This window comes from Episyrphus balteatus, chromosome 3, assembly GCF_945859705.1.
Source record: "Episyrphus balteatus chromosome 3, idEpiBalt1.1, whole genome shotgun sequence".
NCBI classification, from domain to species: Eukaryota; Metazoa; Arthropoda; class Insecta; order Diptera; family Syrphidae; genus Episyrphus; species Episyrphus balteatus.
In genome coordinates, this window is record NC_079136.1 from 87,774,495 (window position 1) to 87,911,448 (window position 136,954).

The following is a 136,954-nucleotide window of genomic DNA, read 5'->3' on the forward strand; positions in this document are numbered from 1 at the left end:
AATAAATTGACTTTATTGTACCCGGGTACTCGGGTATTATAGTACATAAAAATACCCGGTACCCGGCTACCCGAGTCGGGAGTATTACCCGAAAACTCGGGTTTTCGCATAATACTCTGTTTTCGAGTGAGGACGGGTACTACCCGGTCGAAATCAAGGGCTCTAATTTACATAGTCACTTGATAGAATTCCATGAAATTTGACGAATAACTATTTTTTGACAGAAAATAGTTACAAAATAGTTAAAAACGACTATTATATTAGTCACATGTCAAAACAAAATAGTTAAAAATAACTATTAAAATATGTACTTAAAATTGACTATGCCGTAGTAATTACGTAACTATTAAAATAGTCATTTTTAACTATTATGTTTATAGTTAGAAGTAACTATTATAATAGTCACATGCCAAAGCAAAATAGTCAAAAGTAACTATTTTGTATAGTTATAGAAAATCTTGTCGAAGCGTGCCAGTGCGAAGTACAAGTTTCAAGTCGTATGGGAACAAAAATGGAGACTTTTGTTTAAAAAGAAGTAAACCTCTTGTTCTTTTAATCCTTTTTAAACAAAAGTCTCTACACTGAGGGAAAAAAATAAATTGAAGCTGAAACGTCTTTGTTTCAAATATGAACTACTTTGATTTATGAGACTTTAAGATACGAAACCATCAAAAATTAAACTTTTTTCCACTTTGATTTTAAAATGTTCATCATCAACGCAAAATCATTCCGAATACTAGTTAAATCAATGTGGTTTTCATTGATTGTATGTTGTTTTATGGTGGCTTTTCCCTCAGTGTATTTTCGAGAAAAACCAGTGTCAAATCCTACAATATTTTTTTTTAGAGTGTTACTCCAAATAAAAGTAAGTTTATTATTATAACTATTTTATTAAGCCCTGATTTTTCAATCGTCAGTTAGACTATCAGAAGAATAAATTTCAATATAAAAAAAAACTTTTTTTCCTAGGAATAAGCTCTATCTGAGGTTTATCTGACTATTGAAAAATTGGCCCTAATTGTTCAAAATTATTAAATAATTTTTCAATGAAACAAAAATCATTTATGAACAGGGAGAGAAAGCTACAATATTCTGCGAGCCCTTATTTTTGCCATTCAGTATATTTCGTTTGAATCATTAATTTTGGAGCACTCTGTATAAAAAACGATTCTAAATAAAAAAAATTATTTAATATTTATTTTTTCATTTTTAGGTTAGGTTTTTTTTATATAATTTAACCTCCCGGATAAGCGGGAGAGAAAAAAATGCATAGTATATAGTCCCATAGCCCCTCCCCCCATCTGACTATTTAAATGGTCACAAATAACTATTTTAATTGTTAAAATTAAATTAGTTAATTTGGAAAATACTTCGATTGACTATTAAAATAGTCAAAAATAACTATTTTTAACTATTTAAAATAGCTATCCCGATTTTAAATATGAAAATAGTTAAAAAATAGTTAAAAATGAGTATTTTTTTTTCTCTGTGTGTTGTTGCGAGATTTTGATCCGAAAATATCTGCTCCCGAATGTAGAAAAAAAATGCTTTTTCAATTGCAAATAATTCACCAACCAGAACTGCTTAAAGAATACCTTTCTTTTGATGTATCACTCGACGGATTTGGAGGATTTTTTTTTAAATGCCTTTTTTTTAGGCAAGGGGTAAGTTAACCTTGATTTTTTTTTCCAAAATCCGAAAAAAAAAATTTTTAATTTTTTTTACATAAATAGATAGGTTCATTGCGAACTGATATCTGCCAAAACTTATTTCGAGACTTTAATCCAAAAACATCTGCTTCTGAATGTAAGAAAAAAGGAATTAAATACTTGTAAAAAATTCTACAACCAGAAATCCAATAGTCTTTTGGTTTTTTTTTATGAAAAGATATTAAAGATACCTTTGATGGATTTGAAGGCATTTTTTAGTGCCCGTTTTTCCCTTCGATTTTAGTTCGAAAAGCAAAATAATTATGTAGGTACGTAAGTGAAACGCCACTTTCAGTACAAACTGACCTAAACCAAAACTTGTCTCCAGACTTAGATCCGGAGATATCTGCTTCTGAATAAATAATAAATCTGCAACCAGACCTTAAAGTAATTTTTGGTTTTCATTCATTTTTTCCTTTCTGACTTTTTCGAAATTCCAAAAAAATTTAAAGTTTTGTTGGTTGATCCAAACGCCATCTGAAGTCCATTGTAAGAATATAATTTATTTTAATAACACGTATTAGAATTTTAACTTACAACAGCAAATACTTGCGACCTAGTTAGCTTCCAAATTTCTTAAAAAGTTGTAAGTGGCGTGGTTTTTGCAAAAATTAAAAAAAAAAAACACTTGTTTATGTTTTACAAATATTTATTGCTTTCACTATTTTTTTTTTTTTTTTTGAATAGACACCACCTGACACCGGTGTTAGATAACATCCTGAACTGGTGATATTCAATATTTGAATAAAATTATCTATATTTTCAATACAACTTTCTTTTTCGAAAATTATCCGATATCCATGTCTAGGGAATTTGTTAATAAATCATTACATTTTGTAAACTTAGGAATTGCAATGACCTTAAATTTGAAAGTGATTTATTCGATTTTTAAATGCAATGTAATGCATTCAGGAAATTAAGTTACAAATATCCATTTCGAATAAATTTTATTGAAATTTGCAATACAATAAATTTTCTGCACAAATCCAAAAACAAAAAAAAAACGTCAAAAATTAAATTTTATACAATTTAGAGTATATTTGTACCTACCTACTTATACACCTTCAAATTCAAGCCCGAAGGTGTGACTAAGTTTTTCGAAATTAATTAAAAATTCAAGGAATGGAACATTTATACACCACAACAGAAGCAATCAGAAACAATAAAAGCTAGTGAAGGCTTTGAAAATTTTTAATTGTTGTTAAGCGATCGAGTGCTATTAACAATTCTTCCAATATATTTTTTGAATAGGTTTTTACTTTTGTGTAGAGTTATTTCTAGTGCTAGAAAAATAATTTAACTAAAGGAATTTAAAATAATTTTGTTATAATTTGAGATATTTCTTAATTAACAAAAAATAAAAATGGTGTTGAGTTCTGAAAATGATATTCCGCGTCCGGACTTATCGAGACCGCAGTACTATCGTTCGCATCCCTCATCCAAAGGAGATGAAATTGTTATCAGTGGAATGTCGGGTCAATTTCCGAAATCTGATAATATCGGTGAATACAGACAAAATTTGTATGATAAAGTAAGTGTGATCGGTAATAATACTTTTTGTTAGATAAGTTAAACTAATAAGTCCTTCTTTTGAAAAAAAAAAATGAGATTTTATGCAACTTTTTTTGAAAAATGTTCCATACACGTTAATTCAATAACTTTCAAATGTAATCTAGTTTTTGCAGAATCTTAGTGAACAATTCTAATTTACATTGGCTAGCGTAAAACATTACTTCGATTGGATTTCCACTAAAAAAAATTAAAAAAGGATTAGGCATACCTACCTAATATATTTGTAAAGTCATACAATACCTACATTTATGCATGAGTAAAAGATTTGTATGCATTTAATACTCGCGGCTATAATTTTTACACGTTTTCGGGTGATATCAAGGTGAACTTGCACAATTGAATATTTATGAATTTTACAATCAACAATATTTTCGAGAGTGCAACGTTATGCTGATTTTGTACATTATAAGTCATGTGAATAGACTTTGAATAATTTAAATATTTGAAATGCAAAAATGAAATGAAACTGAAATTTTGAATTTCGCTTTTTGTTATTTAAAAGAAATGTAGGAAGGTATTGTTAATTATTGTGAAATTGAAAATGAAGCTTTGAGAAATAAAAGAATTAAATGCTATTTGTTTTGTTCTATTTTTTTTTTTTATCAAGGAAGGAAATAAAAATGTTAAAATTGTCAAGTAACAATTTTTTTTTTGTGTGTTATTATCCTGATGTTCAAACTTGAATGATTTCTATCTCCGTGACCATTTATGTTAAGAAAAATAAACTCCTATGTGAGCTTGAGGTCAATTTTGTTACTTGTCTTAAGTTTACCTCACTGTTTCGGATTTTTTTACACCCTTCTTCATTTGAAATTTTCTTTTCAATGCAGAAATTTTTTTATTTGCAATAAAACTATTTTATTTTTATTTTTTATTTTCAATGCAAATTTTTTTCATTTGCAATAAAATTTTTTGTTTAATGCAAAATATTTTTAGTTGCAATAAATGTTTTTTTTTTTTTTCAATGAAATTTTTTTCTATCTGTAGTAAATATTTTTTTAAAAATTTGTAATAGAAAGCAAATGCATTAAAAATAAAATTATTTTTTACAACCCTGGATATGGTTAACATTTTAGACAGATGGATGTGAAAACTTATTGCAATGATGTGTAGATATCGAAATCACCCTTTCGTTATCAAAATAAAACGACATTGCAATTGAAATCAATTTTCCATATAGTACATATTTACAAATTTATAAGAAATTAACAGACAAAAAAACACTCTGATCTCTTGAAATTTTGATTTTTACTATTTTAAAAATGAAATCCATTGATCAAATTTATTTAAAAAGCTATTGTGTTTTTATTTTTAATTAATTTATAATTAGCGGCGTTCCTTTGGAAATATTTATCTACTTTTTAGTACTTAAAACTACTTTGAACTACTTTTGCTATATTGAAAAAGTAGTTCAAAGCAGCTTCAAGTGGATTGGGGACAAGATCCCGAAAACCGAAATCACGAAAACCCAAAATCCCGAAAACCCCAAATCCCGAAAACCCAAAATCCCGAAAACATAAAATTACGAAAACCCAAAATCCCGAAAACCCAGAATCCCGAAAACCCAAAATCCCGAAAACCCAAAATCCCGAATGGGATCCCGAAATCCCGAAAAATTATATAAAATGAAAATTTGCACAAATTTTTCATTTTATATAATTTTTCGGGATTTCGGTTTCGAAAACAATCCTAAGTGTGAAATTAAGGTGTTTTACGTAAAAAACAATATAAGTTTATTCCGTTAATATCTCTTTTTTACATGATTTCAAGTTCTTATTGTGATTTCAGCAATGCTTTGTAATGATTGAGTTAAGTTGGAAAATCGTTGAACTAAAATCAAGAGAATTATTAGTTTTAATATTTAACTTATAATAATTGTATGTTTAAATTGTTTTTAATTGGTTTTAATTTTATGTTTCAGTTAAAATTTCAGTAAAACACAGTTTTGAAGAGTTTTTTATTTTTTCTGTTTTTTTCGGGATTTTATCCTTTCTGGATTTTGGGTTTTCGGGATTTTGGTTTTTCGGGATTCTGGGTTTTCGGGATTTTGGGTTTTCGGGATTTTGGTCTTCCTGGATTTTGGATTTCGGGATTCTGTCCGTCTCCTGCTTCAAGTACTGAAAAGTAGATAAATATTTCCAAAGGAACGCAGCTATTAATTCCTCCTTACGTGACCTTTTTCAGTAAAATAAATTTTACTCTTTTCGTGGGCTATAGGTCTTTCTTCAATATATTCTTATTCGTAGATACTAGTCGACGTTTCGGGTATGCTTAAACCCTTTTTCAGGACTCTATTAAAAATATCATGGATACTTTACTTTCAAATTCATTTCCTTTAAATATAATAAAAACATTATTGAACCAACATTTTAATCCGTTGGTTCAAACAAATTTAGTAACAAATGTTACACAGTTATCGTACAAAAGTGTTCTATACATTCCAAATCTTTCCAGTAGAATGTTAAATGCTCCTATAATGAATAAAGAAAACGTTCGCTTAGCATTTAAATCGGTAAATACTTTAAGAACTTCATTGTTCTCGAATTTGAAAGGTGAATTTTCCAAAAATGAAAAATCAAGCATTGTATATAAAATTAAATGCTTAGGTGATGGGACAAACAATTGCCCTTCAGTTTATGTAGGCACTTCTATGCAGAAACTTAAGAATCGAATAGCTGGTCATAGATCAGATATAAATAGTGGACAGTCGCAACAAAAAACAGCGTTAGCTTTACATTGTATAGATGAAGGACATAGACCAGATTTCAATAACGTAGACATTTTACAGACGGAAAAACACTATAGTAAGAGAATGTTGCTAGAACTGTTAACAGGAGATCAGATTGTGAGGGACTTAGTAATATTTATAGTCAGTTTGTCCAAAGAAGTATGTTAGATTAAATTTTATCTTTTTTGACCAGAAATTTAGGTAAGATTTGTTTTTTGTTTTGATAAAAAATTTGAATTTCTTATCAAATAGAAATTATTAAACTTTATTATTTTGAAATTTTAATAAAAACGAAAGTCTTTTTCAAGACTTCAATTATTGAAATTTTAAAATATTAAAAACAAAGGAGAGCAAATTTCAAAGCAGTTTAAAACCTTAGTGGTTAACAAAGATTTAATATATTTAACACGAATATTGTAAGTATAGATTATTTATTGCTTTTCCAATATTTTTAAGACATTTTTTAATAGAGTCCTGAAAAGGGTATAAGCATACCCGAAACGTCAACTGGTATCTACGAATTAGAATATATTGAAGAAGGACTAATAGCCCACGAAAAGAGTAAAATTTATTGTGTTTTTTGTTCAAATTTTTTTTTTCAAAAATTTCAACTTTTTGCATTTATTTTTTTTTTTCAATTTTGATTAATATAGTTTTTTTTTATTTATTCTCATACATATGTATCTCGTTAACGGATCACTCACTCATAAAAAAGATATTTCGCATTATCTGGGAGTATATTGCAAATTTAATCACAAAACTTAACAAAACATTTTTTTTTTTTTATTTACTTTTGTTTAATTTTTGAACTTTTTTAACAACAAAACCATAGATTCTAAACCAGGATTGTAAAAATATCAATTTAAAAAAATGTATTTGAAATTCAAGAAAAAAAATGTTTTTAAAATAAAAAATTTGCATTAAAAAAAATATTTAGGTATTGCAACTGAGAAATATTTGCATTAAAATAACTTTTATTACAACTGAAAAAAATATTTGCATTCAAAAAAATATTTATTTTTGCATTTTGCATTTAAAAAAATTATTGTAAATAAAAAAAAAATTGCATTAATATAAAATTTTTATTGCAAATTAAAATATTTTGCATTAAAAACAATAAAAAATATTGCAAACAAAAAATATTCTCCATTGAACAAAAAAAAAAAAAAAAACAAAATTCAATGAAAAATGTGTGAATTAAATATTTTCTTTTAATACTTACAATTTTGACTTTTTGATCTTATATTTATCTTTAATGTTATAGTTGAAAAAGTTTTTTTTTTTGGTCAAATAGCCAAAAATTGTAAGAAATTCGATGAGTATTAAAAAAAAATATTTAATGCACTAATTTTTTTTTCAACTCAGAAATTTTTTTATTTACAATAAAATATTTTTAATAACTGTTATAATAAATTTAAAAAAAACACACATTTTTTGATTTTGTAAAAAATATTTTTTTTTTGTTTTAATCAATTTCTTGAAAATGGGTCAATGATTTTTTACGATATTTCGTCGTTGTCAACAGTTCTTTGAAAATATAAGAAAATTTTTTATTTTTTCTTTAAAAATTTCATTTCATACATACTTACAAGAAATCAAATAGTATAATTAATTTGGTGGTCTAAATCTTTTATAAAGCCATTATAAATTATATATTTTTTTACATAAAATGAAATTTCTTAAAAAAAAAAACAAAATATATATTTTTTTTTTCATAAAAAGTCCACACATTAGAGCTACTGTGCGCGACTCAGTCATACATTTTCTTTTCTTTTGAAGAGCGAATTGAATGTTAAAAAAAATTCTATTTTTCTCCAAACAACTTGTCCGATTTTATCAAATCAAAAACAGAACTTTCAAAAATTAAATTTTTGGCTTGGAAAATTGAAATTTCTTTTAGAAAACTGTTGTAGGTACGTAATTTTGAATTGGACAAGACGCGTAAATTCATATAAAAATGCATACTAACATTTTGGTTGTACCTCCATTCCCAAAACTGGGAGTAGGTAGGTAGGTAGAGATGGCGGTCAAGGCAAACCATGTTTGATTGACCCAAATAGCGCCGGATGCGCCGTTTTGATACCAAAACTTATGAAACCTGTGAGTGATAATTGGATTTATTTGAAATACATTTTTAATTGGTTTTAAAAAAGGGAAAAAAAAAAAAACTGGGAGTAACCTTTTAGATTTTATTAAACTAGTTTTGGTACTCATTTTTTCTCGGGAAAGTTTAGACAGTTTTTGTAAAATTGTTAACGAATATGATTTTGTTTTTTTTTTGGATCAAATAAAAAAAAATCTTTTATATTCATATTTGTAGGTTGATATGCTTGAAGAGGCCGAAAAACGTTGGAAACATATTGATCCGGAAATTCCAAAAAGATGTGGTCGAATTAATCGTATAGATAAATTCGATGCAACATTTTTTGGTGTTCATCATATGCAGGCTAATACTATGGACCCGCAGTGCCGTTTGATACTTGAAGAAGCTTACATGGCTGTCATGGACGCTGGAATCAACCCAAATTCAATTCGAGGCACACGAACCGGTGTCTACATTGCTTCTTGTTTCTCAGAATCTGAGAAAAATGTAATGAATGATCCTGCATCACAGGGTGCCTTTGCTATGACCGGGTAGGTTCTTTATTTTTCTAATTTAGGTTTCAAAAACGACAATTCATTTTTTTATTTGTTTGTTAAAAATAGTTGCAGCCGAGCAATGTACGCAAATAGGATCTCCTACAGTTTAGGTTTGCATGGGCCATCTTTATACTTAGACACAGCATGTTCGAGTTCGATGTATGGTCTTGATGTTGCATATGCTGCACTCAGAAGTGGAGAAATTGATGCAGCTATAGTTGGTGGCACCAACTTAATTCTGCATCCTAATGCAACAATACATTTTGCTCGTCTAGGAGTACTCTCCCACGGTGGTAATTGTTCGCCATTCGATCAGAAAGCTAATGGATATGTTCGCTCTGAAGGTGTTGCTGCAATTTTCTTGCAAAGACGTCGAGATGCTTGTCGAATTTATGGAACCCTGGTTCATAGTAAGACAAATTGTGATGGTTACAAGGCCGAAGGCATAACATATCCTTCGGGCAAAATCCAGGAAAAACTTTTGCGAGAATTTTACAATGACATTAGAATACCAGCTGATGAAATTGGCTACATGGAGGCACATAGTACGGGAACCGTTGTTGGAGATCCAGAAGAGTGTCTTGCAATTGACAATGCCATCTGCAAACAACGTACAGAACCTTTGCTAATTGGTTCCGTCAAATCGAACATTGGTCATACGGAACCAACTTCTGGTATTTGTTCAATTGTAAAAGTTATGTTTGCTTTTCAATCTGGAATGATTCCACCAAACATACATTTTGATGAACCTAGAAAAGAGATTGAAGCACTTCAAGAGGGTCGCATGATTGTCGTTAATGAGGCTATGGAATTGAAGAAGCCGTATGTGGGTGTGAATTCATTTGGTTTTGGTGGGGCAAATGCTCATATTTTATTAAAACAACATGAAAAGAAGAAAATACAAGGAGGAATTCCAGAGAAAAGTCTTCCAACATTATTCTTATGGTCAGGACGGACCAAAGAGGCGGTGGATAAAGTATTTAATAAGTTAGAAAGTAAACCACTTGATGCTGAATACATTGCATTATTGCACAATGTTCAGAATGGTGGAATTCCTGGAATGGTTTTCAGGGGATTTAACTTAATGCAAGGTAATGGTATGAAGTTGCCATTCTCTTATGCAAAGGAAATTGAGCATTTTACTGGAGTTAAAAGGCCCATCGTTTGGGTATTCAGCGGAATGGGTTCGCAATGGTCTGGAATGGGTGCAGCTTTGATGGCAATTCCCCAGTTCCAGCAGTCAATTCAGCGCTGCTATAATGCTCTCAAACCAGCCGGTGTGGATCTAATCAAGATTCTAACAGCAGATGATCCCAATATGTTTGATAACATTTTACACTCGTTCGTTGGTATAGCAGCAACTCAAATTGCTTTGGTGGATATTCTTAAATCATTTGGCATGGAGCCAGATTATATAATTGGTCATTCTGTGGGTGAATTGGGTTGTGCTTATGCTGATGGTTGCTTTACAGCTGAACAGATGATTTTGGCTGCATATTATAGAGGCAAAGTGAGTGTTGAGAAAAAAATGATAAAAGGTTCAATGGCAGCAATTGGTCTATCATATAGCGAAATTCGAGGAATGCTTCCCGAATCAATTGAAGTTGCTTGCCACAACAGTGCTCAATCTTGTACAATTTCCGGTCCATGTGATGATGTTAAAGCATTTGTGGAACAGCTTAAAGCTCAGAATATTTTTGCTAGGGAAGTTGCATGCTCAAATATTGCTTACCATTCACGACACATTGCTCATTTGGCTGCTGATCTTACTAAATATTTGAAGCATATTGTTCCTAATCCTAAAAAACGCTCTCATAAATGGCTAAGTACAAGTGTTCCACAAAAACATTGGTCACGTCCCGAATCCCAGATGTCTTCTGCTGAATACCATACAAACAATGTTTTGGGTTATGTGCTGTTCGAAGAAACATCAGCACTACTTCCCCAAAATGCACTTACAATTGAGATTGCCCCACATGGGTTGTTGCAGTCAATTTTAAAGGGTGCCCTTCCGAATGGAGTTCATGTGAGTTTGACTCAGAGAAACAACAAGGACAATCATTTGTACTTTTTAACTGCCTTGGGAAAGTAAGTTACTATTTTGTCTTTACGATTCTTAAATAAGATATAAATGTTTTGTTCGTATTTATTTTACAGATTGCATACCCAAGGATTGAATGTACCTGTACAAAGTTTGTACCCGAAGTTAGAATGGCCAGTGTCATGTGGAACCGATACAATAAGTGATATTATTGAATGGGATCATCGTGATGACTGGGAGGTATACAGTTACAATAAAATGATTTCGAAAAAAAGTGGCGAAAAGATTTTCATTATAACAATGAAATCAGAGGAATTTAAATACTTGGAAGGGCATAATATCGATGGAAAGATATTAGTTCCAGCTACATATTATTTGGAGTGTGTGTGGAAGACATTCGCATTGATGAATCATGAATCATTATCGCCTTTTGAGAGGGCAGTTGAATTTGAGAATGTTAGATTTGTTAGAGCTACAACTTTAACTGAAGACAGTAAGGTGGAGCTTACTGTAATGATACACTATGCAACCGGAGATTTCGAGGTAATTGTATTTAACTTTTTCTAAGACAATAAGAGTAGAAGATTCCGCCATAGGACGACCTACCCTCATCGTTATATACCAGTTGAGAGTTATATTTAAATTTAAAAATATTTTCTCGTGATCTAATACGTTTTGTAGGGCACATTGAAACTGCATATAATTTTTTTTTTTTTTTTCAAAATATGTACCTATCTCCAAAATCTGGATTAAGGGACAAAAAACGGTTTTTAGACCTTCAAGCATTGTAGCTTTGTCAATTTCCAACCGATTTTAATTTTTGAACCTGTTCTCAAAAGAAGATATTTCAACCTATTTATTTTTTTTTTGTTTAATAATAATAATTTGCATACATTTAGTTTGCAAAATAGAATTTAAGTATATATGGTTTTAATTTAAAATCGTTTTTTGTCCCTAAATCCATGGGTCGAATTACTGCATACGTTCGTTAACGTATTGTTGCTATGTGTCCCTTTCTTTTTCTACTGATTAAATAGAGACAGCAATAGTCAAAACGTTAACGTATGATCGTAATCGTGTGCCGTGATTCAACCCCTGATTTTGGAGGTATTTTGAACAACAAAGTTTGCAGTTTTAGAATATTCAATATATGGTCTACAAAACGTATTAGATCACGAGAAAAATATTTTTAAATTTCTCTGTTTAAAAAAAAAAATCTGTAATTTTTCAAAAAAAAAAAGAGCCAAAAAACTAAATTAAATAAAAAATTTAGCAGATACGTGTCCAGTTATTTTGTTTTTGCTCTCTAAATTTCATAAACATTATTTCAAATACTTTTCGTGCTGATTTTCTGTGAGTTATTTCTCAAACATCAAATTTCACAGTTTTGACTTTTAAACGTCCATATCTCGGGTTGAAGGTTTTTTACATTTTTTGTTTGTATGCTTTTATTTATAAATAATATCTATCGATTTCAGTATCAATTTTGTTTCTACAATTTTTTGTTAAGGAAACAGCTTTCTGACCTTTTTGTAAATTCATCTCAGTTTACTCTTCTAAAATTTAAAATTTCTAAAAATCCTGAATATTAAAATTTTTAAATTTAATTTTCTCTGACATAATATTTTTTGTTACAACTCTAAGGGCGAAATTCAGAGTCGTCACTCAAGTTAAATTTTTCCTCAAGCACAAGTCTGAGATGAGTTTTCTGAGTGTTTGCTCACTCATTTACTTCAAAATTTCTTCAGTTCGTATTCTTAAGCTAAAATCAAAGAAACCCTTAGGTTTCATAACGTAACGAGTAGCTAAAGTGGGCCAAACGCAAGAGCAAATGTTTACTTGAGTAAAATTTTTACTTGAGTGACGACTGTGAATTCCGCTCTAAGACTTATTATATAAGCAGGTTGGCGTTGTCAAAAAAACTCAAAAAATGAACTCTAAAGAGTGGCAACCCTATTGCTTGACAGAATGTCGCCAGGCAACCCATATGCAAACTGTTTTTTTAGACACTTCCTTAAAAAAAATATGTGTAAATCTCAACTGGTTAAACGATGAGGGTAGGTCGTCCTATAACGGTTCTTAAATTATGAATGCAAAGTTCCGTTTATTGCAAAAGTTTGTGCTGCGCTCCTGGTTTCTTGTCTAATTTGATTTTATCTACATATCTATCTATCTGAGACCTATATATTTTGTAAATGTTTGTTCTCACAGATCATTGAAGGTGAAAGCTTGGTTGCCTCCGGAACAGTTCGAGAAATCAAAGATGCTAAAACTCCCACCGAAATACCCTTTCAACCATTCGATACCACTTATGAAGAAGAATTCCACATGACCGCAAAAGATCTCTACAAAGAACTTAAACTTCGTGGCTACTATTATAATGGAGCTTTTAGGGCTATCGAAACCGTTCGTGGCGATGGGCATGTTGCTCGCCTCAAATGGACCGGAAATTGGGTAACATTCATGGATTGCTTGCTGCAAACACAGATTTTAAGAAAAGACTCTCGTGAGCTATGTGTTCCAGTTAAAATTCAAAAAATTAGAATTTTCGGACGTCATCATTTGAGTGTGATTGGTAATAAGAAATACATTGATGTTTATTCATCAAATATCGATCGACGAATTGTTGGCGGAGGTGTTGAAATTGTGGGCATGGAAGAAAGTAATGTGCAACGTAAGAAAACACCCGGTCTACCCGTTCTCGAAAGGTATACCTTTGTTCCACATTTTCCATCGCCTGTGTTGGGTCCCGAAGATATGGGTAGACTTTTTATACAGCTCGCATTGGAAAATGTTGCTTTGTCTAAATTGAAAATTGTTGAAGTTATCCCATTGGCAACACAGAATCCATTGATTGAACACTTTATGAATGCCGTTGAAGATCTACCATTGATTACTGGAGACTACATCGTTTTGAGTTCCAACAACTTTGAGAATCTACCATCAGATGTTGAAGTGGAAAGTGGTTCCATTTCGAATTATTTAGATTGCAATTTTATAATTGATCAAACTGGTGGTGATATTTTGAATCATTCAAAAAGTTTAACCGAGACCTCCTTTGTAGTTCTTGTGGTAAGTTCAAATAAAGCACCTAAAATACCTGATGAACTATCAACATTGGCAATAAGTCCATTGACAACAAGCGGTTTGAAATGTATGCTTTTGCGCAAAAAAGTAAAAGCTCGTGATGTTGAAACGAAATGTTTGAAAATTTCATCGGCTGACACCGAACACAAATGGGTTAAAACAGCTCAAGAGACACTTCAAACTAAAGATTTGATCTTGTATTCACAAAAAGATAAGCACAGTGGAGTTCTAGGTCTTGTGAATTGCTTGCGCAAGGAGTACTTAAATACTATTGCGCGTTGTGTTATAATTGACGATAAAACTGCACCCGATTTTGACCCACAAAATGAATTCTATTCAAGACAACTGTCACTGGGTTTGGCCATAAATATATTCCGAAACGTAAGTTTTTCGATGAGAATAATAATTAAAATTTTAGGTTTAACTCATATCTTTTTTATTAAAAGGGTCAATGGGGTTCATATCGTCATCTTCAGCTAGTTCCAAATATTCCCGTTAAACCACAATCGGGTCTTGTTTTTGCAAATATACTTCATCGTGGAGATTTGTCCTCACTTAAATGGCTTCAAGGCCAGGATGGTCCACAAAATCGCCGAATCAAAGTTGTATATTCAAGTTTGAACTTCAAGGATATCATGATTGCGACAGGCCGTATTTCAGTGGACATTTTTAGTAGTAACCGTTTGGGTCAGGATGCAATTCTGGGTTTTGAATATTCGGGTATTGATACAAAAACTGGCAAGAAAATAATGGGTATGTGTCCAAAAGCTGCAGTTGCTAATTATATACAATATAATTCGCCCTACACCATGGAAGTACCCGCACAATGGTCATTGCGTGATGCAGCTACTGTTCCAGCAACATACTTTACTGTTTACTATGCATTCTTCTTTCGAGCTGATATTCGAAAGGCAAAGAGTATTTTAATTCATGCTGGAACTGGAGGTGTTGGGCTATCAGCTATTCGGGTAGCACAAGCATATGGTTTGGAAGTTTTCACAACAGTCAGTACGGTGGAGAAAAAGAACTTTTTATTAAAAACTTTCCCAAAACTGAAAGGTATAAAATAATTTTTAAATATTTCTAACTCAACTTATTTAAAAAAAAACATTTTGAATTCAATTGCAGAAAGCAACATTGGTAATTCGAGAGATACATCATTTGAAACAATGATTCGAGATCAGACAAATGGCAATGGTGTTGATGTTGTTCTAAATTCATTGGCCGAGGAAAAATTAGTTGCATCATTAAGATGTTTGGGTCGTGGTGGTATATTTTTGGAAATTGGTAAATTTGATTTAGCAAATGATAGTCGTTTGGGATTGGCACCATTTTTGAAAGAACTAAGTTTCGTTTCGGTTCTTCTTGACTTGTTAATGAACCGCGATGATCCAGACTTGGAGAAGGTAAGTTTCAATGGTGGGAAATTTGTTGCTATCGAAATATTGGTATTTGATTTAAATCCTAAGTGAGAATGAAGTAGGATTTAAATTATTTAAATTATGTAAGTAAAAGTTCACGAAAAGAGAAATAATTTATTGGTTTTTGAGATTACTTTTAATTGCCGCAAAGCTTAAGTAATTGCTATTTTTCAAAACATCCATGAGTTGTTTAACCAATTCAGATGCCTTGAAATCTGAGAATTTCTTGACAAGGGAGTTTGAGAAATCAACCTGTTCAAGTTTCTTAGATTAGTGATTTAAAATATAAAACTGTTGTTTTTGCACTGTGGTCCGTTTGCCCAACGTTAGACCAGGATAGCCAAACTTTTTTTTTTCTTTATTCCTATATTTTTTCAAACGACTTTTTTTTTTTTGACAAAAGGAAATCTTCAAAAGACACCTGGCAGTATTCGACACCTAGTAGTGTGGGACTCTTAACCACTAAAACCACCTCTTAATCAGGACCAATCTTGAAAGATCGACATCAGATTTTTTTTTCTTAACTTTGTAAAATCACTTTGGGGGAAGTTTAAACTTTTAATACTTTCCCATGTTTTGTAGACCATAAGCTCATGAGGCTTAGTTCTTCTTAATCTTCCAACATGGTTTCTTATATTCAAGACGGACACAATTTCAGAATTAGTATGACTTTGCAGTCTCTGATTGTGCGATACAGCTCATTTTTCGGTCCAAGCTCTCACTGTGCCGATGGCATTTTGTAGTTTTACTGCTGCCTTAGAGACACATTTGTCGGGTACCAAAATTGCGGTATCAACTGCAAAAGTAGCATTAGTTTTTACTAACCAAAAAAAAAAAAATAGTACGCATACACCACAGTGACCTTCTTAATTCATCTTAAAAACCACAATATACAAATATTTTTTCAAGTGTAAAAATCATTGATTTTTTTGGTTTGCCATATAAGCACCTAGAAAAGCTACATGCTTAGTAAAACTTCTAAGACCTTTCTGAACTAACCTTGGTAATTCCAACAAATTATGTAGGTACATCAATTTTTTTCGTTAGCCCACACTTAGTTCAAAAATTATGACAAAAAAACTTTTTTTCAAATTACCAGCTTCTTTAAAAACAAATTTTGCTGGTTTTCTTGAGCTATCTTTTTTGTCTTTTTTTTAACCGTTACGTTGATAAAAGATAAAAATAAAAAACCATACCTAAACTCGGTTATTTGAATTTTTCACATACAATTGTCGAGACAAAAGTTGTAGATCTTTTTATTACCTACAACTTGCCATACAACTTTTTTCCATATGACTTGTAGTTTTGCCGGAAATCGAGATAGGTATACCATTTTTTACCATTAAAAACTCAACCCACCCACTTCCCGAACTCGGCTCGCCAGTAAATTTATTTTTCCTTTCATTCTTATCATATTCACCTCCTTTTGCAATGGGTTTAATGTTTTTGAAGGCTTCGGCACTGGTCTATTAAGCTTTACCACCGATTTCAAAATAAAAAGAAAAGAACTCACAAAAGAGCCCCACAGTTTTAATTCATAAGATCAATTTATTCTTTTTGGATTGATTTTCTTTTTCAAGCTTCACCTGCGGGGATAAATTTATTACTATATTACTTTCAGCTATTCAAAATCGAGTACGTTGCTGATGAAATGATATGAAAGCGAAATTTTATTTTATCATTAACTCTTTAACAAATATATTTTTTATTTCGTTTAAGGGTCTTGTTGATATTGTTGTAAAAGACATCGCTAAAGGTATTGTAGTTCCATTACCAACCACAGTCTTTCCAGCTGTAGAAATGGAACAAGCTTTCCGTTATCTTGCTAGTGCCAAACATATCGGAAAAGTTCTCGTTCAAGTTAATGAAACACCCGAATCTCCAACCACACTTCCGATGTCAGTACTACCTACTATATATTTCAAACCCGACCTTGTGTATGTCATACCTGGTGGATTGGGAGGTTTTGGTTTGGAACTTGTCGATTGGATGGTTCTAAGAGGTGCTCGTAAAATTGTTCTTAGTTCAAGTCGTGGCATTTCTAATGGTTATCAATCATACAGAGTACAGTAAGATATATACTTTATTTTAACTATAAGATTCTTATTTAATAATCCTTACTTTGAAGGACTTGGAAGAGCTACGGTTGTGAAGTTCGTATTAGCACAGCTAATATAGCTGTCCGAAATGGCTGTGAAGCACTCATTAAAGGAGCTATGACTCTTGGTCCTATTGGTGGTATATTTAATTTGGCAGTTGTCCTTAAAGATGCAATTTTTGAAAACCAAAGTGTCGAGCTGTTTAAAGAATCTTTTGGTCCAAAAGCTATGGCAACCAAATATCTTGATGAGCTATCACGCAAGATGTGTCCACAACTTGAACATTTTGTAGTTTTCTCCAGTGTTTCATGCGGTCGTGGAAATGTTGGTCAAACTAACTACGGAATGGCCAATTCAATTATGGAACGTATAATCGAAGACAGAATTAATGATGGTCTTCCAGGAAAAGCTATCCAATGGGGTGCTGTTGGTGAAGTTGGTTTAGTTGCTGCCATGGCTGAAGATAAAATTGATCTTGAAATCGGAGGAACCTTACAACAGAGAATATCTTCTTGCCTGACAGAGCTTGATAAATTACTTTCATGTCCAGATCCACTGGTCGCAAGTATGGTTGTGGCTGAAAAACGACAAGGTCAAGTTGGTGCTGAGACTCTTTTAGAAACTGTTATGAATATTATGAGCATTCGAGATCCGAAATCAGTTTCATATGGATCGACATTATCCGAATTGGGTATGGATTCTCTTATGGCCGTGGATATCAAACAAACTCTCGAAAGGAATTTCGATCTCTTCCTTTCGCCTCAGGACCTTAGAGCACTTACTTTCCAGAAATTAGAAGAGTATTCTGTTAGTCGCAAAACACATGGAGATGATGATAAAATTACACTTGACATTCAAGACTTTAGGCTACAGATCACTACAATGGTTCGCAACATGGGTGATGAGAAAAATTTCGATAAAACTGTTGTACCAATTAACCAGGCCAAAAAGGGTAAATATTCAGTATTTGTATTCTCTGGAATCGAATGCTCATCAGGGCCAGCGTGGATCAATTTGGGTAAACATATTAAAGTGCCAGCTTTTATTATTCAATTGCATAAAACTGCCAACATGACGTCATTTGATGAAATTGCTAAATTTGCATTAAATGTAAGTGGATTGCTAAATTGTATTCTAACTATTAATCATTATGAATTGATATTTTTATTTTAGGAAATAGTTGCAATAATGAAGCCAAATGAAAGCTACAGGTTGATTGGTTATTCATATGGATCGATTATAGTGTCTAAAGTTGCCAATCTTCTAGAAGAACTTGGTTATCAAGGAAAAATACTCTTGATTGATGGATCACCATCGGTTTTATCAGCACTATTTAAATCTTATAAGGAGGCCCTTGACACAAGTGACAATCTTGACTCGATGATACTTTCGAAAATTGTTAATCTTATTTTACCAGAAGAAAGTATAGAAAAGACCATAAAAATCTTTTCAAACATTCATGACTTTGAAGGACGAATGATAGCTTTCCAGCAATATGTAAGACGTCAGAAAGTTTTTAGCGAACGATACATAACATCGGTTACGAGTGCTGTGATTCAGCGTACTCGTTTCATTAGTGAAATTGATTTGGCAACATTTAAACGATTCAATGCACCAATTTGCTTGATAAAACCTTCTTGTCCACTCATGTCAAATGCATCAAAAGATTATGGATTAAAATTGTTAACAAATAATGAAGTTGCAATTCGGACAATCGAAGGTAATCATTATACGGTTTTAGAGAATCCAGAATTAACGCAGGCAATTGATGAGTTTATGTTTACGGATTAATTGTCTTATTTAGCTGAAGAAGATGATGAAGATTTTTGTGATTTATATTAAAAAAAATGTATAGAAAATATTGTTAAAGTTTTGAATTAAAAGGTTCAAAGGAGAAAATTAAAAATTTGTTGGTGTTTTTATTGTCTTTTACATTTTACGAAGCACTTAAATAGACAGAAAACAAATCGAATGTTCACTGTGGTGTATATACGTCTCCTTATTTGATGAATAGACTTGTTAATCAAAACATTTTAAATAACTAACTGGTAAGATATTAACAGAAAGTTTAGAATAAAGAGGATGACAGATCTAAAACGGAGCAAGACGTGATTAAAATTTGTTGATCTCAATGCCTTCCCGTAGTGGAGCAGTAATTTAAACAATCGAATTTTCTTGAAATGTATCCAATTGGTTCTAAAAATGTATTGTGATCGCTGAAAAACTATTTTACTTCATTGGCTTACATTTACCGACATGATTTCACACTGAACAAGCCTATCTTTTTAAGTTAAAAAAATTACAAATTATTTTTTTTCGGATTTTCGAAAAAAAAAAATCAAAATCAAAAAATGCTTCCAAAGTAATCGAGTGACATATCAAAAGAAAGGTCTCTTGAAGTTCTATTCATAGCTGAAAACGAAAATTTATTTGGAGGTCTAGTTGCTGAATTATTTGCAATCGAAATTTTTGTTTTGCATTTGGAAATAGATATTTTCGGATCAAAGCCTCGAAACAAGTTTTGGTTTACAGATAAGAATTTGCAATGAACAGGCCTATTTATTTATGTATTTAAATAAATTACAAATAATTTTTTTCGGATTTTCGAAAAAAATCATTTTTTGTGTACATTCGGAAGCAGATATTTTCGGATCAAAGTCTCGAAACAAGCTTTGGTTTACAGATACGAATTCGCAATGAACAGGCCTACTTATGTATGTCAAAAAATTAAAAATTAATTTTTTTCGGATTTTCGAAAAAAATCAAGGTTAACCCCTTGCCTAAAAAAAGGCATTTAAAAACAAATTCTTCCAAAGTAATCGAGTGACACATCAAAACAAAGGTCTCTTGAAGTTCTACTCATAGCTGAAAACCAAAAGTTTCTTGGAGGTCTGGTTGCTGAATTATTTGCAATCGAAATTTTTATTTTGCATTCGGAAGCAGATATTTTCGGATCAAAGTCTCGGAACAAGTTTTGGTTTACAGATACATACGAATTCGCAATGAACAGCCCTACCTATGTATGTCAAAAAATTAAAAATTATTTTTTTCGGATTTTCGAAAAAAAATCAAGGTTAACCCCTTGCCTAAAAAAAGGAATTTAAAAACAAATTCTTCGAAAGTAATCGAGTGACACATCAAAAGAAAGGTCTCTTGAAGTTCTATTCATAGCTGAAAACCAAAAGTTTCTTGGAGGTCTGGTTGCTGAATTATTTGCAATCGAAATTTTTGTTTTGCATTTGGAAATATATATTTTCGGATCAAAGCCTCGAAACAAGTTTTGGTTTACAGATAAGAATTTGCAATGAACAGGCCTATTTATTTATGTACATAAATGTAAACAAATTACAAATTATTTTTTTCGGATTTTCGAAAAAAATCATTTTTTGTGTACATTCGGAAGCAGATATTTTCGGATCAAAGTCTCGAAACAAGCTTTGGTTTACAGATACGAATTCGCAATGAACAGGCCTACTTATGTATGTCAAAAAATTAAAAATTAATTTTTTTCGGATTTTCGAAAAAAATCAAGGTTAACCCCTTGCCTAAAAAAAGGCATTTAAAAACAAATTCTTCCAAAGTAATCGAGTGACACATCAAAAGAAAGGTCTCTTGAAGTTCTATTCATAGCTGAAAACCAAAAGATTCTTGGAGGTCTGATTGCTGAATTATTTGCAATCGAAATTTTTATTTTGCATTCGGAAGCAGATATTTTCGGATCAAAGTCTCGGAACAAGTTTTGGTTTACAGATACGAATTCGCAATGAACAGCCCTACTTATGTATGTCAAAAAATTACAAATTATTTTTTTCGGATTTTCGAAAAAAAATCAAGGTTAACCCCTTGCCTAAAAAAAGGAATTTAAAAACAAATTCTTCTAAAGTAATCGAGTGACACATCAAAAGAAAGGTCTCTTGAAGTTCTATTCATAGCTGAAAACCAATAGTTTCTTGGAGGTCTGGTTGCTGAATTATTTGCAGTCGAATTATTTTATTTTCTTACATTTGGAAGCAGATATTTTCGCATAAAAATCTCGAAAAAAATGGCTTAAGAAAAAATTGCTCCAAAGCCATCTAGTGAGACATCAAAAGAAAGTTCTCTTTAAATTAATGACAGTAAAAAACACTTAAGTTATTTTACCAAATGGAAATACATGTAACTTTATGTATGGAAAACTCAAAAGCTGGGCTTTAAATAAACCATAAACTAAAAGTGCAAAATTTTAAAAGATTTAGTAAATTGCTAAAGCCATTTAGCTTTTTGGCTTAGTAGCTTAGCAAAATGGCTTTAGCAATTTACTTAATCGTTTATATTATTTTTCGCCAATGAAAATAAGAATTAAGGGTCAAAAGCTCATATTTCTGACCCATTTCATTGGCTCTTTAAATTAGAGAACGAATCTACGAACTAGGCGTTTATTTTATTTTGCTAGCTATTTACTGATAAAGTCATTTCTAAGAAATATGTTTTACGTATTTCCCATATGTATAATATATACATGATAAACAATAATAATAAAAAATAACACAGATACCTACATTTATTGATGATCATTTGTGAAATTAAAATTGATTATTAGTATGGATTTTCTAATCGTCTAGAGTTGTTTTAAAATAAATTCAATTTCTCATAACCGTATTTTGAAATAAATGTATTATTCAAGTTAGTTGTTTTGGTTTATAAATTGATATAAAAAATGATTTTACTAACATTTACTTTCGTGATACTTACATTATTTTGTGAAAAATCATTATCTATGTATCCAAATGTTCCATGTCCTAATATATTTCGATACGTGCGAGCTTATGATCTTGAAATGGGACTCATAACTCTTGAGAATGTGAATTATGGAGAAACTGTATTAGAAGTCGAACTTTCACAACCTGGAAGTTTATATCCGGTAAAAAAATATGAAGTTGAAAATTATAACTGAGTTATTAAAGTTTTATTGAAAACTAGTATAGTTAGTAGGAACCTTACAAATTAGGTGTTTGTGCAATAATTTTGAAGAAATTATTTTTTCACAATTTTTTGTCTTTAAATACGGAACTTAATATGACACACTTAAATGCTTTGATTTAAAATTTTGTATTCAAAAATTTGAATTGAAAATCATCTCCAAAATTACAAAAACTTTTCTTTTACTTTTTCAAGGGCATGGAAGGATATCTTAATTTAAACTTCGATGAGAATAAAATTTCAGATTATGTAAGATCAGGAACTCCATTTACCTACAAGGTAAATTTTCCTTTAAAAAATGTTGTTCCTCATGTCAGTGCCATAAGAATAAATGGTCACACTATTTGTTATGGTCGTACAGGTAAATTTCGTATTTAATGTCGTTTATTGTTCTTTACAAAAAATTTGTATTTTTTTTAAGTTCCTCCACCAAGTACAACAATAACGTTAAGAAATACTTTGACAGTACCAGAGCCGTTCAATTTTCATCAATTATATAACCAACGAGGACCGTCTTGGACAATTTCACCAACATTACAAAGTAAGTAGAGTTTATTTTTAAAGCTGTTTTTGGTCGACTTAATTGAAAGTTGAAGGTCTCATACTAAAAAGTCGTTTACCTCCCTTTCTTTTCAATTTTTTATATGTTCTGATTGATTCCTGTAGTTTACAATTTCTTTGTCAACACGAAAACATTCTACTAAACAAAATTTGTACGTTTTGAAAAAAAAAACAAAAAAAACAGTGTAGGTAAATATACTGGGTGTCCCAAAAGTAATGGATTAAACGAAATATGCTAATAAGGCCCTTGAGGCTCTCAGAATTTGGTAACTTGTTCATCCCAAATCCTTAGGGTTCTCGATTACCTAAATGCAGTATTTGTGAAATTTAAAAAAATCCCTACTTTGCACCAGTATTTTGCTTCCTCTGCCCCCAATTCTTTTTTAATTTGTATTATTCTTTCACTTAAACATTGTCAAATAATAAGAAACAATTAACTGACCAAAATGTTTTTTATTTCATACCCCATTTTGCTGCAAATAAATTAACAGTTCCATTTTTTTAATAATTTCTATCTTCGTGACCTTTTTCTTATAATATTGAATCCTAAGCGGGCTTTAGGCCTTTATTGAATCTAGATTATAGATTATTTATCGACGTTTCGAACGTTACTACGTTCTTCTTCTTGTGAAGGGCTTAGCAATATTTATAGTCAATTTGTTACAAGAAACATTTTGGGTTAAACATTTTTGATCACCTTTATTCTGTAGGCAAATTTGATAAGAAATTTTGAATTTCTTATCAAATAATAAAATAAAATTTCTTATGTTTTGAAATTTCGAAAGTTTAAAACGTCTTTTTCAAGACTTTGAATTTTTGAATTTTGAAATATTGAAAAATAAAAAAGCATCCAAAACCAACAAAATAAATTTTAAGAAACCTCTTAAAATTCAAACAGATTTTGTATATTGTAAGTATATTATATTTTTTCTATTTATTAGATTAAAAAAAAAAAAAAAAATGTATCCAACTATTATAGTCCTGAAGAAGAACGTAGACACGTTCGAAACGTCGATAAATAATCTATAATCTAGATTCAATAAAGACCTAAAGCCCGCTTAGGATTCAATATTGTTCCATTTTTTTTTTTAATTCAATTTCTTACTTCTATTTCTGAGCAACACGCCGAAGAAAATTTGTATGGTGTGACACTGGTTTGTTATGTTAAAAACTTGTCTCAATATTACGGTTTTCAAAGAGGTATAAAAGTTTCCAAAGTTGAAGTTAGATCGAAAAATATTGCAATTTGAATTCAACAAAACAGGGTTTTTCAGAGCAAAAATACAAACAAAAATATACACATTTTCTCGAACTGTTGCTTGTTTATTTCACTTTGAACAAAATCCTCTATTTTTCCTTTGGGACACCCTGTAAACACGCAATTGACTTGGTAGGTTTATTTCACTTAGTAGGTTCACACCATAACAAACAAAATTGTTTTACAAGTATGAAAAATAGATGGTGCTACGATCTCTAGTTTATCCCTTTGGCTTGACACTCTTGTCAAAAAGATGAAGCTGAAGATCGCTGCATCGGAGTTTAAAATTTTTTGTACGTCCCTTACTTTTGCTTACACTTTATATATCTCATTAATTGTATCTAAATTGTTGAGCAATTCAAAAATCATGGTTTTTGAGTTATTGAATTTTCCCCCAAAATAAGTCTCCGTTACTTCAAATTTCTGCAAACAAATGTTTAAATTTCGAATTTTGTTGGTGTTTGAAAGCTCGTTTTTGAGCTTACTTGCATATATTATCAAAACCTTGAATTTTTTAAAAATTGTTTGATCTACAAAATTTGGACAAATTTTGTTCTAAAAAGCTACAATTACTGGCAAAACAAATTAACAAACACAAACTTTTTAAAATTTTGTACATACGGCGAACCGGAAGTGCACTTCAAATTGAATTATAAAATGACTGAGGGGAGCTACAATATTAATTTTTGACGCAACAAATTTGGTTTTGCAAAGCTACAATTACGAGGAAAGAAAAGAAAGTTAAAAATGCAACTTTTTTGAAAATTTTGACCGTTTTACTCGTATGAGGTTTTGTGTTATTTAATCGGAATCTTGATTCTTGAATAACAAGAAAACTGATCGAAGTTTCATTTGAGTCTAAGTTACTTTAAATTTCTGCAAAAATTTCTGCAAGAATTTTTGAATTTCGCATTTTTTTCGTTTTTGAAAGCTTACTTTTGAGCTCTTTTCTATTAACAAAACCTTGAATAACCTAAAAAGTGTTTGAGCTACGAAATTGAGGTTGGCATCAAAAATTTTGTTTTGAAAAGCTACAATAATTGCTGTCAAAAGAAAAAATTTAAAAAAGTTTTTTTTTAAATGTATCCACTTCCGTGATCAAACCGGAAGTGCACTTCTGAAACTTTAAGTTAAAACTCAAATGACTGGGCGGAGCTACAAAATTATTTTTTTGAGCAAAAATTTACCATTTAATTAGCTACAATTTTGGACATACAAAAAAATAATAACTTTTCCATTTTCGTCTGCTAATTTCAGTCTTATTTTAGCGGAAAATTCAATAACGAAAAAACCATGGTTTTGTGAGCTACACATTTTTGGTTTGCGCCACAAATCAGTATTTAGTTAGCTTTAATTACTGAAATAAATTTGTTTCGATTCCGCCACAGTAACGAAATTTCTTTAGATTAGATCTCAATATTTTGATATGATAGTTTAAAATTGTAAAAGGTACTGGGATGGTAATGAATTTTTCTAGACGTGATGTATTTTTGATTTTATTTATTACGTTGTTAAATATTTTGTTTATTCAAAAAGCGCAATGTTAAAATTTTTGTTTTTGGGAGGAGGATACTAGCCACAAAAAATTTGTTTGAACATAACAAAGTATCTCACACGTAGACGGGATGTTTTACGCTGATCGAGCTAAAATTTAGCTCCCATAAAAATTATCGAAAAATTTTAGCCGAGCTCAAATGGGAGCTTGTATGGGAGCTTTAGCTCGGCTAAAATTTATCTCGATCTGCGTTCCAGGCTTTACCGTTAATGTGTTTTAGTGTGAAATGTGAGAAACTTTAAGAGAAACTTGAGAATTCAGACTCGACATACTTTGGGGCTGAGAGACGATAAACTATAAAGAAAAACTGTATTACGTATCAATGTAAGGCTTTAAGAACCCTCAACGTGATGGATTTTGTTTGCGATCTTTAAACAAGAAGTTACTCATAACTCACCACCACTATAAGTTTGCAAAAGAATTTTTTTCGTTGCTAGAAAATGTTACACATACACCACAGTGACCGTATTTTAGTTAAATCTGCTTTGACAATTTGTACAAAATCTATACTTTGGTGTAATGCATTTTTTTTAAAGCTCAATATCCAAGCGTCCCTTGTCCAAATGTATTTCGATATGTTCCTGTTAGTGATTTGGATATGGGATTAATAACTATTGACAGTTTGAACTATGGCGTGAATGTTTTGGAGCTGGAACTATCGCAGGCTGGATCAATATATCCGGTAAGTTAATTTTCTTAAATATGTTTATACTTTATTAACAAACATACAAAACATATTTTTTTTTTATTTTTAAGGGCATTGAAGGATATCTGAATTTAAACATTGATGAGCATGAAGTTTCTGAATACTTAAGATTAAGAAGACCAATTACCTATAAAGTTAATTTTCCGCTTAAAAATGTTATTCCTCAAGTCAGTGCTATAAGAATTAATGGTAACACAATATGCTTTGGTCCGAGAGGTTAGAAAAATATTTGAGTTCATCAAATTAAAAATTTTTCAAATAAAAAGTTTTTTGTTTTCTTAGTTGGTGCACCTAGTACAACAATGACGTTAACACATACACTTACAGTTCCATTTCCACATAATACAGATTCAGGAAGATATATATTAAGGCCACCAATGCGTTCACCTTGGGTTTCAGCGACAAATAATGATTCATGTAAGTGAGCCCTTAAATGTTTTTCCAGAAAATCGAAATTAATAATAACGAAAAACAATTAGTAGAGTAACTAAATCAAAAAAAAATGAAAATATTTAGGAACAGCTCCAATTTTGATGATTTTTTTTTTTAAACGTCGCGTCGGTAATTGAAAATACATATTTTAACCTCTATAGGTTAAAAATTGCAACTGTATTCTTTTTTAAATTTAATAGAAGATTTTTGTAAACAAATTTTTTTCGAAAATTTTGCTTCAATTTCATTAATTAAATGATGCCAAAAGATTGTCTAGTTAATTTAAGGAATACAATTAAATGTGAGTGAGGGACCATGATAAACAGAAAACAAGGTATGCTCGATGGTTTTTTGACAGTTCGCTATGACGTCATCGCCATCTTACTCAAAATAAGGATCTAACTACATTGGCTTGAAAAGTAAAAAGTGAACATTTTCAAACGTATGTACTTTTTTATAGTTTTTCCCAATGGAAAACTTAAAACATGATGCAGAAAAAAAAAATTTGTGTTCTAAAAAAACTATTTTTATACTCTTTATGAAAATAATTTTACTTTAGCAAAAAGTGGTGAATTTAGTTACGGCTTTGAATAGAAGAACAAAAAATCGGATGTCATACACATACTCGCAGATGGCGATTGCGTCATCAATTTGTTTTCTGTTGATCATGTGAGGGACAATCTTCCATCATTTTATATTATTTTTTAAATTTTAATTAGGAAAATTGATTGAAGAGTTTTTGTAAAACTGGTTCTCAAACTCAGAGTTTTGGAAATAAAAATGTATAAAAACAACTGTAACATGTCATTAAAAAAAATTCGTAATACAATATGGATTAATTTTTAAATTTTTTTCGGCCATATTTATAGTTAATTGAATTAAGAAAAATAAATGTCAATGTGTATTATAGTTTATAAAAAAATTTAAAAGTATTTAATTTTAATAGAAGTTTTTGAAAAAAAAATTAAGTTATTATTTTTCAAAGTTCAACACTTAAATATAAAATTATTTCTCCCTCATTCAACAACCTTTAATTTTGTTAAAAAAAAAGAAAGTTTGAAGGTTTTGATTGTCAAAGTTTTGGAGAAAATCAATTATTTCAGTTTTTATAAAAAAATAAATTGCACGACTGGGGTCGCACGTACTTGCTCTTATGCTTAAAGTAACTATAATGTTAAAGCTTTTTATTCAAGAAATTTAAAATTTGATAGAAATTTCATAAGTAGTATAAAAAAATTAAATCTGTTTTTATAATTAATTAAACTCCGTTTTAAATTATCTTAAAAAAAAAAACAAATATGCCATTTTATTTCTTGTACAAAAAAGTATTTTTAGAAAAAAATTTTCGAAAATTGTAGAAGCCGTTTTTTAAAAAAATAATTTTTTATATATAACAATTTTTTAACATTTTTCAAAAAAAAGTTGATATGCCATTTTGAAGAAATAATTAATTTACACATAAAAACTAAATTTCAAAATTTTTCATTGATTCGTTTTCAAAAAATTGTTTTTTCAAAAAAAAATTTTGAAATATTTTTTAAAAAACCAAAAATGCGTTTTTTGAAAATTTTCTAAAATTTTAATATTATCTTTACTTACACACTTTTGTATAAAAATTTTCATTTAAATCGGGTTAATTTTGTACGAGATATTCAGAAACGAAAAAAACCGTTCTATGACAGGTACCGTTAATAACGGTACAAAAAATATTTTTTTTATTTCAAAAGTTGGCTCTTATGTGTAGTACTACACACAGAAATTTTAATCAAAATCGTTAGAGCCGTTTTTGAAAAAAATTAACTTTTCTATTTCCGTTATATGGCAGGTACCGTTAGTTTTGGTCATAAAAAAAAAATTTCAATTTCCCCTCTAGGGAATCACAAAAAACTGCTAACTACCAAGTTTGAAGAAAATCACTTCACTCGTTTAGGCTGCAGCTCCAGATAGAGACAGACACACAGACAGACAGACAGAATTGCCGGACCCACTTTTTTGGCATTCTCCATCATCGTAATTTCATGTAAAATTGTTAGCTCGAGTTCGATTTTATTTTTTTTACGAATCCTAAACTTGCCCTATAGTACCTATATCGCAAGTAAAAAAATGCAATGAAATTGAATTAATTTTTTTCAAAACTAAAATATATATTAGGTACCTGTTCTTCTTCTGAATTGAACTAACAATATTTATGACCAAAAGATTTTTAAAAATTAATTTAGGTTAAGGATTAAAGTATGTATTTTTAATTACAGAGCTTTGAAAAAAAGATCATAAAAATCGGAACTGTTCGGCTGGGTTTCCCTAATAATTTCCTTTATTTAATCCACTCCATACAAAAATTAAATTCAGGGCCTCAATATGGAAATACTAACTTCAATAACTTTGACTTAATGCAACCTAAGGAAGAGTCTAGGAACCCCTTCTTGAGTACTAATAATGGCTTCAGATATAATGTTGCAACTCCAAAAACGGAAATATCCGAAGGACAATATTATGCTACAGAGAACCCACCAATTTATGCTCAAACAATAGCACCTACTTCAACTACTATATCTCCTACAACACCAACACCACAAACTACTACAACAACAACTATTAAACCTGAAAAGACAGTGTCCCTTGAGTATATAAACTCATTATGTGGTTTGGAAAACTCTGATTTTAGAGAAAAAACTTTAAACGGTGATACAATACACAAAGCAAGATTCCCATGGATTGTTGCACTTTTTAAAAAGAACTTAGGAACGCTCTCTTTTCAATGTGGCGGAAGTTTGATATCAACACGAACCGTTATCAGTGCTGCTCATTGCTTTTATTCCGAGTTCGATCAGATAAAGGATGAGAATATTTTGGTATCAATGGGTCGTCATAATCTAACGGATTGGTCAGATTCATACATCACTCATCGAGATGTGGAGAAAATAATTCGGCATCCAGATTATAGACCAGAATTGGTTGATATCGATGCAGATTTAGCAATTGTTCTGCTAAAAGAATTGGTTAAGTAAGGATGAGTTGCATTCCAAAAAGTCAATATCAATTAAAAACATTTTATTATTTCAGTTTCTCATATTCAATAAGGCCAGTATGTTTGTGGCAAGGACCCAGACAAGTTCGTGAAATTGTTGGTGTGTCAGGAGTTGTTGTCGGTTGGGGCCGCGATCAAAGTAACAGCCATGTCACAACTGCACCCAGATTAGTTAGTGTCTATATTGATTCGGAAATAACGTGTATCAGATCTAATCGACAAATGTTCTATTTAACTTCAAATCGAACTGTGTGTGCGGGTAATCGAAATGGAACGAGTCCATGTAATGGAGATTCCGGCAGTGGTTTAATAATGCACAATCGAAATAAATGGATGATTAGAGGGACAGTATCAGCTGCTCTAGGAAATGCTGTAAATCAATGTAATTCTGAAAATTATGTTGTGTATACGGATATAGCAATGTTCGTTGAATGGATAAAAGAAAATATGCTGTTGTAAACATTTAATATATTTTGTAGAAATTTAAGGTGTTTAAAAAATAAAAAAAAAAAATAATTAATTTATAGAAATAAACCTTACCTATAATTGAGTTTAGTGGTTTGTTTAAAAAAAAAGGTTTGGAATGGAAAAGAATATTTGAGACGGTCTTACAATTTTAATCATAAACTGATTTCTGTATCATGCGGCCAATATAGACTGTTCAATCTCATTTCAATAATATTCGTGTTTAGTACAGGTAAAATAGTACATAAAAGTTAAATAAAAAAAAATTGTTACAGTCATGAAACTTGGCAAAAAGCTTGCTTTTGGGATAACAACCAAGGGCAAAAAAAGTCTTTACAAAAAAGTTGGGTGGAAGGGTGTTTTTTCGCGGACAAGAGGGAGAAGGGGGTGAAGGTCAAAAATATACTGAAGAAAATTGTTAGTCGAATATCATCATATGACATATGTTTTCAATTTATTTTTTTATCCTGAATCTAATGACATAAAAATAAAGTCAGTACGATTGCTCTAAGAAAAGTTATTGTTGATTAAAAACAAGGGTACTTGTTTTTTTACTTCAACAGGTAAAATATAATCAAAACCCATGTGAAAAACATGCTAAACTGATGAAATTCGGAATGAAGGTTTAAGATAAAGCAGGGCAAATTATTCATAAAGTTCTTAAAATTATTTTTGGTGAAAGGGTGTTTTTTGATAGGTTAAGTTGTGTGTGAGAAAGGTATCATAACAGCTAACTTAAATTTTATTAATTTTTAAAACTTGGTGAAAAACTTTTGGTTGGTATAACAATTAAGAATCTATAAAAAGTACAATATTATCTTGAGTGAAAGGGTGTTTTTTTTTCAAGAAATGATGAAATTCGGAATTAGTACCACAAAAACTGGGAAAAAATTGTTAGACCAATAAAAATTGGAAATGTTTCATTTATAACAGAAGCCAAGAACCCAAAAAGTCTATACAAATATTTTAGGTTAAAGGGTGTTTTTTTTGGGAAAATAGGGATGATTGGTTTTGATGACAAATTAAACTATTATTATACTTAAATACCTTGAAAACATGTGTCATATGATGATATATTCGACTACCTACCAATTTTGTTCAGTATATTTTTCGACCTTCACCCCCTCCCTCTTGTCCGCGAACTTCCATCCTTGGTTCTTATTCCAAAAGCAAACTTTTTGCCAAGTTTCATGAGTGTAACAATTTTTTTTTTTGTTATTGCCTATTTTACCTGTACTAGTTTAATACTTTTTATTTTTAATAGATACAATGTAAATTTTACTTAAATTTGATATACTTGCCATTTTTAATAAAATTCAAGATAATTTATTGACCCTTTTTGAAGAAAATGGAATTGAAAAATATTCAATATTTTTGAAATTTTGAAAAAATAAAGTAATTTTGTATGAAAGAGTGTTTTTTTCGAAGAGACGGTAAATTATGTAATAATTCCCAAAAAAGCATCATTTAACTCATAAATTCATGTTTTTGGTTTTGATGATTAATTGAACATTTATATTGAAATTCTTAGGTATATTACAGGAATCATTGGCTTTTTGGGGCTTACTACAGAATTTACAGTCTCTTCGAAAAAAAAACACCGTTTCACCTAAAATTATTAGGTATTTTATTTTATTAGGCTCTTATGGTCTTTTTGTTTTTAGAATGCGAATAAATAAAAAAAACTTTATTCCATTCTTTTACCCAACGTTTCGTAAGAATTCCTTACTTCTTCAGGGGATTTTTGCTCTTTATTCAATCTGTTACAAATATATAAATACAAATAATACATTTTAAATTTAAAAATATTAAATACTAAAATTTTTTTAAATATTTTAAATACATAATTTTGTTACAAAAATAAATAATTTAACTTTCTTACACTTGTATTAAATCACATTATAATTGTTAAAAACTCCGTATTGCATCCTCCCGACAGCACTGACACAAATTTAAAATAAATAACAAATACAATATAAAATAAAACAAGCAAAAAAAATAAATTAAATGTTATTGTTGCCAACCCAAAAATCACATGTCATAGCTTAACATAACTTTAGAATTCGTAACTCTAGTTTTTCGTAACTTCGGCTTCGCGTAACTTTGACGCTCGTAACTCTGTCGCCCGTAACTCTGCTATTCGTAACTTCGTCGGTTTCCCGTTTTTTTTATAATGACATTTATTCTTCTGATAGTCTTACTGATGATTGAAAAATCAGCGCTTAAAGGAATAGTAATATTCTACTGACTTATAATTTTAGAAGATTCAAATAAAATCAATAACGGACAAAAAAGAGAAAATGTAATAAATCATTAGGTTCATTTATTAACATCCAATTCTCAACTTGAAATCAATCAAGCTTTTTTAAATGCACTTATAAATTATATCTATACTGTCAAAAGCTTAACTGTTTCGCTCATAAAGATCTGGAGCTTTTCACATGTCACGCATAGTCACACATGTGAATCTAGTAATGAACTTGTAACATGAACGTCACAAGTCTCACTTCACTGATTTGAATTTTCTTATAGCAAAAAAAAAAATAAACCCTTGAACTAACCAATGATTCAGAGAAAAATACTGCAAAAAATTATATTTACATGTATAAATTACTTTAAAACCAGTTCTGCGCGATTTTTCCGATTCTGGTTTCTGGATAAGTTTTATTTAAACTTTAAGAAGAAAAATAGTTGAGGTAGAATCACAAAAGCTAGTTAGTCTAAGCTTTTCACTACGAGAACTACATAAAACACTAAATCAAAAATGCAACAATAGACTTTTACTTTTTACGATAAAAAAAAATTAAAGTCAGCGAATGTGTTGTGTCAAATTTAATTAATTAAAACAAAGAACGATTTGGCTTAATTCTAAAAAAAACTACATTATACGAAATTTATTATGATACTACGAATTGAATTATTAGTTTTTGTGATAGTTGCATTGTTTTTTCGAAACTCATGTGCTCAGTATCCAAAAGAACCATGTCCTGATATATTTCAATATGAAAATTCGGATGGCCTTAATTTTGGAAAACTAGCTCTAGATTTGGGCTTTGGAGTAACGACGACGCTGGAACTTAAACTATCACAAACCACTCTCTCAAACCCGGTAAGTATTAAGTGTTACTACAAGTGTCGCAAAGATCTGCATAAAGGGATGGTAATGGTCCAAACGAAATACGCTTTAAGACTCAAAAGTTCTCAGAATTTGTTCATCCCAATTTGTTCATCCCAATTTGTTCATCCCAAATCTTTACGGTCTTCGTTTAAGTGTAATTCAGACACATTCGGAACACGTTCGGGACACATTCGGGACACGTTCGGGACACATTCGGGACACATTTTTTTAAAGTTTTAAGTTTACCATGTTATCCATGATTACATAAAATCTCTTATTTAAAAAAAAAAATAATGAAAACTCTTCTTTGTTTACGTTTTTTCTTCTTTATCTTTGATTTAATATGCATTTTATTTTTTGTTTAAGGCTGTCACCGAAAAAATCGATTTGGAAATTGACATAAATGATGTTCACAATTATATGGCGACAGAAAAGGCAGTTCCCTTAAAAGTTCATTTTCAATATCCAAATGTTTCTCCTTTAGTCACAGCCATTCGTGTTAATGGTGCTACACTATGTTCTGGTCCTAGAGGTAAGAAATAATATATAAGTTCGATGTATGAGGAGTTGTAATTATATTTGTTTCAGTTCCACCTGAAGCAGCTGGAAATCTAACTGTTAACGATTCAGAAAATTCACTATCTTCAAAAGGAGAAGATGGTCCAATGAAAATTTCTTCAGCGTCAACAATAGCATCAACAAAAATTACAGATGAAAAAACACATTTAATTACAACATCAACACCATCATCATCTCCACTTCCTCAATTTTTTAAACATTTACGCCGCCGTTCTAATACACCAACTACACCAACAACCAAAGATTCGGTCTATAATGACTCGAAAACTATACCGTCTTCCCTACTAAGTCCAACTTATTCAACAACAGGATCACAATCTACAACAACACTTCCTCCCTTTTTGAAATTATTACGGCCTCGACTTAACACGCGCGAAGCAACTACAACTAAAAGTAGGGTTAATAATTATTCAGAAGGTTCACCATTTTCTGATCAAGAAAGCATTTCAGTGTATGAAACAAACCCTAACTCAGAACAGTCAACAATAGCAACCGTACCAATAACAACAACAATTTCACCTCAACTTCCCAGTTTTTTCAACGTACTATGCCGCAGCTCTATTGAACCATCGTCTAAGGTAAGTTCTTCTAGTTCTACCAGTTCAACTATTCTACCTACTATGTCAAAAACAGTGACAACAGCAACAACACTTGGAACAGCTACTACAACAACATCATTTACAATAAACACACTTTTCAAAAATTTACGTCGCCGCTCTCATACACCGACTACACTAAACGCCATAGATTCGACTTATAATGATTCCGAAAATAAGGCATCACCTGAGATAAGTTCCACAATTTCAACAACAGCTGAAACTACAACATCCCTATTTACAACAAAACTTCCTCGATTTTTTAAAGTATTAAGATCCCAGCTCAATACGCCAGAAATAACTACAATTAAAAGTACGGTCTTGTACGATGCACAAAATTCAACATTTTCTGAACAAGAAAGTTCAACTACTTTATCTACTACAACAACAACTACAGTTGGCACAACGTTAAAAGCTACTGAAACATCATTAACAACAAATACACCACCAATAACAACAAAATCATCATCTCAACTTCTAAACTTTTTTAAAAAATTGCGTCGCAACTCTAATACACTAACTTCAACAACAGTCCGAATGACTGAAAAACTATTATCTTCTGAGCTTAGTTGTAGTACTTTATCTTGTACATCGCCTATAGTGGTATCACTAAGCCCAACAAACCCAACAATATCAACAACAACAAGAAGTCCATCCGAACTTCCACGCTATTTAGAAGTGTTATATTTTGGGCCAAATAGTATTCCAGCGGATTGCATTCGCTGAAATACAAATTCAACAACTTTTCCTACTTAAAAATCAGGGACAACCACAACCCAGTAACAAGAACAACAGCACCATAAAAATATACAAGCAAACATTTCAATGCCGGCCGATACCAGACTTTTTCAACAAGTTATTCTGCTGCTCTACAACACCGACTTCGGACACAGTCAGAAGTTTAGTCTGTTATGATTTAGAAGGTCCACCAAAGTTCAACTATTTTACCTGTTAATTTAACAATGTAATATACAGGGTGTCCCAAAAGTAATGGATCAAACGAAATATGCTGATAGGCCAACTTAAGGGCTCTCAGAATTTGGTAACTTGTTCATCCCAAATCTTTACGGTTTTCGATTTAATGCAGTTTTTGTGAAATTTCGATAAATCCCGACTTTGCAACAGTATTTTGCTTCCTCCGCTCATAATTGATTTTTGTTTTTTTACAATTTTTTCACTAAAACATTGCCTAATAATAAGAAATAATTAATTAATCAAAATATTTTTTATTTCATTCGCCATTTTGCTGCAAATGAATTAACAGTTCCATGTTTTATGAAAACTCAATTTCTCACTTTTATTTCAGAGCAACACCCTGAACAAATTTTTTATGGTGTGACCTTGGTTTATTATTTTGAAAACTTGCCGTGTTATTGCAGTTTTCAAAAATGTATAAAAATTTCCAAAGATGAAATTAGAAAGAAAGATATTACAATTTGAATGCAAAAAAACAGACGTTTTCAGAGCAAAATAACAAACAAAAATAGAGGCTTTTGTTCAAAGAGAAATAAACAAACAACAGTTCGAGAAAATGTGTTTATTTTTGTTTGTATTTTTGCTCTGAAAAACCCTGTTTTGTTGAATTAAAATTGTAATATTTTTCGATCTAACTACAACTTTGGAAACTTGAATACCTTTTTGAAAACTGCAATAACGGGATAAGTTTTTTAAGTAATAAACCAGTGTCACACCATACAAATTTTTTTCGGTGTGTTGCTTTGAAATAAATGTAAGAAATTAAATTTTGAGAAAACTTGGAACTGTTAATTAACTTGCAGCAAAATGGCGTATGAAATAAAAAATGTTTTGATTAATTAATTGTTTCTTATTATTGGACAATGTTTTAGTGAAAGAATAATAAAAAACAAAAATCAATTGGGGGCGGAGGAAGCAAAATACTGTTGCAAAGTAGGAATTTTTCGAAATTTCACAAAAAATGCAATAAATCGAAAACCGTAAGGATTTGGGATGAACAAGTTACCAAATTCTGAGAGCCCTTAAGTTGGTCTATCAGCATATTTCGTTTGATCCATTACTTTTGGGACACCCTGTATATTGATATGTAAATTTTTTTATATAGGTTGTTTTAATTATTTTAAGTTTTAAAATAGTTATAAAAGTCTTAAATAAATAATGTACATACACATTACATATCAAGGTAGCCAATGGATCACTTCATCCGTTTTCAAAAAAAATATTTTTCAAAATAAAATATTGAAACTATTTTTTTTTAAATCTAAAAATTGCTGTTAATTTAAACATTGAGTCTACAACAAGGTTTTTGTAAAAATTGTAAACATTTTTTGTTATGAGAAAGTCAAAAATTAAGAAAACCGTTAAATCATGATTTAAAAAAATATATATTTTTAATTTTAAAAGTAAGACCTCACCTGTCGCATAGCATTTTTTGAAAATCAAAATCGTTAAAGCCGGTTCTGGAAAAACACCTTTTATATTTTGGTCATTTATAGTAGGTACCGTTAATTTTGGTCCAAAAAATTAAAATTCAATTTGCCCTCTAGGGATTCACCAAAAATTCTTAACTACTTGTTATCTTTCCATCCAAAGTAACGTACAATTATTTAGATTGTAGAATGTTATATTAAAACAAAAATACCGAATTTTGGATTTTCGGTGGGGCGATGTTTTTTGATTTGATAACTTTCTTTTACACCCAATAGGCCATCATCTTCGAATAAGCGGTATGAACAGTTTTTCTCTACAGATTTTAACTTCTTTGAAGTTTGTGCCCAAACTTTTGAAAAGTTAGGTCCGTTTAGATTCTTTTTGAACAAAAATATGAAATACATATAAAGAATGAATAAAAAATACAAAGATTGTGATATATATCTTATCTTATGTCATATTGGACGTACTTCCCCTACATATATAGTACCTATGTATATCGCAAGTTGAAAAAACAATTAGGTATTATTGAAGTAAAACTTATAAAATTGTCCTTATTTTGCAAATTTTGTTAGAACAAAAACTATGACCCCAAATTTTTCATAGAGTGTTTTAAAATGAAATCGATCACAAATGTGGATGCTTAAAGTTTAAAAACCTATTTTTGAATTGTTTTTGGTAAGTATTAAAAATTATTGTATTTACTTTTTGCTTTTGGTGGTCTATAATAATATTTTATACGTTATTTCAGTGACATACTTTATGTGAAACAGTAAAGGGAAAAAATAAACAGACGAACAAATTAAAAAAATAGACTAAAAAATTTATAAAAGTTGAATGTTTAATAAAAAAATAAATTGCTTGTTTGCTATACAGGGTGTCCTGTAATAAGATAAGGAAAATTTAAGAGATGATTATTGGGTGGGTATGTTCTAAGAAAAAAAATTGGTGAGTAGAGTAAGTCTGAATCTCTAAATTAGGCATCACTAGAAATTATGTAGTAAGGAAACCTGTTCATATAAATAAAATATAACTTAGCAACCAGACCTCAAGGAAACTCTAGGGTTTCATTTAAATTTAAAGCTTAAAGAGATCTTTCTTTTTATATATCACTCGATGAATTTGGAGGATACTTTTTAAAATGCTTTTTTGTCAAGGTACCCATTGAATTTTTTTTTGAAAATCTAAAAAAAATGAATTTGTAATTTTTTTGTACTTAAATGTAGAGGCTTGTTCATTCTGAACTCATATCTGAAATCCAAAACTGTTTTTGAAACTTTGATCCGAATAGAAGAAAAAGTTTCGATGAAAATAACTCTGAACTGATTGGTTGTGGTTCTACGTATTATGTTACACATCTAACCATCCAAAACTTTTGAAACAAATAGAGATTAATGGGAACCTTACGAAATCTAGTTTTAGTGACGAGTCAAAGGGGCTGCTGTGAATTTAGTTGAGAATATGATTGAATTAAAAAAAAAAATAAACTCTGTTCAACATAATTGCATTCCCAATTCCGATTTCGCAATTTATAAACATGACAAATGCGTATGTGAATTTTGTAAAAGTATCGTTTAAAATTAAAAAAAATCTTTGTAATTTGAAATTGACGTGTTTAAATGAAAACTTCAATAGACCGAGTTCCCGAGTAAAAATAGAAATTGAATTTTTAATGAAAAAAATCTTGAGCGCCGCACCACCGCTGCACCACCGCAGTTTGCAGGAATTTTCGCCGCACCACGACTGCAGGACGTCCGCACTATTACATTTTGAATGAAAAATTCGGTGCACGACCGCCGCACCACGACTGCAGCACGTCCGCACTATTTCATTTTGAATGAAAAATTCGGTGCACGACCGCCGCACCACGACTGCAGCACGTCAGCACTATTTCATTTTGTATGAAAAATTCGCCGCACCAAGATTCATAATTTTGGAATTTGTAAAAATAAAAAAAAAACTACCAACGAGAAGGAGATTCGAACCCGAGCACTTTCAATTAGAAGTCCAACGCTTTAATCACTCGACCACCAAGTCATGTTTGCATAAACTGGCAAGTTGTTACTTAAGCCAAAATAACATTGAAAACTACTTAAACATTTTTATAAGTACCAGAATAGAATTTTTTTCATACAAAATTAAATAGTGCGGACGTGCTGCAGTCGTAGTGCGGCGGTCGTGCACCGAATTTTTCATTCAAAATGAAATAGTGCGGACGTGCTGCAGTCGTGGTGCGGCGGCGTTGGTACAGCGATTTTTTTTTCATATTTTTCATTTTTTCAAAATGAAACGGTGCGGACGTGCTGCAGCGGTGGTGCGGCGGTTTAGAAATTTTTGATCATAGTGCGGATTGCGGAAGTGATGCAGCGGTGGTGCTGCGGTTTAGAAATTTTTGATCATTGTGCGGACGTGCTACAGCGTAGGTGCGGCGGTCAAAAAGTGCTGCGGACGTGGTGCAACGGTGGTGCGGCGGAATTCCATTTTTACTCTGGTCATCCCTTCAAAAAGGAATCAAACATTTTAAAATATTTATTCAGCTTCGTAAATTCAACTTATTTATAAAATACATATATTGCAAACACAAAAAATAAACAAATACAAACTTTACACAAAATAAAACCAATAAAAATATACAAAATATCAATAGCATTTTTCCTTAAAAATTTGGTTACTAAGTAACCAAAAAGTCCTTCCAGGGATTTTTTGGCTATCGAATACACAATCCTTTAAAGCGACTGTAACGCCATAGCTCATTCATAGCCGATTTTCTTCCCAGTGACTTTTATATTAATAATTATTCAATAGTTTTGCTAACTTCAAAGTTTTAGCAGATAAAAAGCTTCCTAGAGTATTATTTCGAACTGCAAATTAAAATGAACAACAGATTTCTGCTCTCTCACAGAGGAAACAAAAAGAGAACCTGTTATGTTAGATATATGCTCTCTCTCACATCTGCTATATGCACGTAAACTTCCAACAAACAAATCTAATAGTTGTATTATTTAACTCTTTTCTCGGCAAAAATTAACATACAAATATATTCACGCAAAAGTAAGTAGCTAGAAAGCTTTGGCATCATCAAAGCTAGAACATTTGTGCATTAGTATCTGCTGTGTTTTCACGTAGGTTCATCTGATAATGAACTTGCAATATGAAAGTTGATGGTTTCCACTTGACTGATTTAAAAAATTATCTTTACGAAGCTACTCTTCAACCGTTAAACCCTTGAACTTCCCAAACTTTTAGCAACAAAATAAAAACAAAACAAGGTGCAAAATTTTTATTAAACATATTGAAATGACACACACACTAATAAAAACAACTTTAAAACGAGTTTTGCGTGATTTATTCGATTCTTGACGAGTTTTGCTTATAATCTATAAGAATAACAGTGAAGTGGTATCAATTAAGCCGGTTTCAATTCGAATAAGCTTTTTTTTTTTTTTTCAGCGGGAATCACACAAATTTGTTAGAAAATGCAATAATATTGAATCTTCAAAGTATTTGATACTGCATCTAGTCAACTATTATACTCGGGATTGTAACATGGCAATTGTTGGAACTTAAACTTTTTAACCTTCATTGATAGTGATTGATAAATAGGTTTTCCTATTTTATTTTAAATTATAGAAAAATTACATACAAAAAGAAACACAAAATATTTGATTTGATTAAGTTCTAATAATAATGAGCATTCCAAGTTAGCAAGTGTTTAGTAAATGTGCAACAAAAAATCTTAAGATTATATATGCTGATTCTTAAAAATAGAATTACGACTTATTTTAATTTTTTTTTGTACTGCATAGAGAGAAACGATTATAATGATACGAAGTGATTTAATAATTTTTGTGATAATTGCAATATTTTTTGTTCATAATTCTTGTGCTCAGTATCCAAAAGTACCCTGTCCTGATATATTTCAATATGAAAATGTTGATGGTTTAAACACTGGAAGATTTGACTTGGATATGGAGTATGGAGTAACAAAGGTAGAAGTTGAACTATCACAGGCGGCACTGTCAAACCCGGTAAGAAAAAAAAAAAGTGAAAAGAAATAGTTCAAGGCATTACTTAGTTTGAGTGAAGAAGTTTGGATCTTTGAAGCACAAAATTAATAACTTGATAGATATTCACCCCCAATAACCTTCAAGGGACATTTCCATTTACAAAATTATGTGTGTATGTATAATTACTTTTGAGTCATTATACATAGCTATATTATAATAACAAATCTCTTGCATTGGTGAAAACAATCGAGCACGTGGGTTTGATTAAACATGACATTTAGATAAAAGAGAACACGAAAAACGCGTTCCGCAAATTATTGTGTTTATCGAAACAGCTGGGTTCGAATTCGATTTGCATCAATCTTGGCTTATTGTTTATTAAACAACTGTTGAGAAAAAAAAAAAACATGTTTATGTTAACTTACGTTAAAAGCTTAGATAAAAAAAGACGATGAACAATGCAAAAGTGTTTCGCAAGTTTCATAAAAGGGTTGAAGTTATTTTGTGTTATTTTTAGAATTTGCATTGGAAGTTGTTTCTTTTTTTATTTGTAAAAGTTTCAACTAAAGTTATAAAATTTTTCAAACATTTCACGAGACAGTTTTTGGTACGTATACACTTTGTAACGAAGCTTTACATTCATACGAACTGACATCTTAAAATGTACCTCAACCGTACCAACCGACCCAGAATGTATCAAAACCTAAAATAATCCAATTATTGCATCTAGGCACATCAGACCATTGTGCCCATATTTGCAAATTTCTCGTGCCAAATTAAACTATTTAAAGATAAAGCACCAAAGAGAAAAGTCTGGCAATACGAGAAAGCCAACTGGATTTCTGTAAAAACTTTAACTGGTTGCTATGCTTTCTCGATTGCTATGTGAAGTTGGCACCCCTAAATACTAATTTTGTTTATCAAACCTGCCTGGTTTAATTGTCCAAGGTTAGCCCAATATAGCTCAAGATTTTAATTCGTCATAGTGACCTTTTTAATTAATAATTTAGAAAAAGTAAATCCACTGGTATGGGCATTGTGCCTTAAAAACAAAAAAATAAAAATATTTTTTTAAGTGTAAAAATCATGGATTTTTTTGGTTTTGCCAAATAAGAACGTAGAAGAGCTACATTCTAGTAAATTCATTGGATAGAATTTTCAGAAGTAACAACAAATATAAAATTGTGTGATTTCTTTTATCGGTTCACGAATAGAACTTTTTAGACCTTTCTCAACTGACCTTGGTAATTCCAAAAAATTACATAACTTTTTTTTGTAAGCCCACCCTCAATTCAAAAATTATGACAAAAAAAAAAACTTTTTTCAAATTACCAACCTCTTAAAATTAAAAATTAGTTTTTTTCAGTGTAAAAATTGTCTCAATTAACCATGGTAATTCCAACAAATTACATTACTGTTCCTCGAAAGCTTGCAAACATGTATCCCCCATCGTTCTGAAGAAGTGTTCTCCCACGCTGGCAAAACCACTCCGTAAGCTTTTTAATCTCTCCTATTCTACTGAAAGGCGAATCTTCCTCACCCTCAAACTACCGACCGATCGCACTTACGTCCCTTCTTTCCATGATCATGGAAACGTTGATTAATTTTGAACTTAAGAAATATCTCAAGGATCGAAAGCTTCTTAATGACCGGCAGTTTGCCTTTCATAGCAAAAGTTCCACTGGTGATCTGATAGTTTATATCACGGAACAGAGCGGAACAAATCTTTAAAGCGTTTTGGAGAAAGTAAAATTGTTGCACTTGTTATTTCAAGGGCATTTGATAGTGTTTGTTATCAAGCTCTTCTTTCGAAGATGCGTGCTTTTGGAGTCGTTGAGTCTCTTCTTCGTTTCCGGATTCTCGCCCATCTTCTTCCGATGTGAATCTCGAAGGGCTAAATATGGATAAGCTTATTAAATTCTAATTTTCATAGTATTGTCCAATTGGGTAATGAGAAATCGAGTGGAATTTAATGTTTCAAAACACAATGTTGCTTACTATAATTAAAGTGGAAAATGTCTCCAATGCCACTTTCCATGAGTTGTTCTTGCATCGAAGAAACAGAATACGGATTATAATTCACACAAGAATCTCAAACTGCTGACTTCATGCTGACTTTAGTGCTGTCATGAATGGCCAGTGTTGCCATTCGTAACACAATGCTCCAACGAAATGGCTGGTTGCATTCCTCCCCTCAAACAATTCAACCGTAATACTTCAAGGAATGCTGATCAGTTTACCCTCGAGTCCAATTACGGACGTACCATTTAATAGAGAGATTCTTTCTGGAGCCATACTACACAAATGTGAAACCCATTACCCACCTCCGTTTTTTCAAGCCATCTCGAAGCTCAGAACTTCAAATTAATATTCATCGACATCTCCTTCCAAACCACTCCCTATTTTCCTAACGCTGTGTTATTAATAATAAGGGTAGATTAATCCCTGCAGTTGTCCGAGTTCAGAGACTCTTTTTTCTTAAGCGAAAAGAGATGCTACAGCCTTAAGTCAAAGAACCTTGAGAGTCTATTATTAGTTAAACTTTTCTCATACCTAAACTAAGAAAAAACATACTGTTGTTTTTGGTCTAGGGGTAAGGTTGTTCTCAATTATATTTTTGTCCATTCTTATAACTTTCCTTTTTAGATAATTTAAGTGAAGATCCTTTATAGTTTAAACGATCACCTAACCTACTGATTTGATTGTCCAAACAAACGACTATGTGATTTGTTGCATTAATTTGTTCTTTATCTTTTAATCTTTTTAAACGTGTTCATTGTATTATCTGATGATGCAACTTATTTTACTTGTTTTTACATTTTTAACAATCAACAGTGCAAGATTTTACAATAGAATCAAAATAATAACAAAAAAACTAACAAATCAAGATAAATGAATATTTAGAGATTCATGCATTATTCATAAGAACTTACTTGGTCTTAGATATGGTAGACTCAAACTCGTAAAGTAAACGAGTGGCAATGGCAACTGGCAACATTTTCAAGAAACCATTAGACGTGTATGAACGCCTCTATTTTATAATTGCAAGTCAACTGTCTCCTTACAGCATGGCTAAAAGAATAGTCCACCACTACGAACTTTACTCAATTTGTCTCACCGACACACAGTGTGTCGTCCTGTCGTCCCCTTATGATAAATCAATTTTTTTTTTTGTTAAAAATTAATATTTTTGCTATTAAAATATAATTTAGAAGTGTCAACTCATATGAAAACATATTTATCTTAGAAAATAACCCAGGTTATGTATTCAAAATAAGCTCCGAAACATGAGTACCTCGGAAATCGAAAATATTTTGAGGAATTTATGGGAATCTTTGAGAGTGTATATTTCACGTTTGGTAATTGTTTGAAAAATTTTGTTAATGTTATTTTGTTTATTTGAGTGTTGTTGTAAAACGTATAACAAAAAAAAATTAAATTTATAAAATTATATATGAGTTATTAAAATTTCTTTGATAAATGGCCAAAAAAAAAATTTAATTTTTAAACTTAATTTAAAAAAAAAACATATAAAATCATATCGATAATTTTTTTATATTATTTTGCCTTAGGCCTATACTTAATATTAGCAAAGTTTGGTCTGCTTCTGTTTGCGATTACCAGAGATATTCACATTTATGTGCTACGAGTCAAGTACTCAAAATAATTAATTTTTTGAGAAACATCTTCAAGGGGATCACAAAAATTAAAAAATCGATGTTTCTAATAATTTTTAGCCATACACAAGTAACAAAAAGCTGTTTATGTAATTAAAAATATTTTAAATATTGTTTTCAACAAGAAAAAAATTATATTTTTCTGCATACTAAATTTTTAATGTAATTACTTGACCCGGCCACGCTCTACTGTGTATTATAGCGTATTTACCTCGATATAAGAATTTACGAAAATGCAAATAAAACGTTATTTCAAAATTTGAAAGCGATTGACAAAAAACTATTCGAGATTTGCTATGAAACGCAAATAAACATAAGATTTTTTTGTATAGAGAAGATAAACAAAACAAGTTGACTTCAACTTAAGATTTCTCAAAGTAGAAAAAAGACATTGAAAAGATTTAAACGGGCTTTAAAAGAAAACATTTAGTTCTTTTAGAAACTGTCACAAATTTATTTAAAATAAATCACCACGTTCAAGAACATAACCTCAAAAACTGTTAAAAAACGACATTTCAGATTTTCTAACGGGAATATTTCAAAAACGTGATATGATAGAATTTTTCTTACTTCGGATTCGAGTTCAGCACACCAAAAACCTTACGAAAAGTATATTTTTGTTTATATATAAAAAAAAAAATTAATTTTGCTCACAAGTAGCTTCTTCAATAAATGTTAATTTCATAAATTATACTAAAAAAAAAGTAATAGGTTGTTTAATTTGTTATTTTTTAATTTTTTTCTTCTATTCCTGCCATAAAAACACAAAAAAAGATATTAAAACTCCAAAAACTTAGCTGCAAGTATTAATGATAAACTTTTGTATGGGCTCGAAACACTGTGCGACACTCTGAAAAAGGCTACGAAGAACGAAGTTGACGTTATTACAACCAACTTCAGTTAAGCATTATTTGAAAAGATCATCATAGATCACAAATAATCTACCCCAAATTAAAAGCGTTAGGTTTCCCAATATCATTCATCAATTCGTTGTGCTAAAGAGCGAATTTTAAAGAGCAGTGAAAGTGAGCTCATATACCTATGTATAAAGAGCAGCTACTATATAGCTGCTAATTATCACTCTTTCAATAGCAGCTAGTTACTCTTTAAATTTCTTCCTGATATGATTGAAAAACATTTCAAAAAGAGCCGAGAACATTTTTTGAAAAAGATCATTGAAGTTACAAAGAACAGAGAGCAATTATACTTATAAGCAGTGAAATTTTTAAAAGCATATAGGGTAGAGTTGCCTATTTTCGGCCGTCTCCAGTTTCCGGCCACCTTTCGAAAAATCGTTATAACAAGTGATTTCGAAGGGGTTTATTCCAAATTTTCACTCGTATGCTGTTCTAACAAATAAGAGAATAGTATAAGAGCAAAATTTTGGAATAAAACCTATGAAATAACGATTTTCGGAAAGGTGGCCGGAAACTGGAGACGGCCGAAAATAGGCAACTCTACCCTAACATTTTTACTTTTCTCCCTATTCACTTGAGCTTGTCATGTTCATCATTGTATAAGGAAACAAAAAAGAACATAGCAAATTAGATTGCGTATTCCCGGTTTTTAACAAAAAAAAAAAAAAAAAACAAAACAAAATGAGGCCTTGACCGATTTTTTTTAATAAAGATTATTTTATGACCATTATGAAAAACGGCAATAAATAAGAATTTTTAAAGAACCTTTGAAGAGGTTGAGATTTATTTCTGATCTCTGGTTTATATTTTTTATTTTTTTTTTATATTTTTATATAAATTTTTATAAATTTTGTAACTCAGTTGAACTCAGTTGATGCAAAACATATTCAGCCCTTTTGTGCTATTCAATCGAAAAATCATTTATTAGAAAATTTGTCTTGAGATGTTGCTTTAAAAAATTAAGTAACTTGAACTCTTTGACCAACTTCGTGTAACCCGACCCATTTTATTTTTTCTTGCTACCTAAGTCACAATATTCTACAAACACATAGGGTTAGTAAGTGACGGATATTAAGTACCAAATCCCATCTATTATAATTATTGATCATTCTCACTCGTCTTAGAAGATTCAAATAGGTATCAAATTATTGATTTAGCATACATTTTTTTTTGGTTTAAATTCAATCTTTAAGCCTAGTAGGTAAGCAGATCCAGCTAAATTTTAGCTCCCATACAAAATCTTTTATCTGTCACAAAAAAAACCGAGAAAGAAAATGTCAGCTTAAATTAATCGTGATTTGCGTACTAGGCTTTAACAAAAAACCTTACTTACGAGTAATCAAACAAAAATTATTTATTTATTTTGTTTAAGGCCAACAGAGGAAGACTTGTTTTGGACATCGATATTAATGAAATTTACAACTATATCGATACACAAAAGGAAGTTCCCTTTCGAGTTCATTTTCAATATCCAAATGTCATTCCCCAAGTTACAGCTATTCGTGTTAATGGTTTAACAATATGTTCTGGTCCTAGGGGTAAGAATTTATATTTAAAGTCAATCAACAAATTATTTATGTATATTTTTTTTTTCAGTTCCTACCACACCAAGCTCAAGAGTTTATTTCAGTCGAACTTTAACAATTCCAGAGCCTAAGTCAGGTCGCAGGTTTAATCCTCCATCAATAGCTACAACTCCGGAAAATCCAACTACTCCAGAAGTAACGACAACAACAACACCTGCACCAACAACAACAAGAACAACAACAACTACGCCACCAGCAACCACAACTATACTTCCAAGCTTTTTAAGAAGAAAAAGTCCTTTGGAACACATAAAAACGGTGTGTGGTCAGGAGAATTCTGTAACCTTGCAAACCAAGAAACTTACACATTTTGGTGAAGATATTCCCAGAGCAAGGTTTCCTTGGATTGTTGCACTATATAGAAAACAAAACAATGGATTTCATTTCAATTTCAATTTTATTTGTGGTTCAAGTCTGATTTCACCTAGCACAGTAATCAGCGCAGCTCATTGTTTCTATGATTCATTTTACTTAATTAGACATGAGGAAATTTTAGTATCGTTGGGGCGACATAACCTTACCAATTGGTCTGATTCGTACATAGTTCAGAGAGATGTTGAACGAATTATTCAACATCCGGACTACAATCCGGAACTTGATAAAGCCGATGCAGATGTTGCATTGATACGACTTAAAGAACCTGTCACGTAAGAAAAATCAATTAGAGTATGCAATACAGGGTTGTAAAAACATCAATTTAAAAAAAAATATTACATTTGAAATTAAAAAAAAAAAAAATTTGCAAATAAAAAATAATTGCATTAAAAAAATATTTATTGCAACTGAAAAAAATTTGCAGTAAAAAAGAAATTTTTATTGCAACTGAAAAATATTTGCATTAAAAAAAATATCTGTTGAAAATTAAAAATTTTGTATTAAAAAAACAGATGTTATTGCAACTGAAAAATATTTGCATTGAAAATAAAATTTTTATTGCAAATAGGAATATTTTGCATAAAAAAAATATTTATTGCAAATAAAAAAAAAATGCATTAAAAAAATTTGTGTTGCAACTGAAAAATGTTTGCATAAAATAAATATTTGTTGCAAATAAAATACTTTGAAATTGCAACTCAAACATATTTGCATTGAAAAAGAAATTTTTATTTCAAATAAGAATTTTTTGCTTTGTATTAAAAAAAATAGAATATTTTGCATTAAAAAAAAAATTATTGCAAATAAAAAATTTTCTGCCTTGAATAAAAAAATTCCATGCAAAATGTGTGCATTAAATATTTTCTTTTCAACTATAATATTAAACCTTATGGTCAAATAGCCAAAATTGTAAGATATTTTCGACCGACGAATATTTAAAAGAAAATATTAAATGCACACATTTTGCATTTTTTTTTTTCAATTTTTTAAAATTATTTTTTCAATGCAAAATATTTTTATTTGCAATAGAAATTTAATTTTTAATGCAAATATTTTTCAGGTGCAATAACAATTTTTAAGAAAAATTTTTTACTTGCAATAAATTTTTTCTTTTTAATGCAAATTTTTTAGTTGCAACAGATATTTTTTTTTTATTGCAAACATTTTTTTTGCAATAAATATATTTTTATAATTTTTAATAGAAACAAATGAAATAAAAAAAAATATTTTTTACAACCCTGATACAATATCTATCTAATTTTTCTCCATATTTTATAGATTCACATACGCAGTACGACCGATTTGTTTATGGGATGGATCATTGCCATTAGATGTTCAAGATATTGTTGGCGCTCGAGGAGTTGTTGTCGGCTGGGGTCGTGATGAGAATAATAATAGTATAACAACTTCACCGAAATTAGTTAATGCCACCATTGCATCGGAGATTTCATGCTTAAATTCTAGTAGTACATTTTTCGATTTAACTTCAAATCGTACCCTGTGTGCGGGTAACCGCGATGGATCTGGTCCATGTAATGGTGATTCGGGAAGTGGTTTAATGATATACATACGAAATAAATGGATGTTAAGGGGAATAGTATCAATTGGTTTATCGAATCAAAATGATAGACAATGTAATTTAAAAGAATATGTTGTATATACAGATATTGCACAGTTTCTTGGATGGATTTATGCAAATATTTTGTGAAATAAAAAAAATAAAGAATTTTAATTGTAAATTAGACAATTAATTAAAAAAAAGGAAACAAACAAACAAAATATTTAAAAAAATGCAAAAATACAACAACACATACCGGTACTTCTATGTGCCAATTTTTTTTTTTATTCATTTTTTTATAAGAAAGATTATAGAAAAAAATTACTTTTAAGAATCTGCATGGGTCCAGTAAGTTAGTTAAGAAGGAAATGTAATGGAGCAATTTTGGGCCGTATTTAAAAAAAATCAGTTTGACGTTTATAATGCAGTTAAATTTATTATTAGAAGCGCACTTCTAACTTGATGCCAAATGCATTGTTCTGTTGTTGCACTTAAAACTTAAGACAAGAATATCTCAAAGATCCTATATACAAATTTTTGGAAGTTTTTGCTGCTTGAATGAATTAGTTTTGTAGTTTGTGCCACAAGTCTTATAGTTTTACATATTTGGCCCAAGTTCCATATAATTTTGCCCATCTCCTGTTTGATAAGTAAGAGAGTTTTTTTTTTTTTTTTTAATCAGTTTATATTTAGATTAAAATTAGTTTTAAAATTTAAATAAGAATTAATTTAAGAGAATAAAATATTATATTTGTACTTTGTATGGGTTAGTTTCTTTTGAATCGCTTCAAATGATTAATTGATTTGTTTAATCTGAAAAAAACACAGCGTTAAAAAGGAAGATGAGTATACTTATTTGTGGCTAAATGTTCACAAAAAAAAAAACAAAAATTCAACTAAAAGTTCACATAAAACAATGTAAGTAAATAATCTTTAGGTTTCAAACAAAAATCAACATTATAAATGTTCAAAATAACCACTGAAATAATTTTTACTTTAACATAATGCTCAAAAAAAAGAAAAATAATAACAACATAGTGTTTCCATGTTTGGTTTTGCGTGATTTTGGATATGATTTTCAGTAAGTAAAAATCACTGACCAAGAATCTATTCGAAAAAGCTTTTGTTACAATACCGGATTATATAATAAACAATATTGTCAAAAAAAAAAAGGTTTGGCATTGTATTTTTAGTTGGATATATTCTTATTTCATACTAAATTTAATAAATTTATAAAAGTTACGTATACGTCACAGTGACCGTGTAAGTAAAGCATAGTACATACTTGTACTAGAGTGAATCTATACAATTTTTTTATTTACTTGAGAACGTTTGCTTCTCGAGCGGTGAAGTAGTTCACGTGCAAAATGTACGAGAATCTCTTTCAAGCAATGAATTTCCTCCTCCCAAAATATTTTTTTTAACAAATGAATTTGAAAATTGAAGTAAATAGACCGAGAGCACACAGCAAATTTTGAGAGAGTGAATATGCAGCTGTATAGCCTTATGCGTTCTAATAGTGAATTCAAAAATCTGGCACCTTTAAATAGCAGCCTTATATGGTTTTCGGGTGGTTAAATATCGCGAGTTTTCAAACTAAAGTGAGTCGGCTAAATTGACACAAATTCATATTCTGAATATAAGGACTTATGCTTTGTCATTTCCCCTAAGCCTGAAGACATCAATCGATTGACTCATATAAAAATGCTCCGTTAAGTCGTTTACGGGAAGGTCAGAAATCAAGAAAACGGCTCTATGGGGGAAATGAAAAGTAAGATTTTGTTACTTAAGACTGGGTTCCCTTTTTCAGCGAAGTCAGATCTCATGTAAAAGCATTTGTGTGTATTAGTGAATGTGTTTTGCTCTCTCGCCATCGAATTCTCTGGTTTTTTTCCTCTCAGGATGTTGGTTTTCATTCATTGTCTCTTTATGAGATCGCCATCGCACTCACGCGTGCAGGGTGACATGCAAATGGATGTAGGTATACTATACATACATAGATCTTTATATGGATTTGGTGTTTGGGTTGAAAACTGGTTTGAAATTCTATATTTTCATGAAAGATTTCTGGAGTGAATACCTATTTATTTTTGAAATGAAAAAGAAACTTGTTTTCATGTTGCTGTTGTGGATGGCATTTGAGTTTTCTGTTTATCAGAGAAATTTTTTGCATTATAATAATTATAGTTGTTCAGCGGAGTAGCAGTTACAGGATGTGTTATGTGGGTGCTTTTATATAATATACTTGACAGTATCCTTTGTGTAGTGTGTATAAAAATATGAGTAGATGCGCAGAAAGATTGATTTTAAGGTTCTTGCTCACTTTTGAGTTGTTCTTCTTTGAGAAATTTTTTGTCTAGCACATGAAAATTTATTTACATACCTGTATTTAGGTTCTTATGTGTATGTTGTTTGAGGATGGACTAGAGATAAATCTTGTATGACATTATGATCATGGAGAATGCTGCAAAAAGTATCTCCTGAACTTGTTTTTTGAAACTTAGGCCGCATGCGGATTAGACTAAATATTTAGCCGAGAATAAATTTTGATAGTTATGACAGTGTATAGAATTTGGCCTTGAATAAATATAGCCGTGTGAATTTGGATAGACCAAACAAAACAAGATTATTACCTAATTATTTTTATGCAAATATGTAGGTACATATTAATAATGATTTTTTTAGAGCAACCAATGCAATGAACTCAGTTCGTAACTGAATCGATTTTGTTTTTTATTAACCTATATACCTACCTACATTATTAGGAAACAAAAATAAGGCAGCATTTATAACTTATAACAAGTTACTTTTTTAAACCTTGAAATCAATTTTTCAATTATGTAATCAAAGTTTAGGGAAGTTTTCAAAAATAATTTTCAAGCTCAACACTTTGGAAAAAAAATGATCTGTTTTAGGTATATGAATTCAGATAGGCATCTACATGCTACTTTTTACGTTTCAATTGGAGTTTTTACTTCAGAAAACTAGATCAAAACATAAAAATCTTCTTCTTCATTCAAAAACAAAGAACAAAGACACTGAATTGAAAATCCATTGCAAAACTATTTCTATAAATACCATCAAGTGCATTCTCAGCACAAATACAGTTATATAACCCTTTACCCATTCCCCCGCGAAAATATAACTATTATACCTAAAATGGCAAAAATTCTCTGTGGTAACCTACAAAAAAAAACCGAATCCCACATATCTAATCCTTTACCTATATCCCCGCAAGAGCGATGTGAATATTACACAATGCAAAGAATTTAGCTGACACAAAAAATTTAATATATATATATAACGAGAAAATGAGAGCGCAAGAGCAAGTTGCTTTTTCAATAAATAGAAAAGAACAGAAGGAAAGAGTTCATCAGCGCCAGCTTACGCAGTGGCATTCTTTTGAACTAAATTTGCATGTGTGCGTGATTAATGGAATTTTCAAAGTAAAAAAAGCTAAAATAGACACTTTTTCAACAATTTATATTAAAAATACTGTGAGCAAAAATATGTATATATTTTTTTTTTTGAAACTGATTTGAAATATAATGAAAAAAAAAATAATAAAAATAAATTGTGGATGCTTTGACTACCCCTTCCTCAAAAACAGAATGCAAATATTGGTTTATTAAAATCAAATTTTTAGTGTGTAAATAAAAAAAATATTTTTTTTTTTGGCAAACTGGCTGCATGAACAACTTTATTAACTTCTCATTAAAAAATACAAAAACATTTTAAAAAATAATCACGCTTTGCCCCACGACACCTTTGACATCTTTCCTTCAAATTAACCGTTCAAACTAACTTCAAATTAAATTTTAGAAATTTGATTGGATTCTCCTAATTTCACTTTATTATTCTCTTTTTGTTTCATCTAAAAACACTAATAAACGGTAAAGTTATTCTAAGAAGAGTGAGTAAAAAAACATGAAATTACAACAAATTACCGAAGCTTTTTTTCTAATAAAAAAAAAAAATCTGTTTCACGTACTGCATGAAAACACATTTGATCATTATAAAACAAAAAAAAAAAAATAAAAAGTTTATAAACAACGGTGCCCCAACCAAAATTCTGATTCAAACTAAATTTGCAAACCCTTATAAAAATCGCAAAAGAATTGTTTTTAAAATTTAAATGATACAAAAATTAGTCAACCATTTTCCATTAAAATGCTATGGAAACCCCCCCCCTTAAGTTTTATTTATTTTTGTTAATGCAAATACAAAAATTTCTGCATTAAAAAAATTCTATGTAAAATGTGTGCATTAAATAGTTTTCTTCTAACATTTGCTGATTTTCTTACAATTTTGAATATTTGACCATACAATAATATGAACTCTAGTTCAAAATGCTAATGTGGGGTGAAATAGTCGAAATTGTAAGAATTTCTACGAATATTAGAAACAAATATTTAATGCACAAATTTTGCATTAAATTTTTGTTAATGCACAAAATTTCATTTGTAATTTTTTTTTTTTTTTTTAATTGATATTTTTCAAATATGTAGTTATTTTTCTTTAGTTGTTACAAGAAACTTTTTCTTTAACACTTTTTCTTTTTTGTGACTGACCTGAGTAAGAAAGAAAAAATAATGACATATCGTTGGTGAAACCAGAAAAGTGTGTAACTCTATTTTAGCAAATTTTATAGGAGAACAAAAAAACAAAATCGTTTTGAAGGCATTTGTATGAGTTTTCATTTTCTAATTTGCTAATAAAATAAAAACTATGAACTTTAAGTTGATTCCCAGTTTAAGGAACGGTAGACATCAGGTTTGTCTAACAGATGGCATTCAAATCTAATTTTCAGAAAATTTGGAGTTACACACTTTTCTGGTTTCACCGACGATATACTTAAATTAGCTATTGTCTTTCTTGTTCTTCTTGATTGGAATTTCTCCATGGCTATTATTTTCATGCTTACAACTAAACAGTGATTTTCTGTAAATTTGTCTAGTATCATTTTCCTTATATTGAAACGTAAGCTTTTTAGAGGAAAGTACCAATTTTTCCTAGATTTCTGGTTTTTACATTACTTACGCAAGTCTTATTAAAACAGTTACTTATTTGAAAATTTTGTGATATAACTTTCCATTGAAGATTATAGACATTTTCCAATGCTTATTCATCAAACTTGTTAAGTTGTAAAATATTTAAATCAAGGGGCACGGTAGTGCCCAGCCAAGTTCTCTAGCAACTTTGGCACTACACCCTTATTTACAGGAAACAACTCAGGCCATTTTCGACCCCCCTCTAACTTCCACACCAAAGATGCTAGAAATTTCAAACTCACTACATTTGTTGAGCTGGTCGAAACCAAACACCTCACAAAATTTCAGCTTCCTACGATGAGTAGTTTCTGAGATATAGGGCTTCAAAAATCGCAAAAACCGTAACTGACTCACTGACTCACTGACTCACTGATTCACTGACTCACTGACTCACTGACAGATCATCAAAATTATGGAGTACTTCCCGATATCGTAGAAACTTGAAATTTTGCACGGTGATAGGACTTGTGGTGTATGCAAAGGAAAAAATCGAAAATTTGAGATTTTCAGCCAGGGGGCGTGGCATCCGCCCATTTCCGCTGAATTTTCATCAAATATTATAGAGCACTTCTGATAGTCGTAGAATCTTGAAACTTGGTAGAATGGTAGAGCTGGTAGTTCATACAAAGGAAAAAAATTAAAATTTGGGAATTTCAGCCAGGGGGCGTGGCAACCGCCCATTTCCGCTGAATTTTCATTAAATATTTTAGAGCACTTCTGATTATCGTAGAATCTTGAAATTTAGTAGAATGGTAGAACTGGTAGTTTATACAAATTAAAAAATTTAAAATTTGAGAACTTCAGCCAGGGGGCGTGGCAATCGCCCATTTCCGCTGAATTTTCATCAAATATTATAGAGCACTTCTGATTATCGTAGAATCTTGAAATTTAGTAGAATGGTAGAGCTGGTAGTTTATACAAAGGAAAAAATTTAAAATTTGAGAATTTCAGCCAGGGGGCGTGGCAATCGCCCATTTCCGCTGAATTTTCATCAAATATTATAGAGTACTTCTGATTATCGTAGAATCTTGAAATTTGGTAGAATGTTAGAGCTGGTTGTTTATACAAATTAAAAAATTTAAAATTTGAGAATTTCAGCCAGGGGGCGTGGCAATCGCCCATTTCCGCTGAATTTTCATCAAATATTATAGAGCACTTCTGATTATCGTAGAATCTTGAAATTTGGTAGAATGGTAGAGCTGGTAGTTTATACAAAGAAAAAATTTAAATTTTGACAATTTTAGACAAGGGTCGTGGTAACCGCCCATTTTCTCTGAGCAATACCTTGCAAAAAGTAGTGAAATCACAACAAAAACATTACTGTTAAAAAAGAGCCAAGTTCTCCTATGTTGAAGTTATGCTAGCACAAAAAGTACTGAAATGTAAAAGTGTACCAAGTTCTAAAGCTTGGCTTTAAATTTGTATAAATAAAATGTTGATTGTTCTCTTGATAATTTTTCTTTAAATTACCGATTTTTAAAGCTATTTGAAAAATTGCCAAGTAAACAATCAACATTTTATGTATACAAATTTAAAGCCAAGCTTTAGAACTTGGTACACTTTTACATTTCAGTACTTTTTGTGCTAGCATAACTTCAACATAGGAGAACTTGGCTCTTTTTTAACAGTAATGTTTTTGTTGTGATAATAAAATAACTGGAAATTCCTGAAATATATTTAAAGTGCCTTTGCGATGCATTAGAGCTGTATGCGATTTATTTATTATAAAATTGTTATAAAATTGTTTTACCTCTTAACAGTCATAAACGGCGAAGTAGCATTTAAGGTCAAAATTTAATCGGATTGATGATGTTGTGCACATTTATAAAATAAGCTTTTTGATTAAAGCTGATGAACTGATCAATGATGACTATTTATCTCAATAACTTCAAAATTTTTTGACAGTTTAGTTCTAAGTTAATATAATTATTTAGTACAGTACAAAAAAGCAAAAAATAAAAAAAAATTGTTACCCTCATGAAACTTGGCAAAAAGTTAGCTTTTGGAAAAAGAACCAAGGATCAAAAGAGTCTTCTACTATGCAAACAAAATTCGGCGGAAAGGTGTTTTTTCTCAAAAAAGATGGAGGGGGTGAAGGTCAACAATACGCAGTGAAAAAAAATTTTGTAGAATATTTTTTTGAAACTGAATCTAATGACATACAAATAGAATCAATACGATTAAAGGGTGCTTGTTTTTTTACATGAACATATATAAAATATAACTGAAAACCCATTTGAAAAACATGAGATGAAGGTTTATGATAAAGCAGGGTCAAAGTATTCATAAAGTTTTTGGTGAAAGGGTGTTTTTTTTGAGGGGTTGAGTATTGTGTGAGCATGCACGCTGGCTTGTGGAAAAAGCTGTTCTAGGTTTCTTTGGTTAGAAAATGCTCTTCTCTTGTTGCATTAAATGGGTAACAACTTTTTGTGAAAACAGTAAATTTTGTATTTAAATTTAAATTAACACTTCCAAATTAAAATTGAAAAACCAAAAAGGTGTCAGGTTTGCATGAAATTACACACTCAAATTTTGTACAACGGAATCAGTAGGAACTTTTTCAGAACAGAACGAACAGAATTAGAAAGTTTTGTGAATACAATTCTTATGTTTATCTGGCAGCACTGAAATATACAAAATCCACTAAAATTTTTCTGAAAAAAATCTATACAAAAGTATTGCATTTTGAAAATAACTATTCCAGTTTTTCGGTATTTAAACTTAAATAAAAGAATTCTATAGATGGATGACTTCAGAGCCAGACATCGTGGGTTCAAACCCAGCGGTCGGCTCAGAAGTTTTTTCTAAATCGCCAGCTTAACTGAAGCCACCTGTGCGATAACATGAGACAATTTTCAACTATGTCTCCTCCTCTGTGCCACGTAGTTCAGTGTTGTATGTTCTTCTCTCGTTCTTTCTCTCTTTGTCTTTCTGTGTTGTATTAATGTCTTGTGTTGTATCAGCAAAATGGACCTAGATTCCGAAGCTGCAGTGTTTCTAGTCCGGAGATTTATCTTCAGACTAGTTTAATATGTAATGTAATGTAAAAGAATTCTGAAAAAAAGATTTAGCCCCCTTTTTCACGCAAATGTCACGTACATATGTATATTATTATTATTATTATTATTATTTTACTATGCCATTTTACCCGGGCAAATTTGATAAGTATAATTTGAAGGCGTTTTGAACATTAAATATTTTAAATACTTTTTGGATTTTTTTTTTTGCTGGTAAAGTAAAAAAAAAAGAGAAAAGTATATAATATTTATTTTTGAATATTAATTTTTTTTTTTGAGATACGAGATATTTTTCTTAAAGGGGTTATTTTAGGCCATCTTCTCCTAACTTGCTAGATAAGTTGATTCTGAATTGAGTTGCAATCGTGAGGAGGAGCTGGTTTAAGTGCGGTAAGAGTCCCACTTCCCACGCTTCTATGAGCACAAGTATTCCGGTCCTCCTAGTGCCTAACGGTTTTTCGAAGCTGCAAAAGGAGTTGTATACCTAATTAGTATTTATCCAAATCACTTTCCTAAAAACTAGTAAAGTGAAGTATTTTTTTAAACAGCACATAACAAAATTAACTGCTGAGCATTAACTAATGTGGCATTCTGCTGCCACCATCTCCTTAGCGTTCACAATCGACACGATAGAATTAATTTTCGAATTAATTTAATTTTTTTTTTTTTATTTCACTAAAAAGCTTAGAGACGTCTTATTTTTTTTTTTTAATACCTAATCACAGAGCTTTATTGCAATAACATATACGACAAGCAATACGACAGGTTAAAGAGTTGTGTTGCAAAACAATGATTTGTAGTTGATAATCACCGATAAGCGCATTAAGAATGCTTTTATCATAATTTTCTGTACATCAAGAATTGTTAAATTTGTTGTTAACAGATCCGATTCGCGCATAACAAGTATATTGACTATATAATCGAACTAAAATCAATTTATTCAACTTTGCGTAACTAATGTGCGTTATGCAGAAAAATAATAATTGCGTATTTATTAAATGTATATAACCTTGCAAGGCTTAACAAGTTTTAAAAAAATCAATAAAATAATTAAAAAAAAAAAACTACAAAAATAAAACATGCAATTCAATTTCGTAGCATCAGTTGTGTTTGTGATAGTTTTTCTTTCAAAAAAATCCTTTTCCCAAGTCAAAAAAGTTCCCAGATCACCATGTCCGGATAAATTTCAATATATACGTTCGGGAAATGAACGGATTGGATTAATAACAATCGCCGATCCTCATTTTGGCACCACTAAGCTGCAAGTTGAGTTATCACAAAAAGGAACAGAATATGTAAGACTTTTTAATAACTGAGTGTAACATAGATTTTACAAAGTACCTAACTAACATTTCTTATTCACCCCCAATAGAAAGAAAAATTTCCCCTTAAATGATTCAAGATCATTGATGTAACATCTTTCACAGCCATCACAATTGTTTTATTAACGAGTTAGATCAACTGTTAAATTAGGAATTTTAATTGGTTGTAGACAAGAGTTTCCAAGTACCTATCTAAAGTGTTATTATAACAATTAGTTACTCATCTTCGTGATTCCTGGGATTTTATTCATTGAACAACAGGTTTCACGATATATATGTAGTTATCATTCTTATTGTAGGTACACATTTTTTTGTTACTGATGTTACTGATGCAGATCGGCATTTCACTTCAGATCGCTATATTATTGATATAGGATAGAAAGATTCTATGGCCAAAGTGTCAAAATAATCATTTATATCGTCGGCTTAGAGGTAAACCTCTAACTAACTCCATTTTTGGTCGAATTTGAGTTTGATATGCAGTTTGAAAGGTCTAATTAAGGCGCATTGTCTGACATCAAAATTTTCGTTCAATTCCACTTATTATTTTATACTCTGCTTGGTTTCAATCAGCCCTATTGTGAATTTAAAATGGACAATATACCCGTAATATTTTTATTTTTTCGGAATTATAAAAGCTTTTGCAAGATGCAATTTTCACTCGAAGGGAACTAACATTTTCCGCTAAACTGGATCAAACAAAAAATTACACTTTTACATTTCAGGACTTTTTGTGCCAGCATAATTTCAACTTTTTTTAACAGTTACATATATTTTTGTTGTGATTTCATTACTTTTTGCAAGGTATTGCTATAGAACATAAAATCTCTATAACTGATAAAAATTCAGAAAAAATGGGCGGTTACCACGCCCCTTGTCTAAAATTAACAAATTTTAATTTTTTTTCTTTTGTTTAAACTACCAAGTCTACCATTCTAACAAATTTTAAGATTCTAGGACAGTTAGAAGTGCTCTTTAATATTTGATGAAAATTCAGCGGAAATAGGCGGTTGCCACACCCGCTGCACATAGGAGTATTTGCAGTAAAAACCTGGTCATAAGTCTATTTTCTGAAAATCAAAATTGACACTAAAAAGTTTGGCAAAGTGGGTGCAAAATAAACACGTGTCAATATGCTGCACTTATTTTTTTGTTTTTCGATCGTGTCTTGTTAAAAAATGAGTTCAAAGCTAACTGTTACATCTACCTCATTTTTATTTCAATGCAAAGTACTTTGGAGGTGTTATTCAATATGCGATATCGAAGTATTGTGATAGATATTTAAAAAAAAACTACATGGAGAATTCATCTTCAGTTATTTATTAACGATATCAATAAAGTTTTGGAAATGTTTGATGGTGTTTTCTCTTTCAATTCTTGCTTAGAACAAGTATATAAAAACTTATTATTTTTGTTAAGCTATTATTTGAACTTTAATGATTTTGTTTTAGTATACCCCTTTATTCTGCGATGAATTGAAACTTATGAGTTAGTTAATATATTCCTTAAACCAATGCAACAAAAATTGGGTGCTCTTAGGTGCTCTTTCGAGAATTGAGGGTCAATTAGTTTTTCACTTTCTGATAGAAAATACTCCTTACTTTATGCAACGTTTTTTTTATTTTTAAATTAAATTTACTGATGTTATTAGTGGATTTTATTTTGGGTGATCTTAATTAAGGTTGGGGAAGAGAGAAAAGAAACTGAGAATTGCGTATTAGGGATGAGGAAAAAAAATTGAGAAAAATAAAATCGACCGGCGGAGGATAGGCCATTAATCAAATTTTTGAGTTTTTGATGGAAAAATAAAAATAACAAAAACTAGGTTTGTATTGTGTTTTCTTGTAGGAATATTCATTTTAAACAGAAATACTAATAAAAACCACGAAAAATTATTATGGCCAGGTTTGTGATTAAAATACTCGTATTTGCGCTGGTTAAAATTATCAAATTTTAATTAGCTTTCTTAGGTATAAACTACCAGTTCTACCATCCTACCAAGTTTCAAGATTCTACGATAATCAGAAGTCCTCTAAAATATTTAATGAAAATACAGCAAAAATGGGCGATCAACACGCCCCCATTCCAAAATTCTCAAATTTAAAATTTTATTTCTTACTCGCTCTACCATTCTACCAATTTTCAAGATTCTACTATAATCAGAAGTGCTCTAAAATATTTTATGGTTACCACACCCCCTGAATTGAAAATCTCAAATTTTCGATTTTTTTTCCTTTGTATACACCAAAAGGCCCATCAATGTGCCAAATTATAAATTTCTACGATAGCGGGAAGTTCTCCATAATTTTGATGATCTGTCAGTGAGTCAGTTACGGTTTTTTCGATTTTTGAAGCCCTACATATATCTCAGAAACTACTCATCGTAAGAAGCTGAAATTTTGTCAGGAGTTTGATTTTTACCAGCTTAACAAATGAAGCGAGTTTACAATTTATGACATCTTTGGTATGGAAGTAAGTGGGGGGTTGAAAATGGCCTGAGTTGTTTCCTGTAAATAAGGCCAAAGTTCCTACAGAACTTGGCTGGAAACTACTGTGCCCCTTGATTTTTCTTCTTCACCAAAATTTAAGTAAGAAAAGCTGCTAAAAAAATTAAGATTTTATTCCCTTAAAGCCCTTATTTAATATTTAATAAATAATAGAAGAAAGGTTAATGTTTCATTAATTAATTTATTAACAATTCTAGCCACGTAAAAACAAATAAATTGCACGACTGGGGTCGCACGTACTTGCTCTTATGGTAAAAGTAACTCTAATGTTAAAGCTTTTTACTGAACAAAATTAGGGAAAATTTTATACTTTTAAGGGATTTCATAAGTACACCGAAAAAAAACCAATATCAATTTAACATTTTTTAAATATCAAATTAACATTTTTTAAATATCAGCAAAAAATGCTCTATAAAATGTGTTTTATGATAATAATTAAAATATAAAAATAATATTTTTACTATCAGGATGAATATCATCCTGATAGTAAAATATCACATTTTTGAAATTTTTTTTTTAATATTTTATTATCAATTTTTCATTCCAAATTATTGAAAAATATTAAATAAAACACTCTTAATTTGTACTAATTTGAAGGCGCTTTGTGTTTTTTCGAAGTAAAACGTAAAATCCAGTCAACATTGATAATTTAATTGTCAAAGTGAAACTTTCACTATTCACCTAAAATTAAAAAAAATGTCAAAATGATATTTTTATTGTCAAAGTGAAATTTTCACTATAATTTTAAAATTAAAAAATGTCAAATTGATATGATAATCATATCAAAATTGATATTTTAAATGTTGGACGACTTATTATTATCAAAAATTTTTTTCGGTGTAGTGTAAAAAAATAAAATCTGTTTTTATAATTGACTAAACATCGTTTTTAAATGATCTTTTAGACAAAACCTAGTATGTGATTTGATTTCTTGTACAAAAAAGAATTTTTATAAAAAAAAATCGAAAATCGCTAGAGTCGTTTTTTTTTTAAATATAATAAAAAAAAGTTGGTATGCCATAGCCATTTTTAGGAAAAGATTATTCAACACATACAAACGAAATTTCGATAAAGTTCATCAACCCGTTATCAAAAAATTGATTTTCCAAAAAAAAATTGATAAATTTTTTAAAAATCCAAGAACCTGTTTTTTTTGAAAAATTTTAAAAAAAATTTAAAAATTATATAAAGAAGTGATTTGCTTCAAAGTTGTGGTAGTAAATACTTTATGGGTGACTCACTAGAGGACAGATTGAAATATAAATTTCTCGTAAGCGACAAAGCAGATTTCAATCAAAATTTTTGGAACATTTTTTTATATAAAAATTATTTTTTTTTAAAAACAGCTCTAACGATCTTCGAACATTTTTTTTTCTCCTTTAAAATTAACTTTAATGGAGTAGGAGTTAGCAGGTTCACACTCTAATCCGAATTTGACTGACCTTATCTATTGTTTTTTTTTTAGACAACTGCTGGGCAATTAATATTGAGGAATGAAGATAGAGTGAGTGAAATAATAGACGAAGAAGAGCCATTAACATATAAAGTGATTTTCCCTCTTCCGAATGTTATTCCTCGAATTACTTCTATCAAAGTGGATGATTTTGAGATATGTCCCGGTCGGCCATGTAAGATAATGCTCTATTGTATTTTGGAATCTTCAATAAAATAACTTTATTAATTTTAATTAAAGACTCAAGACCAAGTACAAATATAACATTAAAACATCGTTTAAATGTAATTGAAGCAACAGGTGACGAGCCAGCTATTGTGTCAATACTACCAGAGGGTAAGTAAGAAAATTATTAAGTGTTTATAATATTTTTATTTTTAAATTAATTATATTACAGAGTCTGAAATCAATTATTTAAGAGCAAATGACGATTCAAATTCCAACGGCGGACCTAGTTTCATTGATAATGGCGATTCAAGTTCCAATTTGAATTTCGCTCCCGTCGCTACCAAATTACCCTCATCGATACCACCTACAACTGCTTCTACTCAAAACACAAATAACGCCGAAGAATTAGAATTTACAGCGAATGCGAAAAATCCGTTTTTAAAAAAATTCCAACCAATAAGTATTAATCTACGTTCAAGGAATCCACCACCTCCCGCTGTAATCATAGACGAAGACGAACCTGAACCTACAACACCAACACCAATGCAATTTATCAATTCGATTTGTGGCCGAGAAAACGTTAAAAAAAATGCCATAAAACTTAATATAAATGGTGAACCGATAGCCAGTTCAAGATTTCCATGGATAGTTGCAATTTTCAAAAAGACAAATGACGATCGTCAATTCCAGTGCGGAGGAAGTCTGATTTCGACAAAAACGGTTGTAAGTGCTGCTCATTGCTTTTTTGATGGACTTGAAACACTGCCAGCTGAAAAAATACTGGTATCCTTGGGTCGGCACAACCTGTCCAATTGGTCAGAAATGGAGGCTTTTAATGTTGATGCAGAAAGAATCATAACACATCCGGATTTCCAACCGAGGTTATCCAGCTATGATGCAGATTTAGCATTGATTCATCTTAAGCAGAGTGTTGTGTAAGTATTTTTCAATACTAACAAATTCAAATAATAATAGTTAAAATATTTAGGTTTACAAATTCAATTAAACCAGTTTGTTTGTGGCTTGGAAATACTGATCCTCGTGAGATTGAAAATGTGTCTGGAATAATTATTGGTTGGGGCTCAGATGGGCGTCACAGAACAACAACAATTCCAACACTGGTTAATGCAACTGTCGTTTCTAGAATAAGTTGTGTTAGATCAAATAGGGATTTTATTTCACGGACATCAGATCGAACATTGTGCGCTGGAAATTTAGACGGAAGCGGGCCGTGTACTGGAGATTCTGGTAATGGGTTAATGATTAGACATCAAAACAAATGGATGCTTAGAGGAACGGTGTCAGCTGCTGTTGGCATACCAACGCGACCATGTATATTAGATCAGTACGGAATATACTCAGATACTGCGATGTTTAATGAGTGGATTGAATCGAATATGATTGTGTAGAGCTTTAATTATTAAAATTCAGCTTAAAATTAAAAATAAAACAAATATAATTTTTGTATACACTAACAAAAATTTTTTTTAAATACACAATTGGAACTACAGAATAGCAATGCTTTAAATTTTAAAAATAATCAAAATAGGCTTCTGCTGAGGAGGACATTCCAGAGGTTGAAACATCAAAGAAGAATATCCTTCGAGATATCTGAGAGCTGCAAAGTACGGCATCTTATTGAAAATTACTCAATTCCGAATTACTATGCAGCGCAAATAACAGGCAAGTAGCCAGAAAGGGAGACTTGAAAACCTAAATGATTTTCAGATTCAAATTTTTGTTAAGGCCCAAAGCTCTTTTAAGAATATATGCAAAAGAAAATTCCTAAAAATTATTTTGCAATTTTGTATAGAAACAGAGGGGTCTTTCAAGCAAAGTACACATAATAAGGTAATATCTTCCGAACGTTGTTAAAATTTGTTTGTCAAATATGGGCACCAATCTGTCAGGTCCGCCTTTAATTTTTATATTTCAATCGCCAGTAAACAGGAAATTTTTGATTTAATTTTTAAAATGTCATTTGAAAAAATTATATAAATTGAAAAATAAAAAAATTTCTTCGTGTTTCTTCTCGGAAAATTGTCAATAATTGTTAAAAAAAATTAGTGGTGGGCGTGGTTTTTCGGTTTTTGGGCGTTTTTCGTCGGTAATTTAAAATTAAGAATTACGGTAGCTGACATTGGTCGCCCAATTGTCATGTTTTGTACCTTTTTATGTGTACTGTGTCTTTCAAGAACTTCGGAGACATTCTCAATTTCTGTAAAAACAAAAAAAAAACCATCATACAATAAAATAAAAAAAAAATAAAAGAATTGAATTTTTTAGTATACCTACCTATTAAACGTTTGTTACACTTTTTTCAGGATTTCTCAAAAACGGCTCGACAAATTCTTTGCAAATTCCATCAACACTGTTTAAATAATGTTGCATTCTAAAATTTTTAATTTCCTTGTAAATTTAAATAGTTTTCTGATTTTCTGGATGAGTTGGAAAATATTTTATGAATATTTTATGCTTCCTTCAAGTGTAAATTGGTAATTGGTACCATTTCGAAAGTGTTCTTTTTAATAAAAAAAAAAAAAAAAAAACTAGAATGAGTTAGGCCCCTGTTTTGGACGTTTATCTCAAGTAGATTCTTGAAGGGTATGTTTAAATAGCTACGAGCTAATTGAAATAAATTTCGTAAGTCAATTCTGCACCTTATACACATAGCACACATAATATAAAATATCAAGGAGTAATATCAGTTATGGCATGGGTAGGGACCTAATAACGCATGTCAACAAGAAATTTGTGCTTGGTTTGTGACTATAAAAATATTAATAGTATATGTTGATACTCATCTGGAAAACATTTTTTTTTTTATTTGCTTTTGCAGCCAGCAGAGCAATTTCCAGTATTCAAGTAAATCTGTTTTTTACAAAAATTATTGTCGTGCGTCATTTTGGCAAAAACTCGAGAACGTCTAAACCGATTTGGCTGATTTTTATTTTGTTTTCTTCATTTTAATGCTGTTCATTTATAAAACATATTTTTTATGTGGGGTATTCATTATAAACAAATTTGTAAAGGTGATTATAAGAACAGATATTCTTCTTTCAAAAACTGTTTACATTTTCCCGATATCTCTTTTATTGCTCGAGATATCTTAAGTTTCAGTTAATAAGCTAAAGAGAAACTAAACTTAATCTAAGGTGACACTGGTGACAGAATTTTTGCCACAAGAACCAAAATTTACTTTTCTGACGGTTTTTGTGGTACTGAACTCGAATCCGCAATTGAAAAAAATTCCATTAGCCTCCGTTTTTGAAATATAACCGTTATAAATAAAACATTTTTTTCAAATTTTTTAATAGAATTTATATTTATTTATTTATATTTATATTGCGGATTCGAGTTCAGCAACCCAAAAACCTTCAGAAAAATATATTATGGTTCTTGTGGCAAACAAAGTTTAATTTGGTTGGCCAGTGTTGTTTCTGATTCAAAGACCGCTGCTTTAATTTTAAATATCTTGGGCAGTAAAAGAGATATCGGAAAGATTTATACATTTTTCAAAAGAATAAAACCAGTTCTTATAGGCACCGTTACAAATGTATTCATAATGAATTCCCCACATAAAAACATAACCTCGAATTCAGCCAAAATGCATTTTTGGCATTTTCTAACGGTAATATTTCATAAACGGAGGCCAATAACAATTTTCTGACTTTAGATTCGAAATCAGCACAAAAACTATTAGAAAAGTATATTTTGGTTGTTGTGGCAAAAACCTTGTTGACCAGTGTTATCTATGTACATTTTCTTGTACAATGTACGGTTCTTGCACTCTATAGCCCATAAAACCCAAAAAGGACAAAAATATTTTTAATTTTGTCGACCTGTGTAATTTATTAATTATCTTACGATAGGTATACAACTTTGCCAATTCCAATTTTTTTTTTGTCTATACAGATCGAAAACGGTCTGCCAAATCGAAAAACCGTTAATGTAACAAATGAAGGTAATTAAAAGATCTACAACTTTTACTACGAACTAATTTTCAAAAAGCTCAAATAAAAGAAATATGACAAAAAATAAGCACCCTTTGACGTGTTTAAAAAAAAAAACACCCTATAACTAAACGGAATGGATAGTCGAAAAAAGTTATTTAACATATTAATTTAAAAATTTTGCTGCATTTATTTTTAGTCTTTAGAAAATGTGTTGTTTCAATGTGGAAATTTTACTTTACCAGTACCAAATCTATCTGCTTGAATGCAAAAAGATCAATCGTCTGATATTTTTCTTGGAAATTCAGAGCTTTTAGAATTTTTTTTTTTTTTGCTTTATAAAGTATTATCTCTCTAGATGTTTGACCTTTGAACTTTTTAATGATTGATAGATTAGCCATAAGAAACGTGGTATAAATCTATTTATATTTCTGTATTAAAGACATAATATAAGCAAATACAGTAAAGATGACCACACTTAGCACAAACAGGGCCGCTTTTAAGCAGAAAGTTAACAGGTTGCAGCCTATTTTTCTGCATAAAAAACAGGAGCGTATCAACCTTCCTTTTTTGAAAGGAACTCGGAATTCAAACCAATACAAAAAAATACTTAAATTAAGTCAAAGTTAAAGATTAAAAACATCTCAAGAAAATTAATGAATAAAATAAACTCTTTTTCTAAAGCCAACAGTGTACGCAAATGGATATATGGATGGATAGAGCTGCCTGAAAAAGCTTCGTTAAAGCGTCAATTCACAATGGATAGTAGGGCCTACTTAAGTATAAGCTTTTCTTCTTCCTAACCTGCTTCAAATATGAAGAATTCTCATGTAACAGAAACAATCTTTAAAATATTATATTGATAATCCCAAATACGGCCCTGATACTGACTACAAAGGCTTGAACTCAAACAAGTTTCGTGTGATTTTTTTGTTTTAATTCTTGAAAATATTCGCCCATGGTATACGCTGGAATACGAGAAATTGTCTGTGAAATTATTTAAGCTGGTTCATTTGAGCTTTCTACCGCGGGATTCACAAAGAAGATTCTCTTGATTAAAATTGCAAAAATATTGAATATTTGAAATAATTAATATTGAATCTTGTAATAAACGACAGTCAAGATTATAAACTTGCTGATGCTTATTGCCGGAGCTTCTTTTTTTTTTTTTTTTTTTTTCTTCGGTAATTCCATGTAATTTCCTAGAAAGGAACAAGTTATTTATACTTAGTATACACATATATGTAATAAATTTACAAACAAACAAAATAACAAATTTTATTTAATAAAAATAATTGCAATATCAATGGACATTACTAGTTAACCAGTACTTAGTTAAAGTGTAAACATATTGAAATTCTATGCTTATTTTTGTTGCCATCAATAATAATATTTTAAGAACTTTATATGAATTGTTTTAGTTGCTAGAAAAAAAAAAATAAAAAAACACACACCAACTATGATTTTAAGAAGTGAATTAGTTTTTGTGATAATAATTGCATTGTTTGTTTGCAATTCATTATCAGCTCCAGATATACCCTGTCCTTCAAAATTTCAATATGCTCGATCTGGTGACACAAATTATGGACTAATTACCATAGATAAGGTAGATTATGGAGATACGGTTGTTGAAATCGAATTATCACAGCCCGGATTATTAAACTCGGTAAGCATTTAAAAAATAGTAGTAAATTAATTTTGAAATCTTATTTGAATAAATTTGTATTTTAAATAAGCTCTTTAACCAAGTTGAAATTCATTCATAAATTTTCGTTATTGGTGAATGAAGTCAAAAATAGAATTTGTCTATAGTTTTAATCCCTAATACAAAATCTTATTATAAATCAAATCTACACCATTGTGATGCTTTTTCGCCGCAGACATAACACGTTTTATAGAAACCGAAATTATAATTTAAAATTCAACATTAAGCCAATGTTCAAGTCATAAATATTTCTCATAATTATGTCCACAAATAGTCCACACTTTTGAGAAAAAAAAAAGAATTTTTGTTTATAAAGGTCTCTAGATAAAAAATTAAAAATATACAAGACAGGTTAACGCAAAAGTTGGCACCCAAGGTTCTTTGGGTTTTTTTTTATAAATTAAACACTTCATATCTACTTTAAGACTATGTTTATTTTTTTATCAAATAATGATGACCGTTTATGAACCCTCATCTTGTCAAAATTTTTGAAGATTACACGGTGTTACAAAAATGAGGTTTTAAAATATACGCGGGCGGAGACCTATCAGGTTTTGTAGAGCTAGTCGCACTGAATACGAAACGGTATTTGAAAATCCCCTTACACCCCCAAAATCTGGAGTTACGGGCAAAAAACGGTTTTTTTGGACCTTCACCCATTGAAAAAATTCTAGCTTCGACAATTTACCCATTTTCGATTTTTTTACAGTTTCTGATAGAAGATAAATATACCTTTTTAACAATGTATAAAACATGTAATTTGGTTAAACCACTTAGAATTTATAAGATGTCAAAGTTCAAAAATTCAATTTTTTTGGTCATTTGCCCAACTTCGGCATCAATTTAAAGTATATGTTTTCAAAACAACATGCTATTTAAAAAATATATTCTAAGATTATATCTATTTCACAATTGATCGAGGTATTTTTTATGAAAATCACTTCAAAATTGGCTTAGAAAAAAAAATTTTTCGATTTCAACCCAGATACAGAAATTCGAACTTTTAGGTATAGAACAAAAATGTTGTTTCGGCACGTAGTAGGATGACTTGGGCGCCAGGATTTGATGAAAGGTTTTTGTAGAGGCGCTCAATACAAACATTTTTTTCTTTGAGAGGGGGTCTATCTCCCCCCGTTTAGGTGGGAGGGGTAGTTTTCTAAAAAAAATTATCAAAATAAAAAAAAATTATTAAAAAACAACGGTAACACTTATAGTAATAAATGATACTATTTCCGAAAGGCGAAATTGTACATTTAATTTTAATTTTTAAATCAATATATTATAACCAATAGTTTTTGAAATAATCGATTTCAAAGTTAAAAATAGGCGTAAAAAAAATTTTTAAAACTCATTTTATACTATTTTTGTCCAGACTGTGAATTTTAATAAAAAAATTACTCACACAAAAAACTGACTCAATTGATTCCTTACCAAACAGTGAAAACCATATGTTTCTAGTTTTTGAGAAAATTGAAAAATTATTTTATCAGATTTTTCTTTTTTCAAAATATTTTTTTGGTTTTATTTGTTTTTATTTTTCCTATTATTCGTATTCATCTCAGTTTTGGAGGACTTATTTCTCATAACATGATCTATCATATGACTTCAAATTTTTAATTATTATTAATTAAAGTTTCCACACATTTTAAGATACTAAATGACAAAAACAGGAAAAATATTGAAATCCTGCAGTTTTTAGTAAATTCCACATGAACAAAAGCCCCTTAGTTAAGGAAAATGTAAAATCTCAAGAAAACTATATTTAAATACATTAAAACAAATTTATACGTGTTTTGTAATTGTATATACTATATTTTTCTATCTTACTTGTGATACACCATTCGATAAACTACCTTGTAAAGCTTCAGATTTGTTTCTCCTAGGAACAAAATTATACTTTTCTTATAGTTTTTGATGTGCTGAGTTAGAATACAAAGTCAAAAAAATTCTATCACGTCAGGATTTTGAGATATACGCATTAAAGAATCACAAAATCAAGTTTTTTTTTAGAAAATCTCAAAAAAAAAACTACTATATCTCAAAAACGAGAACTGACCGAAATTTTTTGAATTCGGATTCAAAATCAGCACACTAAAATCCATTAGGAAAGTATACTTTTGTTCTAGGGGTAAAGAAATATGAATTTTTAAAGATCAGTTTAGTAGGTTTGGCATATCTTACCATAATATGCCAAACCTACTAAAACTTTTAGTAGGTTTGGCATATCTTATCATAATATGCCAAACCTACTAAACTTACTTAATAATACGGAGAATAAAAGAGATATTGAGAAGATTGAAACTGAATTTGAAAGAAAAAATAAGTCTTTCATAAACCGTAACAAATTTAGTTGAAAAAGATTACCTTATGCGAAAATATTGCCTCGAAAACAGCAAAAAAAATGGGTTTTTGAGATTTTCTAACGGGAATATTTAAATTGCTATAAATAGGTTCCAGTTGAGGTTTGAAATTTATTTTGAAAAATCAAATAATCAAATAAAGGTTATTGGTTGAGGTTTATTTATTTTTTTTTTTTTATTATCTCTCAATGGTTGAGATTTTTACAAAATAATAAATGGAAAATAATCCCTGAAAATAAATCAAAAATTGTCAATTCAAAGGAAAATGTCGAATATGTTAAAAATGTTTTTATTTTGCAAAAAATAAATATGGAAAGAATGTATTTTGTTACTTTATATATTAAGTTTAGCTATAATGATAAACTCTCGCTTTAATAGGAATTGTCTTATATAGAATAATTGCATTGATATGATTTCAAACCTTCATGTAAATTTATTTTAATTTAGGGCCAATTTTTCAATAATCAGTTAAACAGTCAGTTAGTACCTACTTATTCCCCAGATAGAGAAAAAAATAAATTTTTCAACAGTCAGATAAAGCTTATTCCTAGGAATAAAACTTTTAATAAAGACATAAAAATATCATCTGCTTGTTTCAGAGACGAATACAAATTTTTTAACGTCATTTTTTTTTTAGGGTAAAAACTTTTTCCCTAATGGTTTTGGTTAAAAAAAAAATATTTAATATATCCATTTTTTTTTTTTTTCTAAAGAACCATCCAAAGTTGTATTCTCCATCATCGAAATGTCAGATCCGATTTATTCTCCAGTTCAATTATATTTTTTATTAAAATTTTACTACACAAGTAAAAGCCACCGCATCTTCGGGGTTTTAAATTATAATTTTTTTCTTTTTTTTTCTTATAGTTCAAATTTATTTATATTTTAAATTGCTTATTTATTGTATTGTTGTTACTGAGATAATCAATTTAAATATAAGTTAATTCCCGTATCAGCAATTATTTTGTGGTAATTCCGTCGGAATTTCCAATAGAGCTCAATACCAGCAAGCTGGCATTTAAAATTTCATGTGGTTTTTTTCTATACAACCTTTGATAAAAATAACAAACATCATCTCAAATACCTTTACAACTAAAACCCATTAAAAGATGTACATATTATTTCAATTTTTTTTTTATTTGTATTCGAAAATTAAATTATGCTTATAGAAATACGTAATTATTATCGTTAGGATTAAGATTTTACATTTCTATGAGAGTGAGTTTGTGTTATCTTGTGGATTTTATAGTTTAGTATGTAAATTAACTTTTTGAATTAATAGCTGAAAGGTGTTTAACAACATTTATAGAATAATAAATCAAAGATATTAAGATTAATTAATTTTAATGTGGATTTTGTGATCTAAGAAAAATTATGAAAATTTTGTCCATCGTGTTGTTGTATTTTCTTGACCAGGATATACAATTTAATTAAATTCCTCTGAAAGAGCACACAAGCTGCAAATGTGCGACACTTTTTTACCTTATGTGAGACTTAAAATAATTAAACCTATTTTCTATTCTTTGACGTTTTAACGAAATTTCACTTGCATCGATCAGAGGAAGATTTAATTTAGGATTTTAATGGAAGTAAATAAGCGCCTGAAAGCTGAGTAAATAAGAAACAAACACTAGAACAACTTTTCTGGGTCACTGTTTAAGTGCAATGCATTAAAACCTTTTTTAAAAAATCGATTTTTTAAAGGAAATTTCTGCAAAAAAAACTTTATTACTCAAAACAAAAATCAAAATCTTTCGAATCCTCATAGCTTTAAATCTATTTTTTATGTATACTACACTTTCTGGCAAAGATAAAAAGATAATTTTCTTCAAAATCTATGAATAAACTATAAAGATATGACCATTTTTGTAACGATCAATATTTTCGACTTTTTCTGTTACTTTTTGAGTTTTTGTCTATAACTTGAAAAGCAAGCCGATTTTCAAAATTTTTATTAAATAACTTTTTGTAGATAATTGAATTTCCTATCGATATGTATCTTTTAAAAAAAATAATTTAAAATTGAAGTATTTTAAAAAATGACATTATTAGGGTTTTCGGATTAACCGCGTTTTATATACATAAATATAAAGTGAGTTCAATTCAGTACTCACCCCGAACGTTTCGCTTCAAATTACAATGAGCGTGGTCACCGGGAAACAGTTTCCCGGTGACCACGCTCATTGTAATTTGAAGCGAAACGTTCGGGGTGAGTACTGAATTGAACTCACTTTATATTTATGTATATAAAACGCGGTTAATCCGAAAACCCTAATAATGTCATTTTAAAAAACTTTAGAAAAACTAATTCAAAAAAGAGAAAAAAGCGAAATTTTTCATGTTTTTACAAATGGTCTGTTTTTATCATTTGAACATTTATAGATATGCAACATGTAAAGGATAAAATAGAAAATACTTTGTCTTTCAACATAATGGTTACAAAACTTGAATAAGGCTAAAATTGGATAAAATATGAACTTTCAAAATCTAGTATTTTTGGTCTTTTTGAACCATTTTTTTCTTTTGATTTTTGCTTTCAGTAATAAAGTTTTTTTTCCAGAAATTTTCTTTAAAAAATCAAGTGACCCAGAAAAGTTATTCTAGTTATTGTTGCTTATTTACTCAGCTTTCAGGCGCCGGCTTTTTTGTTCAGATTAGTCGTTTATTACTCAAGATTTAGCCCGAACACTAAGTAGGCTGGAAAAAAACAACGACAGAAAACTTTGAAAAATCATATCTCGAACCTATCCATAAATGTTTTTTTAGATAAGATTTTCGAGTTTTCTGGGCTCAAATCTATACGAAAAGTACAACCGCACCTGTCCAAATTTTTTTTTTTTTTATTTTTTTGTTAACTAGTGTACCTAATTTATTTTCATACTCAAAATAATGTGAATTTTGTTTTTACTTCAAAAAGTATCATAATTTTTAAAATCTTTCATTAATTTTTTTTTGTATTATTTTCTTAAGGATTACGCAGGAAATCTCAATTTAAACTTTGATAAGGATAAAATTTTCGATTACATCAACTCAGGAAGTGCAATTACGTATAAAGTTGATTTTCCAATTCCAAATGATGTTCCTCATGTCAGTTCTATTCTTTTAAATGGTGCTAATATATGTTCCGGTCCTAAAGGTAATAAATAAAGTTTTTTTTTTCAAATTCAAATAGATATATAATTTTGTCTTTTTATTGTTTTTTTAGTTTCTGGAACAAGTACAACAATAACACTGAAGCATACTCTAACAGCTTCTGGTTCATCATCAAATAAACCTAAGCCAGTTGAACCACAAAATAATAACATTAGACCAACATTCTTTCCATTTTTTAAGCCAGTTGAACCATCACAAAATAACATTAGACCAACAATGTTTTCATTTTCGAGAAATGTACCATGGATTCCTACAACAACTAGTCCAAGTAGGTTATAAAAATTTATATATAAAAATAGACAAATTTATTCATGAAAAATCTTTAAACAGGACCACGTTTTGGTTTTCCAAGCTTTTTAAGAAACACTTTTACTCAACCAACAGAGAAGTACTCACGCGACAGCAGCAATCCATTTTTCAACAGTGATAATGGCTATCATCATCATGTTTTATCAGTACCATTAACAACAAGTACAACAACAAGTGAAAGACCAACTTATAGTTCAAGAAATTACCCATCTTTCTTGGAAGCAATTAGGCCACACGTTGATCCTCCAGCAACTACAAGTTCAACAACTCCACCAACTACCACCACCACAACTACTACTACCACAACAACAACAACAACTCCACGACCACCACCTCCACCAATTCCTCAATATATACCACCTCCATTACCACCAATTGCTGAATTTGTACTGCCTCCTACTAGATCAACTACTATCCAGATGACTCAACAATACCTCAATTCAGTTTGTGGTCAAGAGAACATGAATTTCTCAGTTAAGAAACTTGCAGTTAAAGGTGATATTATACCCAGAGCACGATTCCCATGGATTGTTGCATTATTCCAAACGAACAGGGCGGCAACACTCTCATTTCAATGTGGTGGTAGTTTGATCTCATCCAGAACCGTTATCAGTGCTGCTCATTGCTTCTATTCAGGATACAGTATGATAAGGAGTGAAGATATATTAGTATCGATGGGTCGACATAATCTAACCGATTGGTCAGATAGTTATATAATTCACAGTGATGTCGAACAAGTTATTCAACATCCGGACTATAGACCGGAACTTGTTAATATCGATGCAGATTTAGCTATTGTTTGGATGAAAAAGAGTGTTACGTAAGTTGTTAATCAGTGTGATCTAAAAATATCCTGAAAATTAAACTTCTTTTTCGTCCATTTTCAGTTTTTCACATGCAATACGACCGGTTTGTATGTGGAAAGGACCATTAGATGTTCGTGATATTGAAGGAGTTTCGGGAATTGTTGTAGGCTGGGGACGCGATGAGAATAATCATGATGTTACTACTTCGCCTAGATTAGTTACAGCTAATATAGCTACAGAGATAACATGCATAAGATCGAATGATAAATTGTTTTATTTAACTTCAAATCGAACCTTGTGTGCTGGGAATCGGGATGGAACTGGGCCGTGTAATGGTGATTCGGGAAGTGGTTTGATGATACGAAATCGAAATAAATGGATGCTTAGGGGAACAGTATCAGCTGCATTGGGTAGTGATGTTGATCAATGTAATTTGAATGAATATGTTGTGTATACTGATATTGCAAAGTTTATTGGATGGATAAATGCAAATATGTTACTTTAGATATAATTTTTAAACGTTGTATTATAAAGTTGTAAATAAAGGGTGTCCCAAAAGTAATGGATCAAACGAAATTATGCTGGTGTGGCCAACTTTAGGGCTCTCAGAATTTGGTAACTTGTTCATCCCAAATCCTTGCGGTTTTCGATTTAGTGCAGTTTTTGTGAAATTACAAAACAGTATTTTGCTTCCTCCGTTCCCAATTGATTTTTGTTTTTTACAATTCTTTCACTAAAACATTGTCTAATAATAATTAATAATTAATTAATCAAAATATTTCTTGTTTCATACGCCATTTTGCTGCAAATTAATTAACAGTAACCCTCTGAAGGCACACCTCTTTTTTGCGAATTTGGTTTATACATTTTCATGTCACTAGAACTTTTTTCGGTCTTTCTATTTTATAGAGAATCATATATGAAATTAATGTAGAATTTTCCGAAGAATTCGAATATTGTATTCACAATACCAAAAAATGTATTTTCACCCTTATAAAGACAGTTTTTTGTGACCACTTTTTATTTTTGTCCTTTCAACACCCTGAAAAAATAAAATGCACGACTGGGGTCGCACGTACTTGCTCTTATACTAAAGTAACTCTTATGTTAAAGCTTTTTATTCCAGAAAATTAGGAAAATTTTATTATTTGATATTTTCAAGAAATTTCATAAGAAGTGTAAAAAAATAAAATCTGTTTTTATAATTAATTAAACACCATTTTAAATGATGTTTTTCAAAAAACCAAGTATGCCATTTTATTACTTGTATAAAAAGGTATTTTTAGAAAAAAAATTTCGAAAAACGTTAGAGCCGTTTTTTAAAAAAATAATTTTTTATATATAAAAAATTTCTAACATTTTTCAAAAAAAAAGTTGGTATGCCATTTTTAAGAAATAATTGATTTACGCATAAAAACGAAATTTCAAAATTTTTCACTAACTCGTTTTCAAAAAATTGATTTTTCAAAAAAAAATTTTGAAACATTTTTTAAAAATCCAAAAATTATTTTTTTGAAAATTTTCTAAAATTTTAATATTACTTTTACTTAAACGCTTTTGTATAAAAATTTTCGTTGAAATCGGGTTAATCTTGTACGAGATATTCAAAAACCAAAAAAACCGTTCTATGGCAGGTACCGTTAATAACGGTACAAAAAATATTTTTTTTATTTCAAAAGTTGGCTCTTATGGTAAATACTAAACACAAAAATTTTAATCAAAATCGTTAGAGCCGTTTTTGAGTTATTTGGTTTGAATTGAGAAATTTGTATGGGAGGTACACTTTCTAAGAGAGATAAAAAAAAAACAAAAAAAACCAACTTTCAGAATTCCATAAAAATCATCTGTACCAAATTTGAAGAAAATCCGTCCACCCGTTTAGGCTGTGGAAATGTGTACAGATGGACGCACAGACGCACAGACGCACAGACGCACAGACGCACAGACGCACGGACGGAATTGCGAGACCCACTTTTTTGGAATTCTCCATCATCGTAATGTTGGTTTTGATTAAAACCTCAAATTTTTTTTTCGACACGAAACCAATACTTGCCCTATTGAGCAAGTAAAAATTGTATGATGTGACACTGGTTTATTATTTTGAAAACTTGCCGTGGTATTGCAGTTTTCAAAAATGTATTAAAGTTTCCAAAGTTGAAGTTAAAACTAAAGATATTACAATTTAAAAGCAACAGAACAGGGCTTTTCAGAGAAAAATAACAAAGAAAAATAAACACATTTTCTCGAATGTTGTTTGTTTATTCCTTTTTGATAGTCTATTTAATAGACCCGAGCTCCAGAGCAAAAATAGAACAAATTCGTTCAAGACTTTTTATTGGCAATTATGATTCCTTGGCATACAAGAATACTCCAGCCAAAAGTGCTACTAAATCCATTGGTGCATTTCTGAGAAAACGGCAACACTGGTCGGTTTTCAGTTTTTTTGATTTAACTCGAAAACCAAGCCTGGCTTTGAAATGGTTCAAAGACACTTTTCATAGCAAATTAAATTTTCTGTCAAGTTAAGATGGTTAAAAAATTTTAAAAATTATTTTTGACTAAAATTCTAACCTAAAATCAAAGAAAAAAAAGTTAAAAAAATGACAATTTTATTTTTTTTTACTAAATCAAGGGGCATTTTGTGTATGTAGCCGAGACGTCCAAACTTTGTACTAATGAAATAAAGTAGAGGTAAAATCCTTTGATAATATGCAATTTTTAATTTTTTTTGTCAAGAAACAACTTAAATGTACCTATTCAAAAATTAGCACTTTTTCTAAATTTTTGACTTTTTTAGTTAAAAGCAAGTTTTTGAAACTCGATAAAATCGTATTAATTGGTAACTTTTAGACTTTTAAAGTAAACATACTTCGAGGGATTTATGTAATATAAACTAAATATGACAAACAAAAAAATTTATTTGCATCCTTATGGCCTTTTGTGCAATTTTGTGTATGTGCATTTTTATAAATTCGGGTCGAATGGATGAACGGAGAGCCATTAGCTTTGGTCTATTGCATAGAAGAACATTTAATACCAACTCTTTTACTGCTTTCAATGGCCTGAAAATCAATTCTTGTAAAATCCGCGACCAACAAAAAGTTTCTCTTGAAAAACGAAAAAAATACTCTATTGAGTTTGAAACAAAATAGCTCAGGCAAATTAGTAAATCAAATTGCACTTTTCGCGGGACAAATTTTTTTCATGGAACGTGTTTAGGTGAATGTCCTTATCGTAAAAGTGAATTTTTTGGGATGATAAGATATCGGGAACAGCCGCCATCTTGGAAAAGAGGTCGGTGCCGTTTTTATTTTATAACTCCATTTTTACTCATTTAAACCAAAAATGTCCGAGGATAAACTTATTATCAATTAAATTATCTAAAAAATGATATGCAAATGAATTCCGTGAGTTAGTTAAATTCAATTTTATAGTCGGTCAAAGTCCGGGTTCTTCTCGCAAGGTTAAGGCAATATGACATTTTTTCAAATATCTGAAGAACTTTTGATTTGTTTGGGATTTTCTTAAAGAATGAATTATAGCACTTTTAATTATCTATGAAATGAACCCTTTATTGTTTTTGTTACCATCACATAGTAGAAACAACCAAACGTCGAAGTCATGATATACGATTTTTTAACTGAACATACATATTTGGGATTTCAAGAGTTCAAATAAACAACCAAAAACTAAACACAATAGTCTCGAAAACATAACGGCTTACACACCTCATATCTTGAGTAATACTTATCGTAATGCTGAGATTGAGGTGTTCATGTTTAGGAAAAATGACAGGGCATCAGTTCTTATATTTAGAATTTTAAATAGTGTCACTTTAGCTTATTCACATTAATTGGAAAATTCACTTCATTTAAAACCTCGAAAACCATATAAAGGTTAACATTAAAGATTTCAAACTTTGAATTCAATATTTAGACGAATATAGTTAAAAAACTGTTTACTTATATTTTGGTTATGCCTCCACTTCAAAATTTTGCTCGGTCTAATAGAAGAAAACTTGTTATTTTCTCACTTTTGACTAGTAGAATGTGAACTTCGACGTTAAATGGCTTATACAATATGTTGGTTACAGTAACGATAAAGGGCTCATTTCATAGATAATTAAAAGTGCTATAATTCATTCTTAAAGAAAATCCCAAACAAATCAAAAGTTCTTCAGATATTTGAAAAAATGTCATATTGTATTAACCTTGCGAGAAGAACCCGGACTTTGACCGACTATAAAATTGAATTTAACTAACTCACGGAATTCATTTGCATATCATTTTTTAGATAATTTAATTGATAATAAGTTTATCCTCGGACATTTTTGGTTTAAATGAGTAAAAATGGAGTTATAAAATAAAAACGGCACCGACCTCTTTTCCAAGATGGCGGCTGTTCCCGATATCTTATCATCCCAAAAAATTCACTTTTACGATAAGGACATTCACCTAAACACGTTCCATGAAAAAAATTTGTCCCGCGAAAAGTGCAATTTGATTTACTAATTTGCCTGAGCTATTTTGTTTCAAACTCAATAGAGTATTTTTTTCGTTTTTCAAGAGAAACTTTTTGTTGGTCGCGGATTTTACAAGAATTGATTTTCAGGCCATTGAAAGCAGTAAAAGAGTTGGTATTAAATGTTCTTCTATGCAATAGACCAAAGCTAATGGCTCTCCGTTCATCCATTCGACCCGAATTTATAAAAATGCACATACACAAAATTGCACAAAAGGCCATAAGGATGCAAATAAATTTTTTTGTTTGTCATATTTAGTTTATATTACATAAATCCCTCGAAGTATGTTTACTTTAAAAGTCTAAAAGTTACCAATTAATACGATTTTATCGAGTTTCAAAAACTTGCTTTTAACTAAAAAAGTCAAAAATTTAGAAAAAGTGCTAATTTTTGAATAGGTACATTTAAGTTGTTTCTTGACAAAAAAAATTAAAAATTGCATATTATCAAAGGATTTTACCTCTACTTTATTTCATTAGTACAAAGTTTGGACGTCTCGGCTACATACACAAAATGCCCCTTGATTTAGTAAAAAAAAATAAAATTGTCATTTTTTTAACTTTTTTTTCTTTGATTTTAGGTTAGAATTTTAGTCAAAAATAATTTTTAAAATTTTTTAACCATCTTAACTTGACAGAAAATTTAATTTGCTATGAAAAGTGTCTTTGAACCATTTCAAAGCCAGGCTTGGTTTTCGAGTTAAATCAAAAAAACTGAAAACCGACCAGTGTTGCCGTTTTCTCAGAAATGCACCAATGGATTTAGTAGCACTTTTGGCTGGAGTATTCTTGTATGCCAAGGAATCATAATCGCCAATAAAAACTCTTGAACGAATTTGTTCCATCCAAAAGGGTCTATTCAATAGACTATGAATAAAAGCCTCGATTTTTGTTTGTTATTTTGCTCTAAAAAACCTCTGTTAAAAATTAATATCTTTCGTTATAATTCCAACTTTGGAAATTTTTATACTTTTTTGAAAACTGCAATATCGGGACAAGTTTTTTTTTTAAATAATAAATTAGTGTCACACCATACAAAATGTTTGCGGTGTGTTGCTCTGAAATAAAAGTAAGAAGTTGAGTTTTTATAAAACATGGAACTGTTCATTAATTTGCAGCAAAATGGTGTATGAAATAAAAAATATTTTGATTAATTAATTATTACTTATTATTAGACAATGTTTTAGTAAAAGAATTGTAAAAACAAAAATGAATTGTGAGCAGAGGAAGCAAAATACTCTTGCAAAATCGGAATTTTTCGAAATTTCACAAAAACTGCACTAAATCGAAAACCGCAAAGATTTGGAATGAACAAGTTACCAAATTCTGAGAGCCCTAAAGTTGACCTATCAGCATATTTCTTTTGATCCAATAATTTTTGGACACCCTGTATATTATATATAGATTAATTAATTAAGTTATTATTATTAAAGTGAAAGTGTTAAAATCTTGCCTAAATTAAAGAAATTATTTACTTTTAAAGTGTGATATCTATTTTTCTACATAACCGAATTGTTTTTATTCTTTTTTTTTACATTCTTTTAATAAAATAATCTTTATTGTAAAATATTTTAAGACCTTAAAATAAAAATAAATACGCTGATTGTTAACTACAAACTTTGTTTATTTGTGTTCATTTTGTTTATTATTTATTTGGCAACCCAGAAAATTAAAATTTGAACAAACAAAAATTCTGAGTAGAAATAATACCCCCGAGTTCTGAGATCTTAGAAACTTTTTTTTTTCTTTACGGACAAATATTTATTTGAGAGGATCACCGGGTTCTGAGGTGCGCATCATCTTTGGGTTTTGCCAATTGATTTCTAGCCCCTAGATTTCTGCTTCCTTTCCATATCCATGATCCTACGTGAGAGTAAGCATATGGTAATCGAGATCTCTTAGTTTTTAACCTTTTTTTGTAAATAAATTTATCACCAATGAAAATGAAATAGGAGACAGTATTTAACCCTGCCTGACTCCGCTTTCAGCCAAGCATTGTTTTGATCATATAGGAATTTCAGCGAAATTTCACGAAACTTTGTTGTTCCAGATGTTCCTTTATACGGGCTATTTTTGCTATTATTTTAAAAATAAAGGTTTATCGGTTGAGATTTATTTTTAAAAATCAAAAATAAAGGTTATCGGTTGAGATTTAAAAAAAAAAAAAAAAAATAAATAGAAAATAAATAAAAAAGGTCAATTTATAGGGAAATGTCGAATATGTCAAAAAAGTCTTTATTTTGCAATAATACATATGAAAAAAATGTTTTTTCTTAGTTTATGTACTGAGTTTAACTAATAATAAACTCTCAAATTTCTTTGACCCAAGATTATATCTCTTTTCGCATAAAATAAAATGTAAAGATGAAAATGTCCTTACCACTGTGATTTGAGTCACTGGGACGACAAGCATATACAACCAATGCAATTTGGAATATTTCAGAAGACGGATGTTCTAAAAGTTCTAATTGATAAATTTGTAGATGAGATTTATTTTTTTTTTCTCAGCGATAAAATTCACTGTTTGACCGAAAAATAAAAAAATACAAAATATTTGACCGAAATTTTTCTTTTTTAAAAAATAAAGGTTATTTCATGACCTTTATTGAAAATGGCAATAAATAAATGTTATAAAGGAACCTTTCAAAAGGTTGAGATTTATTTCAGATCTCTGAAATAAAGCTTTGTTATATTAAAAAAACAAAGTTGAGAATCCCTGAAAATGAACTAAAAAAATGTCTGGATTATATTACCTGTTTGTCTTTTCGATGCAGAGACGCATCCTGGAGCTATCCTCCACGTCCTTCCTAAGCTTCACATTGTTAAAGCACCTTGGCTGTCGTTCTGTCGATGTCGTTTGCTCAGAACTCACCAGTAAAAATTCATTCGTTAAGGAACCCCTCGGTTCAAAAGCCACCGGTCACACCGCTAATAAATTTAGGCTACATATCAAAGCGATTCATTGCAGAGAAATATTTTGAAATATTTGACCAAAAAATAAAGAACATCATAATTATAAAAAATAAAATGTAGTTTCTGATTTAGAAACGGTCTTTTTGTGTGAAAACAAATTAAATCATTCGAAGTAAAAAAAGCACGTATACACCACAGTGACCATCATTTATTATACATAAAATTAAACTTATTGGTACGGCTTTGGTATTTGCAGATATTTCATAGGAAATTGAAGAGCAGGATGTTTTCTAAGTTATGCAAAAATGATGACGTTACCAATGGATTTCTTGATTTCATTTTTGAAAATTAATAAATAAATCAGTTTTGGTTTAAATATAAAACAGATAAAATCATCTCGTCAAAATATTTACTTCAGAAAAAAAATTTGATGAGATCTAAAGTAATTGCATACCGCATCCATTCGTTATAAAATGAATAAGTAGTTATGATTCATGAGTCATGAGCTTTTTTACCTAGAAAAAATGGGAATTCTTATGCTACTGGAAATTTATAACTAAATAACTTTGATGAATATAAGAAAGCTTTCTCAATTTAACATTTTTATAATTAAAATGAAACAGATAGTAGGTAATTTCTTGAGTCATTAACATCAGGTTACGCGGGGTTTTTCTTCAAAAACTTGATTAAAATTATGAAAGTTAGGGTGCTAGTGGCAAATGAGATTCGAATAACGATAAAATTACATTGTTACAAACTGCTCTTATTCAGACTCCATTAAATTTTGAGTTGAAATTTTAAAACTTGTATGATATTCGACAATTTTTTTTATTTTTAACGGGTACTTTAAATGTAATGGAGAGTGATTAAATATGACCTAAGGTAGCTAGTTACTGCTTAGTTACTTAAATAGAAATGAAAAAGAGAATAAACTTTTAGCAAACTTTTATCAAATTAAAACACAAATTTTAAAATTAAAAATATAAAAACAAATTATATATAGTCTGTTTTAAACATGAAATACATTCTGAGACACCAAAGGAAAGGTCTCTTTAAGCTCTATTCAGAACTGAAAACTACAAGTTTTTTCGGGGTCTGGTTCCAGAGATATTTCTAACCAAACACTTTTTTCTTTCTTTTATTTACATTTGGAGGTAGATAACACGGTGTAACACTCAAAATATACGCGGGCGGAGACCTATCAGGTTTTGTAGAGCTAGTCGCACTGAATACGAAACGGTATTTGAAAATCCCCTAACACTACCAAAATCTGGAGTTACGGGCAAAAAAACGGTTTTTTGGACCTTCGCCCATTGAAAAAATTATAGCTTCGACAACTTTTTACCCAATTTCGATTTTTTCTGATAGAAGATAAATATAACTTTTTAACAAGGTATAAAACATGTAACTCGGTTAAACCACTTAGAATTTATAAGCTGTCAAAGTTCAAAAATTCAATTTTTTTTTGTCATTTGCCCAACTTCGGCATCAATCTAAAGTACATATATGTTTTCAAAACAACATGCTATTTAAAAAATATATTCTAAAACTATATCTATTTCCTAATTAATCGAGGTATTTTTTATGAAAATCACTTCAAAATTGGCTTAGAATAAAAAATTTCTCGATTTCAACCCAGATACAGAAATTCGAACTTTTAGGTATAGAACAAAAATGTTGTTTCGGCACGTAGTAGGATAACTTGGGCGCCAGGATTTGATAACGGGTTTTTGTAGAGGAACTCAATACAAACATTTTTTTCTTTGGGAGGGGGGTCTATCTCTCCCCGTTTAGGTGGGAGGGGCATTTTTCTAAAAAAAATTATCAAAATAAAAAAAATTATCAAAAAACAACGGCAACACTTACAGTAATAAATGATACCATTTTCGAAAAATTGTACATTTGATTCAAATTTTTAAATCAATATAATATATCCAATAGTTTTTGAAATAATCGATTTCAAAGTTAAAAATAGGAGAAAAAAAAATTTTTTAAACTCATTTTATACTATTTTTGTCCAGACGTGAATTTTAGTATGGCATACGGACTTTTTTTTTGAAAAATGTTTCTATTTTTTTCTTAAGACGGCGGCTCTAAAAAAATTTTACAAAAGGATAAAAGTAAAGTAAAAAGTATCTATTTGATATCATTTGTTTTAAATTTTTTGTTTTTTTTTTGGAATTTGCAAATCAGGAACTGTAAGATTTTTAATGTCCATATTTTTCTTAAGATTAAAGTTCAAAAAGATCCTTAAAAGACAAGCGTTACTTATTTTTTTTATTATTTTTAACTCTCACATAAGAAAAATTATGTTTTTATCTTAATTTTTGCAATGGGCTTGGAGCAGTTTCGAATGAAAATATTAAAAAAGAAATAGAACAACGGTTTAGTTGCTGCTTTCCACTACGAACTGTGTTAGAAGCTGCTGGGTGTGATGTGTGATCACAGTCACATAATGTTTGGCAAGTGTCGGGTTTCAAATCGAATAACAAGTAGCAGTTAAACTTGTTTCACAGAAGCAGACGCAACGACTGGAACTAGTGTACTATGTGAGTAATTGCATTTCCACGACATACTATAGAGTATATTTTTTTGCATTCAACTGCCACCATTACCTTATTCATTTGATTTTCTTTGGATAGATAGAATTAATTCAAGATGTTTTTGTTTTGTGTGAAAGTTCAAAAGTGTCGAACTTATTTTTATATTTTTTGACTATTTCGAGCTTAATAACAGAAGAACGGCATGCGAAGCGCTGCTGGCTAAGAAAATTAGTTCTAAAAACCAAGAATTCGTATTGATAGTATTCGATGAATAGAAAAATTCGCTAAAATAGTTGTTTATATTATTTTTTTTTTTTAATCAAGTTTGTTCAATCCGCATAGTAAATATCAAAAACATATCGAAATTAAATTAATAAATATGTATTAGATTTTGTTGTACACGTGCAATATTAAAAAAAATAATATTCGCTATATTTTGTCTTTGTTGTTTAAAGTGCGTGTAAAAATTACAATTACCAACGATTTTGTCTAATCAAGAAAAAAAAAATTACAAAAATGATTACGCGGTTCAATGTTGTAACATCAGTCATATTACTGACGACTTATCTATGCAAATGTGCAACAGCCCAAAACAACCAACTTCCTAATATACCATGTCCGGATGTTTTTCAATATGTTCGTTCGGGAAATGAAGTCATTGGATTAATAACGGTTAATAATGTACAATATGGGGAAACTACAATAGCGGTTGAAATGTCACAACCTGGAACTTATAATACGGTAAGGGATTTTAAATCAATAACATTGTTTTTTACGTTTCTTATAATAAGACATGGCAGTAATTACAACTTGAAATTAAATTGAGTTTTTTAAGCTTCTAAGCTTATTTAATAACTATTTCAATATTCCAATAATTTATAAATCATTATGGTAGTCAATTTTGTAAAACCACCAAAGGTATTTTTATCTTAAAGGATGAGGCTTGTTTGTGAGATATTAAAATTAAACAGGTTCTAATTAAAACAATTCAGAAGCTTTTTTAACTTGATTAGTTGAAATTAGTTATTTTACAATGCACTCTGTTCTGTAATTTACACTGCGCAGCATTTGAATGAATTTTCAAGGCATTTGAATAAATTTTCTTTGGTATCGATTAACATAGTTTGAAGCTTTAAGAAGTGAGATTTTCTTATCAAATTTGAATATATTTTTATACGCAGGTACTTTGACACAGGGTTGCTTTAAAACCTTCCGGTTGAGATAAAGGTCTTCAGGTTAAGGAAGAGCATCAGTTTTTATGTTCAAAGTATAAAATAGTGTGAATTAAGCCTACCCACTAACCTCACAGAACACCTGTATAGGTGCGCACTGCGCAGTCATAAATACAAATCTTTAATCATTTAATAAAAAATATTTTATAAATAAATAATAAATAAAAAAACCACCAAATCCGCCTAGCACGATTATGAATTCGATTGTATTCTATAGCCAAAAAATCCCTTTTTTTGTAATATATTTTAAATAACCAGAAATAACGAGACTGAAGAAATATTTAAAAAAATTTGGTTCTTTCTACTGAAAAATTTTCGAGAAAAATTCTGTTTATTTATTAACAATGACGATAGAAAGATGAATTTTGTTCAATTATAGAGTTCAAGTGTTTTTTTTTATTTCGAATAAAGTGTGTAAGCATCAAGGCCAAAATTATAATTCACATTATTTGTACGATTTAAACGTACACTGTGGTGTATACGTAATTTTTTAATAATAATTTTATGTAACTGTTTAATGTTCAATACTGGGTCAAACGAAATTGCTCTTTGAGTTCAATTTGCTACTATAATTACTTGATAAATTTAGGAACACACACAAAAAAATTGGTAATAATAACTATTCATTTATCAAGAAAAAAAAATTTGGAAAATTTTATGTTTTTAAAATTAAATTTAATTTTCTTAGGCCAATTTTTCAATAGTCAGATAAGAAATTTAATTTTCTAAAAAAAGACACATACAATATTAAAATCGTCAAGGATTCAAAAGATTTTGAATTTGTTGTCAAAAATTTTCTACGATTTTTTAAAAATGTTTTGATTGGACTGAAATTTCTGAAATGACCTAGAAAAGTTATATAAGTTTTCAAAAACTCATCTAAAACAATCTCAAAAACCAGCTAGAACCAAGTTTGAAGTGATCCTTATACAGACAAAGGCAGACTAACAAACTGATAAAATCTATGTCAACTTTGACTTTAAAAACAATCATTTACACAAATCTACACTTTTTTTTTTTTCTTTTCAGAACAATGCTGGAAAACTTTCATTAAATTTCAACAAAAACAAAGTATTCGAATACATAAGTGCAGGAAGACCATTTACTTATAGAGTAGATTTTCCACAACCAAATGTTACTCCTCGTGTAACTTCCATTACAGTTAATGGTGTCAATTTATGTTCCGGTCCAGGGTGTAAGAAACTTTACACTGTATAAATTTAGTTAAATTAATAAATATACCAACTCTGATTTTTAGATAACTCCCCAAGTACAACAATGACACTGGAACACACTTTGAATGCTTTTTCATCAAATTCATATTCACCTGTACAATTTATACCAAACACTGAAAACCAACGCCCTATTTCTAGACCGAATATGGATCAAGGTTAAACAAAATCAATTAAAAATGTCACATAAATACTAACATAACACTTTTTGTAGATCCTAATATAAATTCCAATAATATGCCAGAATACTTAAAATTCAGTCCTTCTTTGGCTCAACAAATGTCAATTTACCCATCATATAGAGAATGGTTCAGCCAGCAGTCGTCTAACCCATCGTCAAATATCCCACCCTCCTCTTACAACCAGCCTTCATTTTACCCATCATATGAACCATCATACACCTCACCGTCATCACCGAATCAGCCCATTTTTACCCCATCACCACCTAACCAACCTTCATATAACCCATCATCCAAAAATCCCTTTTTGAACCCATCTCCACGAAATCAACCTTCTTACAACTCACCACCATCACCACCCAACAGTTATTCATTGCATTACAACACACCATCTTACAGACAACATGGAATTGACCAACAGTCATTGAATCAACCATCATTCCTCCAATACACTTTCCCATCCTTTGACCAATCTGAACTCGACAAGCCGAAACCATCACCTGGACAAATTCAAAATAGTTACGATCAACTTAATTCCGTATTCAAACCGGATTCACAAAATCCCTTCTTATTTAAGTCTCGACTTCCAGGATCAAATGATCACACACAACAACCTACAACTTCGACAGAAATAAATAAACCTACTCCTCCTCCATTAGATATCGATCCGAGATTAATTGAACCTACATCGACATTACCACCTGTCAAGCCAATAGACACTGCAACATTTGAATACATCAACTCAATTTGTGGACGAGAAAACTTAAATATCGACATGAAGAAACTTAATGTCAAAGGACAAGTTATATCTAAAGCAAGATTCCCATGGATAGTTGCGGTATTCAAACGCAAAGATGACGATCTTAAATTCCAATGTGGAGGAAGTCTTATTTCAACGAGAACGGTTGTAAGTGCAGCACATTGCTTTTATGCAGGACTCGAAGCCATGAGACCGGAGGACATCCTGGTATCTATGGGTCGGCACAATTTAACTGATTCGTTGGATGCTTTTAATATTGATGTCGAAAGAGTTATCCAACATCCAGACTATAGACCGACACTACAAAATTTTGACGCTGATTTGGCAATTGTACGACTTAAAGAAAGAGTAACGTGAGTTGTACATAAGTTCAGCGTTTTTTTTTTCCAATTAGTAGTTGTACAAATTTTATTTTTAGCTTTACAACTTCGGTAAGACCTATTTGCATGTGGCAAGGTGTTATTGATGCTCGTGAACTTGAAGGTGTTTCTGGAACCATTGTTGGCTGGGGTTCAGATGGAGTTAGAAATCAAACGATTGTTCCAACATTGGTGACTGCAACAATTGTTTCGGAAATAACATGCATAAGATCGGATGAACAATTCATTTCGGTAACTTCAAATCGGACATTATGTGCAGGCAATTTAGATGGAAGTGGTCCGTGTTTGGGAGATTCCGGCAATGGATTGATGATTAGAAATAGAAATAAATGGATGCTGAGGGGAACAGTATCGGCTACGATAGGTACCCCAACACGACCTTGTATTTTGGATCAATATGCAATATATTCAGATATTGCAATGTTTATTGAATGGATTCAATCAAATATGTTATTGTAAAGTGGTTTTTTTTTCTAAGTTTTGATTTTATAAAAAAATTGATTTAGACCAAAAAAGATAATTCGCCGCTATCCATTGTTCTCTGTTTCGCAAAGAAAACAGGGAAAATATTTGGGATAGCAATGCATGATCAATTGAAAAACTAAATTAAGCTTTATTTTATTATTAGATAAAGGTGTTTATTTTATGTCAAAATAAATAGTTTTAAGAATATAGTAAAATGTATTTGTATTCATTATAACATGATATTAAAAAAAATAAAAATTTAATATTAACTAAGAAATATTTAAATTTTAAAGTTTAAGTGACCTCAACTCCAAATTTATAAAGCGTTTCGCCCAGGTACGACAGATCTAACTGATGAGCCCACTGTCGTACCTGGGCGAAACGCTTTATAAATTTGGAGTTGAGGTCACTTAAACTTTAAAATTGAATTATATTCAATCGCTCCACTTAAAATAGAAATAATTTAAATAATTTTTATTATTTTTGTTATTTTTTTCTTCGTTATTAAGAAATATTTAGTTAAAAAAAAGTCTCAAATAATTTGATTAGAGATCAGTGTTTTTCAAACGTTTTAGGTTCGCGACTCCCTTGAGAGGAAACAAAACACCAACATTAACACTGTTTAAAGTGTTTTTGGAGCAATAGATAGAGCCTGGATTTGTGAAAAAAAAATCTAAAAAGAAGTACAAATGCTTAATTTAAATTCTGTAAATGAGTTTGGTTGTAATAAGAAAAGTATTCTGTTTTTGATTGTTATATAAAATCTACTGCGAATTTTTTTAATTTACTGCATTTTTTTATGGACCTACTGCTCAAATTTTGTTTGGAAGTGGCAACGCTGGTGCCTGGTAGTTGTTTTCATTTTTTTGATTTCATAACTGGTCATAGGAATTATTGTCATTTAAAATTGCAGGAGGCCTTGCAAAAATGTTAATTTTCTGAATTTTTAAATGCAAATCCCAATTGAGGAGGGTTTTTTTTTTTTAAACTCAGTAAATACCAAGAATGCAAAAATGATATATTGTTTTTATTTAAAAAAAATTAAGATCAATGGTTTTTTTTCCCTCAAAAAATATTCCTGAGAATCTCATTTTACCTGCGTCCCTGGATATGGTTGACCATTCTCAGGTTTTTTCATAGTTTCTATAGCCAAAACTGAACGAAATTGAAATTAGATTATACTGCCAGCTTTCCAATACAAAAAGAATTAATAAAATTGGTTCACTCAGTCCAAAATTCTGAAGTAACAAACATAAAAAAATAAAATACAGACGAACTGAATACCTCCTTTTTGAAAGTCGGTTAAAAAAAGTTAAAGAAAAGTCAAATTTTCACATTGCAACTAGATGTGTCTACAGATGTTTTTTTTAAAGCCCTTCCTGTGCCCATGTTTGAATGATTTTAAAATCCATTTTACCTCATCAAAATAAAGAATATTTCATTGAACATCATAATTTCTTAATTCATATAAATTCTGAATTTGAAAGAAATGTTGTTTTATTTATGGAAGAAAATGAATACGTTTATAGCCAGTGATAAGTTACAGAACAGAGCCCTGCTTACAATTTGCTGGTCCATGTTTGTACCAAATGTTATTAAAAAGCTATATTTATTAGGTCTTATATTCTCTCTCTCATGGAACAGTAGAAGGGAACTAACTTTCTGTCGAGTCCAAACGAGCTGCAATGGAGACCTAACTATGTTTTTCGATTTTAAAATAAAACTGTTGGAATTTGCAAAATCACATCTCTGCAACCAAATTTGAGTAGCTTTAGCAATTAAAAATTTTTTGACATGTGAAATAATTTGAGCTAAAAAGTGCTTCAAATGCGTTCCTACCATTTTTGATGCATTTTTACCATTTCTGACGGAAAGCCATTGCATTTTTGCTCTAATTCAACGAACGCTTTTGAAAAAAGTACATCAAATGCATTTTTACCATTTCTGATGCAGCACCATTGCATTTTTGTTCCTAACTCAACGAAAGTCTCGCTAAGTGGGAAAAGTGCATCGATACCTAACAAACAAATAATTAAAAAAAAAAAAAACGAAAAATAGAAATTGAAAAAAAGAATGGAAAATCTGATGGATAGAGCTTTTTTGAGAAATGTACATAAGTTTAATTTATTTTTAATGTTGGTTAATTGGTTTTTAATTATATTAATTTTTTTATCCAGTTTCGCAGCAGGCAATGATCCAATCCAAGGACTAATATTGGTAAGCTGAATATTAAATTAAATATATTGTTAAAAATTTATGAAATTTAATATATTTAGGGACAAATTACCATGCCGCAACCATTGCAGCCCATCGAACAAATCGGTGATGGGCCACATGTCCTGGTAAGCCCCTAGATATTTGTCAAATCTTGACATTTTTTTTTCTTTTATTTTTTTTCAGCCAAATATAGGGGTCATATATCTCCCGCGGGAAAATATTATTCTGACCAGAAGAGGGGTGGTCAGGATACGAAGGAGAGTCCATTTCTTGTTAAATATATTGAAATATATTTTATTTAATTATTTGACAATTGGTTGCTATGCTTTTTTTTAGAAATATAACACTGGTCAACAAGGTTTTTGCCACAAGAACCAAAATATACTTTTCTAGTAGTTTTTAGGGTGCTGAATCCGAATCTGAAGTCAGAAAATTTTGATTGGTTACAAATTTGTTTATAATGAATTACCCCACATAAAAACAGAACCTCGAAAACAGCCAAAATTACGTTTTTTGACATTTTCTAACGGTAATATTTCAAAAACGAAGGCCAATCAAATTTTTCTGACTTCAGATTCGGATTCAGCACCCTAAAAACTACTAGAAAAGTATATTTTGGTTCTTGTGGCAAAAAAAAGTTAAATTTTGTTGACCAGTGTAATTTGTTTGTACAGTGATGACTGTTTATTAGAAGATTGAAAAATCGGCTCTTAAGAACATTTATTTGACGAAAAAATAAAGAACTTCATATTATAGGTATGTGTAAAATAAAAGGTAGTCTTTGATTAAGAAACGGTCTGTGTGAAAAAAAAAATAATTCATTCGAAGTAAAAAAGCACGTATACACCACAGTGACCATAATTTATTATACAAAAAATTAAACTTATTGGTGCGGCTTTCATATTTGCAGATATTTTATAGAAAATTGAAGAGCAGGATGTTTTCTATGTTAAGCAAAAAAGATGAAGATAAAACCATCTCGTCAATATTTACGTATGTTTATAACTTAAGAAAAAAAAAATATGATGAGATCCAAAGTAATTGCATACTATTCATTCGTTATTAAATATGAATAAGTGGTTATGATTCATGAGCTTTTTTACCTAGAAGAAAATGGGAATTCTTATGCTACTGGAAATTTATAACTGAATATCTTTGATGAATATAAGAAAGCTTTCTCAATTTAACATTTTTAAACTTAAAATGAAACAGATAGTAGGTAATTTCTTGAGTCATTAACATCAGGTTAAGCGGGGTTTTTCTTCAAAAACTTGATTAAAATTATGAAAGTTAGGGAGCTAGTGGCAAATGAAATCCGAATAACGATAAAATCACATTGTTTCAATGGTTCCGGAGATATTTTCAACAAAACATTTTTTGTCTTTCTTTCTTTTCCGTATATACTCCGAAGCCGATATCTATGGATCAAAGTCTCGAAAAAAGTTTTGGTTTATACATATGAGCTCACAGTGAACTGGCCTATGCATTCCGGTAAAAAAATTACAAATTTATTTTTTTGAGATATTTGAGAAAAAATCAAGCCAAAAAAAAATTCAATTTAAAAAATTTCCTCCAAATCCAAAGAGGGAGACATCAAAAGAAAGGTCTCTTTAAGCTCTATTCAGAACTGAAAACAAAAAGTTTCTTGGAGGTCTGGGGTCGGATCACGGCACACGTTAACGTTTTGACTATTACCATCTCTATTTAATCAGTAGAAAAAGATAGGGATAGATAGTGGCCATACGTTAACGATTGTATGCCGTAATTCTACCCCTGGTTCCTGAGATATTTTCAACCAAACTTTTTTGTCTTCCTTTCTTTTCCTTATACTCCGAAGCCGATTTCTTTTGAACAAAATCTCGAAAAGAGTTTGGTTCACATATATGATCTCACAGTGAAGAGGCTTTATTAATTTATTTTTTTCACACATTTGAGAAAAAATCAAGGTTAATTTAGGACCGAAATTAACGGTACTTGCCATATGACCTAAATAGAAATAGCTTGATTTTCTCCAAAACGAATCTAACGATTTTGGTTAAAAAAATACATACATTTCTATGGCAATTAAGGGCCTAGTATTGAAATAGAAAAACTATTTTTTGGGATTAACGTTACCTGTCATAGAACTCTAATGACTTTCTATAACTTATTTCAAAGTTCTAAAAAAAATCTGTCCGCAACAGCGATCCGAAAAAAAGTATTCTAATTTTGCAATGTAATAGTGGTCAAAAGTTTTATTAGGGTCTATGGTTTCATAATATGTAAAAAAAATATAATAATATCGTTCGTCTTTTGCTCGCTCAAATCGGTTGAAGTTGTTAAGAAAAAAACGATTTTATATGAAAAAATTATTTTTTTTCCTTCGCATTTTTCGATTCTTTACTAAATGTTCAATTCCAAAAATAGTAAGCTTAAAAGTTTTTTCTTGGAATAATCTTTCACGTGAAAGCCTAAAACTATTTAAAAAATCTCTAAAAATCCAAATTTCTTAATTAATTAATTAATTAATTAATTAAAATGAAAATTGTAAACGCAGGATTTAGTTTTGATAAGCATTGCAACTTATAAAAGCTATTACATTTGAAAATTCCATACTTTAGCATTTTGACACACCCTAATCCGCATTGTATCGAAAATAAATACAAAATTGTACCGAATTATACTTTTTGAAGCTTTTATTGAAGAATAGTTTTAAAGAAAAATTTTTATGAAAAAATAAAGTTGTTAAAAAAAATTAAATCTGGCTAAAATTTGTTCCTATTTTTTGAAAATTTTTAAATTTTCTTAAAAGTCAAGTGTTACTTATTTTTGTTTTTGTTTTTGTTTTTAACAATTTTATAAACAAAATTTATGTTTTTTTCTTTATTTTTGTCCATTCAATTTAATTTAAATTCAGTGAGCTTGAAGCAGTATTGAATAAAAATATTTTAAAATTTTTTTGTTCGTTATAATGCCCGATTCACAATATTGCGAGACAACGAGACGAGAGCGAGGCGAGATTTTCCTTGACGATTTTAAAAATTTCCAAATAATGAAAATATATCAAACAATACACAATATTCCGATTCTCGTTGCGTTGAAATTCCGAAAATTTGGAAAAAGGACGCACGAGACGACGATTTTTCGAAAATGAAATTTTAATATAAAAATATTCTTGACAGTTTATATGGATAAAAGTTTTCTCAATTTAAAACATTCGAGTTAGCTCAGGTAAGAAGGTGATTGCCTCCGAACTTCTCCGCCCGGAGTTCGATTCTCAGTAAATACTGTTTATTTTTTGTTTTATTTTTGTTTATCTTTATAGAATAAAAAATCGCAGTATTGTGAATTTCCATACGATTTTAAAACGATTTTTATTTAAATCGAAAACGATCAGAAAAAACGTCTCGCTCTCGTCTCGTCGTCTCGCAATATTGTGAATTGGGCATAATGGGAAGAACTTTATCTATCATTGCATGAATTTTAAAATTATAAAAAAAAAAAACAACAATAAAATCTAGCCACCCTAGTGTGGAGCTCTCCTTAATAAAATCTTGGATGTACATACGTCTTCTTCGAATGTTTGGTGCCGGCTTTTGGGTCTTGGGATTTATTGAGTTGAAGAAACTATTTTTCGAATGTTAATTAGAGCATAAATCTTCTCAAACGTTTAATAATTCAATTTTAAGTTTTAACTTAAGCATCTTGAATTAGTTGAAAAATTCCTAAAGATGGCATTACATCATGCTGCCTTCCACCACGAATTCGATTAGAAGCTGCTTTGTGTGATCACAGTCACTTAGTGTCTGCTGTCTGGCAAGTGTCGAGTTTCAAATAGAATAACAAGTAGCAGTAAAACTTGTTTAACAGAAGCAGACGCAACGACTGGAACTAGTGTACTATGTGACTCATTCTTAGAGTAATTGCATTTCCACGACATATGTACGATAGAGTATATTTTTTTGCATTCAACTGCCACCATTACCTTATTCAGTTGATGTTCTTTCGATAGATAGAATTAATTCAAGATGTTTTTGTTTTTTCTGTGAAAGTTCAAAAGTGTCGAACTTATTTTTATATTTTTTTACTATTTCGAGCTTAATAACAATACGAACGGCATGCGAAGCGCTGCTGCTAAGAAAATTAGTTCTAAAAACCAAGATTTCGTATTGATAGTATTCGATTAATAGAAATTCGCTAAAATAGTTATTTAAATTAATTTTTTTTTTTTTTGTATTCAAGTTTGTTTAATCCGCATAGTAAATATCAAAAACATATCGAAATTAATTTAATAAATATGTATTAGATTTTGTTGTACACGTGCAATATTAAAAAAAAATAATATTCGCTTTATTTTGTCTTTGTTGATTAAAGTGCGTGTAAAAATTACAATTACCAACGATTTTGTCTAATCAATAAAAAAAAAAAATACAAAAATGATTACGCGGTTCAATGTTGTAACATCAGTCATATTACTGACGACTTATCTATGCAAATGTGCAACAGCCCAAAACAACCAACTTCCTAATATACCATGTCCGGATGTTTTTCAATATGTTCGTTCGGGAAATGAAGTCATTGGATTAATAACGGTTAATAATGTACAATATGGGGAAACTACAATACAAGTTGAAATGTCACAACCTGGAGCTTATAATACGGTAAAGGATTTTAAATCAATAACATTGTTTTTTACGTTTCTTATAATAAGACATGGCAGTAACTACAACTTGAAATTAAATTGAGTTTTTTAAGCTTCTTAGCTTATTTAATAACTATTTCAACATTCCAATAATTCATAAATCATTAGTAGTCAATTTTGTAAAACCACCAAATGTATTATTATCTTAAAGGATGAGTCTTGTTTTTGAGATATTAAAATTAAACAGGTTCTGATCAAAACCATGCAGAAGCTTTTTACAACTTAATTAGTTGAAATTATTTATTAATTTACACTGCGCAGCATTTGAATGGAAATAAATTTCAATTCATTTTCAAGGCATTCGAATAAATTTTATTTGGAATCGATTAGCATAGTCTGATTAAAGCTTAAGAAGTGTGATTTTCTTATCGAATTTGAATATAATTTATATGCACAAATGTTGTATGCAATATTATTGAAGGTACTTTGACACAGGGTTGCTTTAAGGTCTTCAGGTTAAGGAAACAGGATAGAGCATCAGTTTTTATGTTCAAAGTGTAAAATAGTGTGAATTAAGCCTACCCACTTACCTCACAAACTTCTGTATGGGTACGCAGTCTTAAATACAAATCTTTAATCATTTAATAATAAATATTATATAAATATAGAAGAGACACCGATAAAAAAGCCACTATGAATGCGGTATTGCGCTACAGTTGCTTTCCACTATTATGTATGCGATAGTATATAGCCAAAAAATCCTTTTTTTACCGACTTCCAAAAAGGAGGAGGTATTCATATAACTTTGGACTGAGTGAACTAATTTTGATAATTCTTTTTGTATTGGAAAGCTGGGGCTGGCCTGCAGTGTGGTTTCATTTCCATTTCGTTCCGTTCTGGCTATAGAAACTATGAGAAAAACCATTAAACCCAGTTTTGAACTATAGAAGTCGGTTTTGTTTTTTTGATAAAAATGATTATTTTGTTATATTTTTGAAATAAGCAAAATGTTCGAGAAAAATTCTGTTTATTTATTAACAATGACGATAGAAAGATGAACTTTGTTCAATTATTGAGTTGAAGTATTTTTTTAATTTCGATTAAAGTGTGTAAGCATCCAGACGAAAGTTGTAATTCACATTATTTGTACGATTGCAACGTACACTGTGGTGTATAAGTACTTTTTTTTTATTAATAATTTTAAGTAATTGTTCAATTTGAAACTGCTTCATACAAACATGCTATGATAGCTAAAGTTTTCTAAATTTGTTTAGCTTTTTATACTTAGTGGATATCAAAATGACATTATAATAATTTGATAAATTTATGTACATACAAAAAAAAAACATAATATTTGTTTTTTCAAGGGGAAACAGATTTTGAAAATTTAATTTTTTTTTTTAAAAAATTTAATTTTTTTAATCAAAAACTTTATTTTTTTATTATTTTTCTTTATTTACATAAAAATTATGCACATAAATGCTTTTGGATAGAACAATCGTAGCAATTGAACAAGTCGTGGGAAGCAATTATAAAAAAAAACGATTCTATAGAAGGCACCATTAATAAATAATAAAACGATAACACTAGTTTACAAATTTTTGGATACAACAAATGCCGTTATTTATTACTGTTGTCGCCAGCAGTAAGATAAGGAATTATCCCTTTGAAGGCGGAATTCCTTGTACTTGTAATAAATACTTGTATAAATACTTATAATATATTAGTATTTTCATTTTCTGGGTCATTTCAGAAGTTTTAGTCCAATGAATCAAAACTTTCTAAAATCAAAGCTTGGAATATTTACCTAAGCTTTTTAAAAATGAATAAAAGAAGTAACTACGCCATTTAATTTATTGTACAACAATTTATTTTGAGAGGCTTTTTTTGAAAAAAAAAAGAAAATAAGAAAAAAAAATAAATAAGAAATAGTAAAATTATAAAAAAAACCAGATCCGTTTTGTAAAAAATAGTTTTTTTTATATGTATAAAAATTTTCAAATAATTTTTCAAAAAAATTAGGTATTAAAAGGACAATATTAATCGACACATAAAAACAAAGTTTCAATAAAATTCATTGGATCGTTTTCAAAAAATTGTTTTTTCAAAAACAGCACTGAGGGAAAAAACGCAACGTAAAATGTAAAATGTTCAACGTTGATTTAATGTTGAAAAAATTAAAATGAAACTTCTTCAAAATAAAATTGAAACAACGTAAGAAATTTTTTTTATTTTTGTCGGACTTCAGCTTTTGTTGCATTTTATAACTCTTATTTTCAACAGTGAGATAGCACGTTGGTAAAGCATTCGCCTAGTAACCCAAGAGTTGTAGGTTCGATCCCCAGCGGCTGCCCATTTTTTCTATTTTTTTTAATAAATTGATGCTTTTTTAAAGTTGAAACAACTTTGATTTAAAGATGTTTTATAATGGTAAACCACTTTAAACTACTTTGATTTTAAAATTTTCGTCTTCAACGCAAAATCAATCCGAAAAATAGTTGAATCAACGTGGTTTTCGTTGATTTTAAGTTGTTTTTTCCCTCAGTGAAGCATCTACATAAAATCATTTTATGAAAGCATAATTTTCATTTCTCTTTTTTTTTCAGAACAATGCTGGAAAACTTTCATTGAATTTCAACAAAAACAAAGTATTCGAATACATAAGTGCAGGAAGACCATTTACTTATAGAGTAGATTTTCCACTGCCAAATGTTACTCCTCGCGTAACTTCCATTACAGTAAATGGTGTCAATTTATGTTCCGGTCCAGGATGTAAGAAACTTTACACTGTGTAAATTTAGTTAAATTAATAAATATACAAACTCTTATTTTTAGATAACTCCCCAAGTACAACCATGACACTGGAACACACTTTGAATGCTTTTTCATCAAATTCATACTCACCTGTACAATTTATACCAAACACTGAAAATCAGCGCCCTATTTCTAGACCGAATATGGATCAAGGTTAAACAAAATCAATTAAAAATGTCACATAAATACTAACATAACACTTTTTGCAGGTCCCAATATAAATTCCAATAATATGCCAGAATACTTAAAATTCAGTCCTTCTTTGGCTCAACAAATGTCAGTTTACCCATCATATAGAGAATGGTTCAGCAATCAGCAGTCTTCTAACCAACCGTCAAATATCCCATCCTCTTCTTACAACCAGCCTTCATATAACCCATCACCACGAAATCAACCTTCACAAAATTCACCAACATCATACAACCAGCCTTCATATTTCCCACCAATGAATGAGCCATCATACACCTCACCGTCATCACCAAACAAAACCATTTTTACCCCATCACCACCTAACCAACCTTCATACAACCCACCGCCATCATCCAATCATCCCTTTTTCAACCCATCTCCACGTAACCAACCTTCATACAACTCACAGCAGCAATCATCAAATCCGCCCTTTGTCAACCCATCTCCACAAAATCAACCTTCTTATAACTCACCACCATCACCACCCAACAGTTATTCATTGCATTACAACAGACCATCTTACAGACAACATGGAATTGACCAACAAACATTGAATCAACCATCATTCCTCCAATATACTTTCCCATCCTATGACCAACCTGAACTCGACAAGCCGAAACCATCACCTGGACAAATTCAATATAGTAACGTTCAACTTAATTCCGTATTCATACCGGATTCAAAAAATCCCTTCTTATTTAACTCTCGACTTCCAGAATCAAATGATCACACAAATCCTTCTTTAACAAGCAATCAACAATCTCCACCAAGACCAGATACAACAACACAACAACCTATATTTACAACTTCGACAGAAATAAATAAACCTACTCCACCTCCATTAGATATCGATCCGAGATTAATTGAACCTACATCGACATTACCACCTGTCAAGCCAATAGACACTGCAACATTTGAATACATAAACTCAATTTGTGGACGAGAAAACTTAAATATCGACATGAAGAAACTCAATGTCAAAGGACAAATTGTATCTAAAGCAAGATTCCCTTGGATAGTTGCGGTTTTCAAACGCAAAGATGACGATCTTAAATTCCAATGTGGAGGAAGTCTTATTTCAACGAGAACGGTTGTAAGTGCAGCACATTGCTTTTATGCAGGACTCGAACCAATTAGACCGGAGGACATCTTGGTGTCTATGGGTCGGCATAATTTAACTGATTGGTTGGATGCTTTTAATATTGATGTGGAAAGAATTATTGAACATCCAGACTATAGACCGACACTACAAAATTTTGACGCTGATTTGGCAATTGTACGACTTAAAGAAAGAGTAACGTGAGTTGTACATAAGTTCCGCGTTTTTTTCCAATTAGTAGTTGTACAAATTTTATTTTTAGCTTTACAACTTCGGTAAGACCTATTTGCATGTGGCAAGGTGTTATTGATGCTCGAGAGCTTGAAGGTGTTTCTGGAGCCATTGTTGGCTGGGGCTCAGATGGAATTAGGAATACGACAATTGTTCCAACATTGGTTAATGCAACAATTGTTTCGGAATTAACGTGTATAAGATCGAATGATCAATTCATATCGGCAACTTCAAATCGGACGTTATGTGCAGGCAATTTAGATGGAAGTGGTCCGTGTTTGGGAGATTCCGGCAATGGGTTGATGATTAGAAATAGAAATAAATGGATGTTGAGGGGAACAGTATCTGCTACGATAGGAAGTCCAACACGACCCTGTATTTTGGATCAATATGCAATATTTTCAGATATTGCAATGTTTATTGAATGGATTCAATCAAATATGTTATTGTAAAGTGTGTTTTTTTTTTAGTTTTGATTTTATAAAAATTTTTGATTTAGATAAATAAACCAAAAAAAGATAGTTCGCAGCTATCCATTGTTCTCTGTTTCTTAAGGAAAACAGGGAAAATATTTGAGATAGCATTGCATGATCAATTGAAAAACTAAATTAAGCTTTATTAGATATTAGATAAAGGTGTTTATTTTATGTGAAAATATAGGTACATAGTTTTAAGAATATAGTAAAATGTATTTGTATTCATTATAACATGATAATAAATGAAAATAAAAATTTAATATTAACTAAGAAATATTTAGTAAAAAAAAAACGTCTCTAATAATTTCCAATGGATTAGAGATTTTCAAACTTTTTCGGTTCGCGACCCTCTTGAGAGGAAAAATATTTTGGCGACTCCCTCACAGTATAATGTGCCAGTATTTTTAAATAACTGAATGCACTGTACCCCTTCAGAATTTGGTTTTATTACATAAGATTTTACTTATTAGCGAAAAATGTTTTTCCCGTTTTGCTTGAAATAAAAACAAATAGTAGGACAACAACTGCCAGGCAAGTTGTTTTAATTTTTTGATTTCATAACTGGTCATGGGAATTGTCATTTAAAATTGCAGTAGACCTTGCAAACAATAACATTTCTGATGCAACACCATTGCACTTTTGTTCTTAATTCAACGAAAGATTTACCGTTCAACTGTTTTGAACACTTTTGTAAACAAAATGCATTTTTACCAATTCTCATGCAACGCCATTGCAATTTGGTCATAAATCAACGAAAAATTTGCTTTTCAACGGTTTTGAGCATTTTTGAAAAAAAAAGTGCATCAAATGCATTTTTACCATTTCTGATGCAACGCCATTGCAATTTGGTCAGAATTCAACGAAAGATTTGCTGTTTAACGGTTTCAAGCATTTTTGAAAAAAAAGTGCATCAAATGCATTTTTTCCATTTCTTATGCAACGCCATTGCAATTTGGTCTTAATTCAACGAAAGATTTGCTGTTCAACGGTTTTGAGCAATTTTGAAAAAAGTGCATCAAATACATTTTTACCATGCAACGCCATTGCAATTTGGTCTTAATTCCACGAAAGATTTGCTCTTCAACGGTTTTGAGCAATTTTGAAAAAAAAAGCATCAAATGCTTTTTACCATTTCTGATGCATTTTTACCATTTCTGATGCAACGCAATTCAACGAAAAACTTGCTTTTCAACGGTTTTGAGCATTTTTGAAAAAAAAATGCATCGAATGCATTTTTACCATTTCTGATGCAACAACATTGCAATTTGGTCAGAATTCAACGAAAGATTTGCTGTTTAACGGTTTTGAGCATTTTTGAAAAAAAGTGCATCGAATGCATTTTTACCATTTCTGATGCAACGCCATTGCAATTTGGTCATAATTCAACGAAAGATTTGCTTGCTGTTCAATGGTTTTAGGCATTTTTGAAAAAAAAAAGTGCATCAAATGCATTTTTACCACTTCTGATGCAACGCCATTGCAATTTGGTCATAATTCAACGAAAGATTTGCTGTTCAACGGTTTTGAGATTTTTGAAAAGAAGTGCCAGAAATACATTTTTACCAACACCATTGCAATTTGGTCAGAATTCAACGAAAGATTTGCTTGCTGTTCAATGGTTTTAACGCCATTGCAATTTGTTCATAATTCAACGAAAGATTTGCTGTTCAACGGTTTTGAGATTTTTGAAAAGAAGTGCCAGAAATGCATTTTTACCAACACCATTGCAATTTGGTCATAATTCAACGAAAGATTTGCTGTTTAACGGTTTTGAGCATTATTAAAAATAACTGCATCGAATGCATTTTTACGATTTCTGATGCAACGCAATTCAACAAAAGATTTGCTATTCAACGGTTTTGAGCATTTTTGAAAAAAAGTGCATCAAATGCATTTTTACCATTTCTGATGCAACGCCATTGCAATTTGGTCATAATTCAACGAAAGATTTGCTTGCTGTTCAATGGTTTTAGGCATTTTTGAAAAAAAAAGTGCATCAAATGCATTTTTACCACTTCTGATGCAACGCCATTGCAATTTGGTCATAATTCAACGAAAGATTTGCTGTTCAACGGTTTTGAGATTTTTGAAAAGAAGTGCCAGAAATACATTTTTACCAACACCATTGCAATTTGGTCAGAATTCAACGAAAGATTTGCTTGCTGTTCAATGGTTTTAACGCCATTGCAATTTGTTCATAATTCAACGAAAGATTTGCTGTTCAACGGTTTTGAGATTTTTGAAAAGAAGTGCCAGAAATGCATTTTTACTAACACCATTGCAATTTGGTCAGAATTCAACGAAAGATTTGCTGTTTAACGGTTTTGAGCATTTTTAAAAATAACTGCATCGAATGCATTTTTACCATTTCTGATGCAACGCAATTCAACGAAAGATTTGCTTTTCAACGGTTTTTTTTTTGGGTTTTGAGCATTTTTGAAAAAAAGTGCATCAAATGCATTTTTACCACTTCTGATGCAACGCCATTGCAATTTGGTCATAATTCAACGAAAGATTTGCTGTTCAACGGTTTTAAGTATTCTTTTAAAAAAGTGCATCAAATGCAACTAAAGATTTGCAATTTGGTCATAATTCAACGAAAGATTTGCTTGCTGTTCAATGGTTTTAAGCATTTTTGAAAATAAAAAAAGTGAATCAAATGCATTTTTACCATTTCTGAAGCAACGCCATTGCAATTTGGTCATAATTCAACAAAAGATTTGCTATTCAACGGTTTTGAGCATTTTTGAAAAAAAAAGTGCATCAAATGCATTTTTACCATTTCTGATGGTATTCTGATGCCATTGCAAAAAAAAAATTCTAATAGCATTTATTCCGAGATGTACCCTTTTTCGACTAATTTGATTGTACAATACGATTTTTTACGTTTTTCTCTTTTGTTTAACGAAAATCATCCGGTGCCGTAAAATAAACAAAAATTTTATAAAATAAAATTGGTATCTTTGCCACACTGCTAGCTTAACAGGCTCAGCTGGAATAAACCGATTCGAAATCACGTAGGCAAGTGTCTTGAGTCCTCTGCTCTTTATTACAGCCTAATTAATGGAGCAATTTTCTTCAAAATTGGTAGTTATGAGTTTTGTGAGAATCCCTTGAAGCAAAATTTAAATTTTATTTTAAGGATAAAAACTAACAGTTTACGCAGAGGCAAGAATAAAGAATAAGAATCTATTTTCAACATAAATAATTAATTTTCATTTCAGCAAATCGCTTGTAGCTATTGTAAAATTAAAAATAAGAAAAGTGTAAAATGTTGTAGAAAAAAGTTTTTTTAATTTTATATATTTTTAAACCAATTTTTTTGAGAAAATGTTAGAGTATTTTTATACATACAAATCATACATTTTTGGTGTTTTTTTTTTCTGTCATAACTTTTTTGTTAAGACAAATAAAAAAAAACTAAAAAATATAACCCCTAAATTTTGATTAATCGAAGCGATTGCTATTTATTTTTTGAAAATGGGTCCATTATTACAGTGGTGACGAAAGTCCAAAAATTTGTTAATTTTTTTTTTTGTGTTTTTTTGCGTTTTTTGGCCATAACTTTTTTGTTAAGACAAATAAAAAAAAAAAACTAAAAAATATCGCCCCTAGATTTTTATTAAACGAAGCGATTGGCGTTTAATTTTTCAAAATCAGACGAATTTTGCGACTTTGGTGGCTGTCCAAACCTCAGCAGATAAATTGTCCGCAAAGTTCAGGATCATATTTTTAAACCAATTTTTTTGAGAAAATGTCAGTGTGTTTTTTTTTTTTAAATTTTATAATGAGAAAATTTTTATACATACAAAATTATATATAAAAAAAAAACAGTTAAAACAATTAAAAATATTTTGTTTAAAAAATTCTTTCTTTTACAAGAAACTGAACGGCATATTTCGTTTAAGTAGAAATTTAAATCATTTCAATAAATGATTTTGTAATTTTGAAAACCGATTTTTTTGTTTTTTTTTTTACATTTCTCAAAAACTTAAATTATTAAATTTAATATTATTTTTTATATAAAAGCTTTCACATTCAAAGAAACTTTTACCATAAATGCGACCCTATCGTGCATTTTATTATTATTATTATTATTATTATTATTATTATTATTATTATTATTATTATTATTATTATTATTATTATTATTATTATTATTATTATTATTATTATTATTATTATTATTATTATTATTATTATTATTATTATTATTATTATTATTATTATTATTATTATTATTATTATTATTATTATTATTATTATTATTATTATTATTATTATTATTATTATTATTATTATTATTTTAAGACATTCATCTATTTGAGGTGTGGTTCATTCTCTGCCTTTCGTCTATGAATCTGAATAATCATAGAGATGACATAAGCAAATCACATTATTATTATTGTTCGAAAAATTAATTTTTAATAAATTGTATGTTTAAAAAAGTACCCTCAAAAAAAAAATCCCCAAACCATGTGCTATGACCTCTTATAAATAAAAACCCATCAAGATCAAAAGTACTGAGAAATGGATAAAGCATCCAATCAAAAAGATTTACGACGTTCTTTGTCTTAAAACTTGTTTAACATCTTTGTTGATTTTATTTGTTGTGATTTAAGCTGCGTGGTGTTTTTTCAACCCAAATTTTATATTTATTAAAATTCAAACGATCAATGCACCAAAATGAAAAGCTTTCAAATCATTCATTATTTATCACTATTCGCAGATAGTCATTTTCGCATCAATCAACATTCAAAAAAAGGATTTTATATTTTTTATTCGGTTATAATAAATTAATATAAGCATATAATTATAATTACTTTAACGAATGAGTTCATTACCAAGGAATACAAAAATCGTGCTAAAAATATGGTGTTTTGTGATCCTTAAGGTTAAGTTAATAAAAGATAAAAACTTAATCGGTAGTATTTGAAATTATAAACAAACATGTTTTTGAAATTCGATTCACTATCGGTATCGGTAATAATAATAGGGATGGTATACCTTTGTGAAATGTCATCATGCCAAATAAATAATAATAATTATTTACCTGATGTTCCTTGTCCAAACGTATTTCAATATTCGTATATGGGGAGTGAGATCATTGGAGTAGTGACAATTGCTGATGTCAGACATGGACAAACTAGAATAGTTGTCCAGCTATCCCAACCTGGAGCTTATAATTTGGTAAGAATAAGATGAAAAATAGAAACTAACAGAGTTTTCTACCTAATGTTTTTCTTCGAATTCTATGACCATATTTATGTCAAGTTATTTTATACAGACTAAACATGTGACTCCCTAAATTATTTATTAACTATTATGTCCTTCAAAATTAAGTATTTCGGCACGACTTTTTAATAAAAACTTTTAATTAAAAATAATAATGAAGTTTTTGATTAAAAATAATGAAACAAAATTGTATTTAAATATAATCTATTACTACCTTATTGCACCACATAAGATTCCTCTTTCTCTCTTGAATATAGACGCTAATAGAGATTAAGATTGAAAGTATTATGGATAAATATTTACTTAATTACGCTAACCAAGCGTCAATTAACTCGGTTCAACAGTTTTATTTTTCACTTCACATTCTCTGGGGGTTTTCTTAAACACGGAAGCAAGAACAAAGACATACATGAATTAATTCCTATTCTAAAAGACATTTTACGCATTTTAAATGTATTTAGTTTGATCGATTACACTAGATTAAAAGATATTTTAGGCTTTTTGAAATATTACTACAATTTTTATCGTTGAACAAAATTAAGTTTGAGTAATGAGTATGCATTGTGCGTGCGACAAGAGTAGGGGAGAGTGGGGCACTTTTGAACACGGGGCACATTTGAACACTGCATATAAAATTTTAGTTTATCAATCTTTTTTAGAATCTTTTTTTCCTTGGTTATCTAAGCTGGATTTCAGATTTATAGGTGGAATGTGATTTTTATATAACGGTTTTACATTATTTCAATTTTTTAGTTGTAAGAGTTTAAACAAAATTTGGTGAGTGATTTCAAAACGCAATAAAATTTTTGTTAATTTTTAATAAATTTTAAAACAAATCACGGTGAATTTTTAAATGAATATATTAATGTTAAATATTTATTCAACATTCTATGTCGTTGACACAGTTGGGGCAGTTTTGAACAAGTGTAATGGGGCACTTTTGAACATGTTCAAAACCGCACCGAACAGTTTGTATCAGACATTTTAAGGAAACTTGAATGTGTTTCATTTAAAAAATCGTGTTGTTCTAATAAAGAGAATAATGAAACTAGCAATTGTGGGCAAAAAAATGGAAATGTGTACAACATTATTGAAGATTAAAAAAATGCCTGAATTCTTCAAGTTCTACGAGTACTAGACTGATCTCAATGAGAACTTGATTAAATACCGCTTAAGCAGTATAGAAATTAAAGTCAAGCTGCTTACACCAATTAACGCTCCTGGTATATGAAGAACATCCGATTTGTTAACATTTGCATTTAATGTCTAGAAATATAGGCTGATAACAAAATAAATCTATTTTACTCTGAGAAGCATAAATGGTATGAATTCCATTTTTCTAAGTTATCTTTTAAATTGATTTTTGTTGTTTTTCTTTTCAACTAATAAATGCGATAACTATAGTTTAAATTTTAATGTTATTTTTTCTGAGTTTTTATTATTTTTTGATTCCTTGAATATGATATAATAATCCATTTAGAGTTTGTGTATGTTCATATTAAAAAAACTCATAAAAAGTTGAGTAATATTTATTCATTACAACGAGCTTTGATAACTTTCATTATAACCTCAATTTTGGAAACTTTTATACTTTTTTGATAATTGGGATATTTTTTAGATTAATTAATTGTTCCCAATTACCTATTATTAACCAATACTACAGTCAAAGCGTCGGAAAAAAGGACCTAGCCTTGCGCACAGAGGCACTTTTTTTCATGGAAGTAGGGGTATATTTAAAAGGCTTAAACCCAATTTCTCACCACCAATGTTTTGTGAATGATTTGTAAAAAACAAAAAATCAATAATTCAATTATTATGAACAGGGTGATCAAAATACTATTTCAAAGTAAGAATTTTTTTTAATTTCACAAGATTTGCATTTAATCGAAAACCGTAAAGATTTGGTATAAACAAGTTACCCAATTATGAGAAAACATACATACACTGAAAATAATTAATTTCGTAAAATTACGAAAATCGTTTCATACACTACATTTTCGTTGGCCCAACGAAACTTTCGTTGGCTCAACGAAAATATGTAATTTTTCGTAATATGAAAACCTTCATCAATTAATGAAAACGTTTCATACACTTTTTCTCCCTTTTTAGTGCCAAAAAATCCAATTCAATGAAAAGATTCATCAATTAACGAAAAATTTCATACTCATTTTATAGAATACAAATAAGAATTTTGTCCTTACTTTATTAAAGTTTTAATTAAGTAACGAAAAAATTCATTAACTTATGTAATTCAACATTAACTAACGAAAATCTTCATAAGCTTATGAAAATTCTTCATATACTAATGAAATATTACATTGGCTTATGAAAAAATACATCAGTTAACGAAAAAAATCGTTGCCTTACAAAAAAAAAAAAACGTAGACTTGGGTGCATTTCTGTTTTAATGATTAAAAATTGAATCTTGCTTTATATAGTTCACATTAGGTTTTTGTTTAAAAATCTATGTAAGCTGAGCTGAATATAAAAAATATTTGCGTATTGACAAGGTGTCTCACGATAAGTCGGACTCATCAGTTGACTTAAGTGAGCTCCACCGGGTCGAAACGCCAATTTTTGGTTTGGACTATATTAAATTAATAATAATTTAACAAGTCCAATAAAAAAATACAATTAATACAACGAAAAGTTTCGTTAGTTAACAAATATTTTTTCGTAATTTAATAAAAATATTCATTAAATTTACGAAAAAATTCGTTAGCTAACGAAAGTTCTTTCATAAATTAATCAAAAAATACATTGACTAACGAAAAATATCACCGTGGTTAATTAAATTTTACGTTAATCAATGAAAAATTTCGTAAAGTGATGTAAAAATTCATTAACTCTCGATCAAAAATTTTTATGAAAAATTTCATTAAAATACTACAGTTTTCGTTGATTGATGAAGTTCTTCATTAACGTATGAAAGCCATTTCGTTGAGCCAATAAAATTTTTCATCGGCTGAAAATTAATTAAATTTTCGTTGGCTCAACGAATTTTTTCGTTGTATTTACGTAAGGATTTGGTTCAGTGTAGATTTATTTATTTATTTTATTTTTTGTTTATTTATTTAATATAAATTAGAGTTTACAATCTCAAATAGACTTACGAAATTTAAAATATACATTGAATCATAATAAAATTAAAGCTAGATTATGCAAGACCTTACTCTAAAATTAATTTATTATATTTTCAGCAATATTTTGGAAAACTATCGTTGAATTTAAATAAAGACAAAGCATTTGAATTTATTAATAGAGGGTTACCGTTGACTTATAGAGTTGACTTTCCACTTCAAAATGTTATCCCACGAGTAACTTCTATTACTGTCAATGGTATGCAAATATGTTTCGGAACAAAATGTAAGATCTATCTCTATTTTAAATATAAAGTGCAAAAACTTTAAACAATCGGATTAATTTTAGATGACTTACCAAGTACAACAATGACATTGGAACATACTTTGACAACATATCAACCAAATTATTATAGAAATCCAAGTTCCAACTTTTGGCAACCAAACTACAATAAAGGTATATTCATTACGAAACTTTAATACATAAGTTAAATTGAAATCATTCACAGTCTCATAAAAACAATCGAGTTTTAAAAATATATTCGTATAGATTCTAATTTCAGGAGTTCCTCTTTCCCGGAATCCTTTAATCAACCTTCGTTTTCACAACAACCATCACCGCCATTTAACCATCAACCAGTTGGCGATCAATCAAACAATCAACCTTCACTCGATCCACAAATCTATACAAAACCCAACGAATCATCTGAACAAAACTCGAAAACCCTAGAAAATCTGTTTTCAAACTTTTTTCATGAGAATCGTCCTGCTGTAAATAATGTTCCTACATTTTCGCCCACAAAAGCTATTCTAACAGAATCACAGTTTGAAGAATCTCTGGGACCAAGCCCTTCATCTCCTACAAAACCACCAACAATTCAAGCAACATTCGAGTACATTAATTCAGTTTGTGGTCAAGAAAATGTTAATTTCAACATCGAAAGACTTAATGTAAAAGGATCATTCATATCCAAATCAAGATTCCCATGGATAGCAGCAGTTATGAGAAGAACCAATGGAGACTTTGCATTTCAATGTGGTGGAAGTCTTATTTCAACAAGAACAGTAATAAGTGCAGCTCATTGCTTTCATTTAGGATTTGAAGAAATTAAACCTGAAAATATATTAATTTCAATGGGTTTGTATGATTTAACTCGATGGTATGATGCTAAGAATATTGGTGCTGAAGAAATTATCCCACATCCAGACTACAATATGAAACTTATTCAATTTGATGCGGATTTGGCACTTGTACGACTTAAGGAAAGTGTTATGTATGTAATAATTATTTCTACATTTTTTAACAATTTAAAATTTTAAAAATTTTTAATTTTATCTAAAGCTTTACAACTTCAGTTAGACCAATTTGCATGTGGCAAGGATCTGTGGATACTCGTGATATTGAAGGAATATCGGGAGCTATTGTTGGTTGGGGATCAGATGGTCAACGGAAAACAACAATTGTTCCAACATTGGTCAATGCAACAATTGTTTCTGAAATAACTTGTATAAGATCAAATGACTTATTCATTTCACTGACGTCAAATCGAACCTTATGTGCTGGCAATTTAGATGGAACTGGGCCATGCGTTGGAGATTCAGGAAATGGATTAATGATAAGGAAAAGAAATAAATGGATGTTGAGAGGAACAGTTTCAGCTGCTCTAGGTAATCCAACACAGCAGTGTCCATTGGATGAGTATGTTGTTTATTCGGATGCTGCTAAGTTCTTAGAATGGATCCGATTAAATATGTTATTGTGATAAAAATGATGTTTAACAGCAAAAAAAAAGTTGTTTTCTTGTCAAAATAACAAAAATAAATAAATAATTCACACAAGCAACTTTTTGGGTAAGCAAATATAACATTTTTTCTAAAGAAATGAAGAAATTCGGAATAAGTACCACAAAAACTGGGAAAAAAGTGTTAGACCAATGAAAATTGGTACAAATGTTTCATTTATCATACAAAAATTTAGGTGAAAGGGTGTTTTTTTCGAAGAGACAGTACAATCTGTAATTGGTCCTAAGAAGCCAATGATTTTATTTTTGGTTTCGATGACAAATTGAACGTTTATCTCAAACGTCTTATACGAATCATTGCGGTTCTCTTCGAAAAAAAACACCATTTGACCTAAATTTTTTTATGAAAATTCTTTATTCTTGCTTTCTATCCCAAATTTAACGTTTTTAGCAAATTTCATCAGGGTGGCCCTGGCCCATCATTTTTGTTTTTACTACAAAAAAAACACCCTTTTAACAATGATATTCTTATAGACACTTTAGATTCTTGTTTCTTATCTCAAAAGTAACATAATTGCTGAATTTCAATAGGGTACCACTATTATTACTTTCTTTTCCAATATACGCACATTTTCTCTTAACCTATAAAAAAAACACCCTTTACATGAAAACAAAATTATAGACTCCTTTTATTCTTCATAATAATGTTCTCGAGGGTATCTTTTATACAATTGATTTTATCAGACTTATCACGGATCTTCCTTATTTTCAAAAAAAAAACACCCTTTCACCTATATGGACTGCTTAGATCAGGCGTGTCAAACTCAATGGCTTTCACGGGCCAAAATAGCAGGGTCTACATTTCTATGGGCCGCAAAAAAAAAGAAACAGTTAGAATTTGTATGAAATAGATTTATTATTACGAATAAGAACAATAAATGTAGTAATATTAATGTTTTCTGCCTGACACTTTGCATCTCTTTTCTTCTAATATCTTCTCTACTTGTGGTGAAAATTTAGTAGAAGTTATTTCTTTTAAAATAGACCCCAGGTTTAGATCTGTTATTCTGGATCTAACAGGTGACTTATTTCAAGTGAAAACAGCTGCTCGCATCGATAAGTGCTTCCAAACATACAAATGATTTCATAAATATGTCAATTTTCTATTTAAACAAAGTGAAAAAATAATGAAAATTATTTTCTATTTATTTCAAATCTGCTATTAGATACTTGTAAAATTCAGGCATCCCAACTTCGTCGAATTTAGATCTTAAAACGGAGTGACACTGAATTTCGATTACCTCGTACCTACATTTGCAAGTGATTAGGTACTGATTCTATATTTATAAATCCGTCTCAAAAAGAGATTTAAAAAGGACCGATTTTTTGGGAAAAATTAGCGACTTTTTTTCATTGGAATTTATTTAAGGAAAAGTAGCGACTGCAAGTCGACTTCAGATCAAATTTTTGGTTGTTTGGAATTCGAAATATATTTTTTTTTTTTACAAATAAACAATTTCAGAGCTTTTCCGCAAAAATTCATTTAGAATGAAACAAATCGTTTGGGGCTTTTTTACAGCTTTCCCATTGGTCAATCTGCGCTCTAGAAAAGATAAACAATTATTTTCTCCAATGCTATAATTACAGCAAAAAAAAAAGCTTTTTTCAATACAAAAAATTTTTGTTGGCCTTTTCACCATGAAGAACTCATATTCCCTGGAAATTCTCCATTGCGATTGTCAAGTGACATAAATCGCAAAAAAGTGAAAAACTTTCTTACAGCCATTCCTCTCGTAACGGGTGTGTGCATGTGCAGTGTTGAAATGGAGAAATTCAAAACAATTTCATTGGATTCCCCGGTTTGTTTGTGTTCATTATAGACATTAAAATTTTATTTTTTAAACAAAAATTGAATGTAAAAAAATTGAAAATGCAAGTTGTCCTAAGTTAAGCTTGGGCCGCAGAAATATACGATGTGGGCCGCATGCGGCCCGCGGGCCGCAAGTTTGACATGCCTGGCTTAGATCCTTGGTATCTGTTATAAATGAAACGGGAGCGGGTCAAATTTCTGTTTTTCAAAATTCTGCTTTTTTTTCAAAATACTGCTTTTTAAAATTCTGCTTTTCAAAATCCTGCCAGCATTTAAAAAAAAAAAAAAGAGTGTGTGTACACATGTACACGCAACTGAAGTTATACTTCTCATTCAGTATATATAAATGAATTTCATTTGATATTTTTAATTTCTATTATTAAATTAATTAATCCACACTTCGTTTTTTACATTTTTATCAAGTGAACAATAAATTAATTCTTTCATCCTCCTTGCGTCCATGTAGTTTTCAATTTAATCTGTGAAATTTACTCATGTTGTGCGGTTCAGAACGTACGGTATATGCTTAACGAAAGTAAACAAATTGCGCATAAAATATGCTATATGATAATTTTATGAGGATTGTGTGTGCTTCAGCACTAGTAGTAGCAATATGCAACTTGCAGGGTTGCTACAAAGCTCAAAAGTGAGCTGAGCTCAGCTCGCAGCTCAGCTCAAAAGTGAGCTGAGCTCAGCTCACAGCTCAGCTCAAATTGTGAGCTAGCTCACTTTTGAGCTATGTACCATAGCTCAGCTCATTTGAGCTAAGCTGACGAGCTGAGCTGATGGTTGAGCTGAGCTGTTGGGTGAGCTAAGGTAAAGTGAGCTGAGCTGAGCTGTGATGGGTGAGAGGATACATTGATTTTTATTTGGAAAGTATAATGAAATATGAAGATATTTTAAACTTTTATAAAACACCATAGCTTAAGATGTTTGGTTCTAGTTATTAATGGAATTATTTTAACACATAGATATTTTTATAAATAAGACAGATTATTTTTCGTGTTCTTTTCTCTTGGTGTTTTTGATAGTAAATATATTTCTATTTTTTTAGTAAAATGTTTCTTTTTTTATCATAAAAAAAAATTCTGGTACAATCCGGTTTTTCGACTTTTTTCAAAATTCCGAGAAAATCGGTTTTGAAAGTTGGGGTAAATTTTTTTTGTTCGAAAAATCCCCGAATCTTTAAACGCTCCTGGAAGCTAAACCACTTTAGAGCAATTTTTGGGAGTGATGCCAAATGATAGCTTGTGTCATGGGCCTACGCTTTGCACATTATCAGATTTTTAAAAAATCGCCTTCCATGTTAAACCACCACATCATGCCTTTTTTTCAGAATCGCGCCTATTTTTTTTACTTTTAAGTTCTCCCGATTTGAGAACGCGTAGACCTACAGGAATGGGAAATGTACCCAAATGTAGGTTAGAGTCCCCGCTATCTTTTGGCATCAAAAATTTTATTTTCATTTTCTTCAAAATTCCGCGATATAGGCGTTGGAAGTTGGGGGCGCGAAAAAACTTCTGGGAGCTGAACGCTTTGATCTAGAGACTGTGGAGTGGTGCCATATGAAAGCTTATATTCTCAGCTAGCCGATAGTGGTATAATCCGGTTTTTCGATTTTTTTCAAAATTCCGAGAAAATCGCGTTTGAAAGTTGGGGTAAAATTTTTTTTCGAAAAATCCCCGAATCTTTGAACGCTCCTGGAAGCTAAACCGCTTGAGAGCAATTTTTGGGAGTGATGCCAAATGATAGCTTGTGTCATGGGCCTACGCTTTGCACATTGTCAGATTTTTAAAAAATCGCCTTCCATGTTAAACCGTCGCATCATGCCTATTTTTTCAGAATCGTGCCTATTTTTTATTTTACTTTTAAGTTCTCCCAGTTTGAGAACGCGTGGACCTACAGGATTTAAAAATCACTCGCATCGGACGAAGGATTCAATTTTCAGTTTATAGAAAGTCAACAACTACAGATCGGTACATTACATCCGACTCTTTCTGTACTCAACAAAACAAAACCGCATCTTTTAATTCCATGATTTATCGAATGTGTCGTTTACCACTCTCTACTTTGGATTTTAAATGCGAATATGAACATATAATTCATTTAGCCCAAACAAATGGATTTAAAAAATCTGTCATTGATGCGCTGGTAAAAAAGTATTCAAACAAAGTGAGAAGAGAAAATATTTCAACCCTTTTCACTCAAACTCAAAATTCAAACAAACATCGAGTTTCTATGTCTTATGTACCAAGCATCACGAATCGACTCAAACACGCATTTAAACAAGCCAATATGAGCATTGTTCACACAAGCAACAACAAATTACGAAATTTATTAGGTTCCACTAAAGATAAAAAACCATTAAACGAAAAAAGTGGCATTTACCAAATTACTTGCCCAGATTGTCATTATAAATACATTGGACAGACGAGACGTGCGGTGAAATGTCGAATCGAAGAACATCGTCGTTATATCGATAAGAGAGATGTCAACAAAGCAGTCGCAGCCCACGCTTTCGATTTGAATCATGATAAACCACATAATATGAAGCCGCTTGAAAATAATTTTAAATTAATCAAAACAGTTCGATATCCCTCTAAACTAGATGCTTATGAATCTGCTTATATTTCTATAACCGACAACCTAATGAACATTGACAATAGCCCAATCGAGTCTTTTTTATTTTCTATTATAAAATAATGTTTTTTGTTTTTGTTTGCATTTTGTTTACATTTTAAATTTCCGAATATGTCAAAATTTTGTTTAAATTTTCACTTTTTCCTTTTTCTTATTTTCTTCTTTTTTCTGGCTATTTGTTATACTTCTCTTTTTCTTTTGTATTGTATTTGCGTATTTCGCTGAAGATGGTCTGCAAGTTAGACCTAAATGCATTCCCATAATTAATAAAAAACTGACGTTTTAAAATTAAATTTTACTGTGTTGTTTTTTATTTATGATTTATTGCGGTCAATAAGGAACTAAAAAATACATTAAATTAAAATATCTGACCACAAAGTTTGTTCGTTTCTTTAGTGATTAAATGCTAAAGAAAATTATTTTTTTATATTAAAAAAGGATTTGGATGTTAAAAAGCGCGCGCTTTTTAACGTTTTCCAAATCCTTTTTTAATTTTTGGCAGAATTTTGTAAAACAGAATTATGAAAAGCAGAATTTTGAAAAATAGAAGAAAAGCGCGCGCTTTTTAACGTTTTCCAAATCTTTTTTATTTTTGGCAGAATTTTGAAAAATAGAATTTTAAAGAGCAGAATTTTGAAAGCAGAATTTTGAAAAGCAGAATTTTGACAAAAGAATTTTGACCCCAGCTGAATTTTGACCCCAATCCAAACATTTGTTCTAATTTTCATTTGTGTAATATTTTTGTATCAGTTTTTGTGGTACTAACAATTTTGCTGCCATTTCTTACACGCTTTTCGGTTTTCTTTTATCAAGTCTTTTATTTCCACGGGATATTTACGAGACAGATTTTTGAAATTAAAGAAGTTATCTACCATTTAAGTGATACCCTTTATTCAATTTTATCCTCGATATCTTTTTTAATGAAGAATCCAGATAACAAACTGAAACTGAAATCTCTGCTAGGATTTTGTAAAAGAAGAAAAAAAAAACAACAACTTTTGGCATCAAAAATTTTATTTTCATTTTCTTCAAAATTCCGCGATATAGGCGTTGGAAGTTGGGGGCGCGAAAAAACTTCTGGGAGCTGAACGCTTTGATCTAGAGACTGTGGAGTGGTGCCATATGAAAGCTTATATTCTCAGCTAGCCGATAGTGGTATAATCCGGTTTTTCGATTTTTTTCAAAATTCCGAGAAAATCGCGTTTGAAAGTTGGGGTAAAATTTTTTTTCGAAAAATCCCCGAATCTTTGAACGCTCCTGGAAGCTAAACCGCTTGAGAGCAATTTTTGGGAGTGATGCCAAATGATAGCTTGTGTCATGGGCCTACGCTTTGCACATTGTCAGATTTTTAAAAAATCGCCTTCCATGTTAAACCGTCGCATCATGCCTATTTTTTCAGAATCGTGCCTATTTTTTATTTTACTTTTAAGTTCTCCCAGTTTGAGAACGCGTGGACCTACAGGATTTAAAAATCACTCGCATCGGACGAAGGATTCAATTTTCAGTTTATAGAAAGTCAACAACTACAGATCGGTACATTACATCCGACTCTTTCTGTACTCAACAAAACAAAACCGCATCTTTTAATTCCATGATTTATCGAATGTGTCGTTTACCACTCTCTACTTTGGATTTTAAATGCGAATATGAACATATAATTCATTTAGCCCAAACAAATGGATTTAAAAAATCTGTCATTGATGCGCTGGTAAAAAAGTATTCAAACAAAGTGAGAAGAGAAAATATTTCAACCCTTTTCACTCAAACTCAAAATTCAAACAAACATCGAGTTTCTATGTCTTATGTACCAAGCATCACGAATCGACTCAAACACGCATTTAAACAAGCCAATATGAGCATTGTTCACACAAGCAACAACAAATTACGAAATTTATTAGGTTCCACTAAAGATAAAAAACCATTAAACGAAAAAAGTGGCATTTACCAAATTACTTGCCCAGATTGTCAATATAAATACATTGGACAGACGAGACGTGCGGTGAAATGTCGAATCGAAGAACATCGTCGTTATATCGATAAGAGAGATGTCAACAAAGCAGTCGCAGCCCACGCTTTCGATTTGAATCATGATAAACCACATAATATGAAGCCGCTTGAAAATAATTTTAAATTAATCAAAACAGTTCGATATCCCTCTAAACTAGATGCTTATGAATCTGCTTATATTTCTATAACCGACAACCTAATGAACATTGACAATAGCCCAATCGAGTCTTTTTTATTTTCTATTATAAAATAATGTTTTTTGTTTTTGTTTGCATTTTGTTTACATTTTAAATTTCCGAATATGTCAAAATTTTGTTTAAATTTTCACTTTTTCCTTTTTCTTATTTTCTTCTTTTTTCTGGCTATTTGTTATACTTCTCTTTTTCTTTTGTATTGTATTTGCGTATTTCGCTGAAGATGGTCTGCAAGTTAGACCTAAATGCATTCCCATAATTAATAAAAAACTGACGTTTTAAAATTAAATTTTACTGTGTTGTTTTTTATTTATGATTTATTGCGGTCAATAAGGAACTAAAAAATACATTAAATTAAAATATCTGACCACAAAGTTTGTTCGTTTCTTTAGTGATTAAATGCTAAAGAAAATTATTTTTTTATATTAAAAAAGGATTTGGATGTTAAAAAGCGCGCGCTTTTTAACGTTTTCCAAATCCTTTTTTAATTTTTGGCAGAATTTTGTAAAACAGAATTATGAAAAGCAGAATTTTGAAAAATAGAAGAAAAGCGCGCGCTTTTTAACGTTTTCCAAATCTTTTTTATTTTTGGCAGAATTTTGAAAAATAGAATTTTAAAGAGCAGAATTTTGAAAGCAGAATTTTGAAAAGCAGAATTTTGACAAAAGAATTTTGACCCCAGCTGAATTTTGACCCCAATCCAAACATTTGTTCTAATTTTCATTTGTGTAATATTTTTGTATCAGTTTTTGTGGTACTAACAATTTTGCTGCCATTTCTTACACGCTTTTCGGTTTTCTTTTATCAAGTCTTTTATTTCCACGGGATATTTACGAGACAGATTTTTGAAATTAAAGAAGTTATCTACCATTTAAGTGATACCCTTTATTCAATTTTATCCTCGATATCTTTTTTAATGAAGAATCCAGATAACAAACTGAAACTGAAATCTCTGCTAGGATTTTGTAAAAGAAGAAAAAAAAAACAACAACAAAAAAGTACACTACGTAGTTAACAGAAGTTACTAGAAAAAATGTATGAAGAACTATATCCACCTAAAATATGACAGACATCAAGGCAAGATAGACAAAAAGTTTCCATTTCCCAATTTACAGCACAGAGGGAAGAGTTATACATTTAACTGCAACTAGAACAAAGCTGATGTCACGCAACATAAAAACCGTTGAATTTGTATGGGATCATAGTTTGCGACACATAACTTAAATGTGTTCACTGTGGCGTATACGTACTTTTTTTATTTTTGATTATTTATCTTTCTTCAAATGTACACGTACTATTGCATTATAAAATAACAATAAGAAAATAAGGAATTTCATTAAATTAATATAAATCAATTAAGACTTTATGTTCTAACAGCCAATTAAAGCTCTGTAAACTTTTCTTTAACTATTGATTTAAAAAAAAAACGATGCACTAAAATAAATATAAAATTTCAAAAATAGTTTTGTATACAAATATTGATTATTATTATTTATTCTTTCTTACTCTTACTTACTTTTTGCTTACTTTACTATTTTAAAATGTAACTATTTACAATATCACATATCATATCAGATAGCCTACTTCTATACACCAAATCAGTATTAAATGCTAACAAACAAATTTCGTTTCGTTTATTTTTGAAAAAATCTTCAAAACCCTCATCTGAAGTCAAACTTTTAGTTAAATCAGTTGGCAAAATGGTCAAATGAGAAAATAAACAACTCTCAATAAGACCAAATATTTTAAACTCTCGTATACTATCTTCAAACTGTTCCATTGGTAAAATGTCATTAATTTCCAATCCATGTTGTTTCAGAAAATATCCCAACATTGAATAGTAGCTGACCAAAAGTGAATCCAAGTGTTCCGAACGGAATTTCTGGCTCGTCGGAATTGTTAGCAATGTTATCACATCCAAAATGGGTGGAGCATATCTTGCGAGTTGAAAGTCAACAATCCTACTTTGAACAGGATGATCATTTTCATACTTAAACAACAAATTATTTGCCCATAAGTCACCGTGACTAAATACATTTAAATATTTTTTAGTTGGTATTACAAAATCAAAAACTTTCTTCATTTCTCGAGGAAACTGCTGCAGAATGTATTCCAAACGATTGGAGTCCTTAAACTCGGGCATGATTTTAATTATTTCACAGAGAGCTACAACAGCATTATCAAAATTCTCACGTCGAACACAATTTGACTGGGATGGATAAGCATTCTCCTCTACAATTTCTGGATATAATTCTGAAATTTTCTGTTGACTACTCGTCTCAAATATAATCGATGCAGCATGCAAGCTTGCCAAAGAACTTAAGGCACATTTCAAGTGTTCAAAGTCTAATAATCCTGATCGTTCAGCTCCCATTCGGAATCCCATTTCTCCCAAATGTTCAAAAACTAGTATATCATCTTTGGCGTAATAGCATCGAGCAGAAAAATCTGACTGTCTCTCTTGTAACTTGGGAAGTAAGTTCCTATAGACAGAGACTTCTTTTTTGAAAACACCAAACTCTTCAAGGTACCTCTGCCGGGAGGCTATGTCACTTGGAGCTGTTTTTATAAAAAATGTCAATTCCTGTGGGACTTCAGATGGATTGGTTTGAATAATCACCGATAAAACCTCATGACGACCGAGAAACCCTGCTGGAGAGTCACTTGCACTCTTGAGCGAATAACTGAGAAGTTCAACGCCATAATCAATCTTTTGATTCGAATATCTTTCACACAAGTCTTCAACGACCGTTGGGGATAAATTTGAAGAGCTCATTGCAGATAGTTTTTTTTTTTTAACTATAATCGACTGCGTGATAAGAATAGAGTGTTAGGTCTTTATATAGCATCTCATAAAACAAAATAGTTGGTTATTTGCATAGATAACTTAGAGAAATTAAAACAGCAGTTATCAAATATTTAACAAGTGATGAGGTGCATTATTGTTCTTCTTATTCTAATCGTTATTTAATCTAGGATTATTATGGGATGCTTAATGCATTGATTTAAAGTACGGGTGTTTATTTTTTACATCAAATTTATAGCAACTATGTAATTAATATAAGCAAGAAATGTTTCCATTTTTCCGTGTCCTTGACTTAACTTTGCGACCGATTTTAATACAGATATCGTTTTATCTTTTAACACAAAGTTAATATCACTGCATGATGTTTCATAACAAATTATAAAGTTTCCAAAAAATCAAAACGCTTTTTTTTTATGTTTTGGAATATAAGTTTTTTTTAACATTTCAGGTCATGTTACGAAAACTGGCTTTTAAAAAATTTAGATACGGACGCGTTTTGGACGCGTTTTATACGAGTTTGGGAATAACTTTTTGCCATTCATATTTTTTAGTTGTGATGTTTTTGACACGATAGTATTGAAAAACATTTTTTAATATTTATTTTCATAGCTTGGGTTTGAAAGGGTTAACTACCTACAATTTCTCATATTAATTTTTGTTTGATTCCTCCACAAAAGACCCGATAAAGTAAGCATTAGCTTTATATTAAACTTTAACCAACGGCCATATTATTCGCTAGTTTAAAAAATACATCGGGATGTAAATAAATTGAAATGTGAAAAATAAATCCCAATCCATAATATTCACTACCACACAGAGAAAAAATAGTCATTTTGAACTATTTTCATAGTTAAAATCGGGATAGCTATTTTCGATTTGGATTTATTTTTGACATTTTACATCCAGATGTATTTTTTAAACTAGTGAATAATATTACCGCAAGTTTGCTTTCCATTTGATGATGTATCGTTTTTCTAAAGACACTATTAACGACTATTTTGATGATGCGTGTAAATGGTAGATGTTCCAAAAAGTTTGATTTTTGAAATTCATACATTTGCATGTAGGTATGCATATACATATTTATGTATGCATATGTTCATCTGCCCGCAAGAAGCACTCAATGTATGAGTTTTTAACAATTAAAACGCTATGAACTTAACTTCGTATCATTGAAGAGAGATTTATCTCGAAGCTAGAAATTTAACCATATTTAAAAAACTGCAGTTTGATAGCGCTTTAATTTCCAAATGCCACCACTAGGGACTTCAAGACTTTTATATCTCATATACATAAACTTTTCAAATAAAGAGATAAACAATATTCCAATATTCATTAATTATCAAGCTGTACCTTACGCCAATACGGCCAAATACATTGGAATGACTTTGGATGCAAAGCTAAAGTGGAAAGAGCACATCAAAAAGAAAAGTGAAGAACTAAACTTGAAATATAGAAAAATGTACTGGTTACCTGGTAACAACTCTGATTTATCAACCCAAAACAAAATAATGCTGTATAATCAAGTACTAAAGCCTGTTTGGACCTATGGTATCCAATTATGGGGCTGTACAGAGAAAACAAATACCGAAATCATCCAAAAATTCCAAAACAAAGTCCTTCGTGGAATAGTTAATGCACCTTGGTACATAAGAAATAGCGATCTACATTGTGACTTACAAAAACGGTTACAGAAGTTGTTAAAAAATACGCTGTATCGCATAATCAGAGACTGCAAAGTCATACCAATTCTGAAATGGTGTCCGTCTTGAATACAAGAAACCATGTTCGGAGATTAAGAAGAACCAAGCCTCATGAGCTTATTGTCTAAAAATCATGGGAAAGTATTAAAAGTTTAAACTTCCCCCAAAGTGATTTTACAAAGTTAAGAAAGAAAAATCTGATGTCGATCTCTCAAGATTGGTCCTGATAAAGAGGTGGTTTTAGTGGTTAAGAGTCCCACACTACTTGGTGTCGAATACTGCCAAGTGTCTTTTGAAGATAAAAAAATATATAAAATTAAAAGACCTTTCCAAAAATAACAATCATTTTTTATTATTACTCACATCCGAAATCTGCTGCTGGCTCTCATCTCGTTCTTTTAAGAACCAAGTTTGAATTGTTTTGCCAATTCCTTGCACCAGGACGTTTTAGGCACACCGACCATACTCGTATTTATTTTTCCAAAGAAAAACTCATTCTAGTTTTTTTTTTTAAGCGAATGCTTGTAAATCTATTTTAATACTCTACTACCTGATTTTTAAAACTATTAAGCCTATTACAACATAAAGTCTTCTATTTGCAGTCAAAGACAATTCTAGATGCATTTTAGAAATTCAGCTTTCAGTATCAGCTTTGTCATTATCTTGTTCTCCATCGAAGAACTCGTTCTTTGCTTCAACCATTTTATCTTCATCCGCCTGACTAATTCTTACTTCAGGATCTGCTTCATCTTTTGCACGCGATTCGTCTATATCCAGAGCATCAGGTGGAATAGTAACCATCTGCACACTTGGCGAATGTTGACACATTTTTAGATTTTCATAGACATGCTTTACGATCAGCTCGAGGTATTGTTTAGAATTGGCATTGTCTTGCCTTGTTGTTATGTCCGGGTGAAGAGTGAAATCTGGTGCAAAAAATTCCAAATATTCAGTCATTGGTAGCTCGTTGGAGATGTTTTCATCGACCAGCAAAGAAGTTTCATGAGTCCAAGCACGAGCTACGTTGCGCAGAGTATAGCCACCACCACCAACAACTAAAGTGGGAACATTCAATTCCTTGACAAATTTAACGCACTCACCATGACCATGGGTGCTTAAGGAGAAACATCCCAGTCGATCACCGGCCAATGAATCAGCTCCACATTGCAAGACAATCGCTGTTGGCCTATAGAATTCCATAACAGACGAGATGATAGGTTTAAATACCTGCGAGTAGCTTTGATCATCGATACCTTCTTTTAGAGGAACATTGACGCAATAATAACGACCAGACTCGGCCCCGATTTCATACATATCCCCAGTGCCAGGGAAAAAGTAATTGCCGTATTTATGGAATGACACAGTCATGACACGATCTGTTAGATAAAAAGCTTCCTGAACTCCATCACCATGATGGACATCAATATCGATGTATAGAACTCGTGGGTGATACTTTAAAAGTTCCAAAATACCTATCACGATGTCATTTACATAGCAGAAACCTGAAAATGAATAAAATAAATTTAATTAATATATTAAGAAGGAAGAGAACAGATCAAAGAATTTCATTATATTTTGCCTTTTAAGTTTAAGTTTAAGACGGCAATAGTTGACACATAATTGAATCGTTTATTTTGAAAATGAGGGAAGTCCACTTTATAAAACTTTTCAGGAGGAACAAAGAAAACTGGGTGTTATGATTTGTAAAGAATATTCCTCAGATTTTTTTTAACGTATTGCAAGTGATATAGTAGCTACAGGTGAAATAGGCATTTAAAAAAAAATGATACACAGGAAAAAAGTTTGCTTTTGGGATAAGAACCAAGGATCAAAATAGTCTTTACAAAAAAATGGGTTGAAGAGTGTTTTTTAGCCGACAAGAGGGAGAGGGTGAAGGTCAAAACAATGGTCGGAAATTTTTTTTCGAAAATTTCGTTTCGGTTCAGCTGCGTACTGGGCTTTAAAGTAAAAAAAACTAGCACCCTTTTTTTTAACCGGCAATAACTTTTCTTAGAGCAATTGAATTGACTTTATTTTTATGTCATTAAAATCAGCATCAAAAAATACCTTGAAAACATGTGTCAAATGATGATATTCCACAAACAAAAAGTATTTTGACAAAATGAAAATTTTTGTTTTATGAGATAAATACTGTATTATCTTCCCATAAACATGGTAAAATTGTCTTCTTTGAGCTCAATGCAAAGGGTACTTTTGCTAACAAGGTTTTTGATGAAAGAATGGCATTTCCAAATTCAGACTTTTTGGAGTCAATCCGCGATAAAGTGAATTCTTCAAAATGCTTCAATTTTTTTAAGTGCATTTTTTTCGTTTTTTGTCCATTTGTGGTAAATTTTTAGTAGCATAATTATATTTTTGTGTTTGTATATTTGGTAATTTTTAGTTTCCCGCGATAAATTCAGTTCTCTACAGATTTTTTAACAGACACACAGAAACTATGACTTGCAACAGAAGATGCACCAATTTCAATGTTAATTTCCGCCGTTTTGCCCAATTTTTTACAAATGGGGCCTTAACAAGTCTGTCAGTTGTATACGTGCTTGAAACACGTAAAATGCATTACCTTACATTACCAACGTTGAAAAAGAACGTTTGTCAAAATACTTTTTTCCCTCAAAATTTAGTACTTTTTATACAAAAAATGCAGCCTCGAAGCATAATACCAACTATATGACTGACATTGACCATCATGAGATTCACCATAACATACTTAATAAATAACCGTCAACTTCCTTATTTTATGTTTAACCGTTACAGATTCTTCTCATCAGTTAGAAAAATGTTCATTTTGTCAAAATACTTTTTCCGACCATTGTATATTGAAAAAAATTGTTTGTGGAATATCATCATTTGACACATGTTTTCAAGGTATTTTTTGATGCTGATTTTAATGACATAAAAATAAAGTCAATTCAATTGCTCTAAGAAAAGTTATTGCCGGTTAAAAAAAAGGGTGCTAGTTTTTTTTACTTTAAAGCCCAGTACGCAGCTGAATCGAAACGAAATTTTCGATAAAAAATTTCGTTAACGATATTTTGAACGAAATTAAATTTGTATTGTTTTTGCTTTAAAATTTATTTTCTTGGGTCGAATTACAGCATACGATTACGATCATTCTTTAACGTTTTTACTATTTGTGTCTCTATTTAATTAGTAGAAAAAGATAGGGACACATAGCAACCATACGTTAACGAACGTATGCCGTAATTCGACCCCTGATGTTTTTTCTTGAATTTTATAAATACCTGATGGTATTTTTTCCTTAACATATTCGATGTTAACTTTGGAGACTTCAAAATCTTTCGTTTCGCTGCAGCTGCGTACTAGGCTTAACAGGTAGAATATAAACCTATGCGAAAAACATGATACACTGATGAAATAAGGGATGAAGGCTCTAGATGAAGCAGGGACAAAGGATTCATAAAGTTCTTGAAAATATTTTTGGTGAAAAGGTGTTTTTTTTGATGGGTTAAGTTATGCGTGAGAAAGATATCATAACAGCTTCTATAACTTTTATTAATTTTTTAAACTTGGTGAACAAGTTTTTTTTGTTAAAAGAACTAAGAATGTACAGAGTCTTCAAAATTATCTTTAGTGAAGGGGTGTTTTTAAGAAATGATGAAATTCGGAATAAGTAGGTACCACAAAAACTTGTACAAAAATGTTACACCAATGAAAATTGGTACAAATATTTCATTTACAACAGAAACCAAGAATCTAAGCAGTCCATACAAATATTTTAGGTGAAAGGGTGTTTTTTTTTTTGGGAAATATGGTAAATCTGCGATAATCCGATAAAATCAATGGCATAAAAAGTACCCTTACGAAATTTATTAAAAATGTTATCTTTCTCATTATAAATTTTTTTAATGTGAAAGGAGAAAGGGTGTTTTTTAGGTGCAAAGAAAATTGGAAAAAGTAGGTAATAATAATGGTACACTATTAAAATTCAGCAATTATGTTGCTTTTGAGATTAGAAACAAGAATCTTAAGTGTCTATAAGAATATCATGGTTAAAAGTGTTTTTTTTTATAGTGAAAACAGATAGAATGGGACACCGTAATAAGAACGTCGTTTAAGAACGTCGAATCTGCAATAGAAACCTAGAATTGAGTTTTCATTAAAAAAAATTTAGGTGGAAGGGTTTTTTTTCAAAGAGACAGTAAAATCTGTAATTGGTCCCAAAAAGCAAATGACCCTTATTGCGAGTGTCGTTCAAATTTCGATGTGATAAAAGTCGATCGAATCGATAAACATCTGTTTTGGTATTGTTTATTTGTTTCGACAATGATATTTACTCTTGTGAACTATAAACTTGATTTCAGTCGATAGCAAAATTGTAAACGAAAAACATCGAATGATAAAACCAAAAATATCGTTAACAATAGAGATTAACAATATAAAAATTATTTTTCGATAATCGACATGTTTGTCTGTCTGATAATGTCTGTTCGACGTCTTCAAAAAGAGCTAGAATTTTTTGAACCCAATCAGTTTTCATCAAAAAAGCAAAAAATCAATTTTTTTCAATCACAGCCTATAATAAATTTCATATCATGTGAAAGTTTATTATTTTACCTTTCATATAATCTTATCTCTAAGATGATTACCAGAAAAGTTAGAAATTTTTAAATCCAACCATGTTGAAATTCCAAACTGAGAATACGGTACTTCCTACACTGGTGGCTGTTCATGGGGCAACAGATCTCGACAGGTGTTTTAAGGTATTTCGCAAGTTTTTTTTAATTTCACATTGTGTAGCTTGTAGTAAATGTACCGTTATATGTGATATATCAAATGAAAGGTAATATTATCAGCATGCTCAATAAAGTTAAATTAAATTTTTATCTGCTCTAGATCAAAAGAAAGAACATGTTGAAAAATAGAACTTTATTTTAACTCAAAATTGTGACTACAAAAGTGATTTTGCAAAGATATAGTCCTGTTTATTATGTATTTACAGTATAAATTTTATCTGTTGAAAAAAAAAAGATAAAAATAAAAAACGATTAAAAACGGTAACTTGGGACAACAAAACTTTTTTTTCCCGCTATTCGGTCAAAAATCCTTTTTTTTTGCATGCATACGCACGGTCATATACTACATGTTCTATAAGTTTGAGATTTTTAGAACGCTTCAAAAAATTTAAAATAATAAAAACTCACCCAAAAAAACCCCAAAATAAGCAGGTGTTTTTCAAAAATCCATATTTCGAAACGCAGAGACTTGAAAAACAATCCGTATCAGATCTCTTTTTTTTTTTATTATCTTTCGAATGACGTTTTTAAAATTGTCAAAAAAAATTTCCCCTACCTATAATCACTACTTTGGCTGTGTTCCTTTGGGCTAAGCAAAGTACTTTTTGTTTTTAGTACTTTTGAATCCATTCAAAGACATTTTTACTTGCTCTATAGGGCAAGTATTGGTTTCGTGTAGAAAAAAAAATCGAGGTTTTAATCAAAACCAACACTACGATGATGGAGAAGATCAAAAAAGTGGTTTTCGTCATGCCGTCCGTCGGTCTGTGCGTGTGTGCGTCTGTGCGTCTGTGCGTCCATCTGTACATCGAGCTAGGGCCTAAACGGATAAATGGATTTGCTTGAAACTTGGTACAGATGATTTTTACGTAATTCCCTAGGTCCGTTTTTTTTATTTTTTTAATATCTCCAATTTAACGCATATCTCCCATATAACGTTTTCGAGGTATTTCAAATTTCTCGAAAACGGCTCTAACGATTTCGTTTAAATTTGGTGTGCGCAGTACTCTTATTGATTCTAACAAAACTGTGTTTTTAGTTTTTCTCAAAAAATGCCGAGAGCGGAAATATGGCGTTACCGTTTTTCAAAAATTGACATGTTTTTTTAGTTCATATATTTCATCAAAGCATAAGTCAATTTTTTCAAAATTTACAGACATCATAGGTATTGAAGTGTAAAATGTAAAAAAAAATTAAAAAAAAAAAAGTTTTTCAAAAAATATTTTAAAAATTGAATTTTTTTAACTTTCGATTTTTTTTTTGGTTTTATTTTTTTTTTTTTCTCCACAAAATCTTAAATTTCCAATAGATATTTGAATCATTTATTTGCAAAACATGATAAGTCCATGATTTTAAATTTTTCAGGAGAAGAAAAAAACGTTCTATTTTCTTTTGATATGCGTAGAAAAATTTATAAAAAATATATTCTGTAGAACTCTTGCCTAGCTACAAAATACCGTTTCGTTTTTAATTTTTGGAGCGATAGTTCAAAAGATAAAAAATAAAAACGCTTTTGGACTTATCATACTTTGAAAATAAACGGATGTGAAATTAGTTTTTAAATGGATATGCAATTTTGCTTTTAGCCCCAGTCTATCAAACAATTGTATTTGAGAATAAAATACAATGTCCGGACTGCTAATTTAACTTTAAAGTAGCTTTAATCTTAAGATTTTCAGCCATTAATCTAATATACCATTTACACAAAAAGAAGCTGTTGTTTATTTTCAAAAGATGATAAGTCCGGGACTTATTCTGTTTTTGATACTAAAAAAATATTTCGCGTAGCTGTAAAATCGGATATAGATGGAGTAGATAGTTGATATTTTAAAGACAGACGTGGTTATCCCTGGATTACAAATTTAGTCAAAAAAACGAATTTTGAAAAAAAGTGGACTTATCATGTTTTGCAAATAAATGATTCATTTAAGATAAAGATGCTTTGAACTACAAGAGCAAGTACGTGCGACCAAGTCGTGCATTTTATTTCTATAGAAGAAATGGACTTAAATACAACCAGAAGTACTTAGCAGTAGATACTTTAAGCCAAAGGAACACAGCTTTTGTTAAAGGTCTACCTCATGTTTTAGTTTTAGAAAACCATTTATTACTTGTTTTTGAAATTTTTTAGAATTTTTTTCAATACCACTGTCAGTCTTGCAATGAATTTATCTATCGATTGAAAAAAATTCAACTCTTTACATTGTCGCGTTAAGAAAGTAGCCAATTTTTTTGCAAATTTTGTTTTACCCCTATTTACCCTATTATTTAGTATTTAGCTTTAGGTTATTATCGTTCAAATAAGCTATAAAAGATGTTAATCTCTAATAGTTTATTTTTAATTTTGAATTGAAATTTTTGCCGCACTGCGAAAAATTTCAAGTGGAACGGGTGAAAATGGCGTCACTTTTTTGTGGTGGCTGCCATGGTTCATCGATTTATAAGACGTTATCACGTCAAAATCATTTAATATCTTATCCTTATCTATAAGTCCAGAAGCTATTTTTTTTTCAAAATAAATGTGATCATCGACTTCAAAAGGAAGCAGTTTACAGAATATAGTTGCTATACACAAAGAACCCATAGACCACCATGAAAACGTTGATAACTCAATTTGGCCAAAAGGTGAGCTTACCAAAAATAATCGATTTATTTACCTGAAGCCTCAAACTTCTTTGCATGATGCAGTCCCCCGGACCAATTGATGCAAATATCGCTGTGATTGTGATTTAGTTTTTGGGCCCCTTCAAGCGATGCTCCCGTATACATGGCACAGAAATCAAACAGCCCATCAAATACTGGGCAATCCTCACCTACACTAAAATGTGATAGATATTTTGTATACCCAACAGCTGCAACGATATAAATTGATGTTAATCAATAAATCAACTATAAATGTGGTAAAACTAACAATTGCAATGGATATTCTGAGGTGTGACTTGCTGCAGAAATTCAATATACTCTTCACTGTGAAACCGTAACATATCCTGTGCACTAGCTCTATAATTTAATCAAAAGTTAATTCATTAGATGTTTTAACATTTTCAAGAACTTTTTTTCTTACTTATAAGGTCGATATATTTTCATTTTTTTGTGCAGACCATAATTCATGACCAAACTGTGCGTGACAGCAAGACGGTGGGGCTTCATAGGATGACCTGGACCATAGTGGAAGTTGCCAACGTCGGCATTGTAAAAATAAGATACGACACGATTGGACATTGTTTTAGTTTTGTTCAATATTGTTTATATGCACTGTAGTAAATTATATATTTAAGAAAATATTATATTTTTAAAGAAAAGTATAACAAATAAAACAAAAACAATAAAAAGTAGACGCCGGGTTGTTGAAAAATCTAAGTTCATCACAATATTTCGAGTGTTGTTATTAAAATAGTTGTCGGTTTTTTTAATTGAGGAATTTTTTGTACTGTATGTTATAATCATGCCTAAACATATTATTTTTTATTGAAAATATTAATTTATTTAATTATATTTTTTTTATGAAAAAGAATGGAAAGTGATAAATTTTTGAGATGTTTATTTTTTCGTTTGACTGACTAGTTTTTAAATGTCATTAACGTCAGTGTCAAATGAATTGCGTTCCAGATTTAAGTATAAAGTCTGTTCACTGACGCTGTGCTCGACTGTTCTAGGCAAAAAAGTACAGCTTTTTGCTGTTCATTCAGATTTTTTCTGTGCTGAACTGTTCTAGTTTCCTGTTCATTGACAAAACTAGAACAGTTTAGAACAGGATTTTCTGTTCTTGGTTTTGAGTAAGATCAGGTTAGAACAGACTCGTGAGAAATGTCAAAAGCAAAGCTGTCATTTTTTTCTTTTTGTTTTGATTTAATTGTGCGAATATTTCTTGGGTGCTCGTGGTTTTTCTAACTAAAAACAATTTTTAATTATATTTTCCGCAGTAAAAACTCAAAAAATAAATAAAACTAACGAGAACCGATAAGCACCAAATAAAAAAATGTCATTTTGAAAGAGAGCAAAATAATTTTGTGGGACAAGTTTCTAGCGTGAATCCAATTTTTTTTCAAAATCCATCACTTCAACTGCAACTTCACAGAATTGCAACTTTTCCTCAAATATTAAATTGTGAAAAAAAAAACTATTTTAAAATCATTTATTTCGTGAAGCAACCTCAAAATAATAACTTTTTTTCAAATTTTCATTAAATTTTTGACGTTTTTAGCATTTTAAAACTGCACAAAACCAAAAAAACAAACGTCAAAACAGTAAGAAAACAAATTTCGTCTCAGAAATCTCCGAAAAAAAAGTGAGCACTCAGCTGAGAATTTTTGTCTCAAGCCTGGTACGCTGCTCGCCCTAAATTTTAGCTGAGATAAAATTCCCATACATGTTATCGATAATTTGTATGGGATCCATTTTACAGGGCTATTCTGGAGTTGTGATGCTCACAAGTCACAATTTTTTGTGAGGTTATTTTTGTGAGGTTTTTTATGAGGTTGTCACAATTTGGTATTCTGAAAAAAACCTTATAAGAAACCTCACAACAAATTCACCACTGTAGGGGTGAGTTTCTTTTTTGACAGCCAGCTGATTTGCCAAACAAATTCTCTAGTAATTTGTGAGTTGTGACCTGCTCTGAAGGAGATCACAATTTTAACAATTTTAATGAGGATCACAAGTTGTGAGGTTACGCCAGAATTCCAAAAACCTCACAAAATCAAACTCACCACACCTTATGAGGTTCTTGTGACTGTGAGGTTTTCGTTAGAATACGAAAAAGTCACAAAATCTAGTTCAACTCGAGCTATGAGGTTATTGTGACTTGTGAGGCATCAGTGAGGTTGCCCAGAATAACCCTGTTAGCTGAGATAAAATTTTTCGATAATTTGTATGGGAGCTAAAATTTAGCGCGAGCACCGTACCAGGCTTCACTTAAAAAATCTTTGAGCCCTCAGAGATCTCACTTGGATCACTGATTAATAACCTGAGGTGCGTTCTTTTTCTAACAATAGTCAACTATCGTTGTTATGTCAAAAAATATTAGGGGTATTCACGATCTGGTGCAACAGGCCTAGTAAAAGTGTAAAATTTTATTTTTTTACAATAGATCGTGAACGCACCTCTTCTTTTCTATAGTAAATAATGAATGGAATCCATTATATGATTTATATCAGCTTCACTCTTTTTTTTTACGGAGTTGTCTTCCCACCGATGCTTCTTCTTTTTTTTAAATTTATTTTCACAAATTACATCAAAAGAAACAAAATAAAAAAGAATAAGAATAAAAAAGATAAATTGTTCATCATTGACGACACGCGACGGCGAGCTGCCATCTGTCAAAAAAAATTTACACCATTGTATTTCTATTTTGCAATAGGGTTAGGGTATAGCAAAAGTGCAAGACCATTGTAAAATTTCAATCCATATATTTTGTTGTTGTAGTGTTGTAAGATTTTACACTTTTGCACTTTTGCAATGATACAAGACCAGTTGCATTGGTCCATTGGATCGTGAATACCCCTATTGTTGATTATGTCATTGTTAAAAATTGTTGGGTTTTTTACAAATTATTTAGAAACGATTTACGGCCATATTATTCACTAGTTTAAAAAATACATCTGGATGTAAACAATGTCAAATGTCAAAAATAAATCCAACTCCATAATATTCACTACTTAAATCCAATCTTAAATCCAATTTTTTAAATCCATTTTTGTTAAATCCAAACAAATTTGAACTGCTCTCTGGAGGTCCGTTTAACTTTATAAATCCAGATGTAAAATTCATTTTTACAGTGTTCAGTTGTTTTGTAAAGTATTTTGTGAAGGAAAAATAAAGATGAATGCAAATTATACAAAATTTATTGAATAATCACATAATTTTTTTTGAGTGAATAATATGAACCAAAAATTAAATCCTTGGATTTATGAAATTCAGATTTAATGGATTGGATTTAAAATTAACTTTAATCCAAACTAAATCCAGAGTGAATAAAATGGCCGTTATTGTTAGATATTGTTAAACTGTCAAACACCAAAAAAAAAAAAAATTGTTTTGAAAATATTTTTATTTGCATAATTATAAAGGTATAACAACATTGGCTCAAAAAGTGAAAAAGTACAAAAGTGAAAATTTTCAAACGCATTTTTGTATAGTTTTTCGGGATGAAAAATTAAAACAAATGATGCAGAAAGCTTATTTTTTGGTCTAAAATATAATTTGTATACTCTTTATCACAAAACAATTGCGATAGCCAGAAAAAAAATCTTTTCACTTTTGTACTTTTTTAAAAAGTGGTGTATGTAGTTAAGCCTTAACAAAAATAATGTTTTTTAGTCAAAATAAATTCTCTTTCTTCATAAAATTGCAAAACTCTGTTTTTGTTTTCATTTTATTCCGCTTATTTCCAAAAGAAAAAAATCCTTAAGTTGGTTTTGTAAACAAAACATCCACTTTGACACATCAACAATCTCATGAGTCTTCAACTCATATCATGGAGGTGAGTTGGAAATAGTTACGATTTGTAACTATTTGACACTTCAAAACGAGTTTAGGAACGATGTTCATCTGTCAAATAGTTACAAATCGTAACTATTTTGTAGTTTAGGAACGACAAAAGTTAACGATAGTTAACAATAGTTAATTATTGCTAGAAAAAGAACGCACCTCTGTTTTTCACGACAACACGAGATATTTTCGCAAATTAGGTCAGTTCAAATATCAAAATAATTTTTAAAATACGATTTTAGCATTTTGCTTGCTGAAATAATTACGCAAATTATATCATTTCGAATGTCATAAAAAAAATTGAATATTAAATTTGAACTGACCCCATTTGCTAATGTCGAATTCCTTTCAATGCAAAAATCGAATTTTCGGCGATCTCGAAGCGAATTTTTTCTGAAAATCATGTTCCATAGAAAAAAAATTCGCCTCAAACGAAGCAGAATTCGAATTTTTTTTAATCCCTCTTTTTTGAGAGATTTACACGGATTTGCACACACACTTGGAACATTTGACATTTCTCAAACGTCAAGCTGAAAGATTCCTTCGTGTTGTTTGTTTATTTGGGAATACCAACTTCAAATAAGGAGTAAATTATAATGGAATATCGTGTTTTATTGCGGAAAATTATGAAATAAATAAAAAAAAAAAACAATGTGCGATCAAAATATAATTTTTCTTGGCATAGTTCTTGTGAAAAAGTCAAATTACTTTGACTTTTCTTCTCGTGATTATCTTCAGGAAATTTATTTCTCTGTAAAACCACAGCATACGGCCAAATAATTAACCTTTTACTTCATCTTCATTCAGATCTTAATAATAGGTGTGTTTTTTTGTTTATCTATATAGATTTTGTGCAAAAAAACGACATCGGGATTTTTGAAATCCATGCAAACATTTGGCACCACTGTACATATACTTTGGCAGCTGTCTGTCAAAAATGTTGCTTTTGTTTTTTTTTATTTTAACTCCGAAGTGGGAAGGCCATTACATCCATGTTGGATGCAAACAAAAATTTTCATATGGCCATCATTGTATATCATTGACCTATTATATATGGACTGCTAGTTGATTCTCGTTTCCATACAAAATTTTTGAAAATGTGGTTCAATGATTACTAGCGCCTGTGGAAGAAAGTGGTAAATAGAACTCAGTTAGCGTAGCGACATCTTCCGTCAGATGGCTTGAACTACCATTTTTGTACATAGAAACTATGGCCATCTACATATTTTTGTTATAAAAATGAGTAGCACCTGTCTTTTTTGAAGTCTACTTTTTGACGTTTTGGAAGAAAAGAATTCTTTCAGAAAAAAAAATTTAAAATGTTTGTTCGAAATAAAATATCGAGGTAAAATAATTGAATCGTGTTGGAAAATGTTTTTTATTTCAATTTATTATTAATCGAAATTATTAAAAAAAATTAAATGTTCCTTTTTCAATAATTTTCATTTTGTTTTTTTTTTTTTCAGATGCAATCGTGGAATCGTTTTGGATGGAAGGACGTCAAAATGCCCTCGCCCGAACAGCCAAAAAGTTTTTGTGGTGTGGAGCCTGGAGCGAAAATCGGAGCTAATCATCAATTATCTTGTTTTCGGTGGTTGGCGATGGTTGTGTTATTCCACAGAAGTCGAATATAGAGAAAGTTCTTGTTAAAAAAGCTCATGGGGAAAATGGTAAGTTATTAAAAAAGTATTTATGATGAATTGAATCATCCATTTAGTTTTTACACAGATGAAACAGAAAAAATCGGAGTCAAAGCTTACATCCTCAACAACGACACAGAAGAGCTCTTCGCATCCGATTCAGAGATGAAACACACAGATGAAACAGAAAAAATCGGAGTCAAAGCTTACATCCTCAACAACGACACAGAAGCTAGCTCTTCGCATCCGATTCAGAAGATGAATTACCAACGCAATCGACAAAAACAGAAATTCCAAAAATGATGAGACTATCACATCTAATCAATGCGGACGAAAGCGATTACAATTCAACAACCAGTGACGAAGATGATGATTCACACCAAGGCTCTCCAATACCTGATGATGCAAATAGTAATCACCTTGTACCAATAGAAACTATATTCCTGCTAATCATAGCGTGGCTCCTTTCTTGCATGCACCTCATCTACAGTATTTTTATCCGAAGTCTTGGACTCTTTGGTTCGTGGAATTCAACTCAAATCCAATCCGGATTTCTTGATTCTTGAAATCAACCCATCTCGCTATGCCTACAATATGTCTTTAAAGGAAGTAAATTTCAATATCGTCAAAGCGGTATTCAGTTTAGATCCAATTAAAGAGGCAACAACAACAAATGTCTTAAGTGCCAACAATCAGGTATTGGGTCGCTTGGGTATGGTTGTTTCAAATAATATAAAAAGCGATGATACTATGTTGGATTGTTTGAAGGCAATTCAGGTAAGTCGTGTGTGAAGTTTTTGTATTCTTAAAAAAAGATTTTGACCTTTTTTTCTTTGTATTGCTTTTAAAACTTTTAGGAATACTGTGAAGAACAACCAGCTCTGAGAGCCAAGGTTTCCCAGATTATTCATTATCTCTATGATAAGGAATTTGTGTCTGAAGAAGCTATCCGCATGTGGCACAATGAGTTGGATGATGATTCAGAGTGGTTGAAAGCACCATTGCAGAAACTCATAGAATGGCTAGGTCAATCCAGCGAAGGCAGCAGTGAAGAAGAAAACGACGATTAAATACTTTTTCTTTTCTTCTTAACTTAATGATTCTTCAATAAAAAAAAAACTTTAAAAAACTGCCTCTTTGGGGATAGAAAAAAAATATGTTTAATTCAATAGAAAATTTGAATATACAACAAAAGTAAAATTAAATAGATTTTGGTTAGTTAAAGTAAAGTTAAAGTCAAAGTTGCATTGTGCTGCTGCACATTTATGCTCGGTGACATAGCCTATTGACCAGTGCCAAGTCGAATATGGTGTAAATGGATTTGAACGTGTTTTTGAAACACTTCAACATTATCGCTATCCAACAGACCAGCTTTCACCTCTCCGGACGATGAAGAAGATGATGCAGCTGCTGCTGCATTATTAATTTCTGCTTCTGAATTCATTTCTTTCAGTCGATTTAGTTTAGATTTCTTTATAGCAATTGCTCGCTTCAATCGAACAATGGTCTCTAATAGCTTCACTAGGAAGCCACCGATAGTATCACGTTCAATAACTGGATTCTTGAACGGACTGTCGTATTGCTATTGGCCCAACAATGGATCACTGCGATTAAAAGACACCCGATAAGTAGAGCTGAGGGAGTCGAATGCATCAACGCTACCACTACATCGTTAAGACAAATCTGGAAATCGTTCTCACCTTGAAAAAGAGGCTTATCTACAAATGAGTAGAACCATTCGAATATAACCCATTTTTGGGCTTTGGGTAGCTTAAGCAAATTTCGTAAACGTAAACCGATTTGTTGTTCCATAAGCTTGTCGGCTGGTATCAGTGCATTTCGTGATGTTGATGCTGTCGGGGACGAAAAGTATTTGCTAGGAGAACGTTTTTCGGGAGGTGTTTGTTGCTTTTCTTCGTAACGCACATAACGTGTACCGCCGATTGTTTTTCTCTTTTTTAAAGCTTTTGATGGAGTTTTAACTGGTGTTCTTGGTTGTTTTTGTGGTATGGTA

At 30.4% G+C, this 136,954-nt stretch overlaps 10 protein-coding genes across 10 annotated transcripts; 8 read left to right on the top strand and 2 right to left on the bottom strand.

The window, feature by feature from the left end:
* Positions 1 to 2,895: 2,895 nt before the first annotated feature.
* LOC129917027 (fatty acid synthase-like) lies at positions 2,896 to 19,203 on the top strand. The gene is made up of 10 exons (XM_055997329.1): positions 2,896 to 3,240; positions 8,330 to 8,643; positions 8,716 to 10,737; positions 10,807 to 11,233; positions 12,902 to 14,158; positions 14,224 to 14,836; positions 14,906 to 15,183; positions 16,918 to 17,267; positions 17,327 to 18,407; positions 18,471 to 19,203. Exons 1-10 carry the CDS (start codon positions 3,073 to 3,075, stop codon positions 19,086 to 19,088), a joined length of 7,128 nt encoding a protein of 2,375 aa, XP_055853304.1. The 5' UTR covers positions 2,896 to 3,072; the 3' UTR covers positions 19,089 to 19,203.
* Positions 19,204 to 21,890: 2,687 nt separating this feature from the next.
* LOC129917037 (uncharacterized) lies at positions 21,891 to 30,299 on the top strand. Its single transcript, XM_055997349.1, has 8 exons — positions 21,891 to 22,197; positions 22,452 to 22,617; positions 22,678 to 22,797; positions 26,167 to 26,312; positions 26,387 to 26,552; positions 26,619 to 26,753; positions 29,118 to 29,772; positions 29,832 to 30,299. The coding sequence occupies exons 1-8, from the start codon at positions 21,994 to 21,996 to the stop codon at positions 30,253 to 30,255; spliced, it is 2,016 nt and encodes a 671-aa protein (XP_055853324.1). The 5' UTR covers positions 21,891 to 21,993; the 3' UTR covers positions 30,256 to 30,299.
* Positions 30,300 to 33,140: 2,841 nt separating this feature from the next.
* On the top strand, positions 33,141 to 49,760 carry LOC129917034 (serine proteinase stubble-like). Its single transcript, XM_055997346.1, has 6 exons — positions 33,141 to 33,370; positions 33,746 to 33,911; positions 33,968 to 34,536; positions 46,934 to 47,099; positions 47,158 to 47,794; positions 48,801 to 49,760. Exons 1-6 carry the CDS (start codon positions 33,161 to 33,163, stop codon positions 49,228 to 49,230), a joined length of 2,178 nt encoding a protein of 725 aa, XP_055853321.1. The 5' UTR covers positions 33,141 to 33,160; the 3' UTR covers positions 49,231 to 49,760.
* Positions 49,761 to 57,918: 8,158 nt separating this feature from the next.
* LOC129915124 (uncharacterized) lies at positions 57,919 to 75,446 on the top strand. Its single transcript, XM_055994588.1, has 10 exons — positions 57,919 to 58,443; positions 62,443 to 62,605; positions 62,671 to 62,766; positions 62,828 to 63,533; positions 63,587 to 64,006; positions 67,968 to 68,217; positions 73,587 to 73,752; positions 73,822 to 74,037; positions 74,100 to 74,898; positions 74,966 to 75,446. The coding sequence occupies exons 1-10, from the start codon at positions 58,228 to 58,230 to the stop codon at positions 75,387 to 75,389; spliced, it is 3,456 nt and encodes a 1,151-aa protein (XP_055850563.1). The 5' UTR covers positions 57,919 to 58,227; the 3' UTR covers positions 75,390 to 75,446.
* A 9,566-nt stretch (positions 75,447 to 85,012) lies between these two features.
* On the top strand, positions 85,013 to 89,341 carry LOC129917036 (serine protease gd-like). Its single transcript, XM_055997348.1, has 5 exons — positions 85,013 to 85,602; positions 87,123 to 87,288; positions 87,352 to 87,483; positions 87,540 to 88,617; positions 88,683 to 89,341. The coding sequence occupies exons 1-5, from the start codon at positions 85,378 to 85,380 to the stop codon at positions 89,101 to 89,103; spliced, it is 2,022 nt and encodes a 673-aa protein (XP_055853323.1). The 5' UTR covers positions 85,013 to 85,377; the 3' UTR covers positions 89,104 to 89,341.
* A 6,052-nt stretch (positions 89,342 to 95,393) lies between these two features.
* LOC129917035 (serine protease gd-like) lies at positions 95,394 to 100,964 on the top strand. Its single transcript, XM_055997347.1, has 6 exons — positions 95,394 to 95,966; positions 98,554 to 98,719; positions 98,783 to 98,914; positions 98,971 to 99,594; positions 99,667 to 100,249; positions 100,312 to 100,964. The coding sequence occupies exons 1-6, from the start codon at positions 95,742 to 95,744 to the stop codon at positions 100,730 to 100,732; spliced, it is 2,151 nt and encodes a 716-aa protein (XP_055853322.1). The 5' UTR covers positions 95,394 to 95,741; the 3' UTR covers positions 100,733 to 100,964.
* Positions 100,965 to 105,055: 4,091 nt separating this feature from the next.
* LOC129917038 (serine protease gd-like) lies at positions 105,056 to 110,834 on the top strand. Its single transcript, XM_055997350.1, has 5 exons — positions 105,056 to 105,946; positions 109,192 to 109,357; positions 109,421 to 109,528; positions 109,622 to 110,345; positions 110,414 to 110,834. The coding sequence occupies exons 1-5, from the start codon at positions 105,707 to 105,709 to the stop codon at positions 110,832 to 110,834; spliced, it is 1,659 nt and encodes a 552-aa protein (XP_055853325.1). The 5' UTR covers positions 105,056 to 105,706.
* An 8,150-nt stretch (positions 110,835 to 118,984) lies between these two features.
* Positions 118,985 to 120,353, bottom strand: LOC129917041 (uncharacterized). The gene has a single exon (XM_055997352.1). It carries the CDS (start codon positions 120,298 to 120,300, stop codon positions 119,056 to 119,058), a length of 1,245 nt encoding a protein of 414 aa, XP_055853327.1. The 5' UTR covers positions 120,301 to 120,353; the 3' UTR covers positions 118,985 to 119,055.
* Positions 120,354 to 122,349: 1,996 nt separating this feature from the next.
* Positions 122,350 to 130,370, bottom strand: LOC129917039 (histone deacetylase 3). Its single transcript, XM_055997351.1, has 4 exons — positions 129,876 to 130,370; positions 129,723 to 129,811; positions 129,469 to 129,663; positions 122,350 to 123,535 (listed from the first exon to the last, which is right to left on the bottom strand). The coding sequence occupies exons 1-4, from the start codon at positions 130,031 to 130,033 to the stop codon at positions 122,667 to 122,669; spliced, it is 1,311 nt and encodes a 436-aa protein (XP_055853326.1). The 5' UTR covers positions 130,034 to 130,370; the 3' UTR covers positions 122,350 to 122,666.
* Positions 130,371 to 134,613: 4,243 nt separating this feature from the next.
* Positions 134,614 to 136,121, top strand: LOC129917054 (translation initiation factor eIF-2B subunit epsilon-like). The gene is made up of 5 exons (XM_055997369.1): positions 134,614 to 134,645; positions 134,767 to 134,970; positions 135,029 to 135,351; positions 135,431 to 135,717; positions 135,798 to 136,121. Exons 3-5 carry the CDS (start codon positions 135,240 to 135,242, stop codon positions 136,008 to 136,010), a joined length of 612 nt encoding a protein of 203 aa, XP_055853344.1. The 5' UTR covers positions 134,614 to 134,645; positions 134,767 to 134,970; positions 135,029 to 135,239; the 3' UTR covers positions 136,011 to 136,121.
* Positions 136,122 to 136,954: the final 833 nt, after the last annotated feature.

Bases quoted from the DNA above. Each gene is read 5' to 3' on its own strand.
- LOC129917038 (XM_055997350.1), top strand. From the start codon at position 105,707: ATGTTTTTGAAATTCGATTCACTATCGGTATCGGTAATAATAATAGGG. The intron at 105,947-109,191 runs GTAAGAATAAGA...TTATATTTTCAG, and splicing joins AACCTGGAGCTTATAATTTG to CAATATTTTGGAAAACTATC. The intron at 109,529-109,621 runs GTATATTCATTA...ATATTCGTATAG, and splicing joins GCAACCAAACTACAATAAAG to ATTCTAATTTCAGGAGTTCC.
- LOC129915124 (XM_055994588.1), top strand. From the start codon at position 58,228: ATGCAATTCAATTTCGTAGCATCAGTTGTGTTTGTGATAGTTTTTCTT. The intron at 68,218-73,586 runs GTAAGCATTTAA...TATTTTCTTAAG, and splicing joins AGCCCGGATTATTAAACTCG to GATTACGCAGGAAATCTCAA. The intron at 74,038-74,099 runs GTAGGTTATAAA...ATCTTTAAACAG, and splicing joins TCCTACAACAACTAGTCCAA to GACCACGTTTTGGTTTTCCA.
- LOC129917027 (XM_055997329.1), top strand. From the start codon at position 3,073: ATGGTGTTGAGTTCTGAAAATGATATTCCGCGTCCGGACTTATCGAGA. The intron at 3,241-8,329 runs GTAAGTGTGATC...TCATATTTGTAG, and splicing joins GACAAAATTTGTATGATAAA to GTTGATATGCTTGAAGAGGC. The intron at 17,268-17,326 runs GTAAGATATATA...CTTACTTTGAAG, and splicing joins TATCAATCATACAGAGTACA to GACTTGGAAGAGCTACGGTT.
- LOC129917035 (XM_055997347.1), top strand. From the start codon at position 95,742: ATGATTACGCGGTTCAATGTTGTAACATCAGTCATATTACTGACGACT. The intron at 98,720-98,782 runs GTAAGAAACTTT...TCTTATTTTTAG, and splicing joins TTTATGTTCCGGTCCAGGAT to ATAACTCCCCAAGTACAACC. The intron at 99,595-99,666 runs GTAACGTTCAAC...CTCGACTTCCAG, and splicing joins ACCTGGACAAATTCAATATA to AATCAAATGATCACACAAAT.
- LOC129917036 (XM_055997348.1), top strand. From the start codon at position 85,378: ATGATTACGCGGTTCAATGTTGTAACATCAGTCATATTACTGACGACT. The intron at 85,603-87,122 runs GTAAGGGATTTT...TTTTCTTTTCAG, and splicing joins AACCTGGAACTTATAATACG to AACAATGCTGGAAAACTTTC. The intron at 87,484-87,539 runs GTTAAACAAAAT...CACTTTTTGTAG, and splicing joins TAGACCGAATATGGATCAAG to ATCCTAATATAAATTCCAAT.
- LOC129917037 (XM_055997349.1), top strand. From the start codon at position 21,994: ATGATTTTACTAACATTTACTTTCGTGATACTTACATTATTTTGTGAA. The intron at 22,198-22,451 runs GTAAAAAAATAT...TACTTTTTCAAG, and splicing joins AACCTGGAAGTTTATATCCG to GGCATGGAAGGATATCTTAA. The intron at 29,773-29,831 runs GTAAGGATGAGT...TTATTATTTCAG, and splicing joins CTGCTAAAAGAATTGGTTAA to TTTCTCATATTCAATAAGGC.
- LOC129917039 (XM_055997351.1), bottom strand. From the start codon at position 130,033: ATGTCCAATCGTGTCGTATCTTATTTTTACAATGCCGACGTTGGCAAC. The intron at 129,812-129,875 runs GTAAGAAAAAAA...ATTAAATTATAG, and splicing joins AAAATATATCGACCTTATAA to AGCTAGTGCACAGGATATGT. The intron at 129,664-129,722 runs GTTAGTTTTACC...ATATCGTTGCAG, and splicing joins TCAGAATATCCATTGCAATT to CTGTTGGGTATACAAAATAT.
- LOC129917034 (XM_055997346.1), top strand. From the start codon at position 33,161: ATGATACTACGAATTGAATTATTAGTTTTTGTGATAGTTGCATTGTTT. The intron at 33,912-33,967 runs GTAAGAAATAAT...TATTTGTTTCAG, and splicing joins ACTATGTTCTGGTCCTAGAG to TTCCACCTGAAGCAGCTGGA. The intron at 34,537-46,933 runs GTAAGTTCTTCT...ATTTTGTTTAAG, and splicing joins CTATTGAACCATCGTCTAAG to GCCAACAGAGGAAGACTTGT.
- LOC129917041 (XM_055997352.1), bottom strand. From the start codon at position 120,300: ATGAGCTCTTCAAATTTATCCCCAACGGTCGTTGAAGACTTGTGTGAA.
- LOC129917054 (XM_055997369.1), top strand. From the start codon at position 135,240: ATGATGAGACTATCACATCTAATCAATGCGGACGAAAGCGATTACAAT. The intron at 135,352-135,430 runs GTAATCACCTTG...CCTCATCTACAG, and splicing joins AATACCTGATGATGCAAATA to TATTTTTATCCGAAGTCTTG. The intron at 135,718-135,797 runs GTAAGTCGTGTG...TAAAACTTTTAG, and splicing joins ATTGTTTGAAGGCAATTCAG to GAATACTGTGAAGAACAACC.